The 144,179-nt window shown below is 43.7% G+C and overlaps 1 protein-coding gene, 1 long non-coding RNA gene and 1 pseudogene across 6 annotated transcripts; 2 read left to right on the top strand and 1 right to left on the bottom strand.

The window, feature by feature from the left end:
- Positions 1-5,665: 5,665 nt before the first annotated feature.
- Positions 5,666-55,580, bottom strand: WT1 (WT1 transcription factor). Of its 4 annotated transcripts, none has more exons than XM_069554677.1 (10): positions 54,403-55,580; positions 48,702-48,824; positions 48,186-48,288; positions 38,278-38,355; positions 37,185-37,235; positions 16,653-16,749; positions 14,473-14,623; positions 10,077-10,166; positions 9,373-9,465; positions 5,666-6,672 (listed from the first exon to the last, which is right to left on the bottom strand). In XM_069554677.1, exons 1-10 carry the CDS (start codon positions 54,845-54,847, stop codon positions 6,551-6,553), a joined length of 1,353 nt encoding a protein of 450 aa, XP_069410778.1. In that variant the 5' UTR covers positions 54,848-55,580; the 3' UTR covers positions 5,666-6,550. The 4 variants fall into 4 exon arrangements, with proteins under 4 accessions (XP_069410778.1, XP_069410779.1, XP_069410781.1 ...); XM_069554678.1 differs by having other exon boundaries at positions 9,382-9,465; positions 54,403-55,457; XM_069554680.1 differs by lacking the exon at positions 37,185-37,235 and having other exon boundaries at positions 9,382-9,465; positions 54,403-55,457.
- LOC138420958 (uncharacterized) lies at positions 55,294-105,203 on the top strand. Of its 2 annotated transcripts, XR_011249371.1 has the most exons (3): positions 55,294-55,550; positions 89,674-89,783; positions 102,793-105,203. It is a non-coding gene; the product is annotated as an uncharacterized lncRNA (long non-coding RNA). The 2 variants fall into 2 exon arrangements; XR_011249372.1 differs by lacking the exon at positions 89,674-89,783 and having other exon boundaries at positions 55,325-55,550; positions 102,793-104,993.
- A 23,829-nt stretch (positions 105,204-129,032) lies between these two features.
- LOC138420194 (endogenous retrovirus group K member 7 Env polyprotein-like) lies at positions 129,033-131,036 on the top strand (annotated as a pseudogene).
- Positions 131,037-144,179: the final 13,143 nt, after the last annotated feature.

The following is a 144,179-nucleotide window of genomic DNA, read 5'->3' on the forward strand; positions in this document are numbered from 1 at the left end:
GGAGAACCGTGTTGTTATCTGAGCAGAAGCTGAGGTTCAGGAGTCTTGGATCTCGCAGTTTGAGCTGCAGAGCCTGTATCTCATTGCTGGGATGCTCCTGGAGGACATGCCAACCCCAAGGCCTCTTTCAACAATCCTCATCCTCGGCTCTGGACCTTTCTAGACCCCTCCTGTCAGAGGAGAATGGAGGGACTGGCCAGAGGCTGGATCGGCAAGCAGAACCATCATGTCTCGCCACTAGCAGTTAGAATTTACTAGGCGCAGGTGGAGGACGCATCTTGCATGGTTCACAGCACCTCAGCTGCTTCTCCTAGGGCCCAGGAGTCCCTGTCTAAAAACAGCGGCAGCTTATCTCCACATGACAGCATCGGGAGTCTTCCTCAAACACACTTTATGGTGTCCACCCAGAGATTTCAGACATCTTTATCAGGCGGAGCCTACAAGAGGGGGTCAACTCAGCCTCACTCCGCCTGCTGCTGCCATGAGGGCAGGTGTGGCCTCACTGGACTTCTTCCCCCATGAGACCTCCACAAACCCTTCCAAGCAGAGCGTGCCCCTTCTCCCCTGCCAGGGGCCAGCTCTGCTGCAGTGGCAGCTTGGAAGGAAGGTTATGCCCGCATTGAGTGATAAAGCCCACTGACATGGATCACTGTATTTGGAGACCTCAGAAAAATTAGGACAAGAGACAGCTATGAGTCTGTCTCCCTGGAACTTCCTCCTTTGGATGCTAAGGGCCCAAAGACATCTTCGAAACATGAAGGCTGCCTGCTAAGACTAAGGGACAAACCTGTCCATGGGACACGCCCATGATTTCCCCGCACCCTGACCATCACCAGACACCAGCAGCTTCCTCCCCCGCCCCCTCCCTCTGACGCAGAGCTGCTTGGGAAAGCAGGATGCTGCTTTTTAAAAGTACTCATTGACCTTGAACTCTTAAATGTGTTTCTCAATTTTCCCCTTTTATCACTGTCCGCCTAACATTATGCTATGTCATTTAAGTTCCAGTATTTAATACAAAATATTGAATAAAAACATACTTCACTAACAGGCTCTATCACTGGATATGGGAGGAACATTTTACCAATCATACCTACCCTTCCTCCGGGCACTCGGCAAACATTCCTAGTATCTGAACAAGCCAATGGGCAAGAAGATATCACTGCTGTGTTCTCTCAGCATTTCTGTCCTCTGGTTCGTGGGGCCAACATGCTCTGGGATGAGGGGGATAAGTATTATAGAATTAAGGGGTTAAGAGTGTGGCCAAGAGTCAGAGTTGGGTTTGAATCTCTGCTGTACAAGAGCTCCAAGACCCTGTGTGAGGTGTTTTGTAGAGCCTCGGTTTCTTTATCTGTAAACTGGGCACATTCTCAATAAGAGAATGCATGTACAATAGCACTGGTCTCTACATAAAGATCTAATAAATGGCCCCATTATTATCATCAAGCATCTCCCATTTGGAAAAGCCCTGGGTGCATGTTAACAAGAGTTGGGATGGGTTCACATGGGTGTCGGGCCCTGTCAGACAGAAGCCCCCTCTTCCTGTCAGACTTCCCTAACATCCACACTCCATCCCTCATCTTTCTTCCCAGAGTTGTCCCCCCCTTTCCTCTTTCTCCTGGACTCCAAATGCCTCCTCAGAGTCCCTACCATGTCAAGCAATCACCCAGTGTCAACATCAATCTTCCCAGGATGCCAAGAGGAAGAGATGCCATTCATTTCAACCAACCCACCCTCTACATTGATCTCAGCCCCACCCTCATGGACCATCTCTCAATCCTTCTGTGCTCCATAAAAATACCTTGTGATCTCCGAAAATTACATATGCTTATTTCCTCTGCCTTAGCTCTTTACATCTGAGATCCTTCTGTCTGAGGCTCCCACTCACAGCAGGCTGTTTTTCAGTCTGTGCTTAAAGGTGTGGACTTCTCGGAGTCCTCAGGAGTTTGTCCTCGTCTCCTCACCAGTCTCTGAAACAAAACTTTGTTCAGTAGCACCTAAGTCTGGCTGTGTGTTCTGCTGGGTTTCTGGCCCCTTGAGAGGTGACCCTTCCTGTGCTGCCTGGATCTATTTCCTTCTTAAGATGAGTCTGAGAATTCACAGAATCAGGATTTTGCTTGAAAAATGGAGAAGAACCTAGAACCCTCCACTGAGGCACTACTATCTCAGTGTAAAAAATCAGACCATGTGGTCATCATTGTGATCACTTACGAAGTTCTGCCCAGATTTCAATCATCTGAAATACAGTTAAGTAATCACTAGAAGCAAAGACCTGAAATAAAAGGGCCAAGCCTTTCATGTTTTCTTGGGGATTTGTTTCTTCACTGTGGTTCTTACACATTTACCTGTGAGCAATTCCTATGAGCCACTCTGCTGGCTTCAAGGCTCTGAAGAAAAATGTGTCTAGCTGGGAACCACTCTTTTACTTATACTCACATACACACACCTGTTCCTGACATGCCTGACCTGGTAAGTCCAAAGTCAGCGGTGCAAACAACCCGCAGGGAGAACAGGGCTCTGGAAGACACTGCCTTCTCCCTTTTCCCTTTGGTATCTGAAGAGCTAAACACTGGCCCCTAGTAGGGACGAGACATGGGGGATTCCTGCCTGGTTCATGGGAAATAAATCCTCTCCAAAACACTGGAAGGTTTTGGTCTGTGGGCACTGGCAAACATGGCATCAGGGAGAGGCCTGCGGTGGAAATGTGAACCCAGTGGGGTGTGAGGACCAGATATGCAGGTGGACCATGTGCCATGCTTCTCCTTACCTGGACTTGGGCTGGGGGAGAGGGTGTCTCTCCTGCCTGTGGAACGTCACTGACAGAGGATGGGCAGGCTGTTTGAAAACAAACCTCTGCAGAGACGGGACTCGCCTGCACGCAGCACTTCTGACCACATTCAACACCAGTGCCCTGCCCCTCAGCCCCAGGGCCCATTACAGCAGAGCCCCAGGCCATCTTCATGGTCACTGTCCACAGGCTAAGAAGGTTCGGGGTAGTCCTAGGACTGTCAGGTGCAAAACTCAGCAGAAAGTATTTATGGAGCCCAGCCTTTAGGTTTTTGTAAGAAGTGTGGTCCATCTGAGCCACCAGAAATACAAGAATTCCATGGACAGAGGAGCCTGGCCGGCTGTAGTCCATGGGGCTGTGAAGAGTCAGACGCGACTGAGCAGCTAACACGAAGTGTGGTCCACAGCCCAGCAGGGTGGGCATAGCCTGGGAACGTGTCAGGAATGTGGTCTCAGGCCCCGTCCCAGAGCTTCCGAATGGGAGACTGTACTTAAACAAATTCCATTCCATAGGGAATGTCTATGGTTAGTAAAAGCTGAGAAGTCCTTGAGGAACTAACACAGGAAGGGAGATGATCCACTCCTCTGGGAGCTCACGCATGGTCAGGAAGGTGTAACTTGCAGATAGAAAACTATGGAGCAGAGTGCATGTCTACATCGTCAAGCATGTTTTGGAAGGAAAACTGGATATGGAATACCAAGACCAGCCTCAGCCACTACTATCACTGAGCCTTAGTTTCCCCAAGCGTAAAGTGGGAATAATACTTTTCCTGTCAACCTTACTGACCGACGGTCCTAAGATGGGAAAGCACAACACCCATAGAAGATGCTATTGAATGTTATGTACCCCAAGTGCTACAGAGGGTCCCGGATGAGAGAGTCTGGGAAGAACCACTGAAGGACTGGAGGCGGCCTTTTAAAGATACTGGACCAGATATTTTACTAAAGTGAGATGGGAAAATGTACATTTTGACACCTGCACCTAATATAGCCTCTAGCCTGAACTACAGAGAGCTCCCTGTGACCAGCGTTCTTTCTGACAATCTGCTCATGGTCAACACCACAGGTCCCAGAACGCCTACTCAATGCCACTGGGTGCATTACCAAACACAAAACCAACAGATGTGGTCTCTGGGGAGAGGCTGACGAGAGCTCTGTTGCTGCAAACCTTGACTCTGGTTTGTGGTACAGGGAAATGAATTTGTTTGTCGTTTGGTGGACTTGGCCTGTGAAGATATCTGAATACCCGAAAAGGACGCTGGAGGTGATGGTAGTGTTTGGGGCGGGGAGGTGGGAGAGGAGAGTGGAAAGGAAATTAGCATGAGTTCTTGGGTAATCATTTTCCTAGATGGTGTGTATGAAGCCTTTGCTATGTGCTTGAAGTTTTAATGCTTTTCCCCCTGTTTAATCCTCACTACGACTATCTGTCAGACACACACATGAGGGAAACAAGGACTGACGATCTGAACCCAGGTTGGTGTGCTTTCCAAAGCCCATGACCTTAACTGCAGGCTAACCTGCTGAAGTGGTGTGAGAATCTCTGGGCTTCCTCGAGCAGCTGAAACAATGTGGCTGCTTTTGTTGTGAAACCTGGCTCGTTCTGACTCGCTGACGTTTGCCATGCTTGTCCTGAGCTTCTCCAGAGAAATGCTGTCTTCTGGCAGGAAAAGATAAAAACTGCTGATACAAATGAGTCACCACATTTGCTATAATTAACAGTGATGCAAGAGCCAGATGCAAACCAAGTGGGGCCTCAGGACCTGACTTTCAGGCGGCCCCAAACTTTGAGCTGCACTTCAACACAGAAAAATCCCTGTGGTGAGCTGCTGTCTGTTCAAGATACATTTTAAATGAAGAAACGAAGCCTGGAATGCATGCAAGTTCCCAGATAATGGAGTGGAGAGGAGCGGCACCAAATTAATCTCCTTATTTACAACTGAAAAACTATCCACCAGAACCAGGAAGAGAGTTTATAGTTTATAGATAATGTAGATCTTTGCTTTCACACTCAGCTGCCCTGGAAAGCCTGAGCTGTCTCCAACCTGCTGAGCTACTTCACAGCAACTACAATTGCTAATTCAGTTGTACTAGGTGTTCAGTTTATACCCTCCTGATTGCAGTGTGTACCTGTGAACTTTTTTTTTTTTTTTAAAGAACAGTTATTTACATCTCTCTAGGCTTTTTTGCTGACATGGAATAAGAAGCGATGCAATGATAGCCTGATGAAAATGACTCTGAAAACACAAGTCCCCCCGTCCAGCCATAAGCCCTTGTGATCACAATTACTTTATGATGAGAGGAAGGGGCAGTGCTCTCTGGCTGCTTCTAGGGTTAGTAATTGCCTCCTGAGTTTCAACAGAGAGAAACAAAGAATGGTCACGACCTGATTAGTCTGCAGTGGTCACTGATGTCAGTGTCAGCATCTTACCTGTGGAAAAGAGGCTCAGCTCTCCCCAAGATGTGAACACAATACAGTTGATAGAATCTTACCACTTTCCTTTTGAATAGACTTTAATTGAGAGCAAAGTGAAAAATGCAGGTTACATTTTTAGTGTTATCAATATGTTGGAAGATCAACACCAAAACAGTGATGCGTCTAACATTTATACATATCCTAACTTTAGCTGTCAAAGAGCAAATCATTATCAGATATATATATTTACACAATAATTTCAAGCAACAGTAAATAATAAACTCCCTCCCTTAAAAAATAAAAACAAAACACACACACATACACCCAACCACCTTTAAACAATGGATTTCCTCACACTATTAAGTCTCATTTTTTTTTTCACATATACTTGGAGACCCAAAGTTATTTAAGTTACTTAAGAACAGTCTTATCAGTGGAAATTCTGGACCAGCCCTTATGTTCTTTTAGAGTCATTTTAATTTTTACAACTTGAAGCCACATAACCAGCATGGTCTGTATACTCTAAGGACACCCCGAATGATAAAAATGAATTCCACTTCCTTTGTGTGAGGAGATACGTACATCTCTGAGGATGTGTATGATTACAACTCAAAGTCAAACAGAAACACAAAAACAAAATCTCAGATCCTCAAGCACGATTTCCTAAGAGCATTGTGCTAACGTTAACAATGAATGAACTGAATGCTAAGATTCTTTCAGATATCTCTGCAGAGGTACTGGTTAGTTCTGATTCTTTTTTTTTTTTTTTCCAGCTGCTTGAAATGCTTGAGTTTTAAAAGTTGCCTGGTCCAGGTTAGCAGCCTGCCTAACCTCCGGAATGTCGGACAGGACTCACCCCCAGTGCCTTACTCTCTGATTTATTTCTCGCTGTTGCTGTTAGTAAATGGAAACCATGACAAAGTTTACATTAGCAGACACATCCACATGCCTGGGCCCATAAATATTCTATGATGGAAAATGGTACAATGACTCCATTCCTCGTGAAAATGAGCGTAACGTGAGAAGGGGCGGGGGAACATCACCAACAGTGGCTCTGCTTACGGTGGAAAATCCAGACCAAATGGCGACGGGCTTTTAACTAACTGGACACTGAGAGCCACTTCTCCAGGGCCTTACGAGTCAACTCAAAGTTGGCTAAGCAGAGACCAACTCCTTTGGGCAAACCTGGTAGAATCCAGTAGTACAGGCATCTTGTCTCAGACGCTGGATGAAGAAAGATCAACTGCCATTTCCTTCTCTGACAGGCGAGTGAGGAGGAATCTTACAGTCAGCTTTGAAAGGAGTTCACGCACTGTCCTGCCTGGGGTGCAGGACAGGGGCCGCTGTGGACCCTCAGAGCGCCAACTGAAGTTTGCTCATGTTCCTCTGGTGCATGTTGTGATGGCGGACTAACTCGTCTGACCGGGCAAACTTTTTCTGACAACTGGGCCACCGACAGCTGAAGGGCTTCTCACCTGTTGACACAATGGCCAGTCAGAGACACTTGCCGTGGAGAGACGGAGCTGCAAGTTCAACTACCAAAGGCCTGAGTTAAATCATCGCAAGGCACCCACTCCAGATTCCCTCTAGCTCTTTGCCTAAGCTCACACACCTAGTTCATCTCACAAGGCGGCCCTGACCTGGCAGCACCTCTGGGGCCTCAAGGATTAAAATGCTGTGGCAATTACAGAATGTCACTAAGTCAGAAGACTCGGGAAATGGGAGAGACGGAGCGAATCTAGGTAATGGAAATGCCTGGGCACTTCGTATTTAATCAAGGGGGGAAACACTTGGTAAAACAAAACCGCTGTCATTAGACGGTTTTGTGAATTGTGTAAACGCTTCCCGTTTGCTGTTTAAGGAGGGGACTGAGCTTAACTGGAAGGCAAGGGCCTTAGGATCATCACGTAGGATACTGTTAATGGACTGCCACCCAGTACATAGCTGCAACTATAGCTTTAACATCTCTGTCTGTATACATATTCTGGATGGGCTGGGCGTTTTAAATAAATCACTGACATCAGTACACATGGTATTTGCTTCTTTTACTTTAAAGGGTTATTTAGAGAGTAATACCCATTATAAAAAAGATTTGAGGTGAGCCATGGTTTCGAGATTTTTTAAAAGCCTGCCAAAAAATCAAGGCTTCTCCATCTAAGGAGGCCTCAGAAGTTTCTTCCAAATCTCATTTTGGATGGGAAAGATAATTAGTATTTCTGAATGCCTATCTAGGTACTAAGCTCTGTGCTTGGTTATCATATTTCTATATATATATATATATATACACATATATAAAATTATATATATTAATTATACATAATATATATAATTTCATGTACTCTTTCCAACAACCTGTAAGGTAAGCATTATTATCCCCATTCTACAGATGAGGCTAGAACCTCAGGTGAATGCAGACACAGGCAGGACTTCTTAAACCTAGGTCTGTCTGATTCCAAATCCAGGTCTGTCTGTAGGACACACTTTGTTGCATCACACTTCCTGGGCCTCGGCATAATGGAAATACAGCTATGGCTTTATCCTAAGTCAAAACATCACAGGAGTCACTTCTTCCACCTGAGGAGGTTCTCAGGATATAGATAGTTCTTCTCTGAGAAATACTGGATGGGACAAGCACTGAGAAATATCCCAGGGGAGGCACTGTCCCCCGGTTAGAACTGGAGGCTAATCAACTATAGCTCCCAGTTAGATATTAAACAGTCTGCTGGTGACATAGGTCATTTTGTATATGTACAGATATGCATGAGGTGGGGCGCAGGGTACCAGGGATGATAACCCTTCCCCACCAAATTATGAGCTCAGGACTAAAGCAAAGAAGCGACATTAAAGGTACTCGAGTCAGGGAATGAGCTGTCCATCCCACTGACTCTGGGGCACAGGTACTCTATCTGCAAGTACAGCCTGCTGGGGCTGAGAATCCAGGACTGCACGGAGGAATCACGGCTCACACTTCCCTTGCCTCCCACTCACTGTCCCTCTGCCCTTCCTGATCTGGCTCCTGTCCCCTGCTCCCACTGCCAACCATGCTGTCAAAGGTCACCTCCTAATGGACAAATCCTAACCTCTTCTCCTGTCGGTCATCATCCTCCTCAAACTCTCAAGGGAACTCAACTCTGCTGACCAGGGGGCCACCTCCTGATTCTCTCTCCTCCCTGGGCCACAAGGTGAACACAGACTCTTTCCCCAGTAAAGAAGCAGTGGGTAGGTGGGCTGGGAAGAGACAGAACTGGGGTTGCTACTTACTAGCTTTGAGACTTTAAACAAAGTTATTTCATCATTATGTGCCTCAGTCTTCTCATCTGTAAAACGGGGATGAAATGTTACCTATCCTACTTTTCTTCCAAGGATGTTGTGAAGATAAAATGAGATAACCTAAGCATTGGTCCTCCCTCTAAAGCTAGGAAATACACATCAAAGATGGTGCTATTTCCATTATGAATCACACCAGCCTTGTGGAGAAGCAAAAACTTTCAGCAGCTGTGAATAAATGTCTTTTCTCTCTCTATTCGTTTTATTTGTTTAATTTTTACTTTTTGGCCATGCAGCATGTGGGATCTTAGTTCCCTGACCAGGGACTGAACCTGTGCTCCCTGCATTGAAAATGCTGAGTCTTAACCACTGGGCCAGAGGGAAGGAGGGAGTCCCTCCCTCTATTCTACTATGAAGGAAATAATACCCACACACCAATATGAGTCTGGCAGAAACCATGACTGCTCCTGGGGCATTAACTTTTAGCAGAGCAAAGATTCAGGTCTCTGAAAACAGTGTTATAAAATGCAAACTTTCAGGAGAACAAGTGGTTGGCTTGTAGAATTTCTGCTATTTTCCTCCAAGGTTGATTATCCTATCAAACTGAGCGATAAAGATTTGATGCAACAAACTGGGAACAGCAGGGACTTAGCTTATCTCTTCACTTCATTCTGGACACTCCTGAAAACAGTTCTTTTCACATCTCTTCTGATCCATACCTCCCACCCCCATTCCTTCTTAAACAATGTTATTATTTAAAGACAGCCATGCACTGTTCTCTCTCCTGACTCTAAAGCTGTTTAGAACGTTTCCACTCATCTTTTCCAATCTCTCGCATCACAAGCAACTCCATTCAACAGTAGTTTAAAAAAATAAAGAAAAATAAATGTGAAGAAAAGTTTACGCACTTGTTTTACCTGTATGAGTCCTGGTGTGGGTCTTCAGGTGGTCAGAACGGGAGAACTTTCGCTGACAAGTTTTACACTGGAATGGTTTCACACCTAAACGGACAGAGAAGGTCTAGCCGCGGCCCTAACCATGTGGGGGCATAGCAAGGCCCACAAGGCCTGCTTCCCGGTGGCCTGAGGAGTTGGGCATTTCCAGCCATACCTGCAGTGTCTGGCTCGCCCTCGGATTTCCCCAACACCCCAGGCCCAGCAGGAGCCACCTAATGCCGCACAGTAATCCTTGAAGACCTGTTGTCTTGGGAACAACTATTGCTTAACCACAAGTGTCCAGCTTCTCAGAGAAGTTTCAGCTGTGTCTGAGACTGAAAAAGTGAATCACACACTACAGATGGGACTTTGCTCTCCACCCACCCGTGTTCTTTACTGACACTTAGTGTATCATCAGCAAATTGCTAGTGGGAGTATCATGACTCTGTGGTTTTCAGGGGAAATGTGGGGCATTTCCTTTTCTTTTCTTTGTTTTTTTTTTTTTTTTGTTTTTTGTTTTTTTTTAAGAGAAGGTAAATCCCCAGCAGGGAAAATTATTGGAGAAACTTAAAAAATGGCTGACCCTCTCACACCCATATTGAACAATCAAAAGAATCACAAAATCAACCATGATCCAAGGGAACATACTGCCAGCAATGAGAAGGGAGCCTACAAACCTGTGTGTCTCCTTTGGTGTCTTTTGAGCTGGTCTGAACGAGAAAACCTTCGCTCACAGTCCTTGAAGTCACACTGGTATGGTTTCTCACCTTGGGGAAGACACGTATCCCATTGGAAAATGATTTTGGAAATAAAGATCTCATTAGAGGCAATTTCTCTTACCGGGACTGAAAGGATCCCAAAATGCTGAAAGGCACTTGGGTGGAAGGTTTCAGGGATATGCTGTCAACCTTAGGGGGCTTCCCAGGTTGCTCTAGCAGTAAGGAACTGGCCTGCTAATGCAGGAGATGTTAAGAGATGCAGGTTCAATCCCTGAGTCAGGAAGATGCTCTGGAGAAGGGCATGGCAACCCACTCCAATATCTTGCCTGGAGAATTCCCAACGACAGAGGAGCCTGACGGGCTATCATCCTTAGGGTCACAGAGTCAGACACAACTGAAGTGATTTAGCATGCAAGCATGCCAAACCACAGGGTTAGGAGGAAGTCCCACCTACATACACACATTCATGGGCAGGAGGCGCAGAATCAGGGGCTGGGTGAATAAGGCTGAGTTGGAAGTGAAGGGAACTCGGGTTCTGGAGTTTGACACAGTGGGGAATATCCAGCTCTTTCAATCTGCTGGGTGAGGTGTCGTTTCCTCAGTGTGAAACAGGGCCAATAACCTGACAGCTTCCAAGGACTTATAAACAGACCATCCACAGAAAGGGCTTAGCCTACAGCCTAGCACAGAGGCAGTGCTCAAAAAATACTGGCAGCTAATATTTAAACAAATAATAAACCAAAGCGGTCTTAAGTCCAAGACTTGAGTTTGTGGCAGAATTCTGGGACGGATGCCCCCTGGAGCTGGCCCCGTGGAGTAAGTACTTTATGTTTTATGGCCTAAGGCTCTGGTATTCTCTGCTACTGACTTCCCATCCCTGAGTTAGGTATAAACAACTCCAGGGTTCTAAGATGCTCAAATTAAACCAGGAGCCAGAGCCTTAGAGTTCTGGGTATCCCTTTACTCGAGAGAAGACAGGAATGGGATTACACAACCTCCTGCCTCTCAATGGAGAAGCCCTGCCCCTGTCTTTGCAGGAAAAAGTTCAGCCAAATCCCAGGAGCTGCGTCCCCTGAGTGCACTGAGCAACCCTGGACCGTCCGACCTTCTTATGAGAATTCTGAGTCACCAGCATTCTGGGATGGAGAGCAAGCCATCCCAGGATCAGCTGGCTCTTTCTGTTGTCGGGCAATTCCTGGTTACCTTTCCAGCCTTAAGACTGCCTCTGCTTCCCTAACTGATCTATATTCCTGCTCTACAGAGCTCACCATTCCTTAACCCTGCCTTGTACTTCGCTCACACTAAACACCCTCCATTCCTATCTCCAGATCCCTAACCCATCATAAACTCTATGGCACGTCCCTCTCAAATGCTGTTTCCTCTGCAATGCCTTCTTGGAAGCCTCCTGTTCACTTAGAAAACCTTTCCTTCCCTCATTACAGAATGGCTGACATGGGGCCTTGTCAGATCCACCATCTGCCAGACTGGAAAATCCTGAGAGCAGGAAGCTTTCCTCAACTTTCTGTTGATATCCAGCCCAGTGCCTTAACTTCAGCTCTTCAAGCTGGAAAAGCAACACTTCTTTCTGTCCAGTCTCATCTTTTTTCTGCCTTTCTGCTTCTGCTCATCCTTTACTTTCTCTGCCCAACCCTGCCTACCCTTTATTGGTTAACCCAAGCCCCTCCTTCTCCAAGAAACAAACGAAGCTCACTCAAAACAATACCCTCTGAATGAATCTTCTCAGAGCCTCCAGATTCACTCAGTCATCACACATTCTCTCCTCCCTTTTCATTTTTTTATGTCTTGCCTCCAAAACACACCATCGACTCTTTGAGAAAGGGGCCTGTGACTTGGAGTTAAAAGGCATGAGTTTGAGTCTTCCCTATATCCTACCCACCGGATAATTGTTTTCTGTGTGAGAATAAAATGAAATAATGAATGTAGAGAATTTGGCCCATGGAAAGTATTTAATAAAAGGTTCTTAACATAATAGTCTGTACTATTATTAGGAATAGATACAAAAAGATGGCACTCTTTCAAGAAGGGGACTTCAGTGATGTTAAATACCCTTCCCTCCTCGTCTTCTGCAAGAAGAGTTTCTTAAAGGTTCCAGCAGGTCTGAGGGTCATGGCTATATTTCTTACTGCCTTCCCTTTCCCCAGACATCTAACCCCTGTTTTCTAAGTGCCTCTTTTCCATTATAGTTTCTACAACAATACTGCCTTCAATGTATTCTCTTTTATTTGTCTAGGCAGAATTTCGGAGAAGGCAATGGCATCCCACTCCAGTACTTTTGCCTGGAAAATCCCATGGACAGAGGAGCCTGGTAGGCTATAGTCCATGGGGCTGCTGGAGTTGGACATGACTGAGCGACTTTACTTTCACTTTTCACTTTCATGCATTGGAGAAGGAAATGGCAACCCACTCCAGTGTTCTTGCCAGGAGAATCCCAGGGATGGGGGAGCCTGGTGGGCTGCCGTCTATGGGGTCGCTCAGAGTCGGACACAACTGAAGCGACTTAGCAGCAGCAGCAGCAGCAGCAGCAGGCAGAATCTTACTTTATCATTTTCCTTATAATCAGATACTTTTCAAACGATCTCATTTGGGGAAATACATAACAACACAACATGCAACTTCTCATCTTCAGCTTAAAGCAGGTAGTCGACTGAGTGTAAACTCAGGTCTATGCCAGAACTGTAGCCTTCAGACACAATGGCTTAGCCAAGACCAGTGGTCTAAAGAGATCTGAACCCAGCTCATTTTCTTCTTCAGCTTCCCCAAAGAAAAGTCTGCAGTAACAATAAAACAGTGAAAGTGAAAGTCACTCAGTCGTGTCTGACTCTTTGTTACCCCATGGACTATACAGTCCACAGAATTCTCCAGGCCAGAATACTGGAGTGGGTAGCCAGTATTCTTCTCCAGGGGATCTTCCCAAGCCAGGGATTGAACCCAGGTCTCCCACATTGCAGGTGGATTCTTTACCAGCTGAGCCACAAGGGAAGCCCAAGAATACTGGAGTGGGTAGCCTATCCCTTCTCCACCAGATCTTCCCAAGCCAGGAATCAAACCTGTGTCTCCTGCATTGCAAGCAATTCTTTACCAATTGATCTATGAGGGAAGCAATAATAAACAATAATGGTACTTAAAACAAAGTAAATCGTGGGGAAAAAATGGTACCAGCTCCCCATTAGGAGAGCCTGTGCTTTGCCCTGATTTCCTGTCGGGAAACTCAGTCACATTCCCATCTAGTGCCCACAAGGCCAACCAAGAACAGACATTTGTGAAACCGATATTCACATTCACTGTGGACAACAACCAAACGTGGCCAGTGCTCTCCCAGAGGCAGACCCTATAATCTATGGGAAAATCCAGTTTTCTTTAAAACATCTTCAAAAATCATCTTTTTGGGGGGGTTGAAAACAAAAATTAAACCTAGAAGCCATTTTCCCATTCTTACCTAGTTGGTTATTACTAACTCAAGCAGTTAAGCTCTTCTTTGGACCATCTCATCCTAAGTCTCCAGAATGACCTTGCATATCAAGTTCCTAGAATCATCTAACTACCAAGCCCCCAGGCTAGTTCCTCTCCCTTAAGAGATGCTAATACTACTGTAAAACTAATAAGAGCATTTATTCAGACTTACTGACACAGGGAACTGTAAAAGATGGTTCATCTCTCTAATTCCTTTCATTCAATTTGATTTTAGAAGTTAACCTAGTCTCAACAATTGTATAAGGGAGGCTATCATCTCCATTTTCCATGTAAGGCCGATGAAGTTTGAAGAGTGGTTAGTAACTTGCTCAAGGTAACACCACCTGGTAGTGAAACCAGACTTCAAGCCAGGTCTCTAATTCTGTGAAATGCTCTACCTACGCTGCTGCTGCTGCTGCTGCTGCTGCTAAGTCACTTCAGTCATGTCCGACTCTGTGCGACCCCATATACGGCAGCCCACCAGGCTCCCCTATCCCTGGGATTCTCCAGGCAAGAACACTGTTGTGGGTTGCCATTTCCTTCTCCAATGCATGAAAGTGAAAAGTGAAAGTGAAGTCACTGAGTCGTGTCCAACTCTCAGTGACCCCATGGACCGCAGCCTACCAGGCTCCTCTGTCCATGGGATTTTCCATGCAAGAGTACTGGAGTGGGATGCTATCCACCTACTCTGCTCTTCCCTTTTTAAATAAAGGATAGAACTTCAGGATACAAAATGGCCTGGCAGCCTTTTTCCATCACTTGAAAGTAGTGCCTACTTTGCATTCCAGAAATCACCTGTGTCCTGGCAGTGACAGCTGGAAGCAGGGGCTCCTAAGCCGCCCCTGAGCCACCGGAACCAAGACTGGACGGTGAATGCACTTACCAGTGTGCTTCCGGCTGTGCATCTGTAAGTGGGACAGCTTAAAATATCTCTTATTGCAGCCTGGGTAAGCACACATGAAGGGGCGTTTCTCACTGGTCTCAGATGCCGATCGGACAAGAGTCGGGGCCACTCCAGGCACACGCCGCACATCCTGCAAGCAGAGCGTAAGATAAACAGAGGCTTTAAGCCACATGTGAACATTCGCATTGATCCCAAGGAAAGTGAGCTCTGAAGTATTCCCAAAGGAGGGATAGTGGATGTGATGCCTGAAACCACTCCCCACCACACCTGAGGTGCCCAAAGCAGACATCGCTAATGGATGACAGAGCAGCACATTCAACAGTGCATTGCCCTAAGATCATCACTGCTGATCAACCAGAACCGGGACCTGAGATGAAGTCAGTCTTAGGGCTGCTGATCTGGAGCATCGGGAAAAGAAATGCTGCACACTGGGAGAGCTCCCAATCTTTCCTTTCTCTCAGCTTCTCATCTTGAAGCAGAGGTCTGGAAGTCAAAGCCCCAGGTTCTATTCTATTCCCTCCCACTCGGACACCAGGCCACATGACCTTGGGCCCTATCTGCAATGGGTTGGGAACTCCTTGTTAGAGAAAAATGAGCCCCCAACTGAGCAACCTTCCACGTGTGAGTCAATGACAAGGAAAAAGAATACATCCTGGGAGGTGAGGGCTCTGTGAAGGCAGCTGAAACCACAGGAAGCTCACAGTGTTGCCAGCATGATCCTTTACTAGAGACACCAGGAAGCACTGTGTGTCTGCCCTCTGCCCACTCTCTGTCCATCGCGGGGCATTCTGTGGATCACCTTTATCCTGGAGGAGTATGTGCGCATGGTTGGTCCTCCATGAGAAGAAGCTAGAGGGCAACAGTGAGGCAAATGCCCCTTAGGCTCCCGGGACCAGTGAGTCATAAACAAAAGCAACGCAAGTACCTGAGGGACCACTGAAGCCTCCTCGTCCTCACACAGAGGTGCAAGTCAGGGCCCGAGAGCACATCCACAGTTTGTCTTAAGACCCAGGACCGCTTCTAAGCTTACCCACACCTGCCCTGGGCACTTCCCATACCACCCACCAGCATATGTTCAAGTTCTTATTTCAATTCTTGCTGCGCAAATCTTTTTTGAAGTAAACATACAGTAGTACCACACGGCTCTACTACTGATGGGCCCCAGTGTCTTAAGGCAAAAGATGCAATAAGTTTAAATGAGGAGCCAGCTGTGTCTGATTGGTCCACTCTGGAAGAAAATGAACACAGACCTCGACAGAAAGTCTGATAAACTGGGCTTGGTGAAAAGGAAGGGAAAAGGAGTTTCGTACAGTTCCTTTAATTCACTCCAGAGGCAGCGCACAGGGCAACAGGGAATAAAACAGAGTTGTCAGTGTCAGCCAGTCCTGGTAGAGAAGCCTGACATTACTTGTCTGACTTCCATCACATGTCCCATATTTCCGTCACCCCCACCTTTATTCTCACCACTCGAAGGCTTCAGATGAGGGGACACGCTGTTCTATCTTCATGATGCCTCTGGAAACATTCTTCAGAACATCTCAGAGCACTTGCTCCACACATCACGTGGGAACTTGGCCCACACACAACTTATTTCTAATGTGCTGGCTACTCTGGAGAAAGTATCTCAGCCGTTACTCATGTTGTTGCAACCACAGAGTCACATGCCAAAGGCACAAACACAAACCCTTGGTAACTGTGTGTGGTTCTGAACGCACAAAAGAGGCTCTGGGAGATGGCCTTCCGTCCAGTTTCCATTTTACTTTCCTTTCCTCACTCTCGCTTAGTAAAGACAGAGTCTACCTTTGGGCACTTGCCCGTGCAGAACAAGTCTTAGAAGTCCAGAGTCCAGGTCATTAATTCAAGCTCATTTAGCCCCAACATAAGATGTGCACAGCCTACCCTAGAGAAGGTGAATTAAACAGTGAAGGAGGAAAGAAGGGAATTCTGCAGAAAGCACCCTGGTCTGAGTGAGGTGGCTGCATCCACACTGGCCTCTGGAAAGGAGAAGACCCCTCAGCCTGCCCCAGTGGAAGAGGGCGCATCTCTGCTGACACAGGAGCCTATGGTTAGGAACAGACTTGCCAGGGCCAAATGGCCAGCAGCAAGGACGTGAGAGGCTGTTGGGAAGGAAAGAGGCAGCGGGGGCCCCGTGTACTCGCCTGAATGCCCCTGAAGACGCCGTGGGTGTGTATCCTGTACTGGGCGCCACAGAGGATGGGCGTGGTATGGTTGTCACTCTCGTACCCCGTGCCGTGGCTGCAAACACAGAGAAGGGAGAACAGGACTCAGGCTGGTTCACAGGCACACTTCAGGGCAATGTGCCTCTGCAGTGAGACGAATGTCCTTTCACAGCTCTCGGGACACCTCGGTTGGCTTCTGCCTCCCTCCACTGGGGCTACCCTAGAAGCAGCGCTTTGTGAAAGGCAGAGCTGCTCAATCCTCAGGTGACCCCCACGCAGTCCCTTACCCTCACACTCTCCAGGGCACACCATCTGGGTCCATGCCTCTCTCAGACAAGCCAGGGAAAAGTCACAGTGGCAGGAGTTCATTCCCAGCAAGTTGTTTACCATCAAGACAGCAGGGCTGACAGCTGTGAATATCTCAGGAATGAGCAGATGCCTCAAATTTCACGTTGAATGCAAGGGATTTTTTGTCGGCACCTCATGACTCAGTTTTTACCAGATAGCACCAAGAAAGCGATGACGCTTACAAGAAAAGACTTCGCATCCTTAGAAGCGGGGATTACACATCTGGGGCTCTGCTCCACTTCAACCGCAGATCAGGTTTCCAGATCAACTTAACTCTTCGGAGCCAAGCCAGATCCTAGGTGGACACTTCCTCCAGCATTAGACTGACCAGTCCCTGAGCCAGAGCTCAGTTAGCCTTGGACTAACTAGCGAGAGCTGAGGGATGGAGAAGGCTGGAAAGAACACTTTGTAAGGGGTGGATGTTCTGCTCTAAAAATATTCTCTCCTTTGGGTAACAGCTGATCTCTGTTCTTCAGTTGTTTTACTTCCAAATGAGGCCAAGTGGACTTCCCTAGGAGTCCAGTGCTTAAGACGAAGGAGGAGTGGGTTTGATCCCTGGTTGGGGATCTAAGCTCCCGCATGGCCGCAGGGTGCAGTCAAAGATTACAAAAACTACAACCACCACCACCAAATGGGGCTGGGTGAGAACTGCAACCCACAGGGCAGCACGCTATAATCGCAGCTCGACTCACCGTGGGCAGCTTTATGAAGCCTCTGTAAACTGGTGATGCTGCTTTGAACCACGTCTGGCAGTTCCTCAAAAGCTTAGATGGAAAGTTACCATGTGACCCAGAAATTCCGCGTCCAGGTGTATTCCCAGGAGAAATGAAAATATATTTCCCCACAGAAATTTGTAGCCATTAGCAGCATTACTCGTAATAGCCAAAAATGAGAATCAGCCCAAATGTCTGTCACCTGATGGTGGATAAACAAAATATGGCATATTCCTAAAGTGGAATATTATTTGAGGATAAAAGGAATGAAATACGTGATAATGAAGTACATGACAAACCTTGAAAACATTATGCTAAGAGAAAGAAGTCAGTCACAAAGGATCGCCTGCTGTATGATTCTCTTTACAAGAAACGTCCAGAAGAGGCAAATTTATAGAGATAGAAAGTAGATAGGTGGTCGACTGCTGAGGACTGAGGATTTTGAGGGGAAATGGAGAGTGATGGGTAAAGCGAAACCGAAAGTCACTCAGTTGTGTCTGACTCTTATAATCCAGAGAATTCTCCAGGCCACAACACTGGAGTAAGTAACCTTTCCCTTCTCCAGGGGATCTTCCCAAAGCCAGGGATCAAACCCAGGTCTCCCGCATTGCAGGCAGATTCTTTACCAATTGAGCCACAAGGGAAGCCCAAGAATACTGGAATGGGTAGCCTATCCCTTTTCCAGTGGATGTCCCTGACCCAGGAATCGAACCGGAGTCTCCTGCATTGCAGGCAGGTTCTTTACCAACTAAGCTATCAGGGAAGCCCGTGATTGTTAAAAACGTCCTCCAATTGTGGTACTGGTCATACAAGTCTGTGAATATACTAAAACTCCTGAATTGTACACTGCAAATGGGTGAATGGTACACTATGGAAATACATAATGCTCTTAAAAAATTAAGGTGGGGGAAAGGATAAACTGGGAGACAGACTGACATACACACATTAGCAAATATAAAATAGACAATAAGACCTGCTGGGAACGCTATATTCTGTAATGGCCTAATGGGAAAAGAATCTAAAAAGAGTAGATACATGTGCATGTATAACTGATACACCATGCTATACAGCAGAAAGTAACATAAGATTGTAAATCAGCCATACGCTTAATAAAAATTAAAGTGACTGTGCCAAAAAAAAATTAAATCGCAAGTATTTATTTTTTTAAAAATTCCCTCTGGGGACTGGGGTCCATGCATTTTTTTAAGCCTCTGGGTGAAGGTTAACTGTCAGGACTGAGAGCTCCCACCCTCTGCCTCTGTTACTCTAGAGAGTCCCAGGGGCCCGATATAGGAGGCACGTAGCCCACTCCATCCAAGGCTGGCTCAACTCTCACTCACCCAGGGGAGAGAATTCCTAGAAGGGAAGAGTGTCAGGACGACGCACACATCCACACACCCTGCGGCCACAGCAGCTGTAGCATTTCACCTCTGGTTCTGGCTCCAGGCTTTCTAGAAAGAACTGCCTGTCTCCTTCTTACAAAGTGACGAGAGCAGCTGGGGGCGGTGGGTGGCAGTTCTGCTCCCTCTAACCTCCTACACCTCATCTCCACACCCTTCAGGTGATTTTTGACATATCTGGGAGGGAAATGTCCCAAAGAGCCAGGGTCAGATACACAAAACTAGGAGGAAATGCCAAACTCAGGTAGTGTCTGCCTTTTGGAACTTTAGAACGTGTTTGCCAAAAGAAAAAGGTCCCATCTGGCCTCCTTACAATTGCATTCTATCAACAGTGGGGAAGGGAGAGCTGATGAGAATGGTGATACGGCAGCAGAAAGAGGACAGACAGAACAGGAATGGTGCTACCAGAACATTCTGCCTCCCAGGCTGCCTTTGCTTGGTTCGGCCTTCTGCATGGAGCCCAGATGTGACATACATGTTTTCTAGGGCTCAGGGACCCAACTACAGAAGTCTGTATTATTCTCAAGTTCCAGTGTCAAAGGGGAAGGCCTTCTCTGGTGGCTCAGTGGCAAAGAACCCACCTGCCAATGCAGAAGACCTGGGTTCAATCCCTGGGTTGGGAAGATCCCCTGGAGGAGGAAACGGCAACCCACTCCAGTGTTCTTGCCTGGGAAATCCCATGGGCAGAGGAGCCTGGCAGGCTACAGTCAGCAGTCGCAAAAGAGTCGGATACTACTGAGCAGCTAAACAACAATAACAAATCAAACGGGAAGAACCTGGAGTCTCCGGTCTCAGCAGCTCATCTCTGGATGTTACCTGGATTCCTGGAGGTGAGAAATATGGGAAACCGACTTTTCAGCCTACTTGTCCCAGGAAATGAAATGTTGCCCCACTCAAATGGGATGCCATGATCCTCACAACCAGATGCAACCAACCAACAAAAGCAGCAAGACTGTACCTGCCAAGTGTGCCACTGGACTCTTCTAGCACGTCCGTGAACAAGAAAAACAGCCAGGTCCGTTCTCATTGGCTCCATAAACAAACACACCAATGCAGTTCCACCTGGTGGAAACTATGCCACCTCACACTCTTTCCAGCCTGGTCCACCCAGAACACTGAGTTCAACTCGTGGGCATTCAGCTTAGCAATGACTCTCTCCAGGTAAGAAAAGCAAAGTCAGTTGAGGGGCTTGAACCATAGATTAATAGAGGCAGAAAAGTCATCTGTTCCGACTTCCTCCAGCTCATCTTTACCAGCAAGACAACATGACTGGTGACTAGCTTTCAAGGCAGCCCACTCCACTTGTGTTCTTCCTGACCCAGGGACGGAACCTGGGTATCATGCGTTGCAGGCTGATTCTTTACTGTCTGAGCCACCAGGGAAGTCTAACTGTTGGGAAAGGCCTTTCTAACCTGGGCATAAATCTGCCTCTTTTATGTCTCCTAGAGAACCAGAGTATTACTATTTTACAGCTATCTGGGTGTGTCTCCTCCACTGTACCGTAAACACAGCCTTGAAAACAGAGACCAAGCTGCTCCTTTCTGCACCTCTCAACTTTGACTCAAGTAAGGTACACAATCTAAAATAGTTCCCTAAGATGGACCGAATCTAACTCCTCTTCCACATGACAATCCTTCAGATATCTGAAGACAGCTCTCCAGACTACAGACCTGGGGCTCCCTCAACTATAACAACGTGAACTGGCATCTAATTCCCATGCCATCCAGAACATCCTCTTCTTCATCCCGTTCGTTTTGTTAGGTCTCTCTCAAAGAGTAGGCTTAGTCCCTGAGAACTGTATTTATATAAGGGAGTAAGAAGGGAGGATCACAGAAGTCTTTAGAATCACAGAAGTAACAAACACCTAACAATGGAGAGAAATGCCTCACCTAAAGAAATTTCATTCCAAATTTTTTTAAGTCAATATGCTAGTCAATATGAAGCATTATGCCCACCAGCTGCCAGGGCTCAATCCCTGGGTAGAGGGTCTGGGGCTTCCCCTCTCAACCTGGACAAAGCATTGCTGCTAACACACGTAAGAGCACATTCTCTCTTAGCACTCAAGTTACGGCGATCTTCTTCAGTCAAATGAAGTCCCTGACTCCCACCCTAGCATGTACCACAGTTAAACCAGGTATTCCAACCTTGAACCTGAAGGCATGATTTTTGTTTTTTATTGCAATTCAGGACCACACATTTATCCTTCAAATTCCATTCTATTTCCTTTAGAGAGTCATCCTCAACTGTTGATATCTTTTTGCTTTGGCTTCCAAAGTCTTTGCTTTCCATCCCATTTCACATTATTTCAACATTTAAAAAGTACCTTTTCAATGTTTTCATAAGAGGAAAGGCTCTTCCTTGCTGCTGCATATATTTACAGTATGTAAAACTGGTCTCTGATATTCAGGCAGTGAAAAGATTCTAAAAGGCCTCTCCATGAGACGACCTGAGGGAAGCTATCATAAAGAATCTAGTCGTTTAGATGGGGTTAAGTCCAAGAGAGCCAAAAGTCATCAGCAGGAATCAATCTGAGAAAGGGCTCAGGAAGACAGCAGCTGCTGCTGCATCAATAGCCACTGTTAAGAACCAGCTGCTAATTTAGTCAAGTGAAACCAAGCTTTATCCCCAAAGAGATCAGCCAGTACAAGTTATAGTAAGTATGTTGTGGATGAACCAAACAGGAGTGAGAGTAGGACTCCTAGAGGTCTGAAACCATTAAGCCATTCAAGAAGGGCAAGTAGTTACCAGCCTAGAGAAGAGATTTCTGGGGCCAAAGATGCTCCTTTCAAGAAAGGAATCACAGAGCCCCAGAGATGGGGTAAAAACTTGTCATGACCCAGAGACAAGGGTGTTATTATTCATGGAGCCAACTGGTATCAGAAGGCAGGTTCTAGAGAAAGCATGAATCCCAAGAGTCCCACGTCTCCCTCGGGGTCGAAATGCACACACCATGACTTCCTTGCAAACCAAATAATGAGAGGAAGGTAAAGGAGCCCTGGCACTATGCACAGCACGGCACGTGACCCAAGCCTGAGAGAGGCTGGACTTTCCTAAGGAAAAAAAAAATGGTGCTTTATACAATGTTTTCATGCTTTGTTGCCTCGCGAAATACTCTTTGATGGATAAAATACTGGACTCGGCTGAATGGCAGAGCGAAAGGACTTGAAGACTCTTTGGCCAAGATGAGCAGGGAAAGCACAGGGATGGACAGTGAGGTGTAATGAAGGCAGCCATGGGGCCAGCGGGTGAGAAGAGTCAGGGGGTCTGGTGCAGGCAGGGGACCATACAGGAGAGGAAGCTGAGGGTAACACAACTGCCACTTTCTTCCTACCCTGGAGCACTACACGAGAAACCACTCACAGGCTGATAAAGATACTTAACACAGCTCCTTAGGTTTTTTTGTTCAACCAGGCACAAATTGGCTTCCCTGGTAGCTTAGAGGTTAAAGCATCTGCCTGCAATGCAGGAGACCCGGGTTCGATCCCTGGGTTGGGAAGTTCCCCTGGAGAAAGAAATGGCAACCCACTCCAGGATTCTTGCCTGGAGAGTCCCATGGACAGAGGATCCTGGTGGGCTACAGTCCACAGGGTCGCAAAATCACTCACTTAAGTACTTAGCCTATAACTATCCACAAAGATATCAAAAACTAACTATCATGTCTTTTTGCAATAAAGATCAACTACATTAGTGACCTTCCTCGGAGACTAGTAATTCTAGAAACAGGCTTGAGCATTGCCTTGTGCATGATTAACACATCTTTGTTCCTAAACTCTTGTTTTTTTCCCTATGTGCTTTCCAAAATCCAGCTTAATAGCTTTACCAACAACTCATGCTAATCTCACTGCTCTATGGTTTCCAGAATCTACTGGGTTTTTTTTTTTTCTTCCTATTTAAAAACTAAGATATTTGCCTCACTTAAGCAAAAACTAAGGCGAAGTCTCAACTCTTCTGCCACCTCGCTCCATGAATTTCCATGATTATCAGCCAAGGGTCAATGATTTCGCTAAACTGTTCAGAATATGGATTTGGTTTTTTTTCCCTTAAAGCAGAGCCACAAACTCAGTACCTACAGCAGCCAAGCAAGTGAGAAAAATAAATGACGAAGGTCCTGGAAAGAAAGATGGCATCAAACTGACAGGGACAGCCAGCCCAGCCACCCCACCCCTGCCCAAAGGAGGCAGCGAGGAACTCGATCTACCAGCCAAGTACTACTGATAACATAACCCCAGTGTTGCCAGATCTTTCCATCCTCCAGAAAAGTCAGAAATCACAGCTTTTATGTGAGATCACTTGAGTTTTAAATTCTGGGAAATAACCGAAATTGTAAAGAATCACTGTCAGGTCAAACAAAATCTATCTCTGGCTTAAGGGCAATCAATTTGCAACCTCTGCTTTAAAGGTTGAGCAGTGAAGTTTAAACTGCAAGCTGGAAAACTCCCTCTGGATTCTGTTGCCTCCTCCTACCTGGCAACAGAATGGAGGTGGCGATGTGTCTGATTCTTTAAGTACTGAGTCATTCAGTTCGGTTCCGTTCAGTTGCTCAGTTACGTCCAATGAATCGCAGCATGCCAGGCCTCCTGGTCCATCACCAACTCCCGGACTTCACTCAGACTCACATCCATTGAGTTGGTGATGCCATCCAGCCATCTCATCCTCTGTCGTCTCCTTCTCCTCCTGCCCCCAATCCCTCCCAGCATCAGAGTCTTTTCCAATGAGTCAACTCTTCGCATGAGGTGGCCAAAGTACTGGAGTTTCAGCATTAGAATCTTCCAAACCCTTGAAAGTTTGAAAGGATACATACTTGAACAGCAGGAATGGTCAGTGCTGCTAGACCAAAATCCAGAAGTTATCATCTATAGGGGTCAGTGGTTTACCTCTAAACATCACTGGCCCATTTCAAAGTAGGCTTAAGCACTGACTTACAGACAGAAAACCACAGTTGTTGTGCAGTAAGTCGAAGTATGGGGCTTCCCTGGTGGCTCAGACAATACAGAATCTGCCTGCAATGCAGAAGACTCAGGTTCGATCCCTGAGTCGGGAAGATTCCCTGGAGAAAGGAATGGCAACCCACTGCAGTATTTCTTCCTGGAGTATTCCACGGACAGAGGAGCCTGGTGGGCTACAGTCCTTAGGGATGCAGATTTGGAACAACAGAGTTGACTAACACACATATACACAAGTTGAAGTGTATCTGTTTTCTACAGATGCTGTAACAAATTACCATAAATTTGGTGGCTTGAAAGGACACAAATTTGTGCTGTTACAATTCTGGAGACCAGAAGTCTAAAATAAGCTTCACCGCACTAAAGTTTATGTGTTGGCAGGGTTATTTTCTTTTGGAGACTTACAGGAGAATCTCTTTCCTTGTCTTTTTCAGCTTCCAGAACTCATTCGCATTCCTTGGCCCCTCCTTCACATCACTACATTACTCTGACCTCCTCCCACCTTCATCACATCCCTAGTCACTCTTCTGTAGTCCAGTCTCCCTCTGCCTCCCTTTTATGAGGACACTCATTACAGTGAGGGCCCATTCAGGTATTCAGGACAGTCTCCCCATCTCAAGATCCCTAACTTGGTGACATCGGTCAAGTCCCTTTTTGCTACAGAAAGCAACATTCACAGCCTCCAAGGATGAAGACTTGGATATCCTTGGGGGTCATTATTCAGGCTACCATACCAAAGGAACTGGATTTGTTTGGTTTCTTGCAGATATATTTAACAGAGCTAAATTAACCTAGATTCTTTATCTCTAGATTAACCCAAAAGATCAGTCTGAAAGAACATGGGTTTTGCATCTGAATGCCTGTGTTCCAGGCCCAAGTCTATTATTTATTTACTCTGTGGTCATGGGTGAATCATCTAAACTCTGACTCAGATTCCTCCTCTGTAAAATGAAGCAATAACCAATTTTATACATTTGCTTGAAAACCAAAGAGCTAAGCTATATGAGGAGCAAAAGTAAAACATCACTCAGTAACCTTATCCTAACAAAATGTTCAGGCCTACAGTTATACGCATGAGGTTACTAACAACCACAGAAATTATTTCTCATGTTTTTCTTTTAAGCCTGGTGATTGAAATCTGGACTTCCCTGGTGGCTCAGTCAAGTGCCTGCCTACAATGCGGGAGACCCGGGTCCAATCCCTGGGTCAGGAAGATCATCTATGTGTGTGCTTAGTTGCTCAGTCGTGTCTGACTCTTTGCGACCCCAGGGACTACAGCCCACCAGGCTCCTCTGTCCATGGGGATTCTCCAGGCAATACTGGAGCGGGTTGTCATGCCCTCCTCCAGGGGGTCTTTCCAATCCTGGGATTGAACCCAGGTCTTCCACATTGTAGGCAGATCTGAGCCACCAGGGAAGCCAGATTGAGATCAACAAAACATACTTTTTATCCTTAGCACAATGCTAGGAGTCACTAAGGGCATCACTTGAGGCAAATGACTTAGCCTTTCTGGCCTCAGCTTCATGCACAATGAGAAAAACAGTACTCCCCATTACAATGTACAATGTACTCCCCTGTTACAAATGAGATTGGTAAGTAAAGCACTGCTTGGTACATGGTATGCCCTCAACAAATGGCATTTAACAGTGCTATCCCCATTTTAAAGCACAGAATACTGAGGTTTAAGGAAAGATCGAATTACGTGCCTAAAGTCAGATAGATGGCAAGCAGCAGACAGGGCGTTTGCATCCAGGTCAGTGTAGCTCGTCTTCCTGCAAAGCCAGCTGGACAATTCTGGTGGTGCAAGCCCAACCTGGGTTCACTTCTATCATCATGACACCTGAATACTCCCTAGCTCCTTTCTCCTGGAGTATGAATGAAATTATCCATGTCTGAAGGTTTGAAAAATGCAGTGGGAGTGGGATAGGAGAATGCAGGCTGTGAGGGGCAAGTTCAAATATGTACTCTTAGCACAACTAAGCATCTGCTTGGAGGCACAATATTTATTTGGTACAAGAAAGGGCAAAGTACACTGAAGGAAATGGTCTGCTTGTGTGCAATAGAGCAGTTGACAGTGAACAAAATTTTTACAAGAAAATTTCTTTCTACCTAACTGGGAAAATAAACTAAGCAGAAGAAATTATCAGCAGAGCATACATCTCATGACTCCGCTTTTGGCTGTGACACGGACTGTACATTTTCTTAAACAGCTTTAAAATGCATTAAAATGTATCCTGAGAAAGTTTGCTTTTCCTAGACAGCTTTAAAATACATAATCATGTGACCTTAGAAAGTTTGTAAAAACAGGAAAATGTCCCTCATATAACACAAGTTATGAGCCCTCTTCCTGCTAAAAACTTGTACATTGAGGTTCGACCCAGAAAAAACTTAATGTTTAAAGAGTAGCTTCTTTAGAAATGATTAATTTTGATATTTCACAGGCACAAGAAGATTAATAAAAAGGAATTGAGGTTTTACAGATGAGGAAAACCAGAGCTGCCCTGAAATCCCTTATCAACAGAAGAAGTTTTAAAAAAAAGAGAGCCTTTTGAGGGCAACTAGCATTTGATATGAATATTCAAAAAGGGGAAACCTCCACCTGTGATTTCTCTCTCCCACCTCTAATCTTTGGCCAGGTGAATAACCCCCCCCCCCCCCATTCTTCACCTCTTTCTTCTTGTCTCTGCAGAATTAATCAGATTTAAAGGGAAACACATGGGAAAACCTCATACTCTGGTGTATCTAGAAAATGAAATTTACTCATCAACCCTTCTTCTCACTCCATCTTTGCTGCTGCTGCTGCTAAATTGCTTCAGTCGTGTCCGACTCTGTGCGACCCCATGGTCTACAACCTACCAGGCTCCTCCGTCCATGGGATTCTCCAGACAAGAATACTGGAGTGGGGTGCCATTGCCTTCTCCACCATCTTTGCTACTTAGGCTTATATATGAGATGCTGAGATGCCTGAATTTTGTGTGTGTGTGTGTGTTGAAAATACACTGTGCAAAAAGAAAATACACTTTGTTGCAAGCCTTGAGAACCATCACCCCTGTCTAGTGTGCCAGTTTTGAGGGAAAAGAGCAATGGAATCAGGTTTTAAAAGTTCACTTCCTGAAAGTTAAAACACAAGAGATGAAACTGAACATACCACCATTCCTCAATTATTCTTGCCAAAAAAAGAGGAACCCAAATCTAATCAAGCCTCCAGATCTAACTACTTATTTATAGGAAAAACAGGGCATGGACATCCCAAGTTAAAAGACTTTAAGAGGAAGCAATCTGCCAAACCTGATTGTGAAATATTCTATTGACCAATTGACCTGCTATCTTCAACAAATCAGAGTATGAGAAAAGAGAGGAGGTGGGGGCAGGGAGGGCAGTTACAGCATGAAAGAGACAAGCTGCTGCTGCTGCTGCTGAGTCGCTTCAGTCGTATCCAACTCTGTGCGATCCCATAGATGGCAGCCCACCAGGCTCCCCCGTCCCTGGGATCCCATAGATGGCAGCCCACCAGGCTCCCCCGTCCCTGGGATTCTCCAGGCAAGAACTTTGGAGTTGGGTTGCCATTTCCTTCTCCAATGCATGAAAGTGAAAAGTGAAAGTGAAGTTGCTCAGTCGTGTCCGACTCTTTGAGACCCATGGACTGCAGCCTACCAGGCTCCCCCATCCATGGGATGTTCCAGGCAAGAGTACTGGAGTGGGGTGCCACTGCCTTCTCCAAAAGAGACAAGAGAGGACAATTATCAACAAAAAAAATCAACAAAACAATAACCCTATGCATAAATACTCACCATACACACAGACCAGCCAGAGACAGTTGGACTTGAACTGATGAGTCCTAGAGGCTTAGGGTCAAGAAGTCCCCTGGGAAGCCTCGTGGTCACACCAGAATGCTTGGGTTTAAAGCTTTACTGAATGAAAATATAATTTCCCTATAGTTTGAACAAGCATACTGAAAACAAAGACTGAAAGATACAGTTTCTTTAACTAATCCAGCATATAAAGCAGAATATAAAAATGAAATGATCAAGTTAAACCTGACCGAGTTAAAAAAAAAAAAAGTAACTGATAATTTACAAGTATCAGATTTCCTCAGTAGTCTGCAGAAAACAATCAGCTATATTTTTACTTGAAAAATTTATTTTCTTCCTGCCTTCTGGTGTTTCATTTCAGTTCAGGCCTCAACAAAAAGACCTATTATTTTTTATGTATAATTAAAATATTTGCATATCATTTTCCATTAAAAATTATACTATACTAATAATTCTTACTATTATGCTTTTTAATGCACACTTTTTTCATGAGCATTAGAAAGAAGGCTCCCCATCCCTACTCCATCCTTATTTTCTAGCCAGGTCTTGTGCATCCCTGCAGCATCCAGCTCCACATCATATCTGGAGGGAAAGAGGATTCACTCCACTTTCACTAACTCTGACTTTTCAAATCCCTGGAGTGTCCTTTTATCTTTTTTCCCACCTTCCTCTGGAAAGATAGACCTCTTCCCCATTCAGGGAGCCACCCCTCTCTAATCCACCCTCAGGCTCCAGGAGTGTGTACATGCCTAGGGCTTGGCCAATCAGATCACTGTATTCTCTAGCTACGCGACCCAATCCTGGCCAATCAGAGCCTTCCCTGGGTCCTTTGGTGGAGAAGGACCAAAAGGGAAACTGTCTTATGAAACTGTCAAAAACAGCTACTTTTGTCACAATAAAGAGAGTCTGTCTGAGAAGAGAGCCAACACAAAGGAGAGCAGAGGCAAAGGACAATGAAACAGTATTCTAAAGACACTGTCTCAGCTCCTGAATCCATACAAGGGGATTTTAAATACAGTAAGCTGCTAAATTTAAATTCCCTCTTGACCTAGGCCAGTTACAACTAAGGTTCTGCCACTTGCTATAGAAAAAGCCCTGCTAATGTATAACAGTTATCTCAAAATAATTGGATTTATTTTTCAACAAACATACCAAAACACAATACCTATAAGTGAGTACTGAGAAAGGTCCTTCAAAGTATCACCTTCTGGAGAATGACCACTTGTTCCAACCATGCTAGCTATTACTACTGAAACTTGTTTGGATTCCTGTTCAAGAGCTTCACTACAGTCACAGTTCATGCTCTCACTTCCATGCAGTCTAGTCGTTGGCCACTATTTAATAGGGAATATAGGCTGAGCGGTTAATAGCCTGATAACAACGTTTGTATAAATCAGCCATTATGAACCATCAAGCTTTCCTCACCATTTGAAATGGCATACAAACCTCCTCCAACTGCCTTTTCTCTTACTTTACACTCAGAGCAGAGCTAAAAGCAATTTAAAATCTAGCTTCCCACAATAGTTTGGGGAGAATACAGCTCCCCTTCAAAAGAAAGCCCACTCTACTTACTGACTGCTACTGCTGGGAAGAATATTTTTAGGCATGCTTCCTACCTCAACACATACAAACATAGGAGCTTGTGTCCGGTTTTGAAGCACTAGTTCATCAGAGTCCCAGTTTCATCTAACTCACTGGGTTCTATATTCTCAACACTTTCGCCAGAGTTTCACCCTAAGAACAGGTGTCCCAGCTTCACATGATAGACAAATTCTATGTGGGGAAAATTAGCAGGATCTTTTGCAGCCTGAGTTCTCAAAGGCTCCCACCCAGCTTGCTCATACACTCTTAAATTCTTAAATCTGAAAAATTTTACTCAAGTATTCTCAATTACCTTAAAAAAAAAAAATCCTCCCTAAAACCCCAGAATCAAGCTCAGTGGTCTTAAGACTAAGCCCTTTCCTGCTTCTCCAGTTGAAATGGAGATTGGTACAGTGAAGGCCAGTGTACATACTCTCTCTTTCAAAGGCACCACATTACCTGACATTAGGGCTTCCCTGGTAGCTCAGATGGTAAATGATCCATCTGCAACGCAGGAGACCCTGGTCTGATTCCTGGGTCAGTAAGATTCACCTGGAGAAGGGATAGGCTACCCATTCCATTGTTCTTGAGCTTCCCTGATGGCTCAGCTGGTAAAGAATCCTCCTGCAATGTGGGAGACTTGGCTTTGATCCCTGGGTTGGGAAGATCCCCTGGAGAAGGGAAAGGTTACCCACTCTACTACTGTGGCCTAGAGAATTCCATGGACTGAATAGTCCATGGAGTCGAGTCACAAAGAATTGGACACGACTGAGTGACTTTCACTTTTTCAGCTGACATTAGTAACATAAGGTATTTCAAGGTGAAGAAACAGAAAAAAAACCTGTAATACATTAAAAGGAATCACACTCACTCTCAAACAGATGTTTGAAGCCAGAAGCATCAAGATCATGAATCTTTTCAAGATTAAAAAATCTTGAAAAAGAAATTCAAAAGAGGGACATCTGATATACATAGAATGAGACCAGAATTGATAAAGGTAATAAGGATGGATTATTCAAAGAAGTTTGGGGATAGGACTAGTTAGAAATAAATTTAAAAATAAATTAAGGTGGAATCCAGTCGTCTAGTAAGTTGAGAATAAATTAAATGTTTAAATGTTAAGAATTCAATCAAAAAAATATACCAAAAGATAGAAAGTAAAAAAAAACAAACAAACTTGGAATTGGAAAAATCTTTCTAGGCATAATATAAAAGCCAAAAGTTGAAACTATGAAACATAAGTTGATCATTTTTGCTATGACAATAAAAATTTCTAACAGAAAAACATTAACATTGTTAAAATGTAATACCAAACAGAGGAAACATTTGCAGCATATGTGACAAGCAAAGGGTTAATATCCTTAGAAACAAAGAGCTCTTGGTAACCAATATTACCACTAGATGAACTATCTCAGCTCCTAGATGCCCATGAAGCCTCTTCTCTTTCAAGGACCCTGTTCTAGCAATTCTATCCCCTCCCATCATTAATTTCACTCTTCCTGATCACGTCTCAATAGCAAACAGGCAAGTGCTTCCATCTAAATATAAATAAATCAAAGCAATTTTTAAAAATCCAACTTTTCCTGACCCTCTCTCCCTACTGAGCTAGAACCCCACTTCTTAGCTTCCTTTTGCCGCAAAACTCCAGGGAAGTATTATTTTAATACAACGTCTCCAGCACATCTTGTTCACCTCTTTGCGACCCCATGGACAGTAGTCCACCAGGCTCCTCTGTCCATGGGATTTCCCAGGCAAGATTACTGGAGAACATTGCCATTTCCTTCTCCAGGGAATCTTCTCAACCCAGGGATCAAACTCACATCTCCAGCATTTCAGGGGATTCTTCACCTGCTGAGCCACCAGGGATCTCTTAAACTCATCTCTATCAGGCTTCTGCCCTTTCCCTCTAATCTTTTCAGAGGCAACTATAGTTAATAGTTCAGTAAATGTTTCCAGAATATTTTCTTTGCAGATACAAATATACCCCAATATGTTTAAACACTAGTTATCTCTGTGTGGTGAGATAACACACGACTTTTCTTTTTTCCTTTATAATGTTTTGGTACTGTCTGAATTTTTCATTATATAATAAGCCTGTGCTACTTTTATAATCCAGGGGGGGACAAGCTGTTTCCATTTTGATAAAGTTACTATCTTAGCCTTAAGAACACTACATCTGTAGCTTTGCTTTTAAAGTGACGAGTTAGAAATGAAACTGGAATGAATGAACGTGTTCACTTTCAACAGGAAAAAACCCTACTAAAATAGGCAGCAGCCCCTCATTCCAGAGGTGCATTTATTTGGATGACATTTTATTTATTTATTTATTTATTTATTTATTTTTCTTGGATGACATTTTATGAGTGCAGCTTCTATACTGATGTTTTTCTAGTTAGAGATTATGATGGGGCATGGCGGTTGATGACAAGGAGAATAAATGGTAAAGCAGAGGGTTTCAAAAAGGCCCATGATGGAACCATAGACATGAGAGGTCTAAAAGACTCCTTGAGGTCATGAAAGAGAGCCTCCATTCACCTTATATACCTTGCTGCTGCTGCTCAGTCGCTTCAGTCGTGTCCGACTCTGTGTAACCCCAGAGATGGCAGCCTTACAGGCTCCCCCGTCCCTGGGACTCTCCAGGCAAGAACACTGGAGTGGGTTGCCATTTCCTTCTCCAATGCATCAAAGCGAAAAGTGAAAGTGAAGTTGCTCAGTCATGTCCGACTCTTAGCAACCCCATGGACTGCAGCCCACCAGGCTCCTCTGTCCATGGGATTTTCCAGGCAAGATTACTGGAGTGGGGTGCCATTGCCTTCTCCCTTATATACCTTATATACCTTCTCAAACTCCAACACACACCTTTATCAACAGACTGGGACCCTCATTAACCCCTTTCTGCACCGAGTCCACCATGCTCATCATTCCCAGCTGGGCCCCCTTCATCACCACCTTCCTTTGGTATGATTTCCGCTCAGTAGTTCTTTCTTCTCCTGACCTGAACAGGTCTGTTATCTATCCTTCTGTTTATGAGATAAAACTCATTCCCTGCTTTAAAACAGAACAGTTAGAAACACAGTATGGAGGCGCTAAGTCTATAAAGCCCAAAATATTTCTTAAAGCAAAGTATTTTTAAGAGGTTGAGAATATTTTCAAAAAAACACAGAACCCTGCAATGGCCTACAGAACTACCTTTGCTGAATCAGATCTAAGTTGAAGCCAATCATTTGTTAATAAAAAAAGAAAAGGACACAAATGGGAAAAGGTCTGATGGGTATGCGACATAATATTAACAGTAGTTTCATCGGGGCTGCTGCTGGAAGTGTTAATCTCCTTTCCTATAAAATTGGATTTTCTGTTCTATAAATTTATACATGAATTGAATATATGCCCAAAGAGAAAAGGGGGAAAAGATGAAAAGCTAGAGGAAGGAAAGCAGCAGCAGGGAAGTGAAGTGAAGACAAAGAAACCACTGCACCAGTCCACGCTGAAAGGAACAGGAGAGACAGGACTAAGTCAGTCCTCGTCTCTATCCTGCAAACCCAGAGAGTCCCCTGCTTTGTTCTGGGAAGTCCAGCTAACGGACTCTAGCCAAGTCCAGCACAGTTGAAATGAGTAAGTGTAACTGTATAAAAGAAGAAATTAACAGCTTTATCCTGGGAGTGGAGGTGGAGGAGTACCCTCAGGAATGCTGATATTCCCAGAGCTGCTTCTCTCCACCTTTGTGTTTGCATCACAAGCTCCAGGAGCCCCTGAAAAGCAAGCTATCCATTTTCGAGAAGTAAATCTCTTGGATGGATACCTTCTGTTCACGGGCTGGAGAGGGAAGGTGCTGAGCTGTGTGTTGGAACTCCCAGCCAGAGAAGACAGCTATCTCTTCTGGCAGAGGTTCTCAGGGATGAGACCATGTCTAGTGGGGATTTTCTCCAGATTCGACAGCCTTGGCCCTACCCAAACACGCAGCTTTGTTTTCACCATACATCACTCATCCTGAGACCTTTCGTTTTTCCTTTCAAGCATCCACAGGTCAAATACTGTGTGTTCCCAACAGTCTGAACTTCTTGGACCAGCAAAGGGGGTCATTCATTTTGCTCAGCACTCCTTTCACATTTCTATTGTGTTCAATTTCCCACTCCCCCTACCCAAGTCCCCAGAGAATAACTTCTTCCTTGTTTTAACAACTTGGACCACGGTCAAGGTTGATGTGTTTCTCCATTTTGCAGGATATTTTCTTCAGAAGAGACAAAACAGAGGCTGACAGAGGAGCTGGGCTTGGGAGCAGCGTTGGGAAATGAGCAGGCATTAGGAACACACAAAAAATGCTTCTAAAGAAACACAAAGCGGACAACAATGCAAGGTGCCACCCACAGAATTATTCAGAAAAGCGGACTAGTGCTGAGAAAGATTTCCCTGCGATTTTTTCTCCCAATGACCCACTTAGAAAATTTAATCTCATTGTTTGTAGGTAAGGAAAGTGGTCAGAGTTAGCAAAGTAGCTTCATAAGGTATCTTCCCTTTGACTTAAACTGAAATACAACATTCTCCCACTTGACGTCATAAAAGCAGCTCTGATTCTTATCATGCAGAGATGAAAATGAGTAAAGGGAGAAGGAGAGAGAGGAGTAAATCAGTGGCAAGATTCTTTCCTCCCCCTTGTGTGGGTGCTTAGTCGTTCAGTCGTGTCCGATTCTTCGCGACCTCATCAACTGTAGCCTGCCAGGCTCCTCTGTCCATGGGATTTTTCAGGCAAGAATACTGGAGTGGTTGCTATTTCCTCCTCCAGGGGAATCTTCCCAACCCAGGGGTCCAACTCACATCTCCTGTGTCTCCCACACTGCAGGCAGATTTTTTACTGGCTGAGTGATCAGGGAAGTCCCTCCTCGCCCATGTTTCATATTTTCTTCTTATCTTGCCCTCACTCTCCCTAAAACTCTATCCCCACCCAGTATAACACTGCTTCCCAACATCTAATGAAAGATGTCTCTGTGGACTTGCCTAGGACACAAGGAAACAAGCTTATTCTTTTTTAAAAAGTATGATTTTCAAAGAAAGAAAATGTGAACAAATATTTAGTGGGTATTAGTCTCGGGTACACGATCTTTTAATAAAAACGTGATAATGCTTCTTTTTTATGAGTGATTTAGAAATTACATCCTTTTCCCCCAAAAAACATGACTCAGACCTCCAGTTTCCCTGTTACAGATCTATGCTGTTACCATGACTTTTCACACCACTGATTTCAGATAGTGTCCAGACACTAGTTATGGATTAATGCAAAAATACAGTTAGTTCTCTTTGTCTTTCTTCGCAGAGGTTCTTTTCCCAAATTTTCCATGAAAAGCCTTTTCATACCATGACAAAGGAAAACAAATCTGGTACAGAGAATAAAGACACCTACTCAGATTATGTACCCTCTGGGGAAAACCACTTTCTACTGTGATATTAGTTTCAATTGTATCCAGTTCTCAGCTGTTCATGGGCTTGAAGGAAAGAGCTAAGGAGTTGCTATTTTAAGAGCTAAAAGAGAGGCAAATTGTGGGTCATGATACATTAGCAAGTTGTAAAATCACAACCAGCATTTTTTAAGATGATATGCAATAAAGCAGAAAACATCAGTAAGTAAAGCATGTAATATTTTTTAGTGAAAATGTGTGTGTATGTGTGTGTTGTGTACATTCGGTCTCAGTGTAAAGGTATTTTTAACTGTGGTCACAGTCTAAAAAGTTTAAGAAACTCTAATCTAGAGCCCAGATCCTGCAGTCAGACAGAAGTGGGTTCCAACACGGCTCTCACACTTACTTGCTAAGTGAACTTGCTTAGGTAGCGTAACCTCTCAGGCCCTCATCTGAAAGATGTGTTTGACTACAGGATTGTCGTGAAAACAAAAGTACATAAAGCCCTTCACACCTGGCCCAATAAGGTTCACATCCATCTTTAGATAAATATTCAATTCCCACACAGAAGCAAACATTTAGCTGACTTACAGTATGTGCCAAAGAGATCAAAAACCCAACGTGAGAGAAGATAAACTAGACAATTGTAACTTTTTGTTCTCCAGAGAGTTACAGTACTCTTATAAGACTATCTATTGGAGTCACTTGATGCTTTTTACACAGCTCTCTGAATAAAGTATTCAAGAAGCACATTTTAATTTCAAGAATCCTTTTTCAAAATGTAAACACCAGATCAATGAAAACTCTTCTAGTTTTTGTTTCTTATACAGGATTGAACAAAACAAATTTATTCTCACTTTGCACTTCATATTTATAGCTTCTGACTCCCTGCTGCTGCTGCTGCTGCTGCTGCTGCTAAGTCGCTTCAGTCGTGTCTGACTCTGTGCGACCCCATAGATGGCAGCCCACCAGGCTCCCCCGTCCCCGGGATTCTCCAGGCAAGAATACTGGAGTGGGTTACCATTTCCTTCTCCAATGCATCAAGGTGAAAAGTCAAAGTGAAGTCGCTCAGTCGTGCCCGACTCTTAGCGACCCCATGGACTGCAGCCTACCAGGCTCCTCTGTCCATGGATTTTCCAGGCAAGAGTACTGGAGTGGGGTGCCATTGCCTTCTCCTCTGACTCCCTAGCAAGTGACTAATACCATGTGCCTGAAGATTTTAAAAGATACCAAGGTTATCTCACCAATGGAAAGACCCAGATTAAAATATATGCCAAGATTCCTTATACATAATTCTTTTAATTAAGTAAACAAACAAAGCCTATATTCCATCATGAAGAAATTTTAAAAAAACTGAAACATACTCCTCACTTCACAATCATGTTCTATCTATTCTTGGCATGTAGTTTGGGGAGAGTTACTGAATTCTGAGAGAAGAAAAGTAAGGGATTCAGAAAGAAAGGCTGGGACCAGGAAAGATAACATAAGTTTCAAGTAGCTAGAAAGATACAATGCTGAAATTGTCATCAACCCTTGGATGGAAGTGGGGAGAGAAAAATTCCCAATCAACAGCAGGCTTCTATACTTCTGGTCTAGAGAAAGGAAGCGGAGATCTGGTTAAAATAGTTGACAAATTGCGGGCTGGGTGTGGAAAGAAGGCTCTAATAGTTTTAGAAGATGAAAAACACCTTTGCTGATCACCAAAGGATGATCCAAAAAACAGCACAGAACCAACAAAAGAAAGAAGGGCCAGAAGAGGGAGGCTGGTTCTGGTGTTTAAGCAGAGAAAACAAAATCAAAAGAAACAGTTACAAAAATGTCTCAGGGTGTAGGTTGTAAGGCTGGGGAAAACACAGATGTTTAGGAACTCTAAAAAGTCTTTGCAGAAAGTCTGACCATAGATTTGGGGTAAAAGTTAAGTTCTCCCTGAGAGATTTAAAGGTAAATAGAGAAAAGGCAAATTAAGTATGGCTGAAAGATTTGACAGATGTAACAAGAATATGTGTAATACCACAAATTAAATATTTTTTTGAAACATTTGCCAGGAAATGAGCAGGGTTCCTAAGGCATCATTTCTTAAGTTGTCTTCCAGGAGTATGCTGATGAGAAATGTCACCACCTCCATTTTTACCCACATACATATCTACAGTAAATAAGAGGAGGCAGAGAGATAGAGGAAAAAAAAAAAAGGATCACTTCTTCCCATCCCTGTGCACCAACTGCTGCCCTGATTACCCATCGTCAGTCCTAACTCCTACATCACCCAGCTGCCAGTCAACAAGGCCTACATCGTTTGCTTTGCCATCATCGCATTGTCCACTCACTTGCTCTGCCCTTCTGTCCATTTCACTGAGCTGGAGCTCCCAGCAGCAACTCTAGAAAAGAAGAAGAGGTGGGAATGGGGACTGGAGCATGCACGGCTCTAGCAAGCCCAGATCCCGCAATCCAATGAGAAGCCACTAAATACACAGAGATGAGGTGCCAGCTGTCTAGTCAAGAGTGCTGAACTGTGTCCCTGGTCCCACTGGGCTGATGGTGGGGGTGGGCAGTAGAAGGCCCCACAAGGAGACTGGAAAGAGCCTTTGCTTTGGAATCAGAAATGGACTTGGAATCTCAGCTCTATCGCACACATAGCATGATGTGAGCTTGGGAAATTACTTAAATTTCTGAGCTTGACGAACTTCTTTGAAAAACAGGATAACAGTGCCTAGGAGGCACCATAATGCCATCGGGAAGATAAGATGAGGGGACCCAGATGAGTATCTGTTACACCACAGGGGCTTTGTGACTGTCATGTCCGACGGCCTATCCACTCAGATTCAAACCTAAAAGTGACTTCTCTTACTGTTTAAAGCAAGTTCCACCTTGCTTTTTTCATTTCCAGGTGCAAAGCATTGCCCCTACCTATGTTTGACTGCTGTGTTCTCTGTATTCTGGTTGTGTATCAAATGTGATAAAAGCCTCTTGAGGCAACAAGGTGTGACCACATCTGACTTTGGATGGTCCAAATCACCTTCAGATACAAGTTTAGATCTTGGACTTTGTAAACTCAAAGCATTTCTAGGGAAGATGATATAATGATTATCTTTGGTGATATCACAGGCAAAACATAAATATTAAACAAGGTTGAATGGACACAACTTTAAGGAACTCTAAAACATTTAATAAGGAAAGGCCATATGGAGTTTTCCCAGTATTCTCAACCCCTCATTCTAGACAAAGACATCCCCTAACTATATTCCTAAAAATTTAATACTGAACAAAACTGACCAACTGGGAGAAGGAGGCAAGCATCTTAATTCTGTAGAGAGCCACGCCTATTCTACAACTGTGCTCTCTTCCTATGGAATAAGGACCTTGAAAATGGTTCAAACAGGTGTAAGTTACTGTTGAAAGGAAATGGAGTAGAGAACTTACCCCTTCAATGTGGCTCCTAAGTTCATCTGATTCCAGGTCATGCATTCAAGTTGGGAGGTCATCTGGTATAAATTGTCACTGTCAGAAAAACGTCCAGAGTTAGAAATTCATAGTATACAACATATATGTGTGCAATTTTTTTTTCCAAAAAGCAACAGACTTTTAACTTTTCTTTACAGTGAAAGCCTCCACATTTTCCAGAATGGACAGAATACATGAGTCTAAAATGATTTTCATTTCATCCCACTGATCTCCACATCTCATTCAATTCACACACAGCAGAAAGGATGTGAGAACAATTTGGAAGCCTTTAAAAAACCTTAGTAGAGCAAACACTGAAGTTTCTAAAGAGGTATTAAACCTCTGAAGGGAAGAGGCTAAAGGGAGTGAAACTTTGAAAGGCAACACAGGCTGGATAGCTCAACATTAAAGTTAAAAGCCTGGAGCTGAAAGTAGAAAGACAGCAGATTAATTATTCGTGAAAAGGCCATTAACTTGTTTTAATCAAAAGGATAAGTATCATGTGGATTATGAGGGCCTGAAAAGTCAAAGAGTGATGGGTGATGGATGGTCTAATACTCAAGGATGTGACAAGCAGAAGAAAGAGGATGATAAACTCTAGATACAACTCAAGGAATCATTCTCTATAAATTTTATGGTCATGGTATAAGTCAAAGGGAGTTTTTTTCAAAGGCCCCAACCCAGACCTTTATTATATAAGGGAAAACAATGGCTGATCACTTACATTAAGATCCCAAAGGAAAACTGTATCACCATATAAACCAACCAAAAATTATTCTTTTATTTTTCACATACAACTTTTAAAACCATGTCTATTGCATATGTCTTAAAATACTTCTTTAAATGCATTATAGAAGAGCTGTCACATTTATTTCCTAAAATAACACTCTTCTCAAAAGTATCCTGCATGGTACAACTCAACATCTTTATTACATGCTTTTATTTTTACTAATTCATTAATTTCATATTTATCTCCTTTCTAGAAAACTAATATACCAAAATTTCACCAGAAATCTCCTACATAGCCAAGTTCTATTAGGGATACATTTAGTCCTGAAGTAAAATGGTTAATTATGAAATTTGAGGCCCAAGAGATGAATGGTTTTGTCTGGGAACCTTTGGTCTAAACACATTACAGACCATTTCCATTCCACCTTCATGGCAGAAGGGAAAGAAGGTAAGAAGCTTTCAGTATCTAATGTATGTGATACCAGATCGCAAATTCTGGACAATCTCCACCTTGTCACCACATTCCTTTGGGCTGCTTCATCCATCGGGCAGAGGCAACACCAAAGTTTAATTAAGAGAAGGTTTTGTCAGGCCAGCCAAACTGGGAACCTGTGGAGGGGTGAGGGAAGTAACAGCATGTATCCCTTGGAATAAATGAACCCTGTGCTCTCTCTCAACATCGCTTGATAAATCACGGTAGAGTCCATCTGCCTCTCATAGAATGACTCGGAAAATTATTTGGAACTCCTTAGTGGCGGGCACACAGAATAAGGAGGAAGTCAGATTCCAGGAGGGAATTTTACATATGAAATGTGAAGTGACTTCAAACTCCAAGTATGTGTAGTTTCATTAGTCAGTGCCTATCTGGACCCCATCATTCATCCCCGTGTCCAACTGGCTATTATGCTACTACAATATACTACATATCAATGAAAAAAAAAAAAAAAAGATTAGTTTCTCCAGCAGCTTCTCTGTTCGCAGCCGCAGTCGGTGCTGGTCTGTGCCACTACATTTAGCAATTCCACGAATTCTTGCTGTAAGGCCAGTGTAATTAATTCCTGAAGGACCCCAATTTTTATTAGAAGTGCCAGCCTGCTGCATTTAACACAGGAGAGTTTCTTGAACTTTCTTTGGGCTGACAGTTCATTAATAAGCAGCCTCCTCCACAATCTCTACTGGTTTTTGTTCTCCTGTGCCTTTTCATCAAGCAATCCATTTATTAATCTTGCCATTAATCTCAGCCAACAGGCATTGTATTCCCCAGGCAGCTCTCTGTTTTTGTCACTGATTTTTTAAAAATTGTTCACCAACTAAAATCACTCAGCCCCGGTTGACAATTTTCCTAGGTCCTACTGGGATTGAGATCTTTCTGAAATTATTTCATCCTTGCATAAGACTAACAACATTGTAATTTTCAAGAGGTCTGAGAAGCAAGATGAGTGACAGGAGTTTACACATATGGGTCAATGAGTCCCAAACATCTAACTTTATGATTCTGGAATTTTCTCACAGACTTAAAGAATAAGCCCAACAGATTCCTAAAGAGAAAGTAAGTTTTTAAGTACATTTTCTTGGCCCCCAGAAAGCAAACCTTCTTAAATACAAAATCTACGCCTTATATATGTATCTTCCTAGTGGGGGCTTGAAAATCCTCTTTACTGCACTGCTTAATAGGTAGCCACTAGTGAGACATGCTGTTTAGAACCTGAAATATGGAGAGTGCCACATGCTTAAGTAAGAGTTGGGCTTTCGGAGTTAAATAGAATGTTTTTAAATTTTTCTGTTTCTAATTTTTTAAATGTGGCTACTGGTAAACTTCAAATTAAGTAGATGACTTGCATTATGTTTCTACTGAACAGGGTTCCTCTGTAAGTTTTAGGACCTTGAGCAAATCAGTTCAAATCTCTGCACCTCAGTTTTCTCATCTGTTAAATGGGAATTTTAATCTCAATCTGTCTAAATTTACAGGGATATTATGAAGCTCTAACAATAACTCTTTTAAGACTACACAGATAACATATTTCACTTTTTCTAATCCATCAGATTTCATACAGTACACTCACACATCACCAATATTCATCACAACTCTGTGAGGCAGACATACTTATGACTGCCTTATGGTCATCATTTATCAGAGGAGAACTGAGGCTCAGAGACTTGCCTAGTGCTGACCTGCCTGATGCCCCCACCTCTACTCTGCCCCGCCCCTTTAATGGCTTCTTGGCATTATTTGAACTCTGAGCCTTGTTCTCTCACTGCTATTTAAACAACAGAAAAAACAATATGATAATAGTACAGACAAGAGTCTGGAGGTGAAAGAGAATAGTATGCCAGGGTCCCAAGAGGACCCCCACTCCTGGATTTCAGTAGTCCTGATAGTTCAGCCTGCAAATCCTCTTAAGAGGAGAGAAGGTGAAAAGAGCCAAAGGAGAAGGGCTTTCAGAAAATTCCCAAGCAAAAACCAAAAAACAAAAAAGATTTCCTGAGGCTGGTCATAGAATCAGAGCACGATTTTAACCACATCCTGCCTTCTGCTGGCTGGGGCTCCTCAGTGGCTCAGCCAGGCAGCTTGGTTGGCACCATCTTCCAACTGGAAGTCAATGACAGTAATGACAATAGCTGCTGCTGGGAGAGGACAAAATGTGAATCTGAGCTAAAAATACCAGGCCCAAGCTCTGATCTCTTCAGGCGATCGGTCAACACCCAGCTCTCATCATGAAAACCCCCCACAGAAAGAGGCAGCACCAGTTAGGGAATATATGACCCCTGGCAAACAAAGCATCTAATTACTAAATAACCACTGTAGGTGTCGGCCACCTCATTCCCAGAGGAGATCAGATAAGCAGGTGGTTTGGCTCACAGCAACCACAACGGTCACGTAGGCATTTCAGCTCCCCATCTAACTCTGTCTGCTCGGAAAGGAACGCTGAAATTGCCAGCTGCCAAAATATATTCCAAAATATATGGTCATGGTGTCTTTTATATTTTCTTTCAAGTAGATCTTGAAATTTAAAAAAAAAAGTCACTGGTTTCCTATGTAAGAAATGTTTGAAGTTGGAAGCAAGGGAGAGAGGAAAGAAACTTCTATAACTGGGATTAATGCAAGTTGGAGTAAAATAAAAGGAAGTCAGTCCTAGCAAAAAGGGGAACTTAAAAGGAAGTCAGTAGTAGATCATATAGAGTTTGTTTTGGCCTGGACTGCAGGATTACTGAGTTCTCGACCTCTGCACAAAAAGAAAGGAAGAGAAAAGCTCTCTGCTATTATCTGGACCAGAACTCCCTCACTCTTCAAATGCATGTGTAATTCAAGTACATGTTCATCTTTAAGTGTGTTTAAGTATATTCAGAAGAATGAGGGTAGAAACATTCTTTTTGCCACTGGAATGGGGCTGCCGAAGACTGATCACAACCTGAGTTGCCTCTGCCAGACGGTGGTTGTTGTCTAGTCACTGAGTCGTGTCCGACTCTTGGTGACCCCTCGGGCTGTAGCCCACCAGACTCCTCTGTCCATGGGATTTCCCAGGCAAGAGTACTGGAGGGGGTTGTCATTTCCTTTTCCAGGGGATCTTCCTGATCCAGGGATCTAACTCACGTCTCCTGTACTGCAGGCAGGTTCTTTACCACTAAGCCACCCAGGAAGCCCCCTGCCAGATGGTTATCAGCTGGCAAACAAGCATCTTGGTGGAAGAAAAGTGTTTCCCGGGGTGAAAAAAAACTCCCAATAAGAAAAAGGCATATGTAAGTGGCATCTGTGCTCAGAATTCAAGTTCCCAGAGTTTTCTGTAATAGCTTTGCCCCACACTTCTACCTGATAACCAAGGCCCATGCACAGAGGCTGCAGCCAAATTTCCACACAGACCTTTTCCTGCGTTCTTCCCTCCGAGGCGCCATGGAGGCGGCCTGTTCAATAATTTCTGCCCAGCAGGCCATGGTGAATAATCATTTTACAGTCAATCTCTTGGTATTGTCATTTCTCTCTAGCTCACCAGTGAACCAAAGAAAAACCCACCGGGGCTTTAACTTCTATTCATAAACACTTGATCAGCACAAAAGTTGCAGGAATATTTGAAACTAGGTTTTTCCCGCTCCCTGGAGACAAGTTCAAATCAAACCTTTCTTTGATAACACTGCCCACCACCCTGGAAACCATTTCAAACTTTCTGCCTTCATGTCTACCTATATGGGAAACAAGTATTGTCTTAAGTGAAGCTTGTACAGCATATCAAGTATTTGTAGACGAACATGCAAAAAGAGACATTATTATTATTTCTTCAGGTGAGAGCTCTTCTCTGATTTAATTCTACGCTGAAGGCCAACCTAAATGGCAGATCATGTACTTCCCACTGACTAGATCCCCAGAAGCTCTATAAGCTGCTAGAAGCTTCTCTCACATGAAAGATAATCCGTATGGTAACAGACTCCACTGTCAACTTCATCTCTGGTGAATCGTCACCATTCAATCAAAAGTATTCAAATCAGCAACTACTGCTTCTGCATTTGAAGTTTTACCTGACAAGGGGCCAAAGGAAATAAGCATTCTCGTTTAAATTGGCAGGACAGTTACTAAAAATGGATACACAAACCTAGTAGAAGAACAAAATGAAAAGGAAACTATAATGTCTAAAAATATTAGTGCATGTGGGAATATTTTGCAGGCCCAGAACTCCTTTTCAAAGTAGCTGTGAGAATCAACCCATGAAATGGGCATGGTCAAGGACTTCTGGCTTTAAGGGGCTCAGCAAGCAGCAGGAGAGAGGGGACTTGTGGAAGAGGATTCAAGGGACATGAGTAGGGAAAGCCCTGCTAGCTGCCTGTTGTAGGTCACCATCAGGAGAAAACTGTGCTTAGCGGGGTTGGACTTCACTACTTCTTCCCCTCAGAGGAGCATGGAGGTCCCACCTTCCCTGAGACCTTGCTCTGGGCAAGCAAAAATCAGGGAGGCCCTGGAAGCTGTTGCTCCCCCTGGGTCTGGATGGGTGAAGAGAAAGGTCTCTGCCATTTCAGTGTGTTTCTTTAGGAGCCTGAACTGAACTTCACTAGTTCTCACTACTGGTAAAGGCAAAGCTAGAGGAGTCTGGAATTTGAAAGACGGAGGCTTTGTAAGTTAAAGACTTTTTGGAGTGAAAGCTCAAGTTAGCTCTTACAGTACTGACTGATGAAAATACTGCCTCTGATCCACAGAGCGATTTTGATTGAAAACTATGGATAAAACGAAAGGATAATGGGGTTTCTTTCACAGAATAAAGACCTTCCTCAAGCAAGACCTAGGGCGGACAGCACCTTTGGAAAGGAAAGGGCCCTTAAGCATCAGGACAGGCAGCCAGGTGCCGGAGAGAGGATGGATGCAGAGCCTCACACCTGTTTTGTCCCATACTGTGTCTTACCAAGCAAATTCACCTCCAAGGGCCTCAGTTTACTCCCCTGCAAAATGGGGGTGATAACCTACTGAAACTCTCAAAGAGTTTCAGATTAAATGTAAGTCTTACATTTAATTACAGATTAAATGTAAGATTAAGTGCTTAGAATGGTTTCAGGAGGTAGTAAGCTTATGTAAGCAATTATTAGCAAAGGTGCTATATAAGAGGAATATTTCAGGTGGAGGACAGTGAGTGACCTGGAATCCCTGTGGGCTTTAAAGACAAGAGAGACTGAGAATCAAATCCTAGTTCTGATTCTCATTGCTAGGTAACTTGGGCAAGTTACTCTGAGTCTCTGAATCTATCTCTTCTTTAGCAGAGTGGGGATGGGAGTACCAACCTCAAAGGTAATCAGAAGAATTAAAATGAGTCACTTGAGTGGAGCAAGTAGCACAGTATGCCACAGCATAAAATATGCAATAAAGCCTAGCAATGATGTATCGGGGCTTGCGCTTTCACCCAGCTATGATCGCTGGGCTCCAGAAGGGTTGAAATCTGGCTCCAGAATCCTTAATGACCTTCAGAATAAACTCTGCCCACCCTCAATATGTGGGGTGAGGGGGGCAGAGAAAGACAGAGAAAATGATCTCTTAACACTTCCCGTAAGTAGACTGGGGTCATTTTTTATACACTATTCATCACATCTGTATACAGCCATACCTCCTCAGATCTGTTACCTGAAAAAGAGGAGTCACTTTACAGTTCTCTCCAAATAGAGAATTTTGAAAATTTTCTCAAAGCAAATTCACATTGTGTAGTGCTTCTTTAATGTCAGTGTATATACCAAATACACTAACCCCAGACTAAATCCAAGACTGGGGAGACAGAAGCAGCTTTGGAAGGGCAGGGCAAAGAGTCCTGGCAGGCTGCCTTAGCAAGTGCAACAAGGCAAACAAAATACAAATTCAAAAAATACAAGCAAGCCTTTCCCAGAAGGTCCCAATGTTAGACAGAAAAGGGAACAGAGCCAGGGACCAGTAGAACCACTGAATATCTAAGTGATTAAAGTTTAGTTGCATTTCCTATGTTTTTCAAAACCTGTATTCACAAAAGCATTTAAATAACCTTTCAAACTTTTTTAGAAGTAGGAAAGAAAGAAATGACACAACAGTAGTAAAGTGGATGCACATATCCTAAAACATCCCTACACCTGTACATCCATCATTACTGCAGGGGAAGTATCTGATTTTTGAAAGGTGATTAGAAATATTGTGAATTTAGGGTGGATGGAGTTTCAAAGACTCAGGCAGCACCAACTTCAAGGGAGCAAACTTTTCCTACAGGGGTCACAAATTGTTTTTTTCAGGAGATGTTATTACTTAGAAGTTTTTCTATAACAAGAGAAAATGGTATTTTTATGACATTTATACAAAAGTGAGCAAAGAAGTTCCAATTATGTAGAAAGAAGAAAGGAATAAGCAAATAACTGAAAGATGAACCTGACAAAAGTGCTTTATACAGCAGCCAGTTAGAAGATGGATTAGAAAATGTGAAATTTTTTATGTATAAAAGGCAATCCAAGTGACTTTTCCTACTTTCATAGCAACCACAAATTCAGCGGAAAGTCAAAATCCACCACAGGGACTCAGTCTGGAGAACTGCTGTTAAGCCAGAGGTTGTGATCACTTTATCCCTGACTCCTTTCTAGGCTGTTCAGTCCCTTCTTAGAGACCCACATGGTGGACTTAGCCTTGGAAGAGGGGGGAGTAAGAAATGTGTGTAGCTGTGTCACTACTGAATCAGACTCCAAAGCTCCCCAGTCCCCAACCTCCAAGGAGGTATCCCAGCCCATTTAAACAGCACCCATTCCAGCATCAAGGTCTTCCTCTCTGCATGGGGTGAGGCATCAACCAGGAGCCAAGGAGGAAGGACTGGGCCAAGGTCATCCCACCAGGAACCATTTCAAAGCCTGTCCCACCCCAAGGCTAGAGTAAGAGCAATGCCAATCTGGAAACAGGCAGAAGCAGCTCCTTAAAAAAGATGGCAATGATCCCACCATCTCAGTTTTGGTTGGGGAGGTGCTTTACAACAGAGATTTCAGATTCTGTACCCATTCCAGTGAGCTGAACCACCAAGGGGAAGTGCAGAGATGTCTGCCCGGAGCAGATCCCTGAGCCTGCTGTACAAGAACAGAACTGGGTTCTACCAGCTAGGGAGGGAGACAGGAAGATGAGAAGGTGTGATCATTCAATCTGTGCCTGGGCAAGTGTTAGTAGCTCAGTAGTGTCCTGACTCTTTGCTACCCGAAGGACTGTAACCCACAAGACTCCTCTGTCCATGGGATTCTCCAGGCAAGAATAGTGGAGTGGGTTGCCATGCCCTTCTCCAGGAAATCTTCCTGAACCTGGGCAAACTGCATGCTTTATTTTTTTCTGCTCTCTCTCTCTTAAAAAAAAAAAAAAAATCTAGTGAAGGTCGGGCGTAAAGAAAGAAAAAAAAAATAAATAACAAACGTGATCTTGAATCCAAGATCAGATTAGATATGCCGGATTTCCCCAGTCAAAAGGAAAGGTTTCCGAAGTCTGTGTACTCTAGGCCTAGAGAAGTAGGTGGGCTGGACCCTGTCCCTCTCCAGGATGGGAGAATCAGACCAGTGTCCTAGGCTCGGTTTCCTAAATACTCCGGGGCGCTGGGGTTGGGATGAGCCGCTGCGAGCTCGGAAACGAAGACCCCCTTCCCCTCCTCCACCTGTGGGACTGGAGGGCCCCCAGGCGCGGCCATTCCTTCCACCAATCTCCCAGGGCAGGCGCTTTTCCTTCCTTCATTACCTCACTACCTCCTTCCCTTGACGTCAGCCCCGGGTCTTCCAAACGAGGGGAGGGAAGATGGAGATGAGTCTGGGGCAGTCGGTATCAGGATCCCCGCAGCACCGGGTCGGGGGTAGGGGGTGGAAAATGAGGTAATGCGCGCCCAATCCCCGGCCTCAAAAGGCCGCGAGCGGCCACTTCCCTCCCGGCTCCGGCGGGTGTAGTTACTAGGCAACCCTATCGGCGACGCGGGATGCCGGCCAAGTTCACCCAAAGTTGAAGAATAAATTTGGGGGAAGAGAAGGTGGAGGGTGGAGCAAGCGCCGAGGAGGCACGAAGGACAGGAAAAGAGCTTGGAGGGAGAAGAAGCTGGTTTTCCGCCTCCCGGGATCAGGAAGAAGGGCGGGCGCGGACTGGAGCTGTCTCCCCGGAGACACCGCAGCCTCCGGCCTGCAATCCCGCACCCCGTCCGGGGCTGCGGGGCGCTGCCGCACCCGAGCCTCTGGGGGACTGGGGTGGGGAGAAGGTGGTGGCTCGAGTGTACGCGCCCTCGAAATGGTCCCAGAGAAGGCTGGCGAGTGTGTCCAGCGCGCGAGGAGGGGGCTGGAAAAGGGAGACAAACTCGCTGAGTGGGTGGGAGTGGACCCCGGGTTTAATCTTTGATCCCGAGGAGGCTGAAGTGCTCCTAGCAAAGAGCCCTTCCCAAAAAATAAAAATAAAATCCTCAAAGTTCTGCTCTTCGGCTCCAAACGGTAACCGCCCTCATTGATATTCAAAGTAGGACCACCAGGAGACCGGGGGAACCTACGTCTTTCAGATAGGAGCCAAGAGATGGGCTTTAATTTGCTTCAGGGAGCCCAGTGGGTTCGAGGCGCCTGTGGCCTCCAGGACTCGCAGGCGGGGCCGCCCGGCGGCGGACACTCCAGGGCCCGCCAGCTCAAGCGCCCCCTCCGGGATCGCGGGGACCCAGACCCGGTGCGGAGCGCCTTCCTACCTGCTGTAGGGCGTCCTCAGCAGCAGGGCCTGACTGCCTGTGCAGCTGTCGGTGGGCGTGTGGCAGCCGTAGACTGGGGGCGGCACGGAGTACTGCGGCTCCCCTGCAGAGAGCCAGGAGGGCCGGGTGAGCGCGCGCAGAGGGCTGGGGGTGCGGGGCCGCGGGCGGGGGCTGGGCCCCCAGGCTGTGCAGGGCGCACGGGGGCCTGGATGCCCGGGCCGTGCCGAGAGACGGGTGTCCAGATCACAGCGAGCTAAGCTTCCCCCTTTACCTTATTTTAAGCAGTCACCGCACAGAACACGGAAAAGACCCTCTGGACATTCGCAGTCTCGGCGGAGTGGGGCTAACAGACTTGGAGTGGGGGAAAACAATCTTTTCTTTTGAGATTAGGCTATTTCTAAAATTCTTCTAGCTGTCCTCTTCTCCCTTCCCCAATTTGCTGTGGGTTGGAAATTCCTGGGGAGGCAGGGGTGGCATGGAAGAAGGGGAGAAGCCCCCACCCCCACCCCGGCTTACCCAGCGAGCCCTGCTGGCCCATGGGGTCCTCGTGCTTGAAAGAGTGGTTAGGGAACTGGGCCGCGTGGTGCGAGGGCGTGTGACCGTAGCTGGGCGTCCCGTCGAAGGTTACCGTGCTGTATCCTGCGGACGAGGCCGAGAGAGAAACAGCGTCAGCGGGGAGTCAGGGACCCTGGGAACCAGAAACCGGGCGAGGAGCACCCAGCCCCGCATTCAGATCCCGCGCCCATCAGCCCCCAGGGAAGCCGGGCCCAGTGTGACTTCGGCTCATGCTCCCCGCCCTTTCCCGAGTAAAATCCAGACCTCCCCATAGTTTCCCAATTTATTTACGCCCTTGTCTTTCACGACGTCCGCGGCTTCTGCACCGAACCTCGCCAGTATGAAAACTTTCAGCCGCTCGGCGGAGAAAGTCGTTCTCCCCCCAAAACAAAACAGCGCGGTTCTCGCGCAGGGGCAGCGGCGGGCGACCACAATGGATCTGCTCGGCTGACCCGGCGCTGACTCGGAGCCGTAAATCAGAGGCCCGCGCACCAACTTTCATTAATTACTCGGGGCCAGTTAAACGGCCTGGGCTTTAAATGGGGGAGAGTAATTACTGAGTAACGTTATCTGTCTGAGGCTGCGCGACCCGACACCACTGACACCCAAAGCCCTCGGGAAAGCTGGTGAGGGGAAAAAAAGGGGGGCCTTTCAAGTTGGGCCCGCGGGCCTCGACCCTGCGCCTTCCTCCGTCCTTCCTCGGACCCAGCTAGCGCCCTGCGGATCAGACTGTGACCATCACTGTAGGGGCCGACTTCCTCGCGTCCCAGGCCGGGAAACCTTTTTGTTTCAGAGTGTGCCTGACAGTGTACCTCCCTTTCCACACATGGTGCGCACGGGGTCCAATGCCTCAGTTTCCCTGCCGAGAAACCGAAGGCAATGTCGCGGCACTCTTCCCCAGCTTTCCGAAGGTGAGGGGGAAAAAAACACGTGTTGGTGGTTGAAAAAACGTAGTCTCCTGTGATTACTGTCACCAAAGTACTTGAAACATTTACCCCACTGGCTTCTGCAAAACCGTAGCTGCCTCTGGGGGAAAAGCATCCTCCAGCTAAGATAAGGATCAGTTCTGAGTCCTGAACCCAATGGTGGGGTCCTTTCCTGGAGGCAGGGCTCCGTAGTCTCTGAACTGAGGTCCTGGCCAAGTGAGGAATATTAGTCCAGAAGCTCACACCGGCTCCCTGCAGGGCCACTGGGCTGAACCCAGTCCCCCCACCCCGCCCTCGCTGGGCCCCGCCTCTTGCACTGAGCTGAGCCTCCAACCACCCCCCCTCCTCAATTCTTGGGAGTAGGGTGAGTCAAACAACCCTCATTCTCCAACTCTTGCCCCAGGCATAATCAGGGCTCTACAACAAACGTCCCTAAAGACAGACTGAATAGTGAAAGGTAAAACCCACGTCTTTTAAACGCCCCCCTCCACACACACAAAAAAAAACAAAAACAATAACCAAGCTTCTACAGTCCACTTTCGGGAATGTGGTGTGTTAAAGAGCCGTAGGGAAGGTTGGAGCAGGTCTTAATAAACGAATTGTACAAGTCTCTCGCACCAGTTGGCGCCACAGGTTGACAACTTAAGAAGCCACCAGCTTTAGCAATTTGCATGACCCCAGAGGCCTCTATTTCTGGCCTGCTAAGTGGGCAACGATAACCCCCGGCCGGCTAGCTGTCAGGAGTGGGTGAGCACGCTGGCGCTTCCAGGCACTTCCTTTTGGGAACGGAGGCCGCGCTGTTTGAGGCCTACCAATCAGCTGACAAGCGAAATTTGGCTCGGAGCGCCCAGTCTTACAGGGGAAAGGCCGAATTTTGAAAGAAATGTTTTTTAAATAAAGAGGAGAAACAGGAGCGACAAAGAAGTTGTCTCTAGACGGACCCTTCTCCATTCCTGAGCCAGTGGCCGGAGCACCGTGCTGTCCCCGGAGGCGGCCCCCGCCACCATAGGTGCGCGGCGAGGGCCAAGGGGTTTCGGGAGGCCGCTCCTGCGTGGATTGCCTCAACTCCGCGCCCCGCGAGGCTCCCAAGGCCCCCATCCCCGGAGAGGGGGTGCACATCGGTGAAAGCGCCCTCATAGAGGAGGGGAGAGGGCCCTTTAAATTAGAAGCTTATCGGATGCGGGACTGATTAGAGCGCGTGGTCCCGGGCCTTGCACTGAGCCAAGCGCGGAGAGCGCGGAGGCGGGGGCCGGGGGCCGGAGGAGAGACAGCTGCCGGCCAAAGGGGACAGCGTGTTCAAAGATTCCTTGTATTGTTACAGGCCTTAGAGGGAGAGGCTCGAGCGGCCAAGGTAGCGCCTTTCCCACGGTTCCTCTCGGCCCGGCAAAGCAGTGCAACCTTGACCGCGTGGAGCAGCGACACACGCTTTGCGCTTCTCTCCCCCGCCCGCCGCAGCGGAGGAGTCTGGGAACAGCATGGCCCGCGGAAGCTGACGGGTGGAGGGACAGCAGGCTCAATCAGGAAGGTGGTCCCAAGGGTTGAAAATGATGACTCCGCAGCTGCGGCAGCGGCAGCATACGGGAAGGTTATCTAGCAACGAAATACCCTCTCCAAAGCGACCCGAGGGGGGCGCCCTTGGCCCTAGGGCTGTGCTGGTGTCCCCCTGTGACACTAGGTGGCCCAGTGATAACCAGGTATCCTCCAGGGATAGGGTTCTGAGCGTCAGAGGGTCTGGGGAAATCGCTCAAGACTCTCAAGCAGTCTTCCTCTTCCCTTCCGAAACTTCGCACTTAAGTTTGGGAATGCAAGTCCTCACCCTCCTGACAAATTCCCCAAGGGTTACACCCAGGCTACAGTGGGTTCGGTGCCTGTCCAGCAGGGAAGAAGAAATCCATCTCAACATGGAGGCCAAGATCCCTAGAAACGGAGGTTGAAATAGCCTAGAATGGTCTGGGTTTGGGTCCAGCTTCGGCCAGAGAGATCTGGACACCTTATCTCTTAGAGTCTAGATTTACTCCAGTGTCAGGCTGTGAGCTTCTTGCAAAGGATAAGACATTCTCTCTTAACATTCAGTCTCCAGTGCCTGGCACAGAATAAGTGCTCAATAAGTGTTTACTGAATGAGTATTTATAAGCAAGATTAGAATACAGGTATAATTAAGAAACTAAAAAAAAACTCAACTGAGGTATGATACCTTGGAGTGGGGAGATAAGCAAGAGTGCCAGCAATTGTCTCCTCCCCTGAGCCATTGAAGGTTGCCCTGCCTAGAGACTGGGATCCAGAATCTTTACTCCTCTCCCCTGGAACTGACCTTGGCCAGCTGATGGGCTGTGGGGAAGGAACTCTTGCCCTTGCTTTCCCCAACTCAAGCCTCCCGCCAAGACTCTACATTCCTGGGGGAGCTGCAGGAAGCCCAGAAATCAAGAGAATAAATCTGAAATCTCAGGGCCCAATCTGGTTGCCAACGCCAGGGCTGAGCCACGAGTGGCTTCTGACATCCCACCCCAACTCCCAGCTGCCAAGTGACTTACAGAGACTGGGCAAGCATGACCCCTTATGTTTTCATCACAAGAGAAAACCCAAGCCTAAAGACAGGAACCAGCTTACAGGCTGTGGCCTGGGTCTGTGGCCTCTCTACTGAGCAATTTCCCAGAATGTTGGGGTGGGGGAGGCTCCTTTACCTATTAGTCATGGTCCCCAGTTCCCAAGCCCCTTTTCTGTTTGACATCTCAGGCCTATCCTCTAGAGAGGAATTAAGATTTTTCCCCTTACGTGTAGTGCTGGCTGGCTAGGAAGCCCACAGTCTCAACCCTGAGACTTGAGTTGATGGAAATCTGGGCATCAGATGACCCTGTAGAAGTTTGGACACAAGGACCCAACCAAAGCCACAGAGTCCTGGTTCCAAAAACCCTACAGAACCTAGATGGACTCAAAATGATAATGGTATTTTGCACACGGGGTACTTAAATGGTTTCTAAGGTGTCTTCAAATAGCACACTACCAAACAGAGACTCACTCACCTCATACACCTGCCTGCCAGTCTTGCTCTTTTAGGTCCAACCAAGTTTAGGTGGCTGCTGCCTTCTGTGTTTAGAACCCGGGTTGGGGGGCGGGGGCGGAGTCGGACTTATGTAGCATAGAACTTCAAACCAGAGTCAGACATCAGGTTGGGCGTCTTGGCTCTCTTACAAGAAAGAGAAACTGAGACCTGGAGATTTACCAAAGGTTACACCAACGTGCTAATTAGATGTGGTACGATCAGAGAACAAGAGTCTGCAATCCTCACTGAGATGTTCCAATACTCCATGAGTTCCAAACACTAGTTTTCCTTCACGAAAGACTCAGAGTGGAGGGACCTCATGGGTGGGTTTGAGGTTTTCCACAGGACATGAATCCCAGATTCCCCGAACGAAGAGAAGAGGGTGGTTTCGGTTTCGCCAGAGCTTCTGGCGGGCCAGGTGCTCTCGGCTGGGTGTGAATGGGGTCGCGCGAAAGAAGATATGCGTTTAGAACTTGCGCGGGAAAGCGGGAAAAACACCGCCCTTCTTCCGCGCTCCTTGGGCGCCCCAGCACCTCCTGCAAACAGTATGCACTCTTCTGCTCCCAACCCACGCATTCCAAAAACAGACTAGTCCTAGGCCCGAGCGAATTTTTGCTCTAGGAAAAGCATCCGCTCCTGCGTTTTTAAAGCATCTCCTAAAACATCGAATCAACCAGAATTGGTTTAGGTTCACAACAGCGCATATGTCTAATAAACAAAATAAAATGCAGAAGTTCGGCGTAATTGATTCTGCTTTGGTCCCTGAGAAAAAGCGGGCGACGGCTCAAGATGAGAAACCTACAGCTGTGTCCCTTGCTGTACGAGGACTGAAAACGGAAAATAAACCTCTCTTTGTTTTAACTTTCAAGTCTTGCAAAAATCTTTCTCCAGCTACAACCCGGGTTCAACGACTAGGAGGCGCCTGAGGCGGGCTGGAAGGAAGCCGGCGCTCTGGCCTCATTTCATCGCCTGTGGTAGGACCCTGTCGCGCAGGGTTTGGAATCGGATAAACGGGGTTCTCCTCCAGCCCTGGAGCCCGCGTGGCCGCACCTGACCTGGCACCCAGGAGCTATCCACTTCTACACTACTATACACTGGAGCCAAACGCAAACAGGGACATGGATCTAGGAAAGCCACTATTTTGTCTCCAGCTCATTCATTTACTCATCCTGGGGCTCCAAAGTACTTATGGTGCCTCCATTAGGGCCAGAGGGGCTCCTGGCATTTTTGGCGGGCAGACGCAGCAAGGGCTGCTCACCACGCGCTGGTCCGACTCCGAATCCAGGGTCCTAAAACGCCAATGCTTGCCGACAGTTTGGTGGTGCCTTAGGCGACAAAACCTCTTCCCGAGGCAGAGTCAGGCATTGCACCGGTTCCCGCTTCCCATCCCCACGGGGAATAGTCTGGTAATTTCCTGGGGTCCAAGGGCCCCCAGATGACCTCCCGGCTCATGCGAAGGGTCCGGTTCCCCGGTTCCCCGCCCTGGAGGATGTCGGGAACCCACGCCGTGGACTTCCTCCTCTCCCTGGGCCTCCTGTCTCCCCCAGCTGCGGCTTCCTCTACCCTCACAGTCCTTGGGGAGGCGACCGGGTAAGAGCTGTGGTCAGGGAAGTGGTAGGACAGGGGAGTGCCCGCGCTCGGTCACAGCCCAGCGGCCACCGCTCCGCGTGCAGGGGGCGCTCCCCTGCCCGCTTACCCTGGTTGCGAATAGCGGGCTGGCTCTCGAGGCAGCTGGGCAGGTAGGGCGCGTTGGGGAACATCCTGGCCTGGCCGGACGACGCCTGGCTGGGCGGAGGAGGACCGAAGGGTCCGTAGCGACAGGCTCCAGCGGTGCCGGTAAACTGGCCAGAGAAGTGGACGGTGAAAGCGCTCAAGCACTGCTCCTCGTGCGGCTCCGCGCCTCCCCAGCTCGGCTCCTGTTTGATGAAGGAGTGAGGCGGCGGCGGCGGTGGGGGTGGTGGCGGAGCCGGCGGCGGCGCAGGACCGCCCAAGGACCCGTAAGCCGAGGCGCCCGGAGGCGCAAAGTCCAGCACCGGCGCCCACTGCGCCGCGCCGCTCACGGGCAGGGCGCAACCGCCGCCGCCGCCCAGCGAGGGTACGGCCGGCAGCAGCGCGTTCAGGTCCCGCACGTCGGAGCCCATCTGCTGGGACTCAAACCCGGACGTTCCGCGGGCCCTCCGGCTTTGCAGACGCTCGGCGCTCGACTCCGCCTCGCCTAACTTGGCCCAGATGCTTTCCGGACCCCGGATCCCCGGCAGCTGGGGCTGCTGAAGGCACCCAGGCGCGGGCCGGAGCGTGTGAGAAGACGCCGGCTCCGGGGCACACGTGGACGCCGGCTCTTGCCGCAGGAGGAAGTCCAGGATCGCGGCGAGGAGGCGGCGGGGCCCCGGCTCCTGGGCTGCCGTCCGGGCTCTGGGTGGGTGGGTGAGTGAATGAGTGGGAGGGAGGGAGGGACGGGGGGAGCGGATAGGCGGTCGAGTTGCAAGAGCCCCCGGGTGTGGGCGCTGCCTTGAACTCCTTACCCCAGCTGCCTGGCTGCCCCCAGCTTCTCAAAGCTCAAATAAGAGGGGCCGGCGGCGGGGGAGGAGGAGGAGTCAGGAGTCTCGGCGGCTCCATTCACACAGCAGCCCTAGCGGATCCAGGCAGGGCGCGCGACTCCTTGGGGGCGTCCTCGCAGTGGGGGTGGGGGGCGGGCCAGAGGGAGCGTCCCTCTCAGAGACACCCTCCTCGCCTACCCGCCACGCGCTCTCCGCTGGCTTGTGGGACACAGGCCTCCCCCCCCCAACCTCCCCTTCTCGGCCTTCGCGAGTGTGGGCGCCTCGCGGCACTGGCGAGCCGCTCCAGGTGAGCAGGGAATGTCCCCCCTGCATCCCTGTGTGGTGAGGGTGGGGATGGGGTTGTTAGTCGGGGAGGGCGGGTTGGAGGGAGGGGCAGGGGGCTCCACGAGGGCGGGAACTTCGGAATAGCTGCAGAGAACTTTCCTGGACTTCAAAAAGGCGGATTCCTTGCTTTGCGCCGGCGAGTCCGGCTCTTGCTTCAAGAGCCGTCAGACTGGACTGGTGGTCATAATCTCAGAGTCACGGGGGAGTGGGGTGGCTTTTTGTGGATTCCAGAGGCCAGACTCAGGCTTAGATGGGTGACCTGGAGGTTGCATCAATTTAATAAACGGAGCGTAATTCCATTGACTGGCGACATGGTGAGGTTTGCGCCCAGAGAAAGGCGGTTTCCGCGTACCTGAAATCGGTGCCAGCGACACTTCATCTCCCTTTCTAGTGAGGAGTATCTAACTCTTCGACGGTGACGCCGGGAAAACAGAATGGCGACTAGTTTGGGAGGAAAGAAAACCCTTAGGGAAATGCCCAGATTCCGGTCGGAGAATCCTGGCGCCGAGTGTGGTGGGTAGGGAGTGAGGAAGGTTTGGATACGAAGTCCTTGGAGGTGAGATTGGCTCCCGGAGCGGCTCCTGCTGAGCTCTGCCTCCGCTCCTTCCAGTTGGGAGTACCACTCTGGATGCGTGGTGACTGCCCAAGAGGCACAAGCCAGGTTAAGGGGACGGAGGAGAACCACAAGCGGCCCAAGGCAGGGTTCTTACCGTTGGGAGCTCCCAGAGCCTGGCGCAGCCAAGTCAGGTTCCTGGCTCCACCTGGTCATTCTTTGGGGGTCCCGCGCCCCAGAACAGGTGTTTGAGGTTTTGTTTAGTTTTGTTGGTTTTTCTAAAATAGTCGGCTTCTATCGGAAAACAGACCCTAGGCTAGAAGCCTAGGGAACCGGGCTTGGAGTGCGGGAATTCTAGAATCTGGGAACCTGGATTGGAGTGCGCTTCAGGGGCGCGTGGAAACACCCAGGAGGCTGCGGCGACGGCGCAGCCTGGGACTGCCAGGAGCGCCGGGCGCGAAGCGGCCGGGTGCCGCTTGGCCTCTGACACGAGGCTGGCCGCGGATGGGGCCCGAAGATGTTCAGCCAAGCCCATGTGAAGCAACAATCAAGGTGGTTGCAGTTTTATAAAGAAGCTGGGCGTTTTTAAAGCCTTGCTTTACTCACAAGGAGCTTTGGTTTTAATTAATTTGCGCCAAGTAAAAGCCAGGAGTTCTGGGGGCGGCCCCGCAGCGTGTGTGGCACCTACGCGCCAAGTACAGGACCCTCCTCTGGAGGTCGCTTGTCCTGGAAGCGCAGGAAGCCTTGAGGGCAAAGGTCGGGAACAGGCGCTACCCATTTGATACCCGGACCACGTTCGCAGTGATGGACACCTTTCTGCACGACTTTGGTGCCTGACTTTTTGAAGTTTGCGCTCAGAAGCTTTTTCTTTCTCTTTTAAAAAAAGTGAAAAGGCTCTCGAGGCCAGCTCCTTCTTGCCCACACTCGTTGTGGGCCGCCCATTCCTCTCCCGCACGCCGCATCTGTAAACCTGAGCAGGGCTCCAGCGCTGGGCAGAGGACATGGGCTTTATGTCTTTTTGATGGAGAAAGGCCTCTCGAGATAAGCCTTCTCAGGCCAAGTTGCCCCCTAGGACGCCCCAAACCCCTGTCTCACACCCTTCGTTCTTACTTATACTTCGAAGTCGTTTTTTCTTCAGGAGGACTCGCTCAAGCGCTGTGAGGGAAAGCGAGCCATTTATGAAAAGCCAGGGATTTCCACTTCTAAACGGGAAAGCTTGAGATTATTTCTTTTTTATCCTTCTTTGCAGTTTGTTGGGGGTATTTGGAAAAGGGTGGCTTGATTGTGACCTTTTGTGGTTTTGAATCCTAGAGAGAGTGAGAGCGCTTTACTCTCTGACTTTAAGGGGGGAAAAAAGGTTTCGCCTGGGGGTGGGGTGAAAGGAAGGGGAGGGGGGCTAGGAAATTTAGGACTCTACTTGTTGCCTGAAAATTCTTGAGGGAGGGAAAAGCAGTGATGCGATCCCCATTTCGACTCTGGGGTACCCCCTCGCCCAGACCTTGTAGTCCGAAGCAGTGGGAGGAGTCCCTTGCAACCCACAGCGCAAAGAAATAAGTGCTGTGCATCCGAAGCCTCAGCCTCCCCCCGAGATGAGGTCTTCGAAGGTCCCTCGGCCTCGCCCGCGTCCGTGCCCTGAGCCCAGGCGCCCCGGAGCCAACCCTGGAAAGCCGGCAAACTACTGCGCTCATCCGGCGCCCTACGCTCTCCACTTTTCCCTCCGTGAAACAACGTTCTCAGCGGGCGCTCTGCGGTTCCCCAGGGGACGGGCACGCTCGGCTAGCCTCCGCGCCCTGAGCTGGGCAGGCAGTCTGGTTGGAAAGAAGATCCAACCTCTGCCCTCCCCAGCAGGTAGGGCGATCGGCGGCATCCCAAGGTCCCAGGGATCTGAGGGCTGCGGAGACCTGGCCACTCCTTTCTCTCACTCACCTTCCCAACCCCCAGATAGCGAGGACACCTCTGGCAGAGGATGTGGTCTGAACCACCGATTGGCAGAGCTAGAAATTCAACTCCTCGTTCTACAGAAAAGGAAACTGAGCCCCAGGCAGAGGGAGGAGAGGCAGCTGTGGCGTGCAGTGGTGAAGAGCAAGGGGTTGGTGGACAGAGAAAGGGGTCGCAGCTCCCCACCAGGTAGCCAGCAGCTGGAGGACCATAGACGCGGTCTGTAGCTGCCGGGAGCCTCAGTTTCCTTTGTGGTCCCATGGAATAATGAGCTGTTAGTACCCACCCTCAAGGGGTCTTCAGGAGTAGACAGAAGATAGTGTTGGCCTACGTCCTCGGTGAACGTTACAGTTTCTTATTATTATTGTCCAAGGACATTGAACAAATTAGTGGCAAAACCGAGGTGGAACCCAGGTTCCTCTCAGAACTTAACCCACCACCCTCTGCCTCTTTGGAGCTAATGGAATGGAGAGTAAAGGAAGGAGGAAGAGAGATGCTGGAAAGCTACGTGGCTTTGGTGTCATTGGTAAAGTTCATCCTGGCCTGGAAGGGGCTTAATTATTCCACGATTTTTAAATCGAGGCTGAGTGGGAGGGGGAGGGAGGTCTTCTGACCCCCACCCCTACCCCCACACCACTCTGACCCCGGCACCGTCAACTGGATCTGACTAAGCGCCCAGCCTGGCCCCGTAGCCGCGGCCCCAGGGACCAGACCGTACTCCGGAGCCGCGCTCCGGGCGTCACCCCCGCGGCCGCCGACAACTGAATAAACACACCGAGTCGCTGCGATCTGTCAAGGGCTGGGGCCGCCTGCCCTCGCCCGGGGCCGCAAACAGCAGAAAGGAGTGGTGGGCTGCGCGGGAGGAACCGGCGCTCTATTTAGCGCCTCGCGCAGAGGCCACTGCCCGAGCTCCACGCGTCTGACCGCTGCTCTCTCCTCCCCGCCGACTGCAGCTCTTAGCATTCTGCCTACCCCGGGCGGCGGCAGGCGCTTAGGCTGGTTTCCATCCCCGCGCAGGCGGTGGAAATCCCAGCTTCATTTATCTAAACTGAAAAAAAGTAAGAGAAGGGCTTTTGTTATTGTCTACCCTCCGTTCACGTGAAAATTAACTGGATTTTTTGGCCAATCCACCATCTACGGTTCAGACTCAGTTGGTTTGGGGTCCCAGGACCGGTGCTCGCTACCAGGTACGCAGAGCAAAACTCCCCTTTCCTCCACCCCCGGCTCGCAGTGTCCAAAGCGGTCAGGGTTACCCGTCTGTTCTGATGCCACCGCGAGAGTCCCCAATGAAAGGATTCCGCAGCGCTGCCTCTATTATTATACCGTAAATCTTTTTAAATTCTGGAACTAATTATATAGAGGATATGTCTCAATTTGTTCTGCATTAATGCCACAGTGGGGATGGAGGCCGGGCCGTGGCCAGAGCAGATACGCTGGCCTATGAAATTGATGAGCTGAGAGTTGCTTCTAGTCCTGAGCGCACCATCTGGAATTCCAGTCTGAGGTTACAATTAGAACTCCTGACCCCAGATTCAACTTTGCAAACAACAGGAGAAAAAAAAAGGGGGGAAAGAAAAAAAACCAAGAGAAAAAAAAAAACAAACCCCGAACTTACTCTGCACCTGTAAAAAAATAAATATCCTCACAATCTTAAAATCTTCTCATCTTAGAAGATTCTTTCCAAGAATTTCTTTTAACCTATAAAAGATAATGGAATATATTTTATAGATTGGATTTTATCTTATCCCCTTTCCCTCTTCAGGCTGCACTCGATTTAATAGTTGTCAGTTTTCCTTCAGTGTTGGATTTAATTATATAGGAACAAAACTTTCCTCAGTAAATTAGCTTGCTAAATATTCTGCCACTTTTGTGATTCTGCCTTTGAGAAATAGCGTTTCTGTCTAAATCTAGGATTTTTTTTTTAACTTGCCCCACCTTAACTGTAATCAGAGATGTTATTTGTGTTGTAATTTTATTTGTGTTCTAAATCAGTTGTGCCAATTTCTTCCTTCTTTCTTTAGTAACACGCTGCTTTATTTTCCTCTCACTTTGACCCCCTGAAGAAAACGAAGGACCAGGCAGTAAGGGGGAATCTGTTAAATTTATTAGCATAAATACTTAGACAAAACGAGATATAAATCATTCAGATGAATTAAGCCATAAAATATCCCAATGAACTCAGTCCCTTGCCAGGGTCCTGGTGTATAAATGTTCATATAAAACAAGGTATCAGTATTATCTTTCAAACTGAATATGTTGTAAAAATATCCAAATGTTAAGCAAGGAACATGGGGGCCATGGCAGGGCACGAAAGGAATATTCTTTAGAGAAGTCTGTTAGCACTGTGGTGCTCAAAATGTGTGAAAGAAAGGAAAAATGTGAACAGTTTGGATTTGGAATATTCAGTAAAGAGTTTTTGGGTTTTTTTTTAAAGGATATATTTGATCAGAAGCGCAGGAATAAGGAAAGAAGAGATAAAGAACAAAAGACATTGCTTTCTATAGAATGTTTAGCTTCAAAAAAAAAAAAACAACTGCTCAGAAAGGCACTGGCTCTTCATACAGATAACGGATGAGCCATTAGTGTAGAGCCACCTGGGCCTTCGTCTGCGAACCCGGATATGCAGCTGGTCAGCAGGAGAAGGATGGGTGTTCACTAGAGGTCGACCGGGAGAAGAGGTGTGGGGGAGCGAGGGAAGGGAATTGCCAGAATTCCTAGCAGAGGTATACCCAAGGCAAAAATCGATAAAAGGAGCAGTGGCTTGAAAAACCCATAACCAAGGCTCTCCGTAAATCTTGGCAAAGCAGGGCATTTTGTTGTTGTTTTGTTTTCAGAATGATTGCTCTGAAGCTTTTTTTTTAAATCATGGAGTCAACCAGAAAAAGGGAATAGTCTCCCCTTTATCTCCAGCAGGGGCATCCTTATCCTTTCATTTCTATTCATTTATTCACCATGCAGCAACTATTCACTGGCACATCTTATGTGACAGGCATTGTAGCAGGGACTGAGACTAAAGCAATGTGGGGACAAGGTCTGCCTTCCTCGCATGGATCTTACATTCCAGTAGGAGTGACAGACAAGCTACAAGTCACGTGCTTTCATATGGTGATAATTGCGCTATAAGGAACCAGGAGGCCTGGGGATGGCAGCACCAAATCGCTCTCCCTTCATTCTGCCCTCTACCCACACTGCCATATTTTAATGTTTTAGTAAGTATCCCATCCTACTGGCAAGACGCAGAGAGATTCTGAAGGATTTGGAATACTTGGTCTAGGAAAGTGTCTGCCCACCAGGCGGCTGGACTTTACGGAATCAGTCGGATAGCTGTTTAGGTGGAGCTGCGTTAAAATTGTCAGCACTAGCTGAGGGACTGAAAGGTACTGAAACTGAAAAACTTGACTTTCTCCTTTCAAAGGTAAAAATAACAACACCTATTCAAGTTGTGAGAACTAGATGAGATAAGGCACGTAAACTTTTTAGCCCATAGGAAGTACTCCATAAATGGTGGCTGTTATCTATATTAACATACAGTCTGGTTTTCTTTTGCTTTGCCTTTTGCTTCTATGAAGAACTAATGAGTTGGTGATAGACAGGAAGGCCTGGCGTGCTGCGATTCATGGGGTCGCAAAGAGTCGGACACGACGGAGGGACTGAACTGAACTGAATGAGTTCTAGAGATTGGTGTGAGATTGGTAGCAATCTTTGTTCTTGTTGGATCAGGGAGAAGGCCAGGAAGGGAAGCCCTTTGCTTAAGAGTCTGATCTCAAGATAGGATGTTGCCACCTTAAAGTAAATTGAGGTGGATGAAACTGGAACCTATTATACAGAGTGAAGTAAGCCAGAAAGAAAAACACCAATACAGTATACTAACACATACGTATGGAATTTAGAAAGATGGTAATGATAACCCTGTATGTGAGACAGCAAAAGAGACACAGATATATAGAACAGTCTTTTGGACTCTGAGGGAGAGGGAGAGGGTGGGATGATTTGGGAGAATGGCACTGAAACATGTATAATATCATATATGAAACGAGTCGTCAGCCCAGGTTCAATGCATGGATGCTTGGGGCTGGTGCACTGGGATGACCCAGAGGGATGGTATGGGGAAGGAGGAGGGAGGGGGATTCAGGATGGGGAACACATGTATACCTGTGGTGGATACATGTTGATGTATGGCAAAACCAATACAATATTGTAAAGAAATTAACCTCCAATTAAAATAAATAAATTTATATTTTTAAAAAATAATAAAAATTTTAAAAAGGTATGTACTTGAAAAAATAAAAGGCAACATTCTGATCATAAAATAAAGTAAATTGAAATCATTGTGCCCTACACCTGGGCCCTGAAACGGGAAATATGTAACTTTGCTTCAAAATCAACTTCTTTCCATTCAGTACAGAAGGCTCAAGGCTAAAGTCAGCTTGAAAAGTTTAGGATTGCCTTCTTGTAGTCACATTTCAGGTATGCAGCCAGGTCCAAAATAAAGAATCCCAGGCTAGCTACAAGAAAACCTGGACTCAAATCCTGTCTCTGCCAATGACCATGGCCTTGGAGAAATAACTTAGGCTCTTGGTTTTTCAGTACCCTTATCTGGGAAAGGAGGATGGTGAAAACAATGAAATACAGTATACAGAGTGATCTGAAAACCGTAAAGTGCCAGGCAGTGCACAGAACTATCAGGGTGATCTTAACAGGAGTACTCTTGGAAGCACTGGGGCCCATCCCTTGCTCCCATGTTCTCCTTCATTTGTAAAGTGGGCCTTTCTCTTGTGTTTGTTGTGAGAATTAAATGAGATACGTGTACACAGTACTTGGCGGAGAGTGTGTGCTATGTGGATGTTGCTGGTACTGGTATTGTTACCCTTCTCTGGTCATTTTCCTAGGCTCAAAGGAGGGCCTTATGCTTTCACACCAGTAGCTTCTTTCTCTGGAAGCACAGACTAGTATGAAGAATCTGGCTTATGGATAAGATGGCTGGGACTTAAATCCTCCTCTGCTGCTTGTTTTCTGTAGACTTTGGGTGTCTTTTGTATTCTCTATGAGCCTTAATTTTTGTAACTGTAAAATGGGGCTAATAATATCTTTGCCTCATAGAGTTGTTTTGAGAACAGATTAACACAATACATGTAAAGTGCCTACATGGTGCCTGGCATGTGGTCAGAAATCTAAATGGTAGTAATTAAATTTTAATTTGTCTAAACAGAGAATATTAGCTGATCAGCCCTCAGAACTTGAATTATAGCATGATTCTGAGCATTCACACAGAAACAAATTCCTATCTTCTTTTAAACTACCTGGGGCTGCATAGATATCTCACTCTCATTTGTGAAAGACTTTGCAGTCAAGGCATTGACAGTGTTTCCTTTTTGACTATGAGCTCTTTAGGATAAAAATTAGAATTTTATTTAGTTACACTGGGATCTTTGCAGAATATCTAACATATATCAAAGATGTTGGTCATTACATGCTTTTTCAAATAAGCAGGAAACTGTTTTCAGCCAGCAGAGAGAAAAAGCAGTTTGACTGTCTTCCTGGAGTTACCACACAGCATTTATTAATAGTTCTATAAATAGGCTAAAACATAGTATTAGCTGGGCTGCTCAAGATATTATAAAAGTTTATGAGAAGTCGCTTAGGAAAAACAAGATAGAGTCATTAGAAATCTGATACTGGTCAATAGTGCATTTAATTCCAAGTCTCCATAAATCACAAACAGATGAAACTTCTATTGTGATCACTGTTCCAGATCTGAAGGATCCCCCTCTTCCCTTTTGTAGACATTAAATAGATTAAGAATGCCTAAATTTTTTTTCCCTCTACTAATATAGAGGCTAATTACAACATTTCCCAAGGGATAATAAATGTTAAACTCTAATCAACAGATTGACACATGATTAAATAAGAAAGAAGCACATAACTTTGACTTTCTATTTAGGGCACATGTTTATCTTTAATTATCCCCAACCTGGGAATGGAGTAATTGCTGTTATCTATTTATTATGTGTTTCTAGAGTGACATCACATTTTGATTTTGCCCAGGGCAGCTTCAGTTTAAGCCGTTGTCCCAGCTTAGTTATTATTTTCCCTTTACTTCCAAAAGCATCCTGGTTTTGATGGTAAGTGATAAGGATTCCACTTGCTTAAAATTTTATTTTATGAAAAAGATGGATTTAAGAAAGCTGTTAGAGAAAAGGTGAAAGATAAGAGTTAAGTGGAGCTAGTGAGAAGGAAAGATTGGATTGATGTTAGAAAGAATGAGAATAGCTACTGTAATTGAACATAAATCTTAGCTCTGAGCTTCCTGACAGCCAACTCAAAAAGGGAAAATAAAACTAGTTACATATCTCTGTTAATGCAATAGAAGGAAGAAACCCAGTTTTTCAGAAGAGACCAACTTTTCTAGCAACAAAAGGAGCTTATTATTTAAGAGGAATTTATATCACTGAATTTTCTATAAGAGTCATCAGCAATGGTTAGTAATTTCAACAATAATGTTTCTAAAGTTGCAGAGACAGTCTCTAACTTGTGGCTTCTCATTTCAACTCAATAGTGTGATATTAAAATTATAGTTCTATAAAGCTTTTTTTAAGAGGGACAAGGCAATAATATACACTCCTATTAAAATTTTCTGAGGATCTAACTTGATTTAGTTAACCTGGTGTTAATTTTTAGAAACTCCCAACTGATAATTTTTTAAAACATCTTTTATTTGTTAATCATCAAATAACTTAGAGCATGAACCAAAGTCCTATGATCATTGTTCTCCAGAATCAGTGATTTGATTTGGGAACAACTGTAGGGCAGTGGTTAACTGAGGTGATTTGCCCCCCGCCAGGGGTTGGGGTGAGGGGAAAAGACAGCTGGCAATGTCTAGAGATATCTGTGATTGTCACAACTCTGTGGGAGTAGGAAGGTAGATGCCACTGGCATCTAGTGGGTAGCTGCCAGGGATGCTGCTGAACATTCTTAAATGCACAGGGCATTCCCCCCACGACAAAAAATTATTTAGTCTAAGATAGTAAGTGCTGAGGTTGAGAAATCCTGCTCTAGAATATTATCCGTAGAAGAGATTGTTATTTCTAGCTGGGATAGAAAGGAAAATTCTTCTTAGAGGAGCGGGCCTTGAACTAGAGTACCCTACCCCACCCCAGAGGAGCTGGAGGATCCCTGTCCCCAGATTCAAGAAACGGTGGCAATAGAAATAGGCAGGTAAGAATGTTGTGAGGTGAGGCATGTTGTAGAGATGCCGTCTACAAAGGGAATTGTGGGTATACTAATTTGGCTAGAAAAGAGGGAGAATCCATGTGGAGTAAGTAAGAGAGAAAGCCAGAGAGTACATGCAAATTTAGGGCAAAGAGTTTCTATTCTGATGTTATGCTCCAAGATCCCTAAATATTGCGAGTGCATTTTAAAAGCCACACAAATCAGAGGCAGCATAAACTTTTATGTTCACAAAGATCATCTTTTGGACACTGGTGTATGGTGTATATATAGATAGGCACATGTCTGCTTCTCCCCTGCATCGTTTTTCATCACTTACATATTAGAGATTCCTTGGAACTCAGTTTTATATCACATTAAATTTTTAAAAATGGGTGCCTGTTTATTAAAAATACAACCCATCAAGGCACAGAAAATTCTGAACCGCTGCTGTAATTAATAGAACATTGCAGGAATCGCCATTAAGAAATATTATTCTGACCTAGTTTGCTGTGTCACACTGCAGATTGTCCTTTTCTTAAATCGTGGAAAAGTTTGTAAGAAAAGACCACAAAGCTGGGTCCCTCGATATTAGCCATCTCAGCCCTCAAAAGTTCAGCCAGGAGTGGGACAAAACCCTCTTACTGTGTTGACATGTTTATTTCTGGCGTAAGAAAATATAGATGTTGCCCAAATTTGGTTTTCCAGTCCATTCATTTGCCTGAAATCATATATTTTATTCTTTCCTTTGATGACTTGCAAATAAATTAGCATGATCTGCTAAGGTTTGCCAACATATATGCATTATTGGAGAAATCTAAGATGTTGAAAAATGATTGCAATTTATCCTATCCCAATGCTTTCTTCTTAAGGACCAAATAAATAGTATCAGCTAGTTTATATACCTGACATGTTTATTGCAGTATTCCCACTGAGTACTTCCCATTGTCATGTGTTCTCACACATTGTTTTCACAAATTGTATTTTGAAAGAAGTCAAGGGAAATTCAGGCCAGAGAAACAAGATGTTATCTTTTGGAAAGGATGAGCCCACTCTAATGGAAGAGGATAATCCATTCAGAGGTTTAGAGAGCCAGTGTCCTCCAGTGGGTGTGATAAATCCACAGGATCTGAATCCAGGATTTTGCACTGGGACCTTGAAGTCAGCAGGAACAGTTTAATCGTCGTCCAAATAAACACAGTGTATCATTATTATTATTGGAGAAGCATGGACATCTGTTAGGTCAATTTAGTCCCATCTCCTCAAGGCAGTTGTATTTGCTAAACACAGTTCTAATTATGTCTATCATAGATAGATCTAAAGTGGATCTATTAATGCCATAACTGCTCCTTGATCATCTCTCTCTTTGAGGCTGGGTTTAAAAAAGAAAAATTCACCTGCTCCTCTCAGATAGGCTACATGCATGGAGAACTCCGTAGAGACTTCAGTTACCTTGTGGAGTCTATCAACAGAACCGTTTTCAAAAGATGAGAATATTTGAGACAGCTGGACTTTTTCATGTTGCACGTGCTTTAAGTAATCATTTGGGGCAAGAGGAATCTAAATATCACCTACTAAGGAGTTTTTCACCATGTCCTTTTCCTAACTCAATATGGTGCCTTACCAGGTACCACTCATTGCATACAGGATATGGAAGATAAATTCTCTCTGTGGTAAAGCAGCAGTTTGCGGCAGGTTCCAGCTGTGAGGAACTTTAAAAAGCTTCTAGCCCTACCCCTTATTTTTCAGATAAGACATTACATAATTAACCCAAGATTACACAGCTAGGTAGTGATAGAGCTGTCCCCAAGGCCAAGCTGGTGGTGGATGAGAACCATCTTTGTATAATAGCATTCACTCATCCAGGGCTTCCCAGGTGTTGCAGTGGTAAAGAATCTGCCAATGCAAGAGACGGGTTCAATCCCTGGGGCGGGAAGATCCCTCACAGTAGGAAATGACAATCCACTCCAGCATGCTTGCCTGGAAAATTCCATGGACAGACGGGACTGGCAGACTACAGTCCATAGGGTCACAAGGAGTTGGCTGCAAGTGAGCAACTAACACGTATTATTTATTATTCACTCATCCACACTTACTGTGTCCCTCTTATGGGCCCAGCAACTGGACTGGCGAGACACAGTTCTTGCTCTCAGCTTGCTCACTGTCTGGCTATGCTGTAGGACTCAATCACAGTGGAAACAGGATGTGGAATTTGTGCTATAAGAAGTCTCCTTGTAACAGGTCTCACTTAGATCAAGTCCATGAATTCTCTGAAACTCCTCAGTATGGTGATCAGGGAGACTAAAGGGCACTTCGTTAGGTTTTAGAGAGAGGGCCTCTAGTAGCCTGTGACATAATCAGCTAACCACAATATTATTAAAATTAGGAAAGCATCATTGTACTCTAAGGAGGACTTGACAAGATATCTAATATGCTGACAGCATCTTTTCACTTAAAAGTAGTCAATGATGCCTCATACAGGTTTAGCAACCAAGATACCCCAAGGGGGAGCTCTTCTGGTTTGGAACTGAATTGAAGTGAGTGGCTGATCAAACGCCAAAGCACAACAAGCCTGTTTCAGAGTTGCATTTGGTAGCATAGTCAAAGGAAGATAACCAGGAAGCCACAAAGAAACCATTAATTCTCTCCACCGTGTATTTTGATATTGTTGCCTATTCAAAACTGATGAAATCCTGATAGCATTTGGAAGCAAGGAGTGGCAGTGGGAAGGTTGATTGTTACACAATATGCAAACATCACAGACATTTACTGACGATCAAGTTCCAAGATACACAACAAAATAAAACAAACAAGATTTTCTTCTAATTTGATTCCCAAAGGACCTGAAAAGCATTGCAAACGTGTTTAGTAAGGCATTAAAAATAATTATCCTGAAGAGTAATCACTCCCTTGGTTGTTTTAATGTATTTTTGTCCACAAGCAAGAGTTTTCTAAATTGCTGCATTGGCTTACTTTGCAAGGTCTCTGGAACAAAAGTACTTTGGGTGACCCCAGGATACCTGGCAACAGTCACTAAGGATGTGGATGAGGCTGAGAAAGATAAAAACAGATGATGCACTTTTTGATGTCAGACCTGAAATATTGTATAATTACAACAGAATAAAATGCTGAAGCTTAGAAACAAAGAAATAGCCCCATCAGGGAAATTAGCAAGCTTATTTAAGAGAATGTGGAACACGATTTCTTTAAAGGGTACTATAAAATGACTCTTATGCTCCCCAGATGGCCCTCTGGGTGATTTTTTAATTTAATTAGTTCCCCCCCTCCTTCCCCTCTCCATCCCTCCTCCTTCCCTCCTCCTCCTCTCCTTTTCGTAATAGTTATTATCTGCCATCATTTATGAAGTGCATAGGCTCTCATGCATTCTCTGTATTTTCTCATAACAATGATTTTAATTAGCAGTTATTATCACCATGCCCAAGATGAGGAAATAGACACCAGGAGATTTGGGTTGTCCACTGTTGCCCGTCTAGAAGGTTGTATAACCAGAGCAACGGTCATCATTCTGTACAGTCTAACTTCTGAATACTGGAAGGAAGTAAAGTGGTTAAACCTCAGGGATCCACTTCAGCACCAGCCCTTGGCACAGAGTTTATCCTCAGAATCAGACTTAATGTCCTAACCAATCATGACAAGCAAGATCCATGGACCAATGTAAAAATAAATATTTTTGCCACAGAATCTGTTTCCACTACGCAGTGTCAACTAAAGTCTGACCCACCCACTTCCTGTTTATGTCAGATTCTGGCATACCCTGCTTCATACAATGGCTGTGTCCCTGAAATTAATTTTTTTGTTAAATACGTGAATTAGTGTCAGTATACTGTGAGGGATGTGCTATTTCAAGGAATGTGCTATTTCAAGGAGCCTCAAGTTGATTTTTTTTCTCCCCTGAATCACTCCTTTCTTCCTCTTTGTCTCTCCTCCCTGTCTCCAGACTTGACTTTTCGTATGCCAGGATGGATGGGGAGTAGAGGCGAAATGTGGGCGCACACCAATACTGTGTCTAAATAAGGCAGGCGACAGCTCTACTGAAGAATCTACCTAGGTTTTTAGCAAGAAGACTCTCAACAGATCTCAGAGCGAGGCTATTTCTGGTGATCACAGGAAGAAGAAAATGCACCTATATAAACCCAGAAGCTCATATGTACGTTTAGCTATTCACACGAGCATGCATGCACACAGGCACACAAACGTATGCACGTTTCTGACATTTACAGACCTGGGCTTTCTCATTTTTACCTCCCCTGAAAAAGCAACTTCTGTTTATACCTCATCTCCGTTCCACGCTCCCCTTCACACAAACAATCTTCAAGTCTTGAACTAAAGGAATATTGCAGATTTAAAAAAGGAAGATGGCTTCATAGGGGCAAATTGGGAACTTTCAATTACACTAAAAGATAGAACTCCATCAAAGCTGACTTTCTGGAGGTTATCATACGTTGGTAGAAGAGAGGGGTTAAGTATCCCAGGGAGGGAGTCAAGCCCTCAAAAGGAAGATAACAAGAACCCTCATCTAGGTATTCGGCATCACAATTCTGCTGAGAAATACATCGTGATTTCAATTTCCCCTTTACCTCTGGCAAAGAACACTGTGATCATGAACTGGGGACAGTGGGCAGAACTTGGAGCCGGGAGCCAGAGGATGCTCCACCCTGCCCGTCAGAGTTCACCTCCCCACCAAAAGCAAGAGCAGCCCCCTCAACCCAAACCACACTTGAGGGTTGGGTATGTGGGTCCCTGTGTGGTTCCATTTTCTTGGGCATCCCTTCAGGATTCACAAGGGAAGTTTTGAGGCTTATGAGGGTGGCATCTCTGCCCTTTGGGTCACTTGGCCCTTCAAAGTATGGGCAACTCTTGGCAGGCTAGACATGGCACATGGCTAATAATAATAATTGCCTTCTACTGTGCCTGCATGCGTGCTAAGTCGCTTCCGTTGTCTCTGACTCTGCGACCCCATGGGCTGTAGCCCACCAGGCTCCTCTGTCCACAGCATTCTCCAGGCAAGCATCCTGGAGTGGGGGGCCATACCCTCCTCTGGACAATCTTCCCATCCCAGGGATCAAACCCACTTCTCTTATGTCTCAGGCATTGGCAGGTGGGTTCCTTACACTAGTGCCACCTGGGAAATCCTCACTAAATGACTGGCACTTCAATGCATTTTTTCCTAGGTTGTTTCATTCGATCTTCATAGAAACTGGGAGGAAAGTCACATAAACATCCCCATTTTATCTAGGAGGCGTGGAGAGATTGTCACTTGTCCAAAGTTCCACAGGTACAAGATGGCAGAGGTGGAATACATATCCAGGTTGACATGATGCTGAAGCCTTTCATTGTAAATATACTGCCTTCAAGCAGTGAGGGAAACCATCTACTGTCATCCAGGCAACTGCATAGGTTGGGGTCCTTCAGGAAACAGGGCACACACCCATGGGGTAATTGAGGAATGTCTAATGAAGAGTCTATTTAAGAAGGTGTGGGCAGGGTTAAAGGCAAACCAACAGGGGCAGTGAAATATCCTAACCATAGTCACTGCAGGGATCCTGTTCCCCGCCCCCCCTGGGGCTGAGGATGGGGGCAAGCAAAGAGAGTGGTTCCTGGAACCCAGAGAAACTGAAGTTGCTGGAAAGAGTGGAGAGGCCCACCTTTCATGAACCCTGGCCTTGGGTAAGGAGCCAACCTGAGCTGACTTGGCAGGGAAGGAGCTGGGGACAAATAACCTGATCTCATCTTTCTCCCTCCAAGCTCTGCCAGGACTTTCCATTGACCAAATCCTATGAGAAATGGAAGGTAAGAGCCTGTTCAGTTCAGTAGCTCAGTCGTGTCTGACTCTTTGCGACCCCATGAATCAGAGCACGCCAGGCCTCCCTGTCCATTACCAACTCCTGGAGTTCACTCAAACTCATGTCCATCGAGTCGGTGATGCCATCCAACCATCTCATCCTCTGTTGTCCCCTTCTCCTCCTGCCCTCAATCCCTCCCAGCATCAGGGTCTTTTCCAATGAGTTAACTCTTCACATGAGGTGGCCAAACTATTGGAGTTTCAGCTTTAGCATCATTCCTTCCAAAGAACACCCAGGACTGATCTCCTTTAGGATGGACTGGTTAGATCTCCTTGCAGTTCAAGGGACTCTCAAGAGTCTTCGCCAACACCACAGTTCAAAAGCATCAATTCTTCAGCGCTCAGCTTTCTTCACAGTCCAACTCTCACATCCATACATGACCACTGGAAAAACCATAGCCTTGACTAGACGGACCTTTCTTGACAAAGTAATATCTCTGCTTTTGAATATGCTATCTAGGTTGGTCATAATTTGCCTTCCAAGGAGTAAGCGTCTTTTAATTTCATGGCTGCAGTCACCATCTGCAGTGATTTTGGAGCCCAGAAAAATAGTCTGATACTGTTTCCACTGTTTCCCCATCTATTTCCCATGAAGTGATGGGACCACATGCCATGATCTTCGTTTTCGGAATGTTGAGCTTTAAGCCAACTTTTTCACTCTCCTCTTTCACTTTCGTCAAGAGGCTTTTTAGTTCCTCTTCACTTTCTGCCATAAGGGTGGTGTCATCTGCATATCTGAGGTTATTGATATTTCTCCCGGCAATCTTGATTCCAGCTTGTGCTTCTTCTAGCCCAGCGTTTCTCATGATGTACTCTGCATAGAAGTTAAATAAGCAGGGTGACAATATACAGCCTTGACGTACTCCTTTTCCTATTTGGAACCAGTCTGTTGTTCCATGTCCAGTTCTAACTGTTGCTTCCTGACCTGCATATAGGTTTCTCAAGAGTCAGGTGAGGTGGTCTGGTATTCCCATCTCTTTCAGAATTTTCCACCCATGGATGCAGTCAATTCAGGTTAGCCTCCAAGGGCCCAGGGTAGGGGGAAGAAAGGTGGAGATGGACTGAAGGGGGCTTGAATTTCTGCAAATAATTTTAATCTTGCTTTTTCTTGACTGATATTTGGCTAGGTAAATAATGATAGGTTGGAAATCATTTTCCCTTGGGATTTTGAAGGCATTGCTCTTTGCTTTTTAGCTTCTAGAAGTTGTCTTTGGGGAATCCGAAGTCATCTGATTCTTGAGCCCATGCATGAAATACTTTTTCTCTCTGGTGGTTGGTAGGATCTTCTCTTCAGAAATCCCCCAAACTGTCCGGTTCAATTCCTAATAATCTTTGTTTAAAAGAATCTCTTAAAAAAATTGTCCCAACAATTATTTTAGAATGACAATTTACAGAGAATTTATAAAGACAGAAGAACTGTCTTACCCATTTTCATAGAAGTTCCTTTCCCCTTAAGTAGCATCTAAAACCCCATCTAACATAGATGATGAATTATAAATTCTGTTTTAAAATACATATTCTGGGCAAATGATGATCAGAGAGGAGGAGAAAAAAATCATGGTGGTGGGAACATCCAAAATCATGGTATTTCTATTCAGCATCTAAAAAGGCCTCAGTCTCCCTAGCTTCACATGAGAACTGTTATTGAATAAGACAGGCTGAGGCTGGCACTGAATTGTATGTGTTTCTTCAGTAATAACCTGAGGCCACCTACTCTCCAAAATGCAGATTTATCAGGTATTTCTCTTAGAAAAATGATCTGTTTTATTCTTAAGGATCTTATTGCTTCACATGAGGATATTATAGCTGGAAAAAGAGATTGCCCTGTTGTAGAAAGCACCACCTAATAAATCGTGACCCCCCCCAGCACAGAACAATTGGTGGCAGAAATTCTTTTGTGGGTTGTAGTCTCCTGATGGAGCCAGAGTTGGTTAGCCTGAGACGGTTTCCACGGGTCAGTTGAGCACCAAAGATGAGACTGGCTCCTGGCCACAAATCAGACTGCACAGCCAACAAGACCTGTGTCTGTCAACCCAAGGCTGCTCTGATTTCTGATATTTTCTTAACAATAGAAATGAAACTGCCACAGGGAGGAGAAAGAACAATGGTGTTTTGACAAATGGAACAAAGATAGGGCTTGGCTGACCATTCAGGTCAGAAGGAAAATGAAGGCACAGGAAGACTGATGTTGGTTGGCCTCCTTGCCAAGAAGCAAACATGCTGGGGGAGGTTTCCACCAACTTGACGAACAGGCTCAGCGGTGGCCATTTGGATTTGGCGATTTTGTTGGCTATTTTCTGGCAAAAGAGCATTTTTTTAGGACTTCAAACAGAATGAGAGTAAGAAGTGCACAATTAACACAATAGATGTAGCATCCTTGAGACTTTAGGAAGGCGGATATGGCGAGAGCTTAGAATCACTGGAAAATGTCCTGTTTCCTTAGAGAGCCTCTAGAATGGTTCAGATGGAATTCTGGCCTGTGGAAAGGTGAAGCTAAGAAACCTCTAGTTGTCCTTGAAAGATTTGTAGTCCTCAAAAAAATGGAAATTAGGAAGCATTCATTCATGACCTTGAAAACTTGTTTATAAAAGCATATTATAATGTATCAGTAAAATGAGCTGAGAAGAGGGTTTATGAGAAAGTTCACGTGAGAAATGCAGCTATTAGCACGCATGCCATTCCCCACCTTGACCCCAGCAGGAATGTGTAAATGGTGACATATGGAATGTAAGCGTCGGTTGAGATGTTTCATAAATCTGCCCAGCAATGGGCATCACAAGGCCCTGGGTGAGAGCAGGCCCCAGAAAGGGAGAGACGGTAAATGTTGCATCTAACTTTAGGCTACTAATCAGCCTGGAATCTGACAATCAAAAATTTCCAGATAATGCTCTTTAATTATATTGATTATTTTCTGACAAAGTGATACTTTTTCATGGGACCTACTCCAGGAATAGGTAATATGTTCATCCATCCATCCATCTACCCATCCATCCATCTACCCATTCATCCAGGAAATACCTGTTGAGAGCCTTCAGCATGGAAGACAGCATGCTAGGTACTGCCAGTACAGTGGAGGACAAGAAAGACGCTACCTTGCCACTGCAGAACCTGCTACATGTTGGAAAGTAGATATAAAACAAATAATAACAAGAAATTTTAAAATTACAATTTGGATAACTGCTATAAAGGAAGACAATAGCTTATAGTATACTCTTCCAAACTTTCTACATGGATTATCTCATTTAATCCTCATGGTGATACGCTGCAGTAGAAGCTGTCAGAGGTATGGAGGTCTGCATATCCTGCCCAAGCTAATGAGAGATGGGCCTAGGATAGCAGGTCAAGCAGTTAAGTCCAGGCCCTGAGTTTCTGACACTACCCCATGTTTTATGACCTGAGTGGGGAAGGGGTGCTGATTTATATTTGTGGGTTAAAGAAAGTTTCTTCCAGGATATAATTTTAGGCTGAGCCTAAGGATATGTAGGAATTAATTGGACACAAGGAGGTAACAAGAGTATTCCAGAATTGGGGAATGGCACGTCAAAAGGCCTTGAAGCAGAAGGAGTTGGACCTGGAGGCTGGATTGCTGGTAGGGGAAGTGGGAAAGAGGCAAGACTGGAGAAGAGGGCAGGGCTTAGAGCACAGGGCACCTTTGCTGAGAATCTAGAGCTATATCCCGAGCAGAGTGAGAGCTCCTGAAAGACCTGACTTTATCTGGGACTCAGACCGGTGTTGTTCTAATCCCAGCTGCTACAGCTGGGAAAGGAGAGGTATTCTCCCCGTGGAAGAAAGAAGCTGTTGCAAGGCTAGCAACTCACCCCTCCTTCCCACTGTCTTCTGTAGGAGTAAACGGATGCAACACACTTGTGTTCTTATCAGACCTCTGTCCCCTGGTGCAGTTAAAAGATAGTGATGTTAAGAAAAGACTCACGCTATGGACTTAATGTTTGTGCTTCCACCCTGACTCCCAAACTTCCTTTGTTGAAATCTTAATCCCCAACGTGATGGTATTCAGAGGTGGACCCTTTGGGAGGTAAGTAGGTCATGAGGGCAGAGCCCTCACAGATGTGATTAGTGAGAGGCCAGAGAGCTAGCTTGCTGTCTTTTCATTATGCGAGGACACAATGAGAAGTCAGCATCCTGGAAGAAGGCTCTCACCGGGTCCTGATCTCAGTCTTCCAGCCTCCAACACTGTGAGCCATGCGTTTCTGTTGTTTGTAAGCCGCAGTCCATGGTAACTTGTTATAGCAGCCCAAACTGGAGAAGACTCTTGCGAGTCCCTTGGATTGCAAGGAGGTCAAACCAGTCAATCCTAAAGGAAATCAGCCCTGAGTATTCTTTGGAAGGACTGATGCTGAAGTTGAAGCTCTAATACTTTGGCCACCTAATGCGTAGAGCTGACTCATTGGAATAGACTCTGGTGCTGGGAAAGACCGAAGGCAAAAGAAGAAGGGGGAGGCAGAGGATGAGATGATTGGATGTTATCTTCGACTCAATGGACATGAGTTTGAGCAAACTCTGGGAGAAAAGTGAAGGACAGGGATGCATGGTATGCTGCAGTCCATGGAGTCTCAGAGAGTTGGGACATGATTTAGTGACTGAACAACAACAAGCCCAACTAGTTAAGACAACTGGTAAATCCAAAAATTCATTCAGCACTGAGGTCTGCTTCATATTAACCTCAGTTTACCACCATTAATTTTGGCATTGCCCAAAGTGTGGGACCCCACTAAAAGTTTTTTAAAGGTTCCCTCCAAATTTCCATGTTAACAACAGAATTTCCTTACACACTTAAGACAGATACTCTATTATTCTATGTATTTTTTTTAATCAGCTCATTCATTTATTCATCAACGTTTGCATATTTGTGACAGAAGTAAAAGATATAAAAGCTAGAGTCTGGTTTCAGGGGAGCATTCACACCACAAGATGCCATCATTCCCCATGGCAGGCAAAATAATGGCATCCCAAAGGGCCACTGCTTAATGCCTGGCACCTGTGACTATTACCTTATATGGCAAGAGAGACTTGGAGAATGATGAAATTAAAGATCTTGATATGAGGAGATTATCTTGGATCATCCAGATCGGCCCTATGTAATCACGGTTCAGTTCAGTCGCTCAGTTGTGTCCGACTCTCTGCGACCCCATGAATTGCACCACGCCAGGCCTCCCTGTTCATCACCAACTCCCGGAGTTCACTCAGACTCACGTCCATTGAGTCCGTGATGCCATCCAGCCATCTCATCCTCTGTTGTCCCCTTCTCCTCCTGCCTCCAATCCCTCCCAGCATCAGAGTCTTTTCCAATGAGTCAACTCTTCACATGAGGTGGCCAAAGTACTGGAGTTTCAGCTTTAGCATCAGTCCTTCCAAAGAAATCCCAGGGCTGATCTCCTTTAGGATGGACTGGTTGGATCTCCTTGCAGTCCAAGGGACTCTCAAGAGTCTTCTCCAACACCACAGTTCAAACGCATCAATTCTTCGGCACTCAGCCTTCTTCACAGTCCAACTCTCACATCCATACATGACCACCAGAAAAACCATAGCCTTGACTAGACAGACCTTTGTCGGCAAAGTAATGTCTCTGCTTTTGAATATGCTATCTAGGTTGGTCATAACTTTTCTTCCAAGGAGTAAGCATCTTTTAATTTCATGGCTGCAATCACCATCTGCAGTGATTTTGGAGCCCCAAAAAATAAAGTCTGACACTGTTTCCACTGTTTCCCCATCTATTTCCCATGAAGTGATGGGACAAGGGTAATCACAAGGGTCCTTTTAACAGGGAAAGAAGGGGACTTCCCTAGTGGTCCAGTGGCTAAGAATCCATGCTCTCAATTCAGGTGGTCTGGGTTTGATCCCAGGTCAGGGAACTAGATCCTTTATGCCACAAGGAAGATTGAACATCCTGATGTGTTAGAACCAAGACTTCACGCAGCCAAATAAATTAATTAAAAAAATTTTTTAAGCGACAGAGGCAGGCGAGGGGAGCAGAGTCACAGAGAAGTAAGGATAGAAGCAGAGTGAGCATGATGCAATTCTTGGATTTGGACCACAAACCAGGAAATGTCGGCAGCCTCTGGAAGCTGAAAAAGGCAAGGAACAGATTCTCGATTAGGAAGAACCCCCAGAAGGGAGTGCAGCCCAGCCCATGCCTTGAGTTTAGCCTAAGGAAACACACTTGGGATTTCTGATCTCTGTGACTCTTAGATAATAAATTTGTGTTGTTTTAGGGCACTAAATTTGTGGTAATTTCTTGCACAAGGAAACAAACGCACTCCCCACTCCAGCCACGACTTGGCCCAGGACAGACATCTCTAATCCCTCATAGTTTCCCACTGGGTCCAGATGTAGCCCTGTGATCTTTCTCAACCCAGTGGCCCAGGCAGTTCCTCCCAATCAATCAGTGAGATGCAACTCACTTGCTATCCTGTGGGGTCTGTATGAAAATTTACACCTGTCTGTGACCCTTCTGTCATTGACACATATGTAAATATTAATCACTCAGGTATTTCTTTTGGGGGGGGAAATATATATATATATATTTTTTAATTTATTTATTTTAATTGGAGGCTAATTACTTTACAATATTGTAGTGGTTTTGCCATACATTGACATGAATCAGCCATTGGTGTACATGTGTTCCCCATCCTGAATGCCCCTCCCACCTCCCTCCCCCTCCCCTCCCTCTGGGTCATCCCAGTGCACCAGCCCTGAGCACCCTGTCTCATGCATCAAACCTGGACTGGCGATCTATTTCACATATGATAATATACATGTTTCAATGCTATTCTCTCAAATCATCCCTCCCTTGCCTTCTCCTACAGAGTCCAAAAGACTGTTCTATACATCTGCATCTCTTTTTCAGGTATTTCTTGATAATTCTTTCAGATTGGATTCCTAAACTAGTTCCACCACTTAACTGTTTTGTTCTTGGGCAAATTACATACGTCTCTGTGCTTCAATTTCTTTATCTGTAAAATGAGAATAATCATATTTACCTCTAAGGTTATGAAGATTAAATGACTCAGCTATTTAAGCATAAAAAAAAAAGTACCTGAAATAGATAACTAATAAGGAACTTCTGGATAGCAGAGAACTCTATTCTGTAATGACCTATATGGGAAAAGAATCTAAAATAGAGTGTGTGTGTGTGTGTGTGTGTGTGTGTGTGTGTGTGTAAATAGATTCATTTGCTGTATACCTGAAACACAACATCGTAAACCAACTATATACCCCAATAAAAATTTTTTAAAAATTGCGCCTGGCACAAAGGAAGTGTTCAACAAATTTTAACAATGCTGCTCATGATTGTTATCATTATTCCCTACAGGGGTTAACATGAGGCTTAAAAGTCCTTTGCAGTCATTCTGCCTTACAGTGTGAGACATAACACTTAACAGCCCAGAGTGGGTACAATATCATAGGAGCTAGCTGAGGGAAGGCTGAATTAGAGTGAAGATGGTCAAAAGGAAGAGAAATGTGTAGACTTGGAGATATTGCAGAGGTCAGGATATCATAGCAGCAAGGTCTGTGGATGAACTGCATTTAGGGGCTAAGGATATGCCAACCATGACAAGGTTAGAAGCCTTACAATGGCCTGCTAAAACAGCACGAAATAAATCCTTATTTTGCTTTCTGCTCTCCCCACCCTCCATCTTTTCCTACTGTGATGCCTCTTTCCTTTCTTCCAATAAAGAAACATCAGAAAAAGAAAAACTAGGACCAAAAGGCATCTCCAAGTTTAGCAGGAGTATGAACTATTTGGCCCGTATATAAGAAAAGTAGGAGCTTTCAATCTGGATTTTGGCTCTTTGGTGCCCATATGTCAAAAAAGCATCATATTTGGGTAGGAAGTGGGGGTGTAAGACAGGAAAGAAAAAAAATAGATAGAATTAAGATGTCTGAGTTGATTTTTAAATGAGTTAGCATAAGCAAATAGGTTTTTTATTTTTAATGTCTGTAATGAAGTTGAGCTGAGGGTGTAGGCAACAGACAGGAGAGAGGGGTCCTGGTGGCTGAGCAGGGTGTAGGATGGGGCTGGGGGCTGAATGATGAGGAAGAGGGAGGTGTCCTGGAGATGGAGTCAAGAGAGATCATTTCTAGCCCTTTGCCACCAATGCACATTCGAGCATGGAGCCTACTCTGCAAGGATTCTATGGGCCAGCACTTGTGTAAAGTTGTAGGGAACTGTAGGGTAGGGGTCCCCGGCAGAAGCCCATCTTACTGACATGTAAGATGCCTGAGGCATCTCAAGGGCCCCACCAGCTTAAGGGTAGCTAGAGGGAATCACCTTCCCCTGCAAAAGACCTTCACACCCTTCTGCCTTGGCCTCTCAAAGTGATTCCTATTAAAGACAGTGTTTCTGAGCTGGCCAGCCAGGAACTGCTGACCAGTGGAGTTTATTTCTGCATGAAACGAAACACGCCCCACCCCCACCCCCACCCCCACTCCCACCCATCACTTTCTTTCCTTCTGCCTGAGTCCATTACTTGGCTGTGCTTAGCAGAAGGGAGGCAGGAAAGGCACACTTGAAACTGTAGCGAGCATTTGAGCAGACTGAATTCAATTTTGGATACAAATGTCAAGGAAAGGCTCCTTTGACTCCTGCTCCTTGTTTACTGAGGCGCGATGTGATTCTCCACTGAAAGGCCTGCTGAGCTAGCTGGCCAGGGTCGGTTTGCTGATGATACAGCACCAGGAGCCGGAGAAAGATGACCTTCCTGAGGATGCCTGGAAAGGTGCTGCCAGGCTTCTCCGTGCTCCCGGGACCAGGACAGAAAGCAAGAACCCGGGAGCTTCTCAGGTCCCAGCCTGGCCACAAATAAGCTACATGGCCTCTTCCCGTAGCTTTGGCTTGATCTTCTTGGTACATAAAATAAGGGGACTGGAATAGATGATCCCTAAGATCTTTTTCATGTTTTATGATTCTGGCATTTCAAGTATTTACAGGTGCTGGCAAGAAATGACAGCTGAAAGTGTAGGATAAAATTTGACGTAACCATTTGGGAGGATAATTTGGCTTTAGCGTTCAGATTTTTTGATGTATATACCCTTTGGCTCAGAAGAGTCAACTCTTGGGATGTATCCTATGGAAATACTAGCATAATAGGCAAGCACAGATATTTATAAATGTAAAAAACATCAGAAACAACCTATGTGCCCATTAGTAGGGAAGTGGTTCAATAAACCTACTACACAAGCATTATTTAAAAAATATAGATCTTCATGTAATGAAAAGGGAAAATATCCAAAATACAACTTAAATTGAAAAAATAGATTGAATAAAATATATAGCACAATTTTCTGAAATTAAATACAGATATGTGTAACATACATATGTTTGTTAAATTATACATTTATGTATATGTGAATGGAGAAAAAGTGAAGAAGGTTCCACACCAAACTCACAACGTTTCCTGCAGGACTATGTGCTACAATATGGTAGTTACAAACACAAATGGCTACTGAGTACTTGAAATGTGGCTAGTGAAATAGAGGGATCACATTTTTAAAAATTATTTCATTTTAATTACTTCAGATTTAACTTAAAAACTGGTACTTCAGTTATTGGAAAACTTTGTAGTGTTTGCAATAACTTGGATATGTGAATCTTTTTCAACTGTATGTTTTAAGACATCTCAATCATAGGTCAAGTTTTTCAGTGAAAATTTAGTATCCAAATTGAGTCATGTTATAAGTATAAAACACATACCAGATTTGTACCAAGAAAACTTGGTACAAAAAAATAACAGAAAATATCTCAATCATTTTTAGCTCATGAATAATTTGATATTGCTGATTACATGTTGAAGCAATAATATTTGGATACATTAGGTTAAATAAAATATATAAAACTAATTTCACCTGTTCCTTTTTACTTTTTCAATGTGACTGCTACAAAATTTTAAATTGCATGTGTGGCTCACATTACATTTCTATGGGACAGGGCTGCTTTGAGTAGTGGGAGAGAGGGGAGGGCTAGACTTTAACTTTTTACTTGATATACTTTTGAATTGTTTGATTTTGCTATAGTAAGCCTGGGTAACTTTCATGACTTACAAAGAATGATAGTTTTAAAATATTAAAGTAAAAAGATTATTTCGAGGATATATTTTGATATGTAAAGAACATTCTTGAGAAAATACTCTTAATTTGTTTCTTTGGGGATGGAGTGTCAAGGTCTCAAATAAATATTTTGCCATCAAGTTATTAGAAAATGGAACTTTCACTTCAGTGTCTCCGTGATTTACCAGCATCTTCTAATTTTTGGATGACTGCTCTCCTCAGCCAGGATACCTCTGCCTGACAACCATCCCAGCTGTGCTGGCAAAGGATTGTTTCTTGAGAGTAGGAGTTAAGCCCAGGAGGGTTAGAAAAAAAGAGACATAACCCTTAAAATAATCTCCCTTCTTCTCTCCTGCTCCCTCCTCCCATATCAAGATTTCCCAAGGCTTTGGGGATCTCGAGTTCTAGGCTGAACTTCCTACCTCTCTAAATGACAAGGCCAGGATGTTAATGTTCCCCGCGCAGACACGTCTGCATTATATATAAAGATGTCTGTGTTACACATAAACACGTTATGGCTGTAGCAATATCACTTTCAAAGGAGCGTTAATCCGCTGAAGTCATTGAGTCAGAAAACATTTGCTTCTCCATGTCTTGTGTCTGAACTGTGTGTGAGAGAGAAAGTAGGAGGGAGCCAGGAAAGGATGGAGGAAAGAGAGAGAATGCATTTTATAGAGCCCTACTTTGCAGAGGTCGTTTTTAAAACTATTTGTCTGCTTTCTCACTCGTGTGCTATGGTGTCACTCTCTTACACTATTTAGTCTCTGTTAAAAAAATTGATTATCTTTTCTGTACAAACTTACAGATACACAGATAACCCCAATCAACGTTTTGGGTATGAAGTTGTTGAGTTTAAATGGATGCCACAGGGTGACTTGGGTGAAGAACAAAATCAGCTGTGGTTCTCATAAAGCTCAGGAAATTGCTAACTCAGTGCTTCCCTAAAACCTGTATTACAGCTCGAGTCTCCCTAGAACGTACTTGCCTGTTTTGATTTGTCTTCCTTGCTGGGCACCTCTATCTCCAGCACCTGGCACAAGACCAGGCTCTTAACAGAAATCTGTTGGTTGACTGAAGGAAGAAATGAATGGACCTACCATTTAAGGGTCAGCCATTATCTAAAACATTTATAAAATTAGAATATCAGCTCGAAAATGGACTTGTAAAAATTTTCCATCTTTTTGACATTGTTTTATTAGCTGACTAAACAAAGTCAGCTATTAAACGCAGATAAACACACACACAGGGTCCCTGCTTTTGTGAAGTTTACAACCTGGGGAGAGGGGAGAGTTAGGGGTCAAGCATAAGTACATAAAGTCAAAAAGTACAAATGGTGATAGGTGTTCCCAAGGATACTATCAGGAATGGTGAGAGGATAAACGGTATAGGGGGAGTTACACCAGTTTAGCCAAGTCCATTTGTCTCTTCTCTGAGGAAGTGACATTTAAACTAAAGCATGGGGAATGAGAGTGGGGCTTCCCAGGTGGTAAAAAATCTGCCTGCCAAGTGCAGGAGACTTGAGTTTGGTCCCTGAATCTAAAGATGTTCTGGAGGAGGAAATGGCAACCCACGGTAAAGCATCTGTCTGTAATGCAGGAGACCCAGGTTCCATCCCTGGGTTGGGAAGATCCCCTGGAGAAGGAAATGGCAACCCACTCCAGTACTCTTGCCTGGAAAATCCCATGGATGGAGGAGCCTGGTAGGCTACAGCCCATGGGGTCGAAAAGAGTTGGACACGACTGAGTGACTTCACTTTCACTTTTCAGTATTGCCAGGATAATCCCATGGACAGAATACCCTGGTCAGCTACAGTCCACGGGGTGGCAAAGAGTTGGACACGACTGAGCACACACACACACACACACACGGGGATGAGAAAGTGTCAAATATTAAGCTAGTCAATAAGCACGTTTGGGCAAGGTGGGGGATGGGGTGGGTGGTGGGTATGGGAGAGAAGGAAGAGCCTTCCCCACACCCAGGGGCAGGGTCTGCTGCTTCTGTGACTCTCTACCCAATGTGCTAAAAGTTCAAACTTGATTTGATTCATTTGGAATTTGGAGTCCATGCTAATTTGCATGCTTGGCTAGGTATCAGTGTCTATAGGTACCCATGCGTTCAAAGTGTAAAGAGGGTGATTTCCTTTATGTGAAGTGGCATACGATTATAAAGGAATGTCCTGAGGGTGGGCTAGGTGGTGGATGGTGAGTTTTATTCACTTCTCTTCAAGATTTGTCTGGGGCCTCTTCACATTAGCTTCCATATTTCAGATCTGCTCTGTCTATTCCATTTCTCCTTTAAACATATTTTTGCTGACAGTAGTTACATGTGGAGGGAGGTCTGAGGATTTGCAAGGAGAAGAGTCTCATTTTTCATCTTATTCTCCCTTTTGAATATTTTTAACTATGAATTTTTTATAACTTACAAAACTATTAAAATTGTAAACTACGGATACAGTTCTGTTTAACATGCCACCTTATGACCATTGCTGGGAATTTGTTTTCTTTCTTGTTTTCTGATTATTAAGGCAGTACAAGCTCAATGCAATTCGTTTGGGAAAACTCAGAAGAAAATAAAAAATAAAAAATTTTCATAACTGAATGACCCAGAGATTACTACTAATATTCTCTTGGTATACAGAAGTCCCCCCTTGGTCAAGATTTCACTTCCCACAATTCATGTTACTCATAGTCAACCACATACCAAAAATATTAGTGGAAAATTCCAGAAATAAACAATTTATAAGTCTTAAACTCTGTGTAGCCTGATAAAATTGGGCCCAGATCTCAGACACGCCCTGGATGTGAATTATCTCTTTGTCCGTGAAGTCTTGCTCTTTAGTCACATAGTAGCCGTCTTGGTTATCAGTCCAACAGTCAGGTATCACAGTGCTTGTGTTCAAGGAACTCTTACTTTAGTTAATAATGACCCCAAAGCTCATTAGTGTCGTGATGCTAGCAATCTGGACATGCCAGAGGAAAGTGATAAAGTGCTTCCGTCAAAGTGAAAAGGTGCAAGTTCTCGATTTAATAAGTAATGAGAAAAATCTTTACTGTGCCGAAGCTGCTAAGATCTATGGTAAGAACAAGTTTTCTATCCATGGAATTGTGACGAAGGAAAAAGAAATCTGTGTTAGTTTTGCTGTTGCACATCTAACTGAAAAACTTAGGGCCATAGTGAGTGAGAGTGCTAAGATTGAAAAAGCATTAAATTTGTACACTATGATATTTTGAGAGAGAGACCATTGACGTATTTTGTTTTTTTTACAGTATGTTCTTATAATTGGGGCTTCCCAGATGGTTCTAGTGGTAAAGAACCCTCTTGTCAATGCAGGAGATGTAACAGACATGAGCTTGATCCCTGGGTTGGGAAGGGATCCCTCCTGAGGGAGGGCACAGCTATCCACTCCAGTATTCCTGCCTGGAGAATCCCATGGACAGAGGAACCTGGCAGGTTATGGTCCATAGTGTGGCAAAGAGTTGGACACGATTGAAGTGACTTAGCATGCACGCATTGTTATAATTATTGTATTTTATTATTATTGTCTTTAATGTATTACTGTACCTTACATATTTATAAATTGAACTTTACCACTGGTTTGTATGTACAGGAAAAAAAAAAAGTGTATCTGGGATCGAGGACTATCCGCAGTTTCAGGCATCCAATTGGGAGGTTCTGAACTGTAACCACCTTGGATAAAGGGAGACAGCTGTATGTCTTTCCCAATGCCTCTTTAAAAATAGGATCCAATTCTACTTGTACATTTATAACCAATTTTTTAAAACTTGGAATATGTAGGCACCTTTCTATAGCAATAAATGTCAAGCTTCTGAATGGATATATAATAATTTATAATTATATATATTTGGATGAGCATTTAGATTTCAATTTTCAGCATATAATTAACTTTTAATCTGAGTTTTCATGAAATTTTTTGTATCAGTCACCATCCTAGGATTATACTTGATTCCTCAAAATTCAACCAACCACAGTGATACTTACTTGGTAATCAAGAAACAGAATTTTCTTTGCAGGTATATAGTTAAGTACTTCACGTGATGTTCCACTGGGTGCAAACTTGATACATGAAAATCTAAACTTCAAAATTATTCCTTAACTTCACTAGACAATTTAAATAGCAAATCTCACCTCTTTCACTCAAAATGCCCTTTCGAAATGTGTCAGCTTTTCAGAAGGTTGGCAGTGAAGGTAGGGAGGGATGTCTCTTGAAATGTCTAATGGTGTATTTTAAGACCACCTCAGGTATTCTGTGCAGAGGTGGGATGGGAGGGGGAGGGGGTGAGAGTGTACTAATAAAGGCCAGTGCTCTGATCACAGGTGTTACCAACTGACTTGACAAGTCAGACAGGTGATGGGGGTGGGACAAGAGGCAAAATTCTGGGTATCAGAATCAGACGTGGGTAGGCTGGAGGGATGCTAGCTGTGGAAGCCCTCACATACCTGGACTTGAAAAAAGGATCCTCAACTGACTATGTGTATGTGTGTGTGTCTGCTCAGTCATATCTTCTGGGACTCCATGGACTGCAGCCTGCCAGGCCCCTCTGTCCACTGGATCTCCCAAGTAAGAATACTAGAGTGGGTAGCCATTTCTTTCGCCAGGGGATCTTGCCGTCCCAGGGATCGAACCTGCATCAAATGCGCAGGCAGGCGAATTCTTGACCGCTGAGCCATCAGGGAAGCCTTCCTCAATCTATTACTCTCCAGCAAAACAGAACAGCAGCCAGGGCTGGACCGTCTTCATGCCAGATCAGCCTGTCCGTCTCCAAGTCAGCAAATACACAAAGATCCATTCCACCCTCAAACCTGACATTCCCCTAGTTACAATCCTGTGATTTCCAAAAAGATTATTTTCTGTTTCTTTTCAGCTATAGCAACCTGCTCTCTTAAATAGCTTCTTTATCTGGTGGGGCAATTACAGCTTGTGACTAACAGCTGCAGTTCATAAACATGAGTTTCACTGTTTGGGTCAGTAGTTCTTAGTGTTTCTGAATGGCAACTCCCCCAGCTGATCTTGGCATTAAGAGAAGTACCTACCATCAGCACTCCGGTTGGTACTCAATAATGCAGTTTACTGTTGGAGGATTCTGTTTCCCCATTATAAAAGACATGACATTTTTATTAAAGTTGCAAGACCTTAAATCTAATACCAAATGTATTTCTGTATGTTGGTTTTACTGGTGATTTTAGCTTTCCTCATTGAGTTTTTCTTTATATTCCAAATGGTCTACCATAGGCATGTCTTCCTTTTTTATTTTGGAAAAAAAATGCCCTTTCAAAAAGTCATTCACAACTATAAAAATTTTAAGAGAAAATCTGCAGGACCTAGGACTTGATAAAGAGTTCTTAGATATGGCACCAAAGGCACAATTGATAAAAGGAAAGAAATCTATAAATTAGACTTCGCCAAAATTAAAAGCTTTTGCTCTGTGAAAGATATTGTTAAGAGGATGGAAAGACAGGCTCCAAACTGGGAGAAACTATTATTTGCAACAACTGCACGTTAGCGTCTCAGAGGATGGGAAGCCCATTTATTGAACCCTTATGATGCGGCAGGCCCTGGACAAAACCCTTTACATTTATCAACCCATTTCAATCTTGCAGCATTTCTATCAGGCAGGAGCTGTTACTGTTCCTGTGTTAAAATTCAGAGGCAGAGGCTGGAAGAGTTTCAGGGTCTTCTCTAAGACCTTATCCCCAGGGCCAGGATTCAGTCCAAACCTGTTCATCACCCAAATGTGCTAAGAGCCTGGATCCTGGAGCCAGACTTCCTGGGTTCAAATCCTACATACCTTCTTGGTAGCTATTTGACTTTGCCTCCATTTCCCAAACTGTATAATGGGATTAATAATACCTACCTTATAAGGTTGTTGTAAAAATTTAAAACATGAATCTCTCTGTGGCTAAGAGCTATGTGCTTGGCACATAGCAAGGGCCATGTGAGTGATCACTATTGTTATGATGGTGTTATTATTTTACTGACTCTTAGAAAAGTAAATGACCCAAAGAGACATAATTTCATGTTGCCTCAAGAGATTTCTCCTGGCCAAGCAACATAAGACAGGCTGCCTCCAGGCTGCTGCTCCCAGCCCCAGGGCTTTCAGCAAAGTGAAACTGGCCATTTCCAAAGTCAAATTCTTCAGGGCAGCATTAAGTCTTTGTCTTATCCGGAAAGGGGTGAGGGTAGGAGAGGACAACCCTTTCATGTAAGAGCCAGCAATGGATTTCCTTTGAAGAAACTTGCCTTTTACAAATATTTGTTTCGGAGTATTCAGTGATCTCATTTTGTATATCTCTGTTGCCGCAGCATACCATGGACTGTCAGTATCCTCTTTGCTGCTGCTGCTGCTGCTGCTGCTAAGTAGCTTCAGTCGTATCCGACTGTGCGACCCCATAGACTGCAGCCCATCAGGCTCCCCCGACCCTGGGATTCTCCAGGCAAGAATAGTGGAGTGGGTTGCCATTTCCAATGCATGAAAGTGAAAAGTGAAAGTGAAGTCGCTCAGTCGTGTTCAACTCTTAGTGACTCCATGGACTGCAGTCCACCAGGCTCCTCCATCCATGGGATTTTCCAGGCAAGAGTACTGGAGTGGGGTGCCATTGCCTTCTCCGAGTATCATCTTTACAGAAAATACGGTCCGTAGTGCCTTTAAATCTAATCAGATTAGAGAAACAATTCAGAAAACTCACCTTTATGATTCTCTTCTTCTAGAACAACTCTAGGTACCTAAAATTACCCAAAGATAACCAGAGGCATCACCTGCCTGACAGTGGTTACAGGAGTAAAGAGCCCCAGAGCTGAGGCTTTCTTAACTCCTCCAAATAGATCACAATTATGAGACAAATGATGTCATCAGTCAGGGTCAGGGGGTTCAGTTTCAACCCCAATCCACAGTCCTATGAAAGGCTTCTCTTTGAGAGACGCTGAGGTTTCCTTTTGAGATGGGAGCTGAGGGAAGATGGAGCCCAGCTTAAATGCCCTAGGTGGGTCTCATAGAGCTCAGGAGGATACCAGTAGAGACCTTTCTGGGCAGAACACTGGAAATGGAACTGCTGGCATAGCACCCTATGCCAGATATATACCTTGATGCAAACTCCAGGTTATCTTGGCCTTCAGGAAGAACAGGGCTTACAGCTGATCTAGTTTAGGAAGGAGCCCTCTCACCAGGATCCCTGAGTACAAAGAACATCTGATTTGGGGTGAAAAACCCACCCCAGGGCTGGTGTCCTTGAAGAGTCCCCTTAGAATCTCTAGAGTTTTGTTTTCATTTCTATAAAGACTCTTAAGTCTTTAGGATTTGGAAACTTGCCTTGATAGGATTTTACCAGCATCCTTTATCCTATAGGTGGTGGTACTGTGGTAAAGAATCTGCCTGCCGATGCAGGAGATACAAGAGACATGGATTTGATTGCAGATATGGATTGGAAAGAGTCCCCTGGAGAAGGAAATGGCAACCCACTCCAATATTCTTGCCTGGAAAATTCCACAGACAGAAGAGCCTGCTGGGCTACAGTCCCTGGGTTTGGAAAGAGTCAGACATGACTTCGCGACTGAAAAACAACAGTGTACTAATAGAAGGCACTAAACTGCATGCCCCAGTCACCTTGTTGAACTCTTCATTTTATGAGGAAGAAACTGAAGCCCAGCGTCACACAGCACTATAATAATAAGGGCCTGGAACCCAAGACTTCTGACCCCAGCCTAGTTCTCTACCCTCAGAGCCACCCCGCCAAAATGACAATTTAAAGGATGACTTCCTAAACTGATCACGCCTTCTCTCTTTTACAAGGCCGTTGGGTCACCACACGGCAGATAATCCGCTCCATAAACCAACTCAGAGCTGTAGGGAAAGAGCAAATTAGCCAAGATGGCAGTAGTCAGGCTCTCCCCCACGGCCTCTCACTCTTGCCCCACGTTTTGCAAATAATGATTATGTAAGAGCTGAGATCATTTGTATAGCACTGTGCAGTCTCTATATAAGCACCACCTGAAATGCTCTCGTAGTCAAGCTGTGTTGAGTCAAGTCTCACAGTGGTTGTTGCTGCTGCTGTGTCAGCCATTAGAGAGTAAAGCATCTCTGCTTTGCCAGGGTGACTAAAGAATGCAGTTCCTACCACTCCTCACATCCTCTTCCAGCTCCGCCCTGCCTGCCCTGCCAGCGAGACAAGAGCACTCTGAAACATGTCTCATCATGAACCAGGACTTTGGCTCAAATGGAGAAAGGATTCACCGAGCTTTGGGGGTGAGGGGTTGAGGGGGTACTGAACTCATTAAAAGACTCTGCAGAACAATCCTGCTGATTCAGAATGACTAAAGAATGGTCTTTCTGATTATCTAGTGGTTTTGCTCATATTTATGGAATGAATGAATATATGGAGCTTTGAAATGTAATACCAGCGATTCTACTGAATTTAATTCAATCTTTCTTCCCCTGGTATGTTAAGGTCATAATAAGTATGGATTACCACTCTGGAGAATTCAACTGATGAAGAACAGGGGTTGGCAATCTTCCCTTCGGTGTATTTTTGGTAAATTGCTGACTCTGATGCAGAAGGTGAGGATGATCAAGCTGACTCTTCTCTCTCTCTGTCCTTTAAAAGTAAATCCCTCACATCAGTTTGCTTATCTTTCACTTATCCTTTTCTTATAAAAATATTTTCAGGAATGTATACACACACCCAAGTCATCTGATCTCTGGTTGACTGGAACATAGTTACCTAATCAATAGGACCATCACACACAGGATTCTGTCTTAAACTTTTCTCTTGCATTCCTGGTTACAAGACTGAAGACGTGCCATGGGGCGCTTGATTCTTTTTACTTCATTTAGGAGCATGGATGCTGAAGCCAAGAAGCAGAAATCAGCCAACTGACAGAAGTGGCAACTAGACACAAAACAACTTAGTGATGGGTTCAAGGATATGGGGTCAATTTAAAATTTTTTTAATTTATTGTCCAGTTACAGTGTAATATATTTTTGAGCAGGCAATGAATTAAAACACAAAGAACAGTAAGCAGAGAAACATATGTCAGGTAAATTACAAACAGAGGCTTTTTAGTGAAACTATTTTTTAACTTACTGCATTTCCACTCAAGAAAATATTTTTATATTTTCAAGTTAATTTTTACATCACAAATCAAGATTTATCTACATTCAGATAGGTTCTGCTGGCTTATGTCCAAAAGGCTTTGCTCTCTGGAGAGAAGTATTCCTTGCTTTTAAAGTACTTATTAACACCTTTTACTTGTCAGGAATTATGCCCAGTATCAAGGCTATGAAGGACTAAGACACAGCCCCTCTCCTGGTGGGGGTGGGGAGGGATTGGCATGGAGACTATGCTCAAACATTTTCTCACCTCACCATCATTTTCCATCTTACATTGCCACCAATCTGAGCTTTATAGATAGTTTCTCTGTAGTTTCTGTACACGTGATAATAATCCTTAATTCACCTGACCTCTCAAAAATCTTGCCATGCTTTTTTTCCTTTCTTTAACTTCTTTTTTTCCCCCTGGGTTCTTTCTTCCATGCCAGCTGTCACTGTGACACAATGAAGAGCTAAACTGAGAAGGTTCTGCTCACCTCTGATTTCCCACACTGGGCTCAAACAGTAAGAGTTTTGTTATGAACTATCTTCCCAAATTTGCCCTAGCCCATTTATCCCTAGACTGTTTTCTTTTATGTTAATAAACCATCATTTTATGTGTGCATGCTAAGTTGCTTCAGTTGTGTCTGACTCTTTGTGACCTGACTGTAGTCTGCCAGGCTCCTCTGTCCATGGGATTCTCCAGGCAGGAATATTGGAATAAGTTGCCATGCCCTCCTCCAGGGGATCTTCCTGATCCAGTGATCAAACCCGTGGCTCCTGAATTACAGGCAGATCCTTTACCCCTGAGCCACCGGGGAACCCCTCATTATTACATGCTGAAGCATTATTTGTAATAGTTAAGGGGAAACAAACACAGCAGTTACCTATATCTCCATCCATGGAAAGGGGGTTAAGTAAACTATGGTATAGCCATACGATGGAACCCTCTCCATGCTTTAAAAAGAATAGAGGGAGGCCTCTAAAAAAGCTGAACTCGTACAAGCAGAAATTTTAAAGTGGTGGTTGCCTAAGGTTGGAGTTTGAAGGAAATGGGGAGATATTCATCAAAATGTACAAAGATTCAGTCCCACATGATGCATAAGTCCTGGAGAGCTAACGGACAGCATGGTGACTCTAGTTACTGTACTGTGTTCTTGAAGTTTGCTGAGAGAGCAGAGCTTGCCACCACATAGAAACATATGCTAACTATGTAAGGTAATGGACATGTTAACTAGCTCAGTTGTAACCATTTCAAATGTATATATAAACACCAAATCATCGTACTGAGCACCACAGATACATACCACTCTGACTTGTCAAGTGTATCTCAGTAAAGCTGGGGGGAGGGAATGAGAAGTCTGTTCGAGCAAGCATCTATGATACATTGTAAAGTTAGAAAAAGGCAAGTTGCAAAACTAGGTGCTGTGAGACCTCATTTGAAAACATATGTGAATCTGTATAACATGCACCTGAAAACACACACAAACACAGTATTAAATGGAAAAACTATAGGAGACACAGAGTACGTGATGGGGAGCTAGTGAAGTTTAGTAGGTGAGTTAGGGGAGGAGCAGATGATGTCACTGTCTCATGCTACACTTCTCTATCAATTATGTTGACAATAGATATGCTTTTGAAAGAACTGAATAAATAGGAGAAATATCTTATTTTCCTAGACACTTTAAAACCGTACATTCTTCTAGGATCGCATAGCTGTTGAGTTTCCACTCCTTTTGATAATACACTTATCTCTTTAATGGCTTCAGGGAATTAAGGCCCCAGAGGAACAAGTATGTGTCCTCACTTTCCTATTTGCCCCTTCTGCGGGTTCTCCAGCCCCTGGGATCATGAGCGATTCACAATTACTCACAGCTTCCAGGTCCCCTACCAGTTTTATAACCATTCTGCGCTTGTCCTTTGCAACCAATGTCATTTTAAAGGTTCAGAGTATATCTTCTGCAGAGCTCTGGAGCATTCCTGGGGTAACAGGGTGTTAGCAATATTTCTCTGGGCTCAGCAGTCTGCCCTTCATGTCCGTGAATGGGAAACCTCTCAATACCTCCGGCTGAGTCTTTACCGTCATACACTGTTTTATATAAGGGGCTTGAGCATCCATTGATTTTGGCTTCTGCAGAGGCTCCTGGCACCAGATCCCCACGGACAATGAAGGCCAATTGTATTTCATTCAGGTGTATCGTTCACTGTTTCTTGGTCACATCATAGGTAGACTTGGCCCTGGAAAATCTATCCACCAGTCCCTGAAAGCAAGCTACAGAGGTATTCTCATCTCACAGACCAGGAAACTGAGGCATCCAAGGTTGACTGGGGCTGCCTAGACCACATGGCAGGGTGCTGGAAAAAACACTGGGATTAAAACCTAGAGTCCCAAGTTCAAGTTCTCGGCATACTATTAATATATTGGGTCGGCCAAAAAATTCATTCGGATTCTGTAACAACTTAGGAAAAGCCTGAGTGAACTTACTGGCCAACCCAATATTTTTTTTAAGCAAAATTTGAACTCCCTGAGCCCCAGTTTCCTTGTCAATAAAATAAAAATTGTAAAACCTGCCTCCTATAGCACTGCTATTACATGAGTGTGTATACAATGTTCTGCATTTTGTAAAGTATATATCATTTATTATATAATTACATAAGAGGACCAACAACCAGGAAATTCTATATGAATAGTTATATCTTCATGGGTACATATCCCGCTAGGTTTCTGTTGGATTTTCTTTTGCCCAAAATATAAATTTAAAATTTTCTTTGAAGCATCTTAGAAGCCATTCCTTTACCTTGAATAGTCTTGTTCTTTAAATTCAAGTGTTTTTTTATACCCTAAATATGTCTCCAAATGGGTTTTAAAAGGGGCACAAAAGTATCAGTTCCAGGAAGAACGCAACAACACTCTCCCAGAATGCCATGCCAAATTGCATAGCACTCTGAAAGCAGATTAAAGTTGTTTCAAATGCTTCAAAGTGAAGAAAAAAATCTAATCCCCCAAGGTTCCCTTTAAATCCATATTCCTTAATTTCAGTAAATTTCCCAAGTCTTTTAAAAGACCCAAATATCATTTTACAGTTTGGAAGTAGTAATGGAGAACAGTTCCTAATTTTTTAGAATGTTCTTCCCCCCCACCCCCTTTAAAAAGGGCTCAGTAAAGCTGGTCTTTCTCATAAAGGAGCCGGCCCAAGTTGAAGACGGCCCGCCTGGCTTGGGGGGAGTGGGCGCAGCCATCTCCAGGGCCCTGAGCCTAGAGTTTATGGCTAATGGCTACCTGGAGAATTCCTTCAAGAAGCAGAGTCAGGCATTTTCCCTGTTATTTCTGGGCGAGATTTGCATGTCTGTCATTGTGGGAAGAACGCCCAGTCTCCTCACTGTGTAACACTGAAGGAAAGAAAGTTTCCAAATGAGAAGAAAAACAAGCCCGGCTGCAACAGAGGCTAGCAGGACCATTTTCACTGCTTTGGAAAAACTGCTCTTCTTAAGCCATCTTCACCTGCCAGAAGAGGCAAAGTGTTTTCCTGAAACAGTTTTTGTAATTCTTCCCTTTCTGACCTATGAAAATAGTCATAAAAGCCCCAATTACCACGATGAGTATTCATTGAGATTAACACGTACCAAGCACTGTGCCAAAGGTCCCACATGCTGTATTTCATGAGATCTGCTCAGCAGCCTTGAGGCCGATACTATTATTAGCCCCATTATACAGATGAGAAAGTTGAAGTCTAAAGAGATAACTAAGCACTCAAGTGACACACAGCTACTTAAGTGGTTGAGCAAGGACACCAAACCAGATCTTCCTGACTCCAAAGTCCAGGTTTAACCAAAAGAACGCACTGCCTAAATACAGTCCCAAGCCAGTGCAGCCCCAAGTCCATGTTGAACACGTCTGTTCTACCTCAAATCTGAAATGTTATTTTAATTAACAATAGCTGCCTGTGTCCAGCTAAGTGGGTTACATGCCTGGTCTCATTTAAGGCTTCCCAGCAGATTCAAATGGTATTAACGACCCTGGAAATACTTTCTGCCTCTTCTGTCACTCTCTTCTTTTTCTCCTGTTTCTTTCTCTCTCCCTCTTCATCTCAGAGACGGCGAGTGCCTTGGGTTGTATTTTCACCTTGCCTTCAGCCTGGCTTAAAATGCAGACTGTGCAGTGAAGGAGATAGGTGCATCTTTTCAGGTGCCTTACGCTTTTGTTTGAGGGGAAGTTACAAGTACCGGTCGCTGCTCTCCGACTTCAGGACACCTCCCTGTGTATGGTGCCAGAGTGGTGACCTCAGACCATAGCTTGAATGCCCGATTACAAGTAATCCAGCTCCAGAGGTGATAGCATGACCTCTCTTTAAAAAGGAGATAAAAATAGCCAAGAAACAACACTTTGCTCAGTTCTCTGAAAGGTTGGCATCCTTCCAGGATAGACTTATGTACTTTTTGTACTTGGAGGAAAAAAAGAGATGGGATTTGATCCAAGAATGGGCCTACAAACGAGAGAAATATGGAGCAAGCAGCTGGAGCAGAGCAGCCAAGTGGTACCACCAGCTGCAGGCCCATTAATTAACATTCCCTGGTATGTAGCAGCTCCAGTGACCTTGATTCTTGTTGAATTCACCGAGATAACTTTCACAGAGTCTCTGCTTTTCTCACTGCGGTGTATTTATCCAAGGAGTACCTTGCATATTTCCCCCCATCTCTACAAGCAGTAAATTTATTCTAATTGCAGAGAGATACAGTAAAAGCCTGATTGAACGCTTGGCAGTTTATAGAGATTTATTTCTGGGGCTTAAGGGGGTTTTTAGAGTGTGTGACTAGAGCAGGGTTGAGGGGAGCTGAGGAAAGGAGCCCAAGAGAAAATGTAGATTTAATGGATCTATAAAATGACCCCGCAGTAGATAAATGCTTGTTCCAAAGAAGCTTAAACAGCCTGACCCAAACCAGGGTCTGTGACAGCCAGTCCGACACGAGGTGTCTGAAGCATTGCATATTTCTCTTCAGGTTTTCAGGTTTCCATATGAAATTTGTTATTCCCCAGGCAGAGGTGAGAGAGAGGGGAAATCTGTTTTCCAGAGGGAAGAAAGCATATTTAACTGCAAATTTCTAAGTACTCAAAGCTATGAAGAAAGTAAACCTCCAGCACCTGCCCTTAAAATCACTTTGCCTTTTCTCTAACTTTCTGTAAGCTCAACTCTGAATTTTTAGCCTAGGATCCTGGAAGGCGGATCATGAGAATCTGTCCTTTGTAGCAGAATTTCTGCATAGGAACCAGCAGCTTTCCAAAGGCCAGTTATCCCAGGCACTTTCAGCTCATAGTGAGACAGAGGGTCACTATCCTTTGACAGAGCCTTCAGCTTAGAATAGGCCGTGCATGCACATATTGCTGAACTTTTCCACGAAATCCTTCTAGGCTTTTGATCCCATGAGTGACATTCATCTTTTTTGCAGCTGCTTTGCAAGTTTCACTGAGGATGAATTTTAGGACTTTCAACTGTTGAATTTGTTATATTGTAAATCTAATCACTACTAAAATGGAGACATTTGTTCTGGGGAAAGAAGCAAAACAGAAAAAGCTCCAAAGTAGACACCAGTGGGGAAATAGTTTGGAGAGCAAACGCACTGGTCTCTTTGGGCAGGGGCTAAACAGGGATTGGGTCAGCTTCTTGGGTCCCTGTGTCCCCTTTAATACTATAATACCACCAGTTATTTTGGGCTTCCCTGGTGGCTCAGCTGGTAGAGAATCCTCCTGCAATGCGGAAGACCTGGGTTCGATCCCTGGGTTGAGAAGATCCCCTGGAGAAGGGAAAGGCTACCCACTGCAGTATTCTGGCCTGGAGAATTCCAAGGACCGTATAGTCCATGGGTCACAAACAGTCAGACATGACTGAGCGACTTTCACTTTTCACCAGTGATTTTATCAGCAAAAGTGAGTTTTTTCGGTAATAGCCAGAGGAATTGCAACTCAGAGTATCAAATTATGGAAGACCATAGGCAAGCCCAGGGAACAAAGAAGGGAAACTAGCTTTTATAGGGGAAAGCGGAGACTTGGGAGGGAGGAAGCTGAGAGTCAAAGTATGGAAGCTTCTCATTGGTTGAACTGCTCCAGTCTGGGATTGGCTGCACAATCCTTCAGGGAGAGAAGTTTTTTCCTTCCAGTTGGACAGTGAAATAGGCAACACTTGCCTGTGGGAGATGTAGGAGAGCTATAAGGGTAGTGTCTTCCTGTTTGAGGTAATTGAGGATGCCTGGAGGGCATGAGAGCGCCCCCTATAGGCCTGAACTGCCGCTAATTGTAGCTGAGTTTTCTTTTAATTCTACACCAGCCTGTTTCTTTCTTTCTTCTTTTTTTTTAAGGAATTGGCATAAGGGAACCCTAGGGGGGAAAATTAAACTTTTTGATTGTTTAACACTCATACAAAAGAGCATTTTAACATGTTGTTTTAAAGTTAAAACCCAAATCGAGAAGTGTAATATTGTGAATTCTCCCCTCATAGCATCTCTCATGCTCCTAGAGATAACCACTTTTATGGGAATCATAACTTAAAAAAAAAAAACAAAAACAATTATTTAGCACCTAAGTCGGAGAAGGCAATGGCACCCCATTCCATTACTCTTGCCTGGCAAATCCCGTGGACAGAGGAGCCTGGTAGGCTGCAGTCCATGGGGTCTCGAAGAGTCGGACACGACTGAGCGACTTCACTTTCACTTTTCACTTTCATGCATTGGAGAAGGAAATGGCAACCCACTCCAGTGTTCTTGCCTGGAGAATCCCAAGGATGGGGGAGCCTGGTGGGCTGCCGTCTCTGGGGTCGCACAGAGTCAGACATGACTAAAGCGACTTAGCAGCAGCAGCAGCACCTAAGTATGCATCTACATAGAACAGAGTTTAATTTTATGTGTTGGAACTTGATAAATGGAATTAATGCCTTGTTCTTTTTGTTCTTTTGCTCAACCTCATGTTTGTTAGAGTCATCCAGGTTGTATGTATAGTTCATATTTATTATGGCAAAATATTTTTTCATTTACCCATGTACCATTGATGAACATTCTGGGTTATTTCTAGTTTGGAGATGTTGATAATGAAGCTGCTGGGAACATTCTTGTGCATATACACAGGGAGCATGAGAATTTGGTCAGCTTGCCTGATTGATGTCAAACAATTCAATTTGAACACATCTTGAATCAAGGCTTGTCCGAGGTTGAATGGCAAAATGGACAAGATTTGTCACTTGCTCATTCAGTAAATATAAACCAAACTTCTATTGTAGGAATAGGAAATATATGACCCAGGCTGCCACTCTTCCCTTCTGTGCTCAGAGCAGACATCACTAGTTTATAAGAGTGTGCTTTCCTGTTAAGCCTGGATGTGGCTTCAGTCATAGGCAATGTGGTCCTCAAGGTACATTGCTAACAATTGAATGTGAGGGGGTGTGATGGTTAATTTTCTGTGTCAACTTGGTTAGGCCACAGTACCTAGATATTTAGTCAACATCATTCTAGATGTTTCTGTGAAAATATTGTTTTCATTGAGATTAATATTTAAATCTTTGAATAAAGCAGCTAACCCTTTATAATGTGGGTGGGTCTCAAAAAAGATAACATGGGTCTCTACCACTGAGTTGAAGGTCTCAATAGAGAAAAGACTGACCTTGCCCAAAGAAGATGGAATTCTGCTACCAGACTGCCTTTGGACTCAAACTACACTTCTTGCCTGGGTCTCCAGCCTATGGCCTACCACCCCTGCAGACTTTGGACTTGGACGGAGGAACTTGGTGGGCTGCAGTCCATGGGGTCGCTAAGAGTAGGACACGACTGAGCAACTTCACTTTCACTTCTCACTTTCATGCATTGGAGAAGGAAATGACAACCCACTCCAGTGTTCTTGCCTGGAGAATCCCAGGGACGGGGGAGTCTGGTGGGCTACCGTCTGTGGGGTAGCACAGAGTCGGACATGACTGAAGTCACTTAGCAGCAGAAGTCTCCATAATCATGTGAGCTTATTCATTATAATCTCTTTCGGTGTATACACAGACATCTTTTTGGTCCTCTCTAGAGAACACCAATACAGGTTGCATACTGTTTGCACAGGACTGCCTGGTGGCACAGGAACAGAAAGCCTGTCAAGGTAATTTAAATAAAGGAGATTTACTGTTGACAGGTATAGAACCTCTGAGAATCAAATACCAGGAAATAATTTTAATATTCAGTAGTACCCTCTTCAAAACCAATTCATTATAACGCTACTTATATCTGAGACATTTTCCAAAATAAAATTGCAGTGGGTGTCCCAGTTTTTGAGGGTCATCTGTTGCTGTCAGCCAATGAGATCTAGAGCTAAGGAGCTATTCTGAGTGTTCTTAACACAGTACTGTGGCTGCTTCCAGCTGGTGAGCTGAGTTGAATGGGCCCTGCAATGTATGTTGTTTATTCTGTTCTGGGCTCCCTTTCTGCCATTGCTTTTGTGTTCTGGCAATGCTATGATCCGGACTGGCTGACAAAAGGAGCATTGGTGATAAGACTGTATCTACTGTAAAGAAATCAAAGGGAGAGTGTCATGCTAGATATTAGAACACAGATTTGCACATGTACCCCAATGTTCATTACAGCACTCTTTACAATAGCCAGGACATGAAAACAAACTAGATGTCTATCGACAGATGAATGGATAGAGAAGTTGTGCTACAGTATACAACAGAATATTATTCAATCATAAAAAGGAACAAATATGAGTGAGCTGAACTTAGGTGGATGAACCTGGAGCCTGTTATACAGAATGAAGTCAGAAAGAGAAAAGTAAATACTGCATATTAATGCACATATATGGAATCTAGAAAAATGGTGCCAGTGAACCTATTTGCAGGGCAGGAATAAAGATGCAGATGTAGAGAACAAACTTGTGAACACAGAGGGGGAAGGAGAGGGTGGGACAAATTGAGAGAGCAGCGTTGACATATATACACCGCCACATGTGAAACAGAGAGCAGGAGCTTCCCTGGGGGCTCAGTGGGAAAGAACCTGCTTGCCGACGCAGGAGACTCGGGTTTCATCGCTGATCCAGGAAGACCTCACCTGCTGCTGAGCACTAGGCCTGAGCGCCACAACTATCGAGCCTGTGTGCTAGAGCCCGGGAGCCGCAGGTACCGAGGCCACATGCTGCAACTGAAGCTCGCATACCCCAGAGCCCATGCTCCACAGCAAGAGCGGTCACCACAATGAGAAGGCCACGCGCTGCAGCTAGAGTGTAACTCTCACCACGGCTACAGAAAGGCCCACGCAGCAGTGAGGCCCCAGCACAGCCAAAAATATATACAATAAGGAAATTTAAAAAAATAGATAGCTGCTATACAACACAGGGAGCCCAGCCCAGAGCTCTGTGAAGAAGAGAGGGGTTGGGCAGGGGGGTGGAGGTTCAAGAGGGAGGAGATATATAGAGAGAGATAGATAGATATAGATACACACACACACATATATTTATGGCTGATTCACATTGTTGTATGGCAGAAAGCAACAAAACTTGTAATTATCCTCCAATTGAAAAAAAAATAAAAAGAAAAATGAACACAGGTTTTCCAGACGGTGTAGATTCTCCAAGTCCGGAAGTTGATTTACAAATAGTACTTACACTACAGAGTGCTAAGTTCTGTAACAGCAAGGTGTGCAGATGTTATGGAAATAAAATAATCATAGACTGAGGACATTGAGGAGTGGATAGAAACTTACCCGAAGAAAGAGTGTAGAGAGGACTTTTCAGGCAGAGGAAACAATATTGGCAAAGGTGCAGGGAAATGAAAGAATACAAACTACTCTTTGGCTGTCTGGCTACAGCAGCGCCTTCCTTTTGTGTTTTGATTTCTCCCAAGGAGCAACAGTGAGGCTCCATGAGAGAACCTCAGATGCTCTGGGCTCAAGCCTCCCATTATTTCCACAACTATGGGGAAGGTGTCCACATGTTTTGAAGCCAAGGAAAATATTACTTTACAGTAAAAGGAGAAAGAAAAAAATTTAGAGGAGGTTAGAAAATGGAAAATTGAAGCACAGAGTCAGTGATAAGAAGTCAGTTTTATATGACATGTAGCAATTGCTCCTGGAATCACCAGGAGTAATATTTATAATCAGGATAAGCTAACGATTTGGATGGGTTCCTGTGATTCTTCTGTTTCTGAGAAGCCAGGTTACCTCTGTCTGCTACAAACCTGCAAGAAACTTTTCCTTACATAGCAAAGACTTGAGAGTAGGGATGATATTCAAAACATTTAAGCAGTGGATAGTAGATACCTGAACCAGTTGGGGATGATTGGAATGGCCAGACCCAGTGTGGACAGTCTGAACTTCAACCTTGTCTTAGGGACCATTGAACCCAACGCTTGTTTTACAGAAGAGATTGAAGGGTTTACCTGAGACAGTGTAGTGTCAGGGCTAAGAGCAGAACCCAAGTCTGCTGTATTCATCCCCTAACCCTCTCTACTGTGACCTGAGGCCTCAGAGCCTGGGTAAGACCAGTGGGGCGCCTGTTGATTTACAGCAGACTAGACTCACACCCCAGGCTGCCTGTGGGGAGCATGTCTGAAGCTTTGTACCTGCACTTTGAGAATTACAGCTCTTACCCTGTTCATGAGTGGGGCTTCCCTGGTGGCTCAACTGGTAAAGAATCCACCTGCAATGTGGGAGACCTGGGTTCGATTCCTAGGTTGGGAATATTCCCTGGAGAAGGGAATGGCTACCCACTCCAGTATTCTGGCCTGGAGAATTCCATGGACTGTATAGTCCATGGGGTCGCAAAGAGTCGGACACGACTGAGCGACTTTCACTTCACTTCACTTCTTCACTTCACCTTGTTCATGAGTAATGTGCTGAAAATTCTTTATCCACTAGTCAATAAATATCTATTGTTTATTTGCAAATAAGTTACATTACAAATATGATATATTACATAACACATTACAAAGGATGCAGGGAAATAGTTTTAAAAATGCCTAACAAGTGTGCAAGATGTTGCTATTATTTTCCTTCATGCTTGTGGTCAGTCCTTCAGTCGTGTCCAACTCTTTGCAACCCCATGGACTGTAGCCCTCCAGGCTCTGCTGTCCATGGAACTTTTCAGGCAAGAATACTGGAGTAGGTTGCTATTTCCTCCTCCAGGGGATCTTCCCAACCCAGGGATCAAACCCACATCTCCTACATCTCCTGCATTGCAGGCAGATTCTTTAGGGCTAACCCATTGGGGAAGCCAAATCACCCTAATTCTGACTCCAAGTCCCCATCCTGCCTAGCATATGAGAAAAGTTGCCACCTCCATCTCTGCAATCCACAGGCTCATGAAGAAGTCCAGGTTCTTACGCAACACCAAGGCCTGACCTTATCATCATCATTCACTTACTTAACAAATATTTATTGAACACCAAACCACATGCTAAGGCCTCCTCTAATTGCTGATAAGTCAAATCCCTGCTCTCTGATCCAGGCTGACCAGGTACTTCTGTACCTCCCCTGGGGGCTCAGAAGGGACTCCAGGGAGACTGGGATCCAGTCTCCCTGGGAACATGTGCAGCCCCTCCCCACCAGATGCTGCCCTTCCAGACCCTGCCAGGAGGCAGAGGATGAATCCCCTCTAGATGATTCTGCACTTTTTCCTGACAGGGAATTTCTTCTTGCAGACTCATCAGTTCTCAAAGACATCCTCCCTCTGCCCTCTCTCTCCAGAACATCCTTCATCATCTCTTTAAAAGAAAATAAATGTTATGTTTGGGGCTTCCCCTGTGGGTCAGTGGTAAAGAATCTGCCTGCCAATGCAGAAGACGTGGGTTCGATCTTTGGGTCGGGAAGATGCCCTGGAAGAGGACATGGCAACCCGCTTCAGTATTCTTGCCTGGGAAATCCCATGGACAGAGTAGCCTGGCGGGCTACAATCCATGGGGCTGCAAAGAATTGGACAGGACTGAGCGACTGAGCACACACACATTATAACACATTATAATATTTTTACATTCTTTATGTTTGAGAGCTTCATAATAATATTTATAAAGACTAGTTACCAGATCCATATAAGAACACTTGTTGGTCGCTAAGTTGTGTCCTGACTCTTTTGTGACCCTATGCACTGTAGTCCCCCAGGCTTCTCTTCCACAGGATTTTCCAGGCAAGAATACTGGAGTGGGTTGCCATCTCCTTCTCCAAGGGATCTTTCTGACCCAGGGATCGAACCCACATCTCCTGCATTGCAGGTGGATTCTTTACTGCTAAGCCACCAGGGCAACCCATATTAGAACCTAAGGATGTTTATAGTATCAGGTGTCAAAAGCATGTAGTAATTGTGAGTGATGTTCACTGATATTTCCAGTTCTCCTTTCTAAGCACCTCCTTGGAGTTCAGTGTGGCCTGGGCACTTGCCTTGACTAATTAAAACTGAATGATCTAGGTCACTTCCAGATGGAATTAACAACCAGAGAGTATGAGTCACTGTATTTTCTCACTCCCATTATAGGATTGATGTTCTTCCAGAGAATCAGAGCCCCGTCAGCCTGAATCCCTGAGTACAGATCACATGGAGCAGAGACCCGACTGACTTGGGATGGATGTGTAGCATAAAAGGAAACAAACATTTGTTTTTCTAAGCCACTGGAGATTGTTTTTTACTGGAGCATATTCAAAAGCAGAGACATTACTTTGCCGACTAAGGTCCGTCTAGTCAAGGCTATGGTTTTTCCTGTGGTCATGTATGGATGTGAGAGTTGGATTGTGAAGAAGACTGAGCACCGAAGAATTGATGCTTTTGAACTGTGGTGTTGGAGAAGACTCTTGAGAGTCCCTTGGACTGCAAGGAGATCCAACCAGTCCATTCTGAAGGAGATCAGCCCTGGGATTTCTTTGGAAGGAATGATGCTGAAGCTGAAACACCTGTACTTTGGCCACTGCATGCAAAGAGTTGACTCATTGGAAAAGACTCTGATGCTGGGAGGGATTGGGGGCAGGAGGAGAAGGGGATGACCCAGGATGAGATGGCTGGATGGCATCACTGACTCGATGGACGTGAGTCTGAGTGAAGTCCGGGAGTTGGTGATGGACAGGGAGGCCTGGCGTGCTGCGATTCATGGGGTCACAAAGAGTCGGACATGACTGAGCGACTGAACTGAACTGAACTGAAGGTAACCCATGCTGACTGATTCGAAGCAGGAGGTAACTTCTGGCAGTATAGATAACTAGATACTCAGAAGCCCTTCCAAATGCAAAAGAACTGGATTTTTTGTTTGTTTCTTTGTTGTTCTTGTTGTTCTTTGCTGCATGGCTTGCAGGATCTGTTTGCCAACCAGAGACTGAACTCAGGCCACAGCAGTGAAAGTGCAGTGCTAATTATTGGGCCACCAGGGAATTTCCTGGATCACTTTTTAAATGGACTGTTGGGCTTGTAAGTAGAAAAGTCATTGTCCAGGGACAGCTCTTATCCTCAAATACGAGCTGAAACCAGAACTGGGAACCAAGAGTGCTAAGAAAATAAGAATACTGGGTTGTCCTAAGGGCCAGAACCATTGTAGCACAGCATGAACCCTAAAGCATCAGAAGACGGGGAAGCCAAGAGTCTGACACTTCCTCCTTAGGCCAGGACTCTCCAAAAAGGGTGAAGTATGTTCTCAGGTTGGCATTTTCCTTCTGTTCCCAACAGAATCAAATACTCAGTAGGAAAGCCAAGAGTCACCAAGTATGAGTTTGAATCCAAGATCACCAAGCACAGAAGGAGGCAGACCACCAAGAGTGAGTGAGTCACCGGAAAAACAAGCATCCAGTTTAGACTCCAAGAAATCTGGATGTATATTTTCATTTATGAACGTATTTAGGGCAATTATTAGGTGCTGGCTTCCCTGGTGGCTCAGACGGTAAAAGCGTCTGCCTACAATGCGGGAGACCCAGGTTCAGTCCCTGGGTTGGGAAGATCCCTGGAGAAGGAAATGGCAACCCACTCCAGTATTCTTGCCTGGAAAATCCCATAGACGGAGGAGCCTGATAGGCTTACTGTCCATGGGGCCACAAAGGGTCAGACATGACTGAGCAACTTCACTTCACCTCTTCACTTAAGTGCTAGCTCTGTTGTAAAGTTTTTTTTTCCAATTTTAACTTATTTAATTCCCATAACAACACTATGAAGCAAGTACTACTGTTATGTAATTTATTCCAGGTCAACATTTCTTAAGTGGTGTGTTTATGCTAAGTTGCGACCCCATAAGACTGCAGCCCACCCATCTGTCCATGGGATTCTCTAGGCAAGAATATTGAAGTGGGTTGCCATGCCCTGCTCCAGGTGATCTTTCTGACCCAGGGATCGAACTCTAGTCTCTTATGTCTCCTGCACTGGCAGGCAGATTCTTTACCACTAGCACCACCTGGGTAGCTTTAGTGGTAGAGCTACAATCTGGATTCAGACAGTTGGTTCTAGAGTCTGCACTCTTCATCACTACATTCTGTTGACTATCTAACATAGAATGTCTACATTTGACAAATTTAAAGAAATAAGGACTGGAAAACCAAAGATAAGAAAACAAAAAAAGATGATTTGGACAAAAATCAAATGGTTGAAAGTAAAACATTTAATGAACATGTTAAATATCTGAAGAGATAATTAGTGGATTCAAGAAATATTTGAAGAAAACATTCAAAATGTAGCACAGGAAGAAAGGAAATGGAAAATAAAAAGAGAAATTTAAAGATATGGAAGATAGAATGAGATGTTCTAATAATTTAATAACCTAATAATTAAAATTTTAATTGCAGGTTTGAAAGAGAGTAGAGAGGATGGATAATATAATAATATCTGAAGCAAAGATAACTGAGAATTTTTTAGAATCAGTAGAAAGCCATAGGCTTTAGGAAATACACTACATCCCTAGAAAGAGAAATTAAAAAGGAAATTTATGTCTTAGATGTGTTATAGGGCAACTGGGGAACTCCAAAGACACTGAGAAAATCTTAAAAGCAACTGCAGAGAAAAGGACTGTAAAGGACTAACAATTAGACTGTCAGGCTTATCAAGAGTTATAGTGGACGAAGGGAGTCTGTGGAATAATTATTCAAAGTGTTGAAGAGAAATAACTATCCATTGCACATCCAGAAAACCCACATTTCATAAATGAGAGTAAAACAAATTTAGTTTCAGATAAACAAAAACTAGCAGACATTTACTGAAGAAATTCACATCCATCTTTCAAGATTCATCTCAAATGCTGTTTCTTCCACGGAACACTCAACTTTGAATCCCTGTAACATTTTTATTTGATCCTTTCTTATGACTGTTCCCAAATTCAGACATAGACTGAAATTATACATGCCTTTTCATAATTCTCTCTTGCCCTTGCCACTTCACTTACCCTGCTCCACTCCCAGAAATGCCCCAGGACCTCGTTGGTGTCTAACTCACCTTAACTTTTTGTATCGTTTCTATCATGATGCATGTAGTCAGGGCGTGGTTAGTATTTACTGAAAGCTACTGGTCAGTCTTCTCCCATGTGTTTCATGGACCATCAATTCCAAAAGATCCTCATTTCTAAAGGGGTTTTATAGCCAAACCTCCAGAATGCTGAAATTCACAATTTAATTAATTTAACCCCAAATTTCCCCGAAGTTTCGCCCATAGAGCAACTCCTTCCACTCTTGACTCCAAGACTATCCCAGGAGACTGGTGTTTCTAGGAATACATTTAGCAAAAATCTGCAGAAGGCAATCACTTGTTTGACTGTCCAAGGCCTGGAGTCAACACCTTGGATCGTGCTTCTACACAGTTAATCGTTTAATTAGTTCTAAGTCATTTATCCTCAGGTTCCTTATTTATGACACCATTAGCAGGTTATCCCCTCTAACTCTAAAATTCTATGAATTAAAGGGCATTGCCTTTTACAGTCAATTGGTCAGTCATTCTACACATACTAAATTCATACTAATGCCAGTATGTAAAAGGCTGGGCACGCACTGGTGAACAAGGTTGGCATAGTCACTGCTTTCATGGAGTTACATTGGGAATGATTTTAAGAGCTCACTATTAGAACATGATTTTTGGATTTCCAGAATTAAATGTCTTACAGTTAAAAGCTGGGAATTTACTGCTTCATATATTATGTACATCAGGCTGTGGAATAAATCTTTAGAATCTGAACTTACGGCCTAACGAGGCTTATGATTCTGTTTCATCTAAGAGCTCCATTGTAAGCATCAAAAACTGAACAGGATCACTTAGATGTATCTAGTCTTCAAATCTGCATTTTTAACTGTCCTTGTAAAAGGCTTAATCCTCTATAGTTTAAAAAGCAAATTCTAAATGACAGAGCATCAACTAAGCACTGTTGTGTATAGGCACCATTCTAGGCCCTTTACATGTATTATCTCATATAATCCTTACAAGAAACAAAAAAAACAAGTATAAATATTATTCCCATTTTATAGAGGTTAAATAACCTGCCCAAAGTTACCAGCTGGTAGAACTAGGCTTTGACCTCAGGCAGTATGGGTTGTCAGTCTGTGCTCTGAACCTCAACTCTAAACTCTTACTATTCCTAGTCATCAAATACTGTTCAGTAGGTTTTCTGCTGAAAATTTAAGGGTTAACATTGCTTAAGAGCTGAACAATCATATGGGATTTTTAAACGTCTAACTCCAACCAGGCAGTGTACTGAGGAGGTAATGAAAACTTAATTTTTTTTTTTTTTGCTAAGCACTAATCTTTGTGATTATAAGTGTATCCATGTGCCAGAGAATATTGAGATAATAAGTTAACATAAAATTGGTGGTACAGATTTAAACCTGACAGCTCTGTGTGTCTCATATGTTTTCTGAAAGTAATTTTAAGATAAGACTCCACTCTCAAACTTAAAATTCATTCTTCAAAAATTGCTAATACCACACAGTATTTATGGTATTGTATCAATTACATAGAGAAAAACTATAGTGCTAGGAATAGAGGATGGTTTTAATTGTAAAATAGTAAAATAACAAAATATAATCAACGAAATGTGAACCAAACAGTGTCAGTGAGAAGTCTTGGCATTTAGTTTTAGAAGCCATTTTGCATGGAAATGAGTAAAATATAAACACAGTGCTTTATCTAGGATATGACAAGAAACTTCAAGATTGTAATGTGCATTAAGATAACATTCCAAACCTATCCTTTCAAGTTTTCAGCCAAGAATTTGTTTTATAATTTCTTTGGCAAACAGCTAACCTCTACTTGAGAATATCAATTTTCATGCTTATGGTCCCAATCCCATTGTGTGTAACTGTTAACTTGCTGTGTGACCTTGACTAAATCACTCCCTGCCAACCCAACCCAAACCGGGGAATGGGATCTCTCAGGCCCCTTCTGGTTTTAAAATTCTGTAGTTCTAGCCTATGGATCATGACATAAACACCATAAAAAGTGCATGCTCGAAGATTGGATTTTTTAAAATTTGTTCTATTTAAGCATTTTTAAATGAGCAGTCCTATAGCCAGCTGTAAGAAGACTATAAACTTGGGCAGCCAGGGCCTACGGGTGATTTACTCAGGTCTGATGCTGGTTGGCAGCAGCTGTGCTATCTCAAGTCACCAAGCACCTTGTGTAGTTCACAGAAACAGTCCATCCACATGCTTCCTAGACTCCCCCAACACGAATGGGGTCTGAGAGAGTCTGGGCAAAAGAACCACCATGGGCCATGAGACGACCTTGGGCACCCTCCAAAGACGGAAGAGGTGTGGTCCTCCTGACCCCCTGCTCAGATCCCCGCCCTGGAGACCGAAGTGCTTACGCCCCCAGCTGCTGCACGTGTTGGCTGCTGCTTGCCCCTTCAACTGAGACCCTCTCTGGAGATGAGAGCTGCTCTGCCCAAACCCACACCCCTGTTCGGGGCAGCCTCAAGGACGGCAGATTGCGCCAGCCAACCTCTTGCCCCACTGAGGTTTAACACTGGAGGGCCAGGCCTGTGCTGGAGCTCCTGTAGGGTGGCCTTGGCTGCGGCCACAGGTGCTGCATCATCGTGCTCCCTCGGCCAACAGATGTCGCCCCCGAGCACGCCCCTTATACTTCCGGTTACTAAGCCCTCTGTCTCAGAATCGGCTCCAGAAATCAGAACCTGCCACAGGGACTTAAAGACGTGAGTGTGAATTGGATGTGCTTTAAAATCCCATGGACGGAGGAGCCTGGTGGGCTGCAGTCCATGGGGTTGCGAAGAATCGGACACGACTGAGCGCTTTACTTTCACTTTTCACTTTCATGCATTGGAGAAGGAAATGGCAACCCACTCCAGTGTTCTTGCCTGGAGAATCCCAGGGACGGGGGAGCCTGGTGGGCTACCGTCTATGGGGTCGCACAGAGTCAGACATGACTGAAGCGACTTAGCAGCAGCAGCAGCAACTGTGGGTCCAGGAGTAAATGTCTTTTCCAGTAAAACGGAATAATAACTACCTCATAGAATTGTTTATTGTATGAATATGAAGAAATGAATCCAAAGCACGGTAGTAAATGACTAATAGCAGCAATTTAGCATTTATTAAATGTGAGGTGCTGTTTTATGTACTTTACTACATAAGAACTCTATGAGAAAGATAATATCCCTAATTTACAGATTAGGCAACGGAGACAGAAGTTAAATAATTTCTCCAGTGTCACGTCTAATAAAGTGTAGAATTCAGACTCAGGCTACTGCAGAAACCACATTCTTATCTAAAAACTCTGCTGCTTCCTACTGAAAAAGGAAAATTGTTTAAATATTTGAATGATGGTAAACAAAAGCCCAGTAATACCACCTGATTCAAGATGTAACTTGAAAACAAAGCAATAATAAAAGAAAAATTTTACAAAGAATTTCTGTACTCCCATTGTTTATTATTACTATATTGTTTAGTATTATATTATTAATTGTAATTATTTATTATTGTATTGTTTATATTTCTGTGTTGCTGTAGATAATTATTTTTGCTTCAGATCAATCATTTTTCACCAAGAGAATGCATAAAACAGGGTCTTGGAACTATCTGATGTGACAAGGAATGCTGTATAAGATAATATCTTTGTGCTATCTGTTTCTATTTTAATGAAACATGTACTGAGTTTCTAATTTAATGAAACGTGCTAGGTGCAAAGTCAAAGAATAAATTAAACAACAATATGTTTCACTGTTAGATCGTAATTTTGTGTACTAATAGGGTTTAGGTTATATCATATTTCCAACAATTTAAAATATCCCCCTCCCTTGGGTCCTTATAATGGATATACATTATCACAGAGGAGATGGGCACTGTGACAAAGGACCCTGCTGTGTCCCTCCTGATCCCTCCTTTGCAGTTTACACTTGAATTCACTTCAGACTGGTTGTCTGTTAGCATCTGATGGAAGGCATTTGTTTCACATTTCACTTCTAATCCAGAGGAATTTATACCATAATTTTTATCTTAGAGGATAATGTGTTAACAATGCTTTTTGGATCCCTGTTAAACTCAGGTCAGGAAAGTCTCTGTTACTCTTTAAGACACAAGTCTGTTAAAGCTTTTATGATTTGCAAACAAAGTGTTTTTTCATCTGCTATTAGATAACTAAGGTATAAGAGAGTTCCTTCTACACCAAATAAATTAAACATCTAAATAATTTATAGCTCCAGGTATGTTTGCCAGACTAGCATAACTGAATAAAGCCAACAGATTAAATGTTCCCTTGGCAATCGGCAAGGGTATGAGATACAGCACCTGGGCTGCCCCATTGGGTCTCATTATTAAATCACAGGCAAGAGCTCAGGATCCCAGGGTCCCGAGTGACGGGTAGGAGCAGACTGAAGGACAGAGCTTTGGCTCCCCCCTGGTATCATAACAGTCATTACTTCTGATCCTTGGAAGTGAAACACTCTTAATACAATGGAGATAAAGGAAGGGTAGGGCAGAAGGAGGGAAGAAGACAGAGAGACAGACTGACTTCAGGTTTCAACAAAGAAAGGCTAGTTACTTACATAACACCAAGTTGTAAACTCATCAACTTAACAGCATTTATTTGCACCATCTCAGAGCAAAAGTTAAAAAGCGGGAATATTTTGTATACAGGACCACTGTATATCACTCTCAAGGGTCAGAACAAGTACTTTCAAAAATAGACTGTATATCCCTCATTCTTCTTTCCAGGTTTTGACCAGCACCCACCTTTGTATAGAGAAGGAAGGTTTGGTTTCCAGAACTGATGGCAACAGCAGAGAAACATTAGAGCTCAGGATTTAGGAAGTTATGTGTAATATCCAGTCTACTTCTTGGGAAAGTTTTATATGCCAGAAACCAGTCATCTCATCTTTAACAAAGGGAATTTATTAATCAGAATATGGTTTTAAATTTGTACATTGAATGATGGGAGGATTTAGATGATCGGTGGAAAGATTAGGTGGGAGGCAGTAAATGTATATTTAGTGAAAATCCCACTTCTAGATCCTGGTAGACAAACAGGGTCCCATTAAAAATAAATAAATACATCACTTTTCTCTTGAAAGGTCTCGTGGAAATCTAAATGCTTTAAGAAAAATATAGAAGGTAGAACTATGCTGATACTTCTTAAATATTGTTTGCACAGCTTCTCTGAAGATGAATGAGATAGAGAAAAAGAAAAGACCAAAACATTCCAGGTATATTGTATACTGACACCTCTAGTTATTGCTTGACTTCTGGTCCTGTGGTAGTCCCTTTGTGAGGGGTGAGAATCAGAGAGAGGAAGGATAAAGATGGTGCGTGCGATGATTTAGAGTGCCTAGCTTCCCTAGTGGCTCAGACGGTAAAGAATCTGCTTGCAATGCAGGAGACATGGGTCCAACCCTTGGGTCAGGAAGATCCCCTGGAGAAGGAAATGGCAACCCACTCCAGTATTCTTGCCTGGAGAATCCCAGGAACAGAGGAACCTGGCAGGCTACAGTCCATGGGGTCACAGAGAGTCAGACATGACATAGCAACTAAACAGCTACAACAACCTCCAAAGTATCTAAATTTAAGGTAAAACTATTCTGTTGTGTTCATTGCTGAATTCTCACGGAGTACACTAACTTTTCCTTTCCATTAAGGAAGAAAGGGTGGGAAAGAAGCTTTGCTTAGTGCATGAATATGGCCTTGAAAATGTCCTATTGTTGAACTATTGTTGTCTTGTTGAGTCTGCAGCCAGGAAGGCAGAAATCACTGCGGCAAAGCAGGTGTGAACGTCCCCCCACTTCAGAGGCAGCGCTCTTTGAAGCTGGAAAATCAAGGACACTGGTACCTTCAAGGAAACAAGGATATAATTATCACAACACCCAATTGGCCAGTGGCCTTCCATTCCTCAGGCCTGCCTTACTCCCTTCGCTGGCATCCGCCCAGGTCCTCACAGACTGAGCTCTGTGTCCCAGATCGCTCAGCCGGAGGAGCAGCCCACTCCTGCACCCTTTGAAAGTGTTCTTAATCTCTTTCTACTGCGCTGTGCTTGCTGACATAAATCCGCCAGCCCAGGGCGCCTCCGAGCCCCCCACAGAGGGAGGCCCTTCAGGCCAAGTGGAGTCTGAGCAGCAAAGGCGCAGAATTTATGCTTCCTCTCACCTGTGCGGTCTGTCTGCGGCCCCGACTCCAGGCGGTTTTTGAAGGTTTGATTAGAACCTTCCAGCTCCTCGCCAAGCCTGCCATCATCACCTTAGTCACAGAAGCAGACTTCTCAAGGCCGTTGGAAGTGAATAACAGGGACTGTCAGCTTCATTATTATATTTGAAATGTTGAAAGCAGAAGCCTAATAAAATAAGTTCAGAAAAACAGAAAGAGCCATAAATTATCATTTGAATGGAGTGGCTAAAGAACTCCTTTACTCAAAATACCTGAGGGCTATTTCTCAATTATAGCAATAATCCAGTATTTGGTTTCCTTCCCTTCACGGTGCAAGAGCCTTCTCTTAGCGCTGATTATTTTCTGCTTTTGTGATCAAGTGTCTAGAATCAAGAGTTACACAACAAACACTCCCTATCCAACTCCACACACACACACACACACACTCATACACTCATACTCCCCACCCAGCCTTGGTCCTAAAATGTTAAGTTGCTCAGTTGTGTCCAATTCTTTGCAATCCCATGGACTATAGCCCACCAGTCTCCTCTGTCCATGGAATTCTCCAGGCAAGAATACTGGAGTGAGCAGTCATTCCCTTCTCCAGAGGCTCTTTCCGAACCAGGGATTGAACCCAGGTTTCCTGCATTGCAGGCAGATTCTTTACCATCTGAGCTGACAGGGTCCTTAGGGGTCTACTGAAGTGTACTAAATCTTTTTGATTGCAAGGAATTTATCCTACATTATTAACAATCAATACTCATTGCAAATTTACATTTTATTTGAGTAAAATTTTATTTCCTTCACAAAGACTACCTATGTTAAACTGATATATTTAGTGGAAAAACATTATAATGGAAGCATTATTTTCTGTAAAATCAGAAGCAAACTAGGGATGCCCATATCACTGTTATCTTTACAAAATGTTTTGGATATTCTAGACCAGTGGGTCTCTACTGGTGGTAATTTTGCTTTCCAGGGGACATTTGACAATGTCTGGAGCCATTTTTGGTTGTCACAACTTTGGGGAAACTATTGGTGTCTAGTGGGTAGAGGCCAGGGATACTGGTAAACGTTCTACAATGCACAGGGCAGCCCCCACAACAGGGAACTATCCAGCCTAAAATATCAATAGTGCTGAGGTTGCAAACCCTTGTTCTGTACAATGCAGCAAAACATAAAACACAAATAAGAGAAATAAAGTTTAGAAAATGACTAATTTTTATTAATTGCAAATTATGTGGATCACCTAGAAATGCAATTAAAATCAATAAGCACACAGTATTAAAATTCATAAAATAATAACATAGCTGGATAAAATATTTTCCATTATGTGAGAGACTAAGAGTCTTTAAGTTTTCCTATGAGTCTATTTATCTATTCTATAAACATTTCCCAAGAACAAAAGGATTAGTTTATAAAAGAATACTCATAAGGTATAAGAAGACTTTTGCATTTCAAAACTATGGAAACAACTAAGAAATTTTAAATAATCTAGCCTATAATACTGCAATACAAAACATTATAGGAAACTCAAGTAGACATATCTTCCCAAACCTGAAGTTGGACTTAAGGACTTTTTTGAAAGGCTGTTTAGAACACGAAAAAATGATTTGAGGGCAGTGAATACACACACACACACACGCTCCTTTGGGAGATAAAAAGTTTCCCAGTGTTCTTAAATGAGGACGGTATTCAAATACATCACAAAAATCAAGATAATCTATAACAATAGATTATTATGATTCAGCAGATCATATTGTAGGTAGATGAACCTTTCTTGAGGGATGGGCCCATATTTTATTGATTTTTCCATCTCCATAATTGACACATATCAAGAACCCAATAAATGTTTGTGAATTAATGAAATAAAAAAATAAAAGCAGTGAGAGATGATCTTTGAACTTGCTAGTAAAAAGTCAACTTACAACTCTAGCAGTTGTAATTCAGCATCTAAGAACCCACATCTGAAAGGCTGAATGAATAGTCAGCATTTTAATAGAAGGTTTTGTCTCATGTTCCAACTGTAATATATATATGTATATATATATATACATATATATATATGGTGAGCCAACAGGAATCGGCTAGGGATGTTTTACTAATAACAATAAACTCAAGTTTTAAATGTTGAAGACTTGAAAGAATCTGTAAATACTACATGATATATCTTAAGTCTATCAAATATTTTCCTTGATCTTTCAGCTCATTTTCATAAGCCTTCAAATTTTGAGGAGTAGGGAGGGAGGACACAAACAAAGGAAGACCAAATGAAAAGTAACAATCGGGAAATAATCAGAAGCCTTCACTTTATCCCTTCCGTTCAATCTCATGGCCTCTCCCTAGAATCCTTGGTCCTGAATATATTTAATAATGTGTATTCCATAGTTCCAAGAGGACAAAAGTCTCACAATCCAGCTTCATTTGGCATGATGTAGAGGGACAGGTTCATGGTCCAGGAAGTCCCAGACAAACTCATGAGGGAACATATTTCAAAAGGTCATTGTCCTTTTTGATATAAATTTCCAAGTTTAGGGACAAGAAAAATAATAGTTACTGTCCACTGAAAACTTTCTCTGTGCTAGACAACTTCTTAAAGATGTTTTAAATTTTTTTGGGCTAACCCTTTCTACAGCCCTCATCTTCTGATGAGGAGACAGATGTTGTGGAAGGAACATGGGCAGGCCACCCATGCCTGAACTGGCAGAGCCAGGATGGGAATCCACACCTAAATCAAGTCTAAGTTCTCTCCAGAGGGTGGAGGTGGGCTCAGTGTTGCTGCACTGAGGCTTAGTTGCCCCAAGACGTGTGTGATCTTCGTCTTCCAACCAGTCCCTCAGAACCAGATCCCTGCATCACATGACAGATTCCTAACCACTGGACCACTAGGGAAGTCCCCTGGAGGTTTCTGACATTTTCTGACTTGGACAGGTAAACAGGTTCATCTTCCTGATGTGTGGAAAATAGACTGAAATAATCAGGATGAAACAAGGGCGAACAATGATGGGGACATTGTAATAATCAGGAAAGAGATGGTTATAGCCAAGGGGTAGCAATGAGAATAATTCATTTAAAAGGGTCTTATTGGCTTGGATATATTTTAAAGGTATAGCAAATAGGATTTCCAAGCAGACTGAGCAGGGATATAAGAAAAACAATATAAGACAAAAAGCCAGGAGACAAGAGGAACCCTGAAGTTTTCTGCTCCAGCAAGTACAAGAATGGAATTGTCACTAATAGAGATGGAGAGAGAGGTTCAAAATGATTGTTACACTTCAAGAAAAGGTAGGGCAACCTGGGCTGCAGGTATAAATTGGTCTCAAAGCCCATGCGCTAGCCAATAGTTTAAGAACTTGGAATTTGAGAATTTCTACCTGTTTATGGGTGTTGAGGGGGAGAGCTTTCTAGAAGTAACAAGAATGAAAAACCTAATTAGAAAAATCTCCAAAAAAAGTCATAGTTTGAGTTATGATTTTTAAAGTCCTGATCCAAGCTTTTTCTTGTATTCCCTTTCCTAGCCTGCCACCTCAAATTAACTCTGTATGTGCCCAAGTTGGTTCTGGCCATCACTCCCAATTGGAATGGAGGTTTCCACAGTAAACTTTAGAGAGACAGTGGTTCTTTGTTGACACTCTTTCAGGACCACCATGAACTCAGGCACTCTTTCCACTCTTCATTTCATTGGGCTACTGGCTGCCTTGGACCTCTTGGCCATTTCAGAGTTTTTCTAGGTTGACAAAAGAGGAAGATGGCAGGTCAACCCAATCATTCAAATAACTCTGCAGTGTGTCAGGAGATTCATCAGTGTCCTTATCACTTGTGTTTTCTTATCTTGGTTATAAGTCAGGCTATGAAAAGGAAGAAGCAATTGATCATCGTAGGAATAAAAGACTGAGCTAGACTCAAGAGCAGATGTCTTTTCTCATGAATATAGGAAGTTTCCCCTAACATCTTCACTATTTGTTGCTTGGGAGCTAAATATGAGATTTGGATTCAACATTTATTGATCTCATACACAGCAGAGATTAGGAGGCCTTTTTTGTGTTACTCTGACTTAGTCCTCATAATACTGAGAGGTGGCATTACCTATATTACAGTGGGAAGAAATGAGGCTCAGAGAGGGTGAGCAACCAGCTCAAGGCCACGCTTGGGCCTGGAAGTGACAAGAACTAGCCTTCCCACCCAGGTCTTTAGAGGCTCTTAACTCTGTGCCACATATTTGCCTTATAACGTGAGCAAATAGTGAAAGGTTCAAACGCAAAACAGATAGTCTCTAGCACAGTGGTAGGCAAAGATGATTTGCCTTCTCTTTAGAAAGGAAACATCCATGTGGGAGAAATTTCACCTTTGAATATGGAAATTACACTCTTGTTTGCAAAAGAAAGTAGAAAAACCCTTTATTCATGCCTAATAACATGTCATCCCATGTTATTCATGGGATAACAAAGACTGGAATTGCCTTTTTACTATTTGTTCAAAAGAGTATCCAAATTCACAACATAACATAAGATTGTGTGTGTGTGTGTGAGAGAGAGAGAAAGAGAGAGAGGGAGGGAGGAAGGGAGGGAGAGAGTAATAAATGCTTACTCTGGGTAGGTACTTTGTTAAGCATTTTCCGAACTTGATTTCTCTTAAACTTTGCATCAATCCTACGAAGCAAATACTATTATCTCCCCTGTTTTACTGATGAAGAAAATGTCTTTCAGGGTAAGGTTTGTATACCTACCTGTACTACACGAAGCTTATGAGACCCAAGATTCCAACCCCAGTGAACATGAGTAACTCCTCATTTTCTCTACAGCCCAATACACACCGTCTGAACACTGTTGAAATGGCTACTCTCAAATTTCTCTCATGAGCATGGAAATTGGTATTTTTCAGGCTGGTGCTTTTGATTCAATCATAAAAGTAAACATATTCTTTTGGCCCAAAAATTTCATTCCTAGGAATTTTCCCCAAGAAAATAATCAGGTGTCTGTGTGCCAATATTAATGTATAAGTTCTGTATGTTTTTATATATTTATCATTAAATTATTAATATTGTTACTATGTTATTTGATTCAAATGTCTAATAGGAACCAGGCCAGATCCTTTATGGCACATCCAAATTAAAATAATATGAAGTCATTAAAAATCAAGATACATTGTGAACATAAGCAAGTACTATCTAAATTGTGTAATATATATATGGTATATAATAGGCATCGAACACATACCAAAAGAGATACAGTAAACTTTCTGAAAAGACATGACCTCATTTAATTTGGCTCAAGGCTGGCAAGAGGCCTATTTTAGCCAGAAATTCAATGCAGTGTCTTTGTGAGGTTCTGTAAGGATGACTATATCTTCCCACTGCTCAGGGAACAAAGTCCAGACTTCTCAACTTTTAGGCTGTATAGCCCTTAAGTGACTGGTCTTCTGATCATCCGTCATCCATCTTCCTGCATTTCTCACTATGCTCCATGCACACAGGTCCTTTTTAGTTCTTTGGTTGTACCTGCTCAGTTCTACTCTGAGGCAGGGCCTTCGCACATGCTGTCCCTTCTGCTTGGAATGGTTTTCCCCTTCTTCTCATGGCTGGCTTTTTTCTTCAGGTCTCAGCTTAAACGTCACCTCTTCAGGGAGTCTTTCTTTGACTATGAAAGGTAGAGTCAGCATCTTCTGCTCTCTCTGGTTCCCCACAGCCTCCTGCTCTTTTTCTTTTTTAGCATGTGTAATAATCTGTCATGATGTGTTTCTGTGCTTCCCTTGTTCCATGTCTGCCTTCCCAAAGAAGCTATGCCCCGTGAAGTTAAGAGCCACCTCTGTTTTGTTCATCACTGTATACTAGATGCCTGCTCAGAGGTTGTTCATGGTAGGCACTCAAAGACTTGCTGAATGAATGAATAAATGAACAAAGTTAACAGTAAGTTATTAGACACTGATTCTGTATCTAGCAAAGTGCTGGGAACATTTAGAAACTTGTTGGCTAAAGAAGATAGGGACAAGGTAACAGGTGGCTGATAATCAATGTGAATCAGTGTAATACACAGGCTATAGGAATTCATGTAAGGAAATGCTTTACTTATTCCTAAACCATTTTCTAAGAATGGCTTGTTGGATCTGAACTGTGCCCTGCATCCTAGAAGCAATGTGAACTGGAGATCAATATCACTGAGCACATATCTCCTGTTTTCTAAAAGGATCTAGGGCCCATAGATTGATGCAGAATCATTGCACCACTTTGCATGGACTCAGCCTCTTTTGCTTCACACAGTCCTTCAAAATCTGACTTCCTCCTCTATACAAAGAAAGAGGACTTGCTGTCCTGCAGTCTGAGGGGCTATGTCCAAATCTGTCCAAATCCTGAGAGAGTGATTCACAAGTAGAAGTCATGTCTCCTAAAGAACCACACGAAATATACTAAAAATAGTGGGGGGGAGAGCAATCACTTTGTGTTGAAAGAGAAACTTTTATATGTAAAATTGTGTGAGGAGGCTTAAAAACAGCTATAGGAAGAGCAAAACAGATAATTCTACATATTAACTGAATATTTTCCTCCCTACAGATTTGAAAATAGCAACATGTATCTGATTTTATAAACAGAACACAAAGGGCTAGCTTAGGGTCCATCAGTTTCCTAGGGAGTGCTGTCTTCAGATATGAAAGTGGGTGTTTGTGGTGGGGGCTGAGATGGCATAAATATTTTCCAAGCCCTATTCAAATAGCAACTTCTGTCTGTTACCAAGCTATCAATTTTTCCAACAGTTGATTGCAAATTCACCTCATAAATCAGTCTGTACAAGAGGTCAGAAGCCAACCACAGCCAATTAAAACCTCTCAGCAATAATTCATCTAAGATCTGAGTAAGGATTTTTTTACAAGTCCTAGGAGGCTCTTGTTTATTCTAATCAGATCAGTAGAGGAAGAACTAAATTGGGTAGGACCCGCATTTTTCTCTTATCCTGGGACACAAACTCAGATGTTTTTATAAGGAAAGGAAGAGGAAGAGGAGAATGATATGAGGAAAGAGTGGGCTGAAGAATTTAGAACACTTTCTCCACATAAAGTAGTGTTCCCAGGGCTCTCCCCAAGGCTTGATCTGCTTCTGGTTTCCCCTACTTGACCTGGGAAACTTCTATTGCAACCTCTTTGGGGTCTGAGTCCTGTCAGTAACGTGTTCGACAAATAAATACAGCTAACTACATTTAGTGAGGGGCTGTGATACATCAGACCCTGTGGAGGACTGAAGGAAGTGCAGTATGCTTGCTGGTTTTTAGGAAACTTCAGACCAAAGAGGATTAACCAGGTGTGAGAAAGTGCTGGAAAAACCAGGAGGCTATATGTGCTTGTGTGTGTGTGCTAAGTCGCTTCTGCTGTCTCTGACTCTGCAACCCCATGGACTGTAGCCCACCAGGCTCCTCTGTCCATGGGTTCTCCAGGCAAGAATACTGGAGTGGGTAGCCATTCCCTTCTTCAGAGCATCTTCCCCACCCAGGGATCGAACACAGGTCTCCCGCATTGCAGGCAGATTCTTTACCATCTGACCCGACAAGGAAACCCAGATGAAAGGAGAGCTTTGCCAAGCAGTAGCATGCTCTCTGGCCCCTGATGCCTGCTCAGTGTTGGCTATAACTAAGAACAATATCGGACTCTAGGCCCTGCCAAAGTGCTCCCTGCTTATCAGCTCACTTTGGTTTCAAGATGCTCCCTCCAGTTCCACGTCTAACCAGACTCTTGATTGATCACCTGGGCGGTCTGCAATGACATCTACTGGAGGTTAGGCCGGAGGAAGTGCAGGCTCCCACAGTCCTGTTGCTCACAGCCTCCTTGGCCTCCTCCCCGGGGTAGCACAGCCCATGGGGCAGCCCCTGCTCTGTCCGAGGGGCTCAGTGAGGCTCCAAACTCTCCCGCCTGATTGGCAAGCCTCTCATTTAATCCCCACTTCAGCCAGCCTCAGATGCACAAGCAAACCTTCCAGCTCCTTTTTATAATAGAATGCTTTATTTTCTAATTCATAAAAGCTTATTACAACAATTTGAACAGATGTGAAGGGTATAAGAGAAAAATTAATAGTCTCCCTACCTCCACCCCCTTATCTCTCTCCTTGCTACCCGCATCCTAAGGTAACAAGTGGAAATTATTCTATGAATATCCTCCCATGACTTGTAAATATCATAAAAATACTTTTGAAGTGTTTATACAAACACATGCAATCATATAGATGTATGATTAAGTATTACATCTGCAATATTGCTTTCTTTTCCCATACTGTCCAAAATATTTTGGACATCTTTACCACCCTGGTAGCTCAAACGGTAAAGAATCTGCCTGCAACGCAGGATCCCTGGGTCTGGAAGATCCCCTGGAGGAAGGCATGGCTACCCACTCCAATATTCTTGCCTGGAGAATTCCATGGACAGAGGAGCCTGGCAGGCCACAATCCATGGGGTCACAAAAAGTCGGACATGACTGAGTGACTAATACCTAGAAACTCTAGACAGTGCTGTCAGTTCTTTACCCACAAGTTCTGCAGGACATTCAAAAAGTAAATAGAAATATCAGCTTTGTCTTCCTGGTGACTACCTTTCAGGTTTCAACCTCTTTGGTCCAAGGCTTTAGGTTCCAAAAACCTGTAAGATAGGGGAAGTAAATCAAAGAGTCATAACTTTTATTTCTCTGTAAAACCAGAGTATTTGTGGCTATTTATGGTCCGTTTCCCTGTCCTCGATTTTCCCTTGTGGCTCAGTTGGTAAAGAATCTGCCTGCAATGCGGGAGACCTGGGTTCAGTCCCTGGGTTGGGAAGATCCCTTGGAGAAGGGAAAGGCTACCCACTCCAGTATTCTGGCCTGGAGGATTCCATGGACTATCTCTAAAAGTCACTCTAGCAGCAAGTTTCAAAGTTATTTCTGGACTTCCCTGGTGGCTCAGACAGTAAAGCATCTGTCTACAATGCCGGAGACCCAGGTTCAATCCCTGGGTTGGGAAGATCCCCTGGAGAAGGAAATGGCAACCCACTCTAGTATTCTGGCCTGGAGAATCCCATGGACAGAGGAGCCTGGTAGGCTACCGTCCATGGGGTTGCAAAGAGTCAGACACGACTGAGCGACTTCACTATATCCCTGTCCTCAGAAATTCCCTTTGTCTTCAACTTTTTTGTAGACTTGGAGACATGTGCAAAGAAAAGCTAGCAGCAAAAGACACAATCGCCCTCTCAGAGATCTCTGCATCTACCAACTACCAACACATGGTCCTACCTGAGAATGAGGAAAAGAGCGTGCAGACAAGTTTTGCCCACTCTGTGGTTACCCTGATCCAGACCTCAAGCTTATCAGCCAGGAGTGCAGGGCCCTTCAGAAAAACACATCACAACAAACAGGGTGTAACCGAGACATTTAGCTGTTGAAACAGCTGGCATTTTAATGAAACTGGCTGGGGCAAGTCCAAGAGTAGTTAGGAGTCACCTTTCTCATCAAGTCCTAGGCAGTTTCTGAGAAAATGAACATGAAGCCAATTCCCTCCCTATACCCAGGACTTTAGAGAGACACAGAAGGGAAGAATAGATGTTCACGGTGGTCCTCTTCCTTTCCTCTGAATTCATCCCCAGCAATCCTTGCAGGAAAAAAACATCTAAAGGGATGAGATTGCTCTTAGGATGACTGACTCAAGTTCTCTCTCTCAGCTCTTAAGGACAAGAGACCAACACGTGTCATATCCACCCTGCGTTGGGGCAAGAGCATAGTTAAAGAGACAGTTGAGTGAATCAAGATAAGAGCTGAGAAAAAAGTAATGTATCTTGGGAGTGAAAAAGGTGCTCTGACACCAAGCTTAAGCCCCTAAATCCTGCCCAGCACTAACAAGGATAAGGAAGCTTCCTCTAGCTAGAAAGAGAGCAGCCCTCGCAGAGTTACTTATCACTGGCTCACTGCGTTTATTATTGTCTGAGAGATAAAGTGACCATGTTTATGGCAGGTTAAAGGAAACTTGGAACATGGGGTTTGTGAGACTCCTGGAGCTGATGGAGATTAGAAAGTAAACATCACACAGCATGGAGACCCACTCGGGTAGACATACATACACACTCCCCAAGCACGCTCTGAATATGTTTACCACTGGACTGTGAGCTTCCTGAAAATAGAGCTGATGGTTTATTCCATGTTCATCTTCTCCCATGTACCCTTTCATAGGAAACAAGCCTCATGAAGCAGGAGCTCAATAAATATTTGTGAAATGAACTCTATCAGAGGATGGAATCTTTTCTGATTGTCAGTGAAAACAACCTAATCTTCAGCTAACACTGTTCAGAGTCTGAATGACACTATTCAGGGACAAGACCAGCCAGGACACAAGAAAGAATAAAGCAGAAGTTAAAGAAGATGCTGTTTCCAACCTTGACAATAGATTGGGTAGATCAGTTTTCACACACACACTATATATATACATATATATATATTTTAATATATATATATTTTTTACTTTCCCACTTACACTTAACGTGATGATCAAATCCCTACTCTTTTTTCATTTTTGATATGAGGCTTAAGATATAAGTAAATATACCCCAGCACAGTGCCTGGTATATACAAATACCCCCACCCATCCCCCACCCCCAGGGCTGGTTTCCTTCTTCTTTTCCCTACCCTGTGGACTTTAATTCATGGAAGCTGGAGTAAACTGATGCAGATTCTTTCCTGAGAGCTCAATTTGGCAGGAGGAGGAGGGATGAGGGCCCAGGAAGAGCATTAGTGACGAGCTGGGGAAATGGTTCTATTTTGGTGAATTTCCCTGCAAAAAATACACATATGAATGGCTGCAACTTCAAAGCCACTTGATGCTTTTAAGCCAGGATGAACATATTCAAGAAAAGTCTACCTGATAGGGATCTAATTTGACTATCCTCAGAAAACCCTTTCTACCGTATGTATTGTAATTTATTATATCTAGTTCCTCATCTCCCCACTCTAAAAAAAGAAAACACACTTATAGACTTTATGAAGAACCCTATGTTAATTTTCTTTGAACATGACCTAGAAAAACAAATGACAATAGAAAATGTCCCACAAATGCTGATAACAAAAAGAAATAAAACCTTTGCCCAGTCCTCCAACCCCCCACTTTTTGAATAATGAAATTTAAATTATTTGGTAATTTAAATTATTTGTGGCCTGTTATGACATTTACTTAGAGGAAGCATGCAGATTCATAATGTTAAATCATTAAATGTGTTCTTTTGTTTGAAAGATTTTTACATTCTACAATGAGACAAAGAAACAGAAAGAAGACATCTGAGATTCTGTAGAAATTTAATCTATCTATATATATATGGATTAAAAAATGGTATTGCAGGTAACTCTGCTTTCTGGCTAACGTAAACTCTGATGTGAGATTTACTCAGTTTTTGAGACGTCTTTGACAAATTTGGCCCTTCTCTAATTTGTGCGTGACTCCTTAGAAGTGTTTGATTGAAAAGCTACAGAATTAAATCAGAAAAGCCAAAGTGAGACTCTTAAGCCATTTTCCCCTCTGATTTAGCTTGATTCTGTTAATATTTTTTTCTTCTAAATTTTTCTTCCCCAGCCATGTTTTTCCAATACCATCATTTTAGTTTCAAATACTATCGTAACTGTGCTTTCAGAACATCATCATTTTGCACTGACATTATAAATTAATTCTTTTATTCAGCAAATATTGATTGAATTGCCAGTATGGTACCAAGAAATGAGTTTTAAAAGATGAATGGCATCTTTGAGTCTACCTTTTCCTATAGCCGTGTTTTTAAAACCATAGTAATATTTCAGATATCTTTTTTTATATGCCCTAAAAAATAAAACAAAAACTAACCAGGATATAGAGGGAAAAGTAGATTGCAAATACTACAAATGAGTTGTGTAACTACACTATAGGAAGAAGGATGGAAAGAGCTGGGTTAAGGTGCTCTCTGCCTACATGGAAAACAGTATCTGGACTGAATATTGTCAAGCCAAAGACAAAGAGAACTACCTGTAAATATTGTTTTCTATTTAGTAAAGATGCTTATTAAAAGTTTACTGAGACAAACAAATAAATAGGTTAAGATAATCACAGCCTGATTTCTCACTGTTAGTGAAAGCCATTGCAAACAAAGAAAAGGAAAAGGTTAACATGAACCCCATTGTGTTGAACTGAAATCCAAGCTACCAGTATAAACTGATGATTTTATATCAATGTTGGTGGCTCAGTCGGTAAAGAATCTCCCTGCAGTGCAAGAGACTGGGGTTTGATCCCTGGGTGGGAAAGATCTCCTGGAGAAGGGAATGGCTACCCACTCCAGTATTCTTGTCTGGAGAATTCCATGGACAGAAGAGCCTAGCAGGCTACAGTCCATGGGGTCACAAAGAGTCAGACACCACTGAGCTACTAACATTTACTTTTTTTCATATATGTATATGTATATACACAATACATACACCAATCAAAACATGATGAAAGATACATACAGAAATATAGGTGGGTATAGATGGTACTGATGAGTGTATATGAATGGTTTATAGTTACATAATTTCCTAGTTGTCTGTGAGAGGACCAAGAGACAATGGTACCCAGTCTCAACAATCACATCCAGTACCTAGATCTTGGTTTCTAAACATCATCCTCCAGTAAAAGGAACCAAGGCTCCTTGAAGAAGTGGCCGGGCAAGGGAAAATACAAATGGAAAAAAATGCAAAGTCCCAAAACATGTCCCTCAAGATATTTATTAACTTCAAAGGGAAAGACAGTAACTCTTCAGTGGAGAAACTCTTCAGATATTACCTTAACCAAATGATCAAAGTTAAAATTACCAGTTATAAAAATAAACTGACATCATGGTCCCCATGATTTGAGAAGGACATCACATAATTTCTAGTGTTCTGGTCAAAAATTCATAACCTTGCTCTCATCATGAGAAAACATCAGACATCCAAATTTAGAGATATTCTAAAACACTATGGTTATCCTTCAAAAGTGTTAAGGTCATAAAAGATTTAGAAAGTTTATCATACTCTCTTACAGACTTAAGGAAGCTAAGAATTAACAACCAGGTGCAATGTAATGCTGGAAGAGATGCTGAAACTGAAAAAGAACACTGGGGCAGGAAACTGGTGAAATTCAAATTATATTAATGTTAATTTCCTGGGTTTGATGATTCTGCTGTGGGTCTGTAAGATGTTAACATTTGAGGAAACTGGGTATAGGGTATCTAGGAACACCTGCACTCTGCATGCAACTTGTTGGATAAGCTTAAAACTGGTCAAAAACAGAAGGTTTTAAAAAGATGTAAGAATATTTTTGCCCTCAAAGAGAACTTAGTGGGAAATAATAGTGGAGAAGACTAGGGGTTAGGACTCTGCCTACATAGTGCAAAGCTGCTTCTGACAGCTCCAAGCTCTATTTATCCACATACTTACCACCTTCTAACATATTATGTAGCTTACTTATTTGTTACATTTCATGTTTATTGCATGCTCCCTTTCTAGAAGACAGATTCTCTGAGGGAGGGTCTTTGTTTACTGGTTTATCTTGAGATCCCAGAAGAGTGTCTGGCACAATAGAAGCAATCAACATATATGTGTTTGATAAATAAATGATACATATTTGCAGAAGAATGAATGCAAGACATCCTAATGTATAAAACATGTAGCAAACTCAGATGCTTCAAGGCTTGGCCCAGTAACTTAAATACATGAAGGGGTAACTTTTGTTTACTGGTGTATCTCATATGATCCACATAGTTCCTGGAACACAGAAGACAATAAATATTTGCTAACAGAATTAATATGAGACATTTTTTATTAGTTGGATGCAAACTATACATCTGAAATTTTAGTAGTATTTTGATTATGTGCTGTGCTTAGTCGCTCATTTGTGTACGACTCTGCGACCCCATGGACTGTATCCCACCAGGCACTTCTGTACATGGGGATTATCCAGGCAAGAATACTAGAGCGGGTTGCTATGCCCTCCTCCAGGGGATCTCCCCAACCCAGGGATGGAACCTAGGTCTCACCCACTGCAGGTGAATTTTTTACCAGCTGAGCCACCAGGGAAGCCCAGGAATACTAGAGTGGGTAGCCTATCCTTTCTCCAGGGGATCTTCCTGACCCAGGAATCAAACTGGGGTCTCCTGAATTGCAGGCAGATTCTTTACCAGCTGAGTTACCAGGAAGCCCTTTGATTATGTAAACATCACTATAATGACGTATACAAAATTTAAGGAAGATAAAACCAAATTTACTGGTCAATGCAAAGATATTCTGAATAATACTTTTTTATCTGCTCCATGCTAAGAATTTCACTTCCTCTATGATCTAAAAAAGAAAAGTTTGTTGAAGGGAAAAGATATTTCTCAAAAATGCTGTAGTGATAGCATCATATGTTGTTGGTGGCAATGTTAATGGCTGTAACTTTTCTAGAAAGCATTCAGAACTATAAATCAGGAGTCTTAAAAAATGTGCTTAAGTTTTCACATAGCAATTCCTCTTCTGGAACCCCTCTTCCAAATTGAACCATGTAGACATAGTCATCACAGAGTTGATTATACAATTGAAAGAGTAACCAAAAAAAGAGTAACCAAAAGGTCAAGGGTGGCGGCCGAGAGGAGCTACCCCATGTCCGAGGTAAGGAGCAGTGGCTGTGCTTTGCTGGAGCAGCTGTGAAGAGATACCCCACATCCAAGGTAAGAGAAACCCAAGTAAGACGGTAGGCACTGAGAGAGGAGATCAGAGGGCAGACACACTGAAACCACAATCACAGACAACAGGCCAATCTGATCACACAGACCACAGCCTTGTCTAACTCAGTGAAACTAAGCCATGCCGTGTGGGGCCACCCAAGATGGATGGGTCATGATGGAGAGGTCTGACAGAATGTGGTCCACTGAAGAAGGGAATGGCAAACCAGTTCAGTATTCTTGCCTTGAGAACCCCGTGAACAGTATGAAAAGGCAAAAAGATAGGATACTGAAAGGGGAACTCTCCAGGTAGGTAGGTGCCCAATATACTGTTGGAAATCAGTGGAGAAATAACACCAGGAAGAATGAAGGCATGGAACCAAAGCAAAAACAACATTCAATTGTGGATGGGACTGGTTGTAGAAGCAAGGTTTGATGCTATAAAGAGCAATATTGCATAGGAACCTGGAATGTTAGGTCCATGAATCAAGGCAAATTGGAAGTGGTCAAACAAGAGATGACAAGAGTGACCACTGACATTCTAGGAATCAGCGAACTAAAATGGACTGGAATGGGTGAATGTAACCCAGATGACCATTATGTCTACTATTGCGGGCAGGAATCCCTTAGAAGAAATGGAGTAGCCATCATAGTCAACAAAAGAGTCTGAAATGCAGTACTTGGATGCAATCTCAAAAACGACATAATAATCTCTGTTCGTTTCCAAGGCAAACCATTCAATATCACGGTAATCCAAGTCTATGCCCGAACCAGTAACTCTGAAGAAGCTGAAGCTGAACAGTTCTGTGAATACCTACAAGACCTTCTAAAACTAAACACCCCAAAAAAGATGTGCTTTTCATTATTGGGGACTGGAATGCAAAAGTAGGAAGTCAAGAAACACCGGGGGTAACAGGCAAATTTGGCCTTGGAGTACAGAATGAAGCAGGGCAAAAGCTAATAGAGTTCTGCCAAGAGAATGCACTGGTCACAGCAAACACCCTTTTCCAACAACACAAGAGAAAACTCTACACATGGACATCACCACATGGTCAACACCAAAATCAGATTGATTATATTCTTTGCAGCCAAAGATGGAGAAGCTCTATACATTCAGCAAAAACAAGACTGGGAGCTGACTGTGGCTCAGATCATGAACTTCTTATTGCCAAATTCAGAATGAAATTGAAGAAAGTGGAGAAAACCACTAGACCATTCAGGTATGACCTAAATCAAATCCCTTATGACTATACAGTGGAAGTGAGAAACAGATTTAAGGGACTAGATCTGATAGAGTGCCTGATGAACTATGGACAGAGGTTTGTGACGTTGTACAGGAGACAAGAATCAAGACCATCCCCCAAAAAAAGAAATGCAAGAAAGCAAAATGGCCATCTGAGGAGGCCTTACAAATAGCTGTGAAAAGAAGGGAAGTAAAAAGCAAAGGATAAAAGGAAAGATATACCCATTTGAATGCAGAGTTCTGAAGAACAGCAAAGAGAGATAAGAAAGCCTTCCTCAGCAATCAATGCAAAGAAATAGAGGAAAACAATAGAATGGGAAAGACTAGAGGTCTCCTCAAGAAAATTAGAGATATCAAGGGAATATTTCATGCAGAGATGGGCTCAATAAAGGACAGAAATGGTAGGAACCTAACAAAAGAAGAAGATACTAAGAAGATGTGGCAAGAATACACAGAAGAACTGTACAAAAAAGATCTTCATGACCCAGATAATCATGATGGTGTGATCACTCACCTAGAGCTAGATATCCTGGAATGTGAAGTCAAGTGGGCCTTAGGAAGCATCACTATGAACAAAGCTAGTGCTGGTGATGGAATTCCAGTTGAGCCATTTCAAATCCTGAAAGATGCTGCTGTGAAAGGGCTGCACTCAATATGCCAGCAAATTTGGAAAACTCAGCAGTGGCCACAGGACTGGAAAAGGTCAGTTTTCCATGTACACCCGTGGCAGATTCATGTTGATGTATGGCAAAACCAATACAATATTGTAAAGTAATTAGCCTCCAATTAAAATAAATAAATTTATATTTTTTTAAAGAAAAAAAAAAGGTCAGTTTTCATCCCAATCCCAAAGAAAGACAATGCCAGAGACTGCTCAAACTACTGCACAATTGCACTCATCTCACATGCTAGTAAAGTGATGCTTAAAATTCTCCAAGCCAGTCTTCACCAATACGTGAACCGTGAACTTCCTGATGTTCAAGCTGGTTTTAGAAAAGGCAGAGGAACTGGAGATCAAATTGCCAACATCTGCTGGGTCATAGAAAAAGCAAGAGAGTTCCAGAAAAACATCTATTTCTGCTTTATTGACTATGCCAAAGCCTTTGACTGTCTGGATCACAATAAACTGTGGAAAATTCTGAAAGAGATGCGAATACCATACCACCTGACCTGCCTCTTGAGAAACCTGTATGCAGGTCAGGAAGCAACAGTTAGAACTGGACATGGAACAACAGACTGGTTCCAAATAGGAAAAGGTCATTCTGACCACAGTTAATGCATTCTAAAGACAAAACCTTTTGGCAACCAGAAATTTGGACAGCCCTTGCTGCTACTGCCCCTATTACTTTAACCCGGCCAAAAAGTAATTCTACTTACTCTATTTTGGCTTGTCTACCCTTCCCCTATGTTTTTCTTTTCACTAATGATTCTGAAAAACTTACTATACAAATGAACTATTCAGGTGGACCTAATGTAGTGTCTTGTGAACAATGTATGCTCTCATCTTGTTTGACTCCTCAATATAAAATTTGTTCTTTTGTGGTGTTGCAACGACCACCCTATCTTATGGTGCCTGTAACTATAACTACTTATTGGTATGATAATCATGGTCTTGCTGTGCTACAACAGCTACAAGATTTAATGCGATCATGACGGTTTGTGGGCTTACTTATTTTGGGAATATCAGCCTTAATAACCGCAATTGCTTCTGTTACTGTGGTGGCAAATATCATTGACTCAACAAGTGCATATGTTAATACTATGTCCAAGAATGTCTCTTTAATGCTGGCAACACAGGAAGTTATAGACAGGAAACTAGAAATGAGGGTAGATGCTTTAGAAGAAGCAATAATACATATTGGGGCTGAATTACAGGCTTTAGAAGTGAAATTGACACTGTTCTGCCATGCCGACTACCGGTGGATATGTGTAACACCTCTGAAAGTGAATGAGACAGATTATAGTTGGGAAAAGGTTAAAAACCATATCTCAGGTATCTGAAACAGCTCCAACATCAGTTTAGATTTAGGAAAACTTCATAATCAGATAAAGACCATGGAGCACTCCCAATTAGATTTTACTGCCGTAGGAATAGCAAGTGACCTTTTCCATACATTCTCTAACTTTATTTCAGGAAAAAACATTCTGTCTACTATTCTTAGCTATGCTGCTGTGGCCGCTCTAATATTGCTTCTCATAATTATTCTTCCTTGTATTGTTAGAATTCTTCCACAGAGCATTCAGAAGCTTGCGACTGAATTACATCTGGCTGTCTTAAAAAATAAAAAAGGGGGAGATGCCAGGAGCCAGCATGGGAGATCCCACCCATGACAAGGTCATGCAGGACTTGAGGGAATCCCTGGGCCATCCGACCCATGACAAGGTCATGCCGAAGAGTCCTGATAAGCAAGGCCTCAGGACTCGGCGGACCCCCTGGACCTGCTCGAGCATCTACCCCCCCCCCCCCCCGAACCAGAATCTGTCTAACTATTTTATGTCTTTCACCAGCTCTTCTGACATTAGCAGGGGGCTGTCTCTGACTAAAAGAGTTAACTTAGGGCTCTAGTTGATAAATCTCCTGGGCATGAAAGGAGTGTTTCAAACCCTCTGTTAGCATTCTAGCTTACTTGGCAGATTTATCCAGACTCTTGCAACATTGTTGGGCCTATGCTTGCTGCCAAGTTCTCACATCCCTTATCCATTGTGTTCCTGGGAGTGCATATAGTTAAGATATAGAAATAGCAAGCAGTTGCTTTAACATTAGCAACATTAGAGGCTGAGTTGGTAAGTTCTTTCTTTGCTGTAATCCACTGAATCTTTGCTCCATAAAAAAGTAACTTTGTACTTTAAGGGTGACGCAGGCTAAGAATTTAGGAAGAAACACTTTAAAGGAAGATTATTGTTCTGGCTGACCAACATTTATCAAAAGGAGTTCATGGAATATCAACAGGCCTCCGGGACAGAAGCTGATGTACAAAAAATAAGACTCTTGCAGAAAAGAACCTGGTATTGATAAAAGTTAATACTGATGGAATGTTGAGTTGACTCTGCATTTTTCACCTTGCTGTATGTACAACTCAGGGTATAAAAGCCCCAAGGAAAATAAAATAAAAAGGGGCCTCGCTCACCAAAGAAGCTCGGTCACCCCGTGTTGTTCTTTATCTCTATCTCTATCTTTCTTCATTCGCCGAAGTCATCCATCCTGAGGATGTCCCTGGACTTTCCCCAGCAGATGCCAATGATAAAATATAAAAACTTTTGATTGATTAATCTTAAAAATGCTATGAAATAGAGAAAAAATCAAATGCCAAAATGAAATTTGTATAAAAACTTACAGTGTTACCAGAATAAATGCTAAATGGACCCAAGATCTACATGTATCCATAAAAAATAAAGCCAGAGCATTACCAAAAAGAGATTCCTTTATAATCCACAGTGAAGAAAGCCTAACTATGACTCACAGGCTGAAAGTAATAAAAGGAAAAATAATAAATTTAAATGCATTAAAAACTTCTTATTGAGTAACAAAATAACACTGTAGGCAAACTACATCAGTAATAACAACAAAAGACAAAGGTGGCAGTGAGGATATTTGCAACTTTCATTTATATCAAGGACTAATTCTCTAATATATAAAGGGCTCTTAAGAAAAAGAGAAAAACTTAATTTAAAAAAATGGGCATAAAACATGACCATACTATTTATAGGAAAAGATATACAGATATGTCTTTAAGTACACAATAAAATGCTCAACTTCTTTCATAATAAGAGAACTGTGAACTAACACTGCCCTGAGACACCATTTCTTACCTATTAGCTGGCAGAAACCCTAAAGCTTGATGACACTGTGAGGCTGTGTGGGAACAGGTTTCTCACACAGGTTTGGTAGGATGCAAAATGCTATGTTCCTGTGGAGGAGAATTTGGCCATATCCATTAAAATTATACGCGCATTTACCCTTTGGCAAGCAATATTGTAAGAGTCTGCTCTGAAAAAAAGCCTCCACAAATCTGAAACAACATATGCGTGAAAGAATATAGTTATTCACTGTAGCATTATCTCAGGGCAAAAGATCTAAGCTGGCCCACATGTCCATTAAAAGGGAGCTGTCGGGATCATCCACATAATGGAAAGTTTTGTAGCCATAAAAGAAAATGATGAACCAATACAGAGATCTCTCCAGGAGATATTGTTAAATGAAACACAATGAAGACGCAGAACTGCATTATAGTAATAGTAATTTCTACCTTTTATGTAAGAAAGAAGGAAGACTATTAAGATATATGTATTTGCTTATTTTTCTAAAATGGAACTACAGGAAGGACAAACTGCAGTAGGATTAAAATATTTATTTATGAAGGACAGGGGTTGGGGAGGGGAGTGAGGCTTCTGTAAGGATATAAAATGGAAAGGACATTTTTTATATCACTTGGACTTTTGAACACTGTAAATGCTTATATTCTAAAAAATTCTTATATCAAATGGAAAGAAACAAGCCCTCAAATGTAATCAAAATAGGAATAAATGATCTTAACTGTGCTTCAAATTGATATCATAACCATACAGAGAAAAGAATTTGTAAGGTAACTTTTGAGTATGGTATTCTTTGATGGGCTTCCCTGGTGGCTCAGCAGTGGAGAATCCACCTGCAGTGAGGAGACCACCTACAATACAGGAAATGCAGGCTCCATCCCTGGGTCAGGAAGATCCCCTGGAGAAGGAAACGGGAACCCATTCCAGTATTCTTGCCTGGAGAATCCCACGGACAGAGGAGCCTGGTGGGCTACAGTCCATGGGGTCGCAAGAGTTGGACATGACCTAGCAACTAAACCACCATCCACCATTCTTTAATGGGATATAGTGTAAGGACAAAAAGAATTGTATGTAAGTCTTACACTTTACTCAGGTGTACAGACAGAAAGAGAAAAATATCAAGCAAGTGTGGCAAATATTGAAATTTGTTGAATGTATATGGAGTGTGTATTGTTCATTGTACTACTTTTTTCTGCTTTCCTATGTTTAAAACTTTTCGGAATGAAAGGTGTATAGCATTTGTTAACGCTGGCATGACTATTAGAAGATCTGGGCTTCTGGACTTAACCAGTGCCACTTATTTGCTTTGTGAACTAAAGGAGTCATTTCACTTTCTTTTTTTTTATTGAAATATAATTGACTTACAATATTGTATTAGCTTCAAGAGTACCACATCGAGATTAGATATTTTTATACATTATGAAATGATCACCATAATAAGTCTATTTACCATCTGTCAGTATACAACGTTATTGCAATACTATTGACTATATTCCCTCTGCTGCATTTTATATTCCTGTGACTTATTTATAACTACAATTTTGGACCTCTTAATTCCCTTACGTATTTCACTCGTCTCCCTATTCTGCCTCCCCTTTGACAACCACCAGTTTGTTCTCTATGAGTCTGCTTCTGTTTGGTGTTCATTCAGTTGTTTTGTTTTTTAGATTCCATATTTCACTTTCTTTTTCAGGAAAGTGAAGCTTTGGAACTCAGTGCTGCCTTGAGTCTCTTTCAGCTCTCTAGGTGCGACTGTATTACCCACAAGTCAATATCTTACAACACTGAAAAACCTAGCCCCAGCATGATATGAAGGGACAACAGAAAGAAGTTACCAGTTTCTAAGAATGTTCCTTCAAAAATTGTTCTACTGAGCACTTCACCAAATACCTGGTCATTTAAGATCTTTGGTCTATTTCTTGTAATAGGTCCTCTCCTGCCAAACACAGCCTGGAGTTGAAAATTTTGGTACTGTTTTATATCCACCATTAATGTAGGAAGAAAAAAACTCCCAGAAATGTGTTCTTTGTAGGAATTGCTCCAAAATTTTCATAAGCAAATGAAAACCAAAAAATATTAGAGTTAAAAGTTATCTCATTAGAATGAAAATGTTTAGTAGAAAGATATTCCTTAATATCCTAATTAAATATAATCTTTTTATTACTTGAACTTTTATTCTCTGGTAAGTTAGCTCACACACACACACGTGTGTTTATGTGTGTATGTGTACACATATAAAATATATAAAATTTAAAGCAAATGACTATAACCTTTAAAATTTTCAATAGAGACAGTATAAGCCCCAAAGCAACACCACATCTATAGAAATAATCTGCCTAATTGTCCTTTTACTGGGATATAATTACATTTTATTGCAATCATTCATGGGTTCAAGCTGTGTGTGTGTGCACGCACACACGTGCAAATGCACACACAGGCAGTAGGAAGAATGTTCTCGTTAGGAGCAGCTATGTTGTTCCCAGCATGCTCCTTCCTCCTTTCTTGCTTCCTTCGATGCACATAGACCTAGGTCCTACCGCATGCCAGGCACTGAACCAGGTCCTGGGAAAACAGTAGAGAGCAGCGCTTGAGTTGAAAGCCCAGTTCAGGTTAGCCTGAGAGCTGCTCTTAGGAAAGTTCTGCCTCCAGTTACTCCTGAGAACATCGGACATATGGGCTGTGGACAGTGGCAGAGGCTGCAGTGATGGGGGAAAGGTGAGGCTCACTGCAAATGTGTGAGGGCAGACATCTAGGGTCTCAAAAAGTGTCAGGCCAGGCCTTGTGCTTTCGGGAGGCATCACAAAGTCCAGCTAGAGGTGGTGGTTCTCCTCCTCCACTCTCATCATTGGACTCATTGCACTCTTATCACTCCGAGACTCGTTTCCTAGTTAATAAAATAGAAGGAGGATTTAATAACATAAGATGGAGTAATGTGTCTGAGACTGGCATGCAACTTACACCAAAGTGAGGGAGAGAATCAGTGCTTTTCTGGAAATGTTTAGACTAACCTCAATAAGCCTTTATTTCATTTATTCTTTATCACCCTCTATGAGATAGCTGTTATCAAATCATCCCCATTTTACAAATAAGGAAAGTAAGATTCAGAGAGTTGGGAGGCTTGTTCAGGATCATATAAATAGCTGGTGGGTGTGGATCAGGAATTCGAACCCAAGACTATCAAGCCCAAATCTTATGTTCTTGATTCTTAATGCCATGATGCTTGTGGGAAAGGGAAAGTCTGGAAAAGGTGCTTTGTTCCTTGACCCAAAGGAATGAGTTGATCTGTAAAGCTCTTACTTTTGATCCATTACTGTTTCATATTTCTTAACATGATTTCTACAAACCAGGAGTTGAAAACTAATCCTATGGTAAATTTTTGGAGTCCCCACCACCCGTTTCGGCTTATACTTACCCTGCTTTCCTTATCTACTTCACCCACCTCTCCCCTTTGACAACTGAACTTATGGGCTCTACACAAACCTTTTATATGTCTTACGTTTATTCTTGCAAAAAGACTTGATGTGTCCACACAAAGACTTATACACAAATGTTCATATTAAAATAGAAAAAAACAAATTTTGGTACGTGCATACAATAAAATACTGTTCAGCAATAAAAAGAGCAAGCTATGGACATACATAGAAATATTGACAGATCTTTTTTTAATGTTTTGATGAATGAAAGAAGCTAGGCACAAAAGAGTACATACTCTATGATTCCATTTATATGAGATCCTAATCTATCGTGGCAGAAAATAGATCAGTGGCTGCCTGGGCCTGAAAAGTGGAATGGATGAGGGGTATGGGCTCTGATGGACACAGGGAGATTTGGAGGGTGATGGAAACATGCTTTATCTTGATTGCACTGGTGGTTACACAGCTGTGTACATTTGTCAAAACTCATTAAGTTACACACTTAAAATAGACCTACTTAATAATATGTAAATTATACTTTTAAAAGTTGAATTTTTTTAAAGCACCCTTGTGTCTATTTTTTAAAAAATTCTCCTTGCTCCATAACTCTGTGTGCAATTTGTGGCTGTGGTGCTGTAAAGATGTCCTAAGGAGCCCGAGTCTTTGACTTGCCACTTCCTACAAACAGATCTTTCTGGGAAAGATCAATTGGGTCTGTTTGGAAGTCAGCACTGTTTTTCCATCACCAAGGGGATTGCTGCGGAACGCTGCCCCCAAAGTTCATTATCTCAGCATTTAATGTTTTGTTTTTGTTTTTTCAAAATACAGAAAAGTAATTAGAAGACATGATGGGCAATAACCTCTGTGCCAAATTACCTTGTTTTAATTTGATGATGCTTTTGAATTGTTCAAGCTCAAATAATTAATTTAAAAACTGCCAGTCTTGTGATAGAATTTTTTTTTTTTTTTTTGGAATGTGCATGCCAAGTATTATAAGGAATGTTTTTCAGGGTAAAATCTTAACCCTCTAAGACACACAGTGATCACCGGACCACTGATCTGCTTCAAATATTCGAAAGCTAATAGGCCCCAAGTTCACAGGGGGGATTATTGCCTCGCCAGCCACTAGCACTCTAGGTTTGACTGTTTCTTTAGTGACATTTATAAAACCCCATTCCTTTCATCAGATCATAAGAAGACGGAATCAGGTTTCAGATTCACTCGGGGTTGATAATTGAGCTCATTCCTGAAAGGCCTGAGAGCACCAGCTCACTGAGGTGAAACCATGGAAATTGGTGATTTGAATAGGAGAATCGTGCACTTCAGTAAAGAAAACATTCCCCATCGGGGCGTTCAGGGAACAAGCTTTGCCGACGCCTAGTAAGATTAATGAAGGCAAAATGAGGGGAAACACTGTGAATCTTGTTTTCTATGGGAGATAAGAAGGGGAAGGGGAAGAGAACAGAAAACCATCCACCTCATTTGCACCCTGAGCTCTGTCATGAGGGGCCCACATGGAGGGGCCTTCTTGCTGAGGAAAAGTTGGCCCACAGCCTTGGGAACAGTTGGCCTCCCTAAATGACACCGGAGCAGAATTCCAGGCCATCTTTTGTAAATGTTTGTTCTCCACAAGGGCAAAGCGAACTTCCTAAGTGGGTAAGCTGGCTGAAGATCTGAGCAAGCTTAGAAAAGAAAGCCAGGCCTGCCCTTGAACTCCGGGAGCCTCGCACAGCAGCTCACATATGCTCCATGCTGGCGTGGGGCCTGGAAGTAGAGCTCCAGAGCTCCAGAGAGTTCGGGGGCATCCAAAGTGAGGCCTCGCATCTCCTTCCAAGGAGGCATTGCATTGAGGGTAAGTAGGGGGTGACCTTGTTGAAATCGGTTTTTTGCTGATACAGCCTTATACCATGGCCTCCCGGCCCCCTGAAAGGGTGGCTTGAGTTTTAGTTGTATCTATAAGATGGTTGACAACCATCTTATATTTCATGGAAGATGGATCTGTGAGCCACACAGAACCCATTAGACATCCAGAGTAGTCATTTATCTTTTACACCTGGCACCTGCGGGCTGTGGAGTGAATGTGGGATATGCACACTGTTGCTCAGTCCTGTCTGACTCTTTGTGACATCATGGTGTGTAGGCTTTTCTGTCCATGGGAATTTTCAGGCAAGAATCTTGGTGTGCATTGCCATTTCCTCCTCCAGGGGATCTTCCCAACCCCGGGATCAAACCCACATCTCTTGTGTCTCCTGCACTGGCAGGCGGGTTCCTTACCACTAGTGCCACCTGGGAAGCCCTTGAATCTGTAGATTTGGCTTGAGATCTAGCCTATGAGCAAAGCCTGTCATCTAATTTTAGCTTTTACTTTTCTCCCACCATCACCTTTTCCTCTAGAAGGTGTTCCCTGAACCTTCAATTTTACCCTTCCTGCTCTCCAGTTGACTTTGTCTCTTCCTACTCTCCCCTCGTTCACATCACCTGGGCCACCCTGGCCTTCAGGGAGTCCATAAACCCAGTAGGCACACCCTGCCTGAGGAACAGCCTTCTCCCAGATATGGGTGCATTCTCTTGACAAAACTCTGTTAGCTTTTGCCCTGCTTCATTCTGTACTCCAAGGCCAAATTCGCCTGTTACCCCAGGTGTTTCTTGACTTCCTACTTTTGCATTCCAGTCCCCAGTAATGAAAACGATATCTTTTGGGGGTGTTAGTTCTAGAAGGTCTTGTAGGTCTTCATAGAACTGTTCAACTTCAGCTTCTTCAGCATTACTGGTTGGGACATAGACTTGGATTACCATGATATTGAATGGTTTGCCTTGGAAACGAACAGAGATCATTCTGTCATTTTTGAGACTGCATCCAAGTACTGCATTTTGGACTCTTTTGTTGACTATGATGGCTACTCCATTTCTTCTAAGGGATTCTTGCCCACAGTAGCAGATACGATGGTCATCTGAGTTAAATTCACCCATTCCAGTCCATTTAGTTCACTGATTCCTAAAATCACTCTTGCCATTTCCTGTCTGACCACTTCCAATTTGCCTTGATTCATGGACCTAACATTCCAGGTTTCTATAAAATATCGTTCTTTACAGCATCAGACTTTACTTCCATCACTGGTCACAGCCACAATTGGATGTTGTTTTTGCTTTGACTCTATCTCTTCATTCTTTCTGGAGTTATTTCTCCACTCTTCTCCAGAAGCATAGTGGGCACCTACCGACCTGGGGAGTTCATCTTTCAGTGCCCTATCTTTCTGCCATTTCATACTGTTAATGGGGTTCTCAAGGCAAGAATACTGAAGTGGTTTGCCATTCCCTTCTCCAGTGGACCACGTTTTGTCAGAACTCTCCACCATGACCCATCCATCTTGGGTGGCCCTACACGGCATGGCTCATAGTTTCATGAACAAAGCTAGTGGAGGTGATGGAATTCCAGCTGAGCTATTTCAAATCCTAAAAGATGATGCTGTGAAAGTGCTGCACTCAATATGCCAACAAATTGGAAAACTCAGCAGTGGCCACAGGACCGGAAAAGGTCCATTTTCATTCCAGTCCCAAAGAAAGACAATGCCAAAGAATGTTCAAACTACTGCACAATTGCACTCATCTCACATTCTAGCAAAGTAATGCTTAAAATTTTCTAAGCCAGGCTTCAACAGTATGTGAACCATGAACTTCCAGATGTTCAAGCTGGATTTAGAAAAGGCAGAAGAACCAGAGATCAAACTGCCAACATCCATTGGATCATCAAAAAAGTGAGAGAGTTCCAGAAAAACATCTGCTTCTGCTTTATTGACTACACCAGCTTTTGTGTGGATCACAACAAACTGGAAAATTCTTCCAGAGATGGAAATACCAAACCACCTTACCTGCCTTCGGAGAAATCTGTTTGCAGGTCAAGAAGCAACAGTTAGACTTGGACATGGAAGAACGGACTGGTTCCAAATTGGGAAAGGAGTACATCAAGGCTGAATATTGTCACCCTGCTTATTTAACTTATATGCAGAGTACATCATGAGAAATGCCAGGCTGGATGAAGCACAAGCTGGAATCAAGATCGCTGGGAGAAATATCAATAACCTCAGATATGCAGATGACACCACCCTTATGGCAGAAAGTGAAGAAGAATTAAAGAGCCTCTTGATGAAACTGAAAGAGGAGAGTGCAAAAGTTGACTTAAAACTGAACATTCAGAAAACTAAGATCATGGCATCTGGTCCCCTCACTTCATGGCAAATAGATGGGGAAACAATGGAAACAGTGAGAGACTTTATTTTGAGGGGCTCCAAAATCATTGGAGACAGTGATTGCGGCCATGAAATTAAAAGACACTTGCTCATTGGAAGAAAAGCTATGACCAACCTAGACTGCATATAAAAAAGCAGAGACATTACTTTGCTGACAAAGGTCAGTCTGGTCAAAGTATGGTTTTTCCAGTAGTCATGTATGGACATGAGGGTTGGACTATAAAGAAAGTTGAGCGCCAAAGAATTGATGCTTTTGAACTGTGGTATTGGAGAAGACTCTTGAGAGTCCCTGGGACTGCACGGAGATCCAACCAGTCCATCCTAAAGGAAATCAGTCCTGAATATTCATTGGAAGGATTGATGCTGAAGCTGAAACTCCAATACTTTGGCCACCTAATACAAAGAACTGACTCATTGGAAAAGACCCTGATGATGTGAAAGATTATAGAAGGGGACAACAGAGAATGAGATGGTTAGATGGCATCACCTACTCGATGGACGTGAGTTTGAGTAAACTCCTGGAGTTGGTGATGCATGGGGAAGCCTGACATACTGCAGTCCATGGGGTTGCAAAGAGTCGAACACGACTGAGCGAGTGAACTGAAGTGACTGAGACTTCGGTGGCTGCACTTCGTGATAAGAATCATAAAGTTAAATGTCTTTTATGGAGTCAGTGAGAACTGATTAAGGGATCTCTCTTCATTTATTCAGAGCCTTTTCAAGAGTTATCCTTTTGTCCTAAATTCCAGATCTCTTGTCTTGGTTTCTCATGTCGAATGCCCATGTGATTTATCAATACACTGACCTTTTGTCAGTTCTCATGGTGGATGTAAGAATGGCTTTCTTAATAAGGCATCTGGGGATATGCTTTAGTATCACTATCCTTAGTTAATACTTTCATGTTCTCACTGTTTTAATAACTCATTGCATATATTTGACTTTTATTACTCCATACTTCCAAACCTGCCAGTGTTTCTGATATGCTAAGAATGCCCCTGATTCTTTGAAAATAGAGGAAAGGAAGCCATAGGCCAAATCATGTGGCTATGCAGGCAGACTCCAGAAGCTGGGACCAGCCTTCAGATGACACCCAGCAAGAAAATGGAGATCCCCAGCAAGGACTCTATTCTACCAACAACCTAAATAAGCAAGGACCTGGTGGCTCAGAAGTAGACTCGGCCTGCCATGCAGGAGACACAGGTTTGATCCTTGGGTCTGGAAGATCCCCTGGAGGAGGGAATGGCAACCCATTCCAGTGTTCTTGCCTGGGAAATCCCATGAACAGAGCCTGGCGGGCCACAGTCCATGCAGTCACAAAGAGTCAGACAGGACTCAAGTGACTGGGCACACAGTACTCCAGAGGGGAACCCAGTCCTGCCACAATTTGATATTAGCCCAGTGAGATACACATCAGACTTCTGACATGTATTACATGTACATAAGCTTGTGTAGAACTTCAGAACTCTTAAGTTAATACATTTGCATCATTTGAGCTGCTAAGAAAAAAAGCCCATTGATTCAACATCCTCAACAGATAAAGAGACATTAAAATATTCCAAGGTTTACCACATTCTGTTTTATAGTACATTATTATAATTATTCAGTTTTATTACTGTTATTAATCTCTTACTATGTTAAAATCATAAATTAAAATTTATCATAAATAGATATACATAGGAAAAAATGGTATATATAGTATTCAGTACTATCTGTAGTTTCTGACATCTACTGGGTTGTTAAATGTATTCCTTTTGGACAAGGAGAGACTACCATGTTATTGGGCTTCCCAGATGATGCAGGTGGTAAAGAACCTGCCTGCCAATGCCGGTAGACTTAAGAGATGCTGGTTTGATCCCTGAGTCAGGAAGATCCCCTGGAGGAGGGCAAGGAACCCACTCCAGTAGTCATGCCTGGAGAATCCAATAGGCAGAGGAGCCTGATAGGCTAGGGTTTCAGAGTCGGACATGACTGAAGCGACTTAGCAGCAGCAGCATATTACTATTTTTTGAACCACAAACGTGTATTATGTGTGAGGCAATATGCTAAGAATTATGGCTGCTGCTGCTGTTAAGCTGCTTCAGTTGTGTCCGACTGTGTGAGACCCCATAGATGGCAGCCCACCAGGCTCCCCCGTCCCTGGGATTCTCCAGGCAAGAACACTGGAGTGGGTTGCCATTTCCTTCTCCAATGCATGAAAGTGGAAAGTGAAAGTGAATTCACTCAGTCGTGTCCGACTCTTAGTGACCCCATGGACTGCAGCCCACCAGGCTCCTCCGTCCATGGGATTTTCAAGGCAAGAGTACTGGAGTGGGGTGCCATTGCCTTCTCCAAGCAGGCATACTCAAAAATTCTGAAACATGATGTCCATGTGCCTTTATAGATCAGCCTGAATTATGATCAGATAAAATCCTGGCTCTTCCACATGGAAGAAGCTTGGGGGCAGAATCTTCAAACAATGGGCATCACACTGTCAATATCTGAGCTGTTGGCTGGAGTCCTGATTCTGCTCGAACAGGCTGTCCTGGGGACAGGCAAACCATGGATCAAGACCTTTTGAGTAGAACTTCCACATTTCAGAATTTCCCTCTTCTTTTTGTAGCAGGATGTCAAAAGCATTCAAGATATCACAAGTGTGAGAAAGAAAGATTTTTAACTACTCTGTGTCCACAGACCTTATCCTAAAATGGATTTGTCAGTTTTATCAATGATCACAAATTCAATGAAAAAAAAAAGCCTTATAAGTCTGTTTCAGTACACCACGCATGCTGATATCATGCTCAGCATCTGTGCTAAACAAGGCATTCATTCACTGGTTTGTTTGTTTTTTCACATACTCATTTATTTAACAAATGTTACTGAGTACATACACTGTACTAGGGACTATGGGTGATATAAAGATGAATAAGATACTACCTCTGACCTTAAAGCACTTGGAGGTAAGAAGAGGAGGTGAAACATACATTTAAAGAACTACAGATGTAAAACGTGATAAATCATCCAAACTCCATGCATGCACAGTCACTCAGTCATGTCTGACTCTCTGTGACCCCATGGACTGTAGCCTGCCAGGCTCCTTTGTCCATAGAACTTCCCAGGCAAGAATGCTGGAGTGGGTTGTCGTTTCCTCCTCCAGGGGATCTTCCCAACCCAGAAATCGAACCTGCGTCTCTTGCATCTCCTGCACTGGCAAGCGGATTCTTTACTACTGAGCCACCTGGGAAGCCCAAAACTACCACACAACCCAGCAGTTCCTTTCCTGGGGATGTATCTGAAAAAAAAAACCAACTCACTAATTCTAAAGGATATATATGCCCCATGTTTATAGCAGCGTTATTTACAGTTGCCAAGATACAGAAGCAAACTAAGTTTCCATCAACAGATGAATGGATGAAGAAGTCGTGTAAATATATGCATTAATATGTACAATGGAATACTACTCAGTCATAAAAAAGAATGAAACCTTGCTACTAACAGCAACATTGCTGGACTTCGAGGGCATTATATTAAGTGAAATAAATTAGAGAAAGACAAAGACTGCATGATATTACTGATCCATGGAATTTTAAAACTAAAATAAACTGCTGCTGCTGCTGCTGCTAAGTCACTTCAGTTGTGTCTGACTCTGTGCGACCCCAGAGATGGCAGCCCACCAGGCTCCCCCATCCCTGGGATTCTCCAGGCAAGAACACTGGAGTGGGTTGCCATTTCCTTCTCCAATGCATGAAAGTGAACAGTGAAAGTGAAGTCTCTCAGTCGTGTCCGACTCTGTGTGACCCCATGGACTGCAGCCCACCAGGCTCCTCCGTCCATGGGATTTTCCAGGCCAGAGTACTGGAGTGGGTTGCCATTTCCTTCTCTTGGTGAATAAACAAAAAAGAAACAGGCTCACATATATACAGAACAAACTAGTTGTTATCAACGGGGAAAGAAAAGAGGGAGAAACAAGACAGAGATAGGAGATTAAAAGATACAAACTATTATGTATAAAATAAGCTAGAGGGATATATTACACAGCACACAGAATACAGTCAATATTTTATAATAACTGTAAATGGCGCATAACCTTTAAAGATTGTGAACCACTATGTGGCACACCTGTTAACTTATATAATATTGTACAGCAACTATATTTTGATAAAACAAGAGAAGGGAGTGGAGACTCATGATACCCAACTAGGGAAGTCGGAGTTACATTCACAGGTGAGGTGACCACATAATTTATCATCTAGATCATTATTTGAGAGTAAAAATATGCATAAAAATAAAGTTTTATATATATACATACATATGTATTTAAACATATTTCTTTGTTGATCAATACATTTCTCATTAATAAAGTATAATCAGATATTCATGAGTTTCCACTTTATTCTTTTGAACACCCTCTCTGCTCCTGTGGGTGTTCAAAATGTGTCAGATGGAACTATTTTTTCACATGCTTGCTGGCCATTCATATGTTTCCTTTAGTTAAATTTCTGTTCAAATCTTTTGCACATTTTAAACTGGGCTTTTGTCTAATTATTGAGTTGTAAGCACTCATTCTATATGTTAGATACAAGTTTCTGGCAAGGTATATGTATTGTGACTATTGTCTGCTAGTCGGTGGTTTACCTTTACTTTAACGGTGGCTTAAGAAGAAGAGACGGAGAAGGTGATGGCACCCCACTCCAGTACTCTTGCCTGGAGAATCCCAGGGACGGGGGAGCCTGGTGGGCTGCCATCTCTGGGGTCGCATAGAGTCAGACACGACTGAAGTGACTTAGCAGCAGCAGCAAGTAGCAGAGAAATTTTTAATTTTAGCGAAATCAAATTTATCAAATTTTCATATGATTTGTTCTTTGCATGTGTGTCCTCTCTAAGAAATCTTTACTTTCCCCAAGTCACAAAGAATTTCTTCTGTATTTTCTTCTAAAGATTTTATGGCTTAACTTTGACATTTGGATTATGAT

The sequence above is a fragment of the Ovis canadensis genome, chromosome 15, assembly GCF_042477335.2.
Source record: "Ovis canadensis isolate MfBH-ARS-UI-01 breed Bighorn chromosome 15, ARS-UI_OviCan_v2, whole genome shotgun sequence".
NCBI classification, from domain to species: Eukaryota; Metazoa; Chordata; class Mammalia; order Artiodactyla; family Bovidae; genus Ovis; species Ovis canadensis.

What these genes read in the sequence shown, in the direction of transcription:
- WT1 (XM_069554677.1), bottom strand. Translation starts at nt 54,847, where the DNA reads ATGGGCTCCGACGTGCGGGACCTGAACGCGCTGCTGCCGGCCGTACCC. An exon ending in GCACAGCCGGAAGCACACTG is followed by an intron (nt 10,167 to 14,472) that starts GTAAGTGCATTC and finishes GTCTTCCCCAAG; the next exon opens with GTGAGAAACCATACCAGTGT. An exon ending in ACACCAAAGGAGACACACAG is followed by an intron (nt 9,466 to 10,076) that starts GTTTGTAGGCTC and finishes CTGTCCGTTTAG; the next exon opens with GTGTGAAACCATTCCAGTGT.